Raw genomic sequence first — 144,179 nt, 5'->3', positions numbered from 1 at the left:
AGTAGCAGGAAAAGCAGAAGCGGGGCGTGTTCCACCTCCGTGGGGTCCACGCCAACCCTCGCAACGCTCATTTCCCTCAGAGAGGAGACTGTGCAGACACAGGGCCAGCCTTAACTTAAGAGCAGAAGGTCAACGAATCAGAAGAAGCAGCATTGGCTGCCGGTCACTGTCATGGCAGAGCTCCCCTCAAAAGGTCGGCGAGGAGATGGTCAAGTGAGATAATAACTCTTATCTCCAGAAGTCAGGGGTCAAGTGTCTGAAACCACCACCAAGGTCCAGTGCAAGTTTGAGTGACTGTGGCTGCGGAGGGGTCTCCACAAACAGGGCCCAGGGGCGGCTGGGGAAGGCCCTCCCCGGATGCTGCCCAGGCCACTTCCCAGGGTCCCGCCCAGTTTCTATGTGCAGTTGAGCTTATGCATCCCTTACCCGTAGCACCATGTCCACTCCCCTGGTCTTGGCTTGAGAACCAGAAGCCCTGGAGCTGTTTATGTGCAGTATTTCGTGAATTGGGGTCAAAGTGTGAAGACCCTGGACATCACAGGTCAGGGAAAACAACTTGAATCCCTTGACCTCACTGTTGACCAAAAGGTGCTAGAGTAGTAGCAGGAAAAGCAGAAGCGGAGCGTGTTCCAACTCTGTGGGGTGTACACCAACCCTCGCAGCAGCGTCCTATGTTCCACGTCCTATCAGAATGTGCTCGGGAATGCTGAGTTAATGAGAGAGATTCAGAAACTCTACGAAAACAAGTCATTTGTCTTCCTGGGCTGTGGCCAGACTGTCAATGACCGCACCTTCCAAGCCCTTTTCCTGGAGGCTGTTAAGCATCATATATGTGATGTAAAACTTTACATGCTGGTTCAAAAAGGAGTTGTGAATGAGTTCAGGATGCTTCAAGAAAACATGCGGGGCAAAGGGATTATCGTCCTCCCCTATGGAAATAAATATGCTGATCTTCTAGAATATTTCAAGCGTCTGACTTGTGAGCTCTGCACAAGGGACTGATCAGACCCCAGTCCATGAGGGCCACAGAAGTCACCACCGTTAGACCAAGCTCAAAGACACTATCGTGGACAGCGTTTCACAGTAAACTTACAAGAACCCAAGTACAGCTCCTAGGAAGAACCAGACGCAGAAGCTGAAGGCTGGGGCTTTGGACAGTAGAAGGGGGAGGGGAGGTTCCAACTTAATCCTTCGTGCGGCCAGTTCTTGGCCTTTGCTTTTTCCCCAGTTTTTGGTCTTTGTTTTTTCCCCAGTTCTTGGCCTTTGTTTTTTCCCCCAATTCTTGGCCTTATGCAGCGAGTTCGTTTGAGACTACCTGAGCACCAGCAGGACCCCGATGCAGCCCCCTTCCCCACCCCGAGGCTGGACACAGGTTGTGTCCTCGCCGCACATCAGTGTGATACCCACTGAGGGGGCTGCTGCTCAGCACAAAGGCCTTGGGATGTAGCTGCCAGGGACTCACCGTGGCCCTGGTGACAGTTTTATACTCCACTTGGTTTTGCAGTGACACTTAATGGCTGTGTTTTAAAACGAGACTTGAAGCTCCAGTTTCTAGACCTTTTACAGTGTACAGTATTTTATTTACCTGAGCTGTATTAAAAATTTGTTCGTTTAAAAAAAAAAGAAAAAAGGTGCGTGGCATCCCTGCCCCACTGAGCAGATGCGGTGGTGGTGGTGCAGGCCAGGGCCGTTCTTCGAGATTCAGCCACAATGTGGCCACTGTTTTTATAAGGAAAATGGTGGTTTCTGCTGTGAACCCTCTCCTACAGCCGAGTCATTGGCTATCAACACTCCACATGCTCTCCAAGTTCCTGCTGGGTCCCCTGCATGTTGCAGTCCCAGCAGGTGCGAAGCCCAGCGCACCGGTGGACTCCCTCTTTCCTGCGGCCCCTTCCCTGCCTGCAGCCTGCTCTGGGGATCAAGACCAAGGGCGTCATCAGGCAGCATTGCTGGGACGGTTAGCGGGTAAAGAGACACGGGCGGTGGTTCACCTAGTGCAAAATGAACCCAAAGCACAAGCAGGGGCAGATATAACTCCTTTGGATGTGAAATAACATGTAAGAAAGATTATGCCATTTCCTTGGGAAATGGTGTTACCTTATGGACAAGGAAAATAAAATGTACACGCTGTTTTCTTTTTTAAAAAGAAGAGAAAAAGAAAAACTTGTAAAAGTGCACAGCTTTTTTCTGACCCTTCACAGTGTTTTCTCTACTACAGTTACTGATGTCTCAAGCATCAGGGATATTGGTATGTATTCTGGAACAACTCATTGGCTGAATTTTTTTTTTAAAACAATTTATTTATTTGTTTGTTTGTTTATTTATTTTTTAGAGAGAGGAGAAAGGAGAAAGAGAGGGAGAGAAACATCACTGTGTGGTTGCCTCTCACTCGCGCCCCCAACTGGGGATCTGACGTGCAACCTAATCATGTGCCCTGACTGGGAATCGAACCAGCGACACTTGGCTCACAGGCCAACGCTCTATCCACTGAGCCACAGCAGCCAGGGCGAATTTTTTTTTTTTAATGGCTCTTGTCACTATAGCCACTCTAATTCTGAGTTCGAAATAAGCAAGTGGGTGTGGTTAAAGAAAATGGTCCCATACATAGGTTTATGGTGAGTGAGTCTTTATAGAAGTCCTATGAATCCAGAAGGAGGAGCATGGTGATCAAGTATCAGCCAACACAGTCCAACTGCTGTCCAGAGACGGGGGTGAGCCCTTCTCACTAATAAACTGAGTCATGACATATCTGTTTTTACAGAGTACATTTTAGAGAGTGTTAGTAATTAATTGTGTCCCCTGGGTCCAGAAACTACAACGAAGAAGGACCAGAGGCAAATTTAACGGCCATGGGCCCCAACTTCCAAAGGGTCCCGCAAAACCCCAACTTTACACTTTTTTCTAATGACACCAAGTTTTGTTTTTTTAAGGGGCCCAATATTTTCTTCTGCTCCCAGGGCCTCAGTCAACCTTAATCCACCTCTGAGCAGGATCCCCATGATCATTCAGAACACACTGGCAAAAAATCTACGTCCTGCCAAGCAACCAGGTGCACCTGTGTTTAAATGGAAGGTACTGTGACAATTCCAATAATTTTTACATGATGAATAATTGCAGGCTTTTTAATTCCCCACATGTAAGAGAAAATCATACGAAATCTCTGTTTTATTTCTTTCCTACTCCTCCACTTCGTCATCTGTCTCTCACCCAGTAGGATCGCCCAGCAGCTCAGTCCATACTATTAACAATATCACCTTCATACCCTGTAGCCCTTTGCCCAAACCAAGAAGAGCTCCCTGAGTATTATTTCAGAATTAGCAACCACCAAGGTACTGACGGTTACTGTGTGTCCCTAACTCCATCTGAAACCATGTTCACAGCACCTTCTGAATTCAAAAAGTCTGGCATTCAAGTCAGTCCACTTTTTTGAAAGTTACATAGAAATATGTCTTCAATGGTATTTTTCTTTTCAAAATCAGATATAAAATTTTGATAATGTATAACTAGCAAGATAGGGGGCCCCTGGTGTGTTAGGTTAATGTTGACCTGTCTTTTACCATTCAATATCTGATTGAAGAGAACATTTTGAAATGAACATTATAAACTGGATGGTGGAGTCTTTCTTCACAAGTTCCCACATTGGATTAAATATTTTGTAATTGAAGTTCCAATGAATTGAGTGATACTTGCTCAAAAAAAAAAAGACAAAAAACTTCTGCTTTTCAACAGAGTTCACCTCTACCTACTTTTGTGGTCTTTCACCTTTGATTCAAACCCTCTTTCACTTTTTTTTTTAACTCATCAAGAAAAAATAGCCCTGTGTAAAATCGCACAATGTGATCCTACACTCAAGTGTTTTCTACAACTGCAGTTGTCTCAAGCATCAGGGATATTGCTATGTATCCTGAAATTATTCACTGAGTGAATTTAAAAAGGTGTTGGCTTTTGTCTATGTAGCCACCCTCATCCTGGATACTGAAATTAAAATGAGCATGGGAGTGTGGTGAGAGAAACTGAACTCATGTGTGTAGTTCTAGGATGAGTAAGTCTCTAGGAAATTGCTATGAATCCAGAAGGAACAGGGTGATCTGGTGTCAGCCAGCTCAGCCCCACTGGTGTCCAGAGGAAGCAGTGATACCCTTCCTCAAGTAACTTTCTTTCTGATGTCTGCATTTCGACAGAGTATATTTTGGTGACCATTAGTGATAATGAAATCTTTCTGGGTATGATCATGCCAGATGGGACCAATGGGGAAGGATTCCCAGCAGCAGTCAGGATACACTAGCAATGGATTGGAGAAATGAATGCTCTACCAAGCAACAGATGACCCCCTGCCTGCTTTTAGATTGAAGTTACTGTGAAAATGTAAGTATGCGTTTGATTCATGGCGAATAATTGTAGGTTATTCAATTTCCCAAGAGAAAAACGTCAGAACATGGAGGAAGCTAGAATGCCCACCTGGACTTTTGACACGGGCAAATGAACCTTATGCAAATCAACCTGGTCCTAGCCCTTCCCACAGGAAATGTTAAAGGACCTAGCTCAATATGTTAACTAACCTGATGGGGGAAAAGCAAAAAGATATAAATAACCTACTGAATATTTTGACAAGCAAATTCACCCTCACTGAAATGTGTGTTTGGCAAGTATAAAAAAGGCGCCTGCAGAAGACCAGGCAGGGATTTCTACGGGCCCACATGAGTGACCCGGAGTCTCCATTCCCCATTCACTCCTTCCCCTTTTCCCTTTTCCCTCCTTCCCCCTTTTCATTCCTTCCCCCCTTTCCCTCCTTCCCCCTTTTCATTCCTTCCCCCCTTTCCCTCCTTCCCCCTTTTCACTCCTTCCCCCCTTCCCCTCCTTCCCCCTTCCCCTTGCTCCGATGGGCCCTCAAGTTGGTCCCAGAGTTTCCTCTTCCCTCCACCCCCTCCCCCTTTTTTCCCTCTATAATCCTGTTGTTTAACCCTAGAGTGGTCTCCAGGCGATAACTCAGAGCAAGGCTGCCTGACAAAAACTGTACAGACTCTTTGTATCCTTTAGTTCCTGCATCTCTCCTTTGCCATCTTTATTTCACCAGTAGACTTGTCCAGCAGCAGCACAGTCCAAACTCCTTAAACTGCTTCCATACCCTCCAGCTCCTGACCACACCCAGCAAAGCTCCCTGGGTGATTCATAATTAGCAGCCCCCTGTACTATTTTCCTGTGTTCTGCTAGCTCCTCCAACATTGGTACCCAGGGCAGATGTCTTTACTACCTACGCTCTGAGACCCTGTTGGAGGCAACTTCTGAAATAGAAAGCACTGCCGTTCACGTAGGGCCTCCTTTATATCATATAGAATTTTTACTTTCCTGGTGTTTTGTTTTTGTTTTTACTTTTAGATCCAATTCAGGTATACATACAAGGTGTCTGAAGAGAATCATAAACATGATATACACAGCACTGTAATCTGCTGGCTTGGAATTTACTGTGAATCTTTCATTATTTGACAACTGATAGAAAACATCTTGAAATGGCAGCGTCCATTATAAATTAGATAGTGAGTTCTTTTTCTCAAGACTAATTTCTCTGCTTGGATTAAGTATGTATTTTATAATTGGAAGTCCAATGTACTTGACAGATACATGCTCCAGGAAAAGCTCTTGCCTTTTAACTAGTTTTCTCTACACTTGCTTTTGGAGTCTTTGATCTGTGAGTCAATACCTGATTTCCATCTTTAAAAAAAAAAACAAAACTTATCAGAGTATAAAAAATACCCTTATAAATTTCCACAGCTTGATCTGAATCTGACTCTCATAGTGTTTTCGTTTCTACAACTGCAGATACCTGAAGCATCAAGGATAGTGGTGTGTACTGGGGAATTACTCACTGGCTGAGTAAAAATATGTGTTGGCTGTTGTCTCTAGAGCCACCATAATTCTGGGTCCTGAAATTAGGATAGGGCTCTGTATGACAAGAGAAAACGTTGTCTAGGAAAGAGCAGGGTGATCTGGTGTGAGCCATCACGGCCTCCCTAGTGTCCAGAAAAGGGGCGAGTGAGCCCTTCTCCCTAATAAACTTTCTTCCTGGTGTCTGTTTTTATGGAGTATATTTTAAGAGTGTGTTAGTAATGTTAAAAATCTGTTCTGCTGTGTAATAAGTTTCTAGAAAGGTCCAATGAAGAATGGTTCCCAGGGGCAGTCAGAATATACTTGCAGTAAGTTTGAAAAAATTACATCCTGCTAAATACAAATTATTCACATGAAGTTACTGTGGAAATTATATTTTTAGATGATTCAAAATTAATAATGGTAGCTATTTAATGCCTCATATGTAAGAGAAAACAGAAAAGGCAAAGCCATCTTTTTCATTTACATGTGGAAAATCATTTTACTTAGTCAAACAGTATTGCTACAGCCGCTGATCAAAAGTTTCATTTAAAAGCCAGCTTTATCAGGTCTCTGTTAAGGCTACACAGAAAGTATTAATAGCTCAGCGATCATGAGCCATCCACGTAACAGGACCTACAGACTCGATACATTAACCCACCAAACCTCCAGCCCAGCTGGCCACTTCCCCGGTTTGTTGCATTAACTGCTCTTCCAGGGCTGGTCTGTTGAAATAACTGCTGATTATCGGCAGAGCTATCATGTGACAGTTGGTTTAGAATGTTCTGGGTTCTGAGACAGTTTGAGAGCCAAGCAGACTGCTAGTCAATAGTGAGGTACTCTTGTAACAGAACCCCTGGGCTGCTCCGATTGAAACAGAACCCACGGGCTGTTTAGTTCGGGGCCCGATTGCCTGCCGCCAGAATTATAATTCTTAATACCAGAGTTTGGTGAAAAGAAAAAGAATTGTTTATTTACACATAGTCCTGCCTTCCCCTCCCAGACCTGGCCAGCCTTAGGAAAGTCAGAAACACCGTTTCCCTACTTCCTAGGTACAGTTCAGCTTTACCAGTAGCTGCCAATCACTCAGTTCTGATTGGGGAGGTCCTTTCTGTGCTGTGGAGCCCTCCAGCTCTCAATGCAGGACCGCCTCGATTCTCAGCCTCCTTGCAAACTGCCTTCTTCCTACAAACCGCTTGGATCTCCTCTCCTTCTCAAAACCGCCAGGCAAGAGCTTCTTCCTTAAGCAGCCTGGAGACCCCTTCTCCAAGCCACATGGAGGGAGCCCACAAGAGCCAGAGAGTGAGGGCATGAGGGCCAGAGAGAGAGAGAGCCTGAGAGAGAGCCTCCTAGAGCCAGAGCCACCCCAAAATATGTAGGCAGCTGCTTCTCTCTTCCTCACTGCCTCCTCTCTCTCCCTCACTGAGTCCTCTCACGCAGTGGGTGTTGCAAATAGTCCTGACCATTCACAGAACCCTACGTAGGCTTTGTCTGCTTCTTCCTTACCAGCCCACAGTCCAACACCCCTCCCAGACCAGAGCCTTGGAAGTAAAGCGGATCTTTGCAGCAATGTTTCCAGCCACTAGCTCCAGGCATGCAAGGGCATCCTGAAAGCTGCTTCCTTTTCCCTATCTCCCAGCCGCAAACTCTGGGGTTTGTTTTTGGACTCCCCTGTTTCTGTAACACCCTGCTCATTAAAAAGACTCAGAGAAAAAGATCAGACCCTGAATATGTGTGTCTGTGAGAGAGAGAGAGAAAGCGGAAGACAAAGAGAGAGTGGCAACATGCTTGGTTTTCCCAAGGGACCTCAGAGAGACTTTGGTTGGAGAAAAATGAGCAGGAAGGAGGCTGGCCAGGTTTGAGAATCTTTTCCCAACTCAGGTCTTTGGCTGCCTTTCTTTTCCCAATGTTAGACGGGTGACCTTGATTGTCCCAGAGAGTCTGAACCAGAGACAAGGATGACAGATTATTGGCTCTTTGGTAGAGAAAGAGAAAATACATGAGAGTATATGTGAGCATAGTTTTATATAAATAAACCAAAGACACCTAGATCATTGGCACTGTTGTTTTTTCACTGCACAGCAGGCTGGATCCTTTGTTTAAAGATCAGCACAACCAACAAAGCCACACCAGCCATGGCCAGACAAGAACATTTATTTTAATATGAAGGTTTAGAAAGACCAGCAGGTCTCTAGGGCATTCCTATAAACCCAGAGGAAAGAACAGGGTGATCTGGTGGGAGTCATCACTGCCTCCCTGGTGTCTGGAAAAGGAGCAAGTGAGCCCCCCCCCCTCTAATAAATTTTCTCCTGATGTCTCTTGTTTTTACAGAGTAGATTTTGGAGCTTGTTAGTGATAACATCTGTCCTGCTGTGTAATAAGTTTCTAGAAAGAGCCAATGAAGAATGGTTCCAGCAGCAGTCAGAATATACTTGCTGTAAATTTGAAAAAAATTACATTTAAAAGTCAAGTGCTAGTACAGCCACCGCCAGGTTCATCAGGTCTCATTGAAGGCTGAACAGAAAGTAGCTGATATCATGAGTCGGCCATATACCAGGGCCTACAGACTTCATTCCTTAAGCCACCGAAGCTCCAGTCCAGCTGGCTGCTTTCCCAGTTTGTGGCATTACTGCTCATCCAGTAACGCCGGTCAGTTGAAATAAGTGCTGATTCTTGGCAGAATCTTCATATGACAGTTGGTTTGGAATGTTGTGGGTTCTGAGACCATTTGAGAGCCAGGCAGACTGTTGGTCACTGGTTTGGTCCCCTGGTCCTGGGAAGGACTCTGGCAAAAGATCTGACCCTGAATATCTGTCTGTGTGCATGGCAAAGGGGAGAAGGGGTTGCCTGAGTGTTTGTTTCCCCCCAGGGACATCAGAGAGGCTTTGGTTGAAGGAAAATAAGAAGGAGGCTGGGCAATTTTGAGAATTTTTTCCTGACTCAGGCATTTGCCTGCATTTCTTGTCCAAATGTAGGCAGGTGGTCTTGATTGTTCCAAGGAAGCCTGAATCAGTGACAAGGACAAGAGATTATTAGTATTCCGTGGAAAAATATAAACTACCTGAGAGTGTGTGGGAGCAGGGTTTTATATAAATGAACTGAAGACGTCCTGTGTGTGTTTTTTGTTTGTTTTGTTTTGTTTTGTTTTTTACTGCACAGCACACTGGACCATTTTTTCAAATACTACCTGACACAGCTCCCAATTCTTACACATGCAATTGTTAAAATTATAGCTGAAGTAAGCACATTTTGGCCATTTAAAGTCTGTCTGCCTTGCATAGTGTAAAATGTCTGCACCAACCCTCGCAGCAGCATCCTATGTTCCACGGCCTATCAGAATGTGCTCGGGAAGGCTGAGTTTATGAGAGAGATGCAGAAACTCTACGAAAACAAGTCATTTGTCTTCCTGGGCTGTGGCCAGACTGTCAATGACCGCACCTTCCAAGCCCTTTTCCTGGAGGCTGTTAAGCATCATAAATGTGACATAAAACTTTACATGCTGGTTCAAAAAGGAGTTGTGAATGAGTTCAGGATGCTTTGAGAAAACATGCAGGGCAAAGGGATTATCGTCCTCCCCTATGGAAATAAATATGCTGATATTCTAGAATATTTCAAGCGGCTGACCTGTGAGCTCTGCACGAGGGACTGATCAGACCCCAGTCCATGAGGGCCACAGAAGTCACCACCGTTAGACCAAGCTCAAAGACACTATCGTGGACAGCGTTTCACAGTAAACTTACAGGAACCCAAGTACAGCTCCTAGGAAGAACCAGACGCAGAAGCTGAAGGCTGGGGCTTTGGACAGTAGAAGGGGGAGGGGAGGTTCCAACTTAATCCTTCCTCCGGCCTTTGTTTTTTTTCCAGTTTTTGGCCTTTGTTTTTTCCCCAATTCTTGGCCTTATGCAGCCAGTTCGTTTGAGAATACCTGAGCACCAGCAGGACCCCGATGCAGCCCCCTTCCCCACCCCGAGGCTGGACCCAGGTTGTGTCCTCGCCGCACATCAGTGTGATACCCACTGAGGGGGCTGCTGCTCAGCACAAAGGCCTTGGGATGTAGCTGCCAGGGACTCACCATGGCCCTGGTGACAGTTTTATACTCCACTTGGTTTTGCAGTGACACTTAATGGCTGTGTTTTAAAACGAGACTTGAAGCTCCAGTTTCTAGACCTTTTACAGTGTACAGTATTTTATTTACCTGAGCTGTATTAAAAATTTGTTCGTTTAAAAAAAAAAGAAAAAAGGTGGGTGGCATCCCTGCCCCACTGAGCAGATGCGGTGGTGGTGGTGCAGGCCAGGGCCGTTCTTCGAGATTCAGCCACAATGTGGCCACTGTTTTTATAAGGAAAATGGTGGTTTCTGCTGTGAACCCTCTCCTACAGCCGAGTCATTGGCTATCAACACTCCACATGCTCTCCAAGTTCCTGCTGGGTCCCCTGCATGTTGCAGTCCCAGCAGGTGCGAAGCCCAGCGCACCGGTGGACTCCCTCTTTCCTGTGGCCCCTTCCCTGCCTGCAGCCTGCTCTGGGGTTCAAGACCAAGGGCGTCATCAGGCAGCATTGCTGGGACGGTTAGCGGGTAAAGAGACATGGGCGGTGGTTCAACTGGTGCAAAATGAACCCAAAGCACAAGCAGGGGCAGATATAACTCCTTTGGATGTGAAATAACATGCAAGAAAGATTATGCCATTTCCTTGGGAAATGGTGTTACCTTATGGACAAGGAAAATAAAATGTACACGCTCTGTTTTCTTTTTTAAAAAGAAGAGAAAAAGAAAAACTTGTAAAAGTGCACAGCTTTTTTCTGACCCACACAGTGTTTTCTCTACTACAGTCACCGATGTCTCAAGCATCAGGGATATTGGTATGTATTCTGGAACAAATCACTGGCTGAATTTTTTTTTTTTTTAATGGCTCTTGTCACTATAGCTACTCTAATTCTGAGTCCAAAATAAGCAAGAGGGTGTGGTTAAAGAAAATGGTCCCATACATAGGTTTATGGTGAGTGAGTCTTTATAGAAGTCCTATGAATCCAGAAGGAGGAGCATGGTGATCAAGTATCAGCCAACACAGTCCAACTGCTGTCCAGAGACGGGGGTGAGCCCTTCTCACTAATAAACTGAGTCATGACATATCTGTTTTTACAGAGTACATTTTAGAGAGTGTTAGTAATTAATTGTGTCCCCTGGGTCCAGAAACTACAACGAAGAAGGACCAGAGGCAGATTTAACGGCCATGGGCCCCAACTTCCAAAGGGTCCCGCAAAACCCCAACTTTACACTTTTTTCTAATGACACCAAGTTTTGTTTTTTTAAGGGGCCCAATATTTTCTTCTGCTCCCAGGGCCTCAGTCAACCTTAATCCACCTCTGAGCAGGATCCCCATGATCATTCAGAACACACTGGCAAAAAATCTACGTCCTGCCAAGCAACCAGGTGCACCTGTGTTTAAATGGAAGGTACTGTGACAATTCCAATAATTTTTACATGATGAATAATTGCAGGCTTTTTAATTCCCCACATGTAAGAGAAAATCATACGAAATCTCTGTTTTATTTCTTTCCTACTCCTCCACTTCGTCATCTGTCTCTCACCCAGTAGGATCGCCCAGCAGCTCAGTCCATACTATTAACAATATCACCTTCATACCCTGTAGCCCTTTGCCCAAACCAAGAAGAGCTCCCTGAGTATTATTTCAGAATTAGCAACCACCAAGGTACTGACGGTTACTGTGTGTCCCTAACTCCATCTGAAACCATGTTCACAGCACCTTCTGAATTCAAAAAGTCTGGCATTCAAGTCAGTCCACTTTTTTGAAAGTTACATAGAAATATGTCTTCAATGGTATTTTTCTTTTCAAAATCAGATATAAAATTTTGATAATGTATAACTAGCAAGATAGGGGGCCCCTGGTGTGTTAGGCTAATGTTGACCTGTCTTTTACCATTCAATGTCTGATTGAAGAGAACATTTTGAAATGAACATTATAAACTGGATGGTGGAGTCTTTCTTCACAAGTTCCCACATTGGATTAAATATTTTGTAATTGAAGTTCCAATGAATTGAGTGATACTTGCTCAAAAAAAAAAAAGACAAAAAACTTTTGCTTTTCAACCTCTACCTACTTTTGTGGTCTTTCACCTTTGATTCAAACCCTCTTTCACTTTTTTTTTTTTTAACTCATCAAGAAAAAATAGCCCTGTGTAAAATCGCATAGCGTGATCCTACACTCGTGTTTTCTACAACTGCAGTTGTCTCAAGCATCAGGGATATTGCTATGTATCCTGAAATTATTCACTGCAAGACATCTGGTGCCACAGCTGCTGCGGCTTGCAAGCTTAAAAACGTGCCTGCAAAGGACCTCGGTGTGACTCCTTTGGGCTCATGTGGAGGACTGGGGGTCCCCATTCCCTTGCTCCTATGGGCCCTCAAGTCGGTCTGGGAACAGTCTTTCCCCTCCAGCCCTCAATAAATGCATTGTTTGCTCCCACATTGGTCTCCAGGCGATTTCTCAGAGTGAGGCTGTTCTGATGGAAGTTGAATACTACATTTCATTGGTCAGATGGTGGATTTTGAGCTGTGTATTAGTCTCCTGTGACAATTGATGATCTTACAGGCTGTTATTTAAGTGAAATGTGAGCAGGCATTCAAACAACCACTTTGCACTTGGCAGGTCATTTGTTCATGGAGGTCGTCCTGTCTTCTGTCCTCAGCGTTTGCTCCTCACCCACCTGCTGCTCCTGTCTCTTCTCTGGGACCCACACAAAAGTGCATTCTCCAGGGGCACCAGACCTTGTCATGTGTTTATTCATCTTTGCATCTCATGCTTGAAAAATATTCCCTAAGAAAATAAATGAAGGTAGATATGATATAGTGTTACCTGTATTGTGTAAAATTTCAACCTATAACTGTACGCATACTTTGGCAATAGATTTCACTGCACTTTGTTCAGAGGAGATTCCACATGACTGGGTCACAGGCTCTCTGACCTCATGTGAGTCTGTGTAACTCTTTTGTATACAGATGGGAACACAGAAGCACAGAGAGAGAACACATCTAGTCTCCATCCAGCTGACTGGCATAAACAGGACTCAAAGCCAAAGGCTGCCTGATAGCTGAGAACATGTCCTTTTAACCCAGCAGGTCTCAAACTGGGGTATTTTCCCACCCCAGGGGTTATGTGTAAATGTCTGGAGGTATTTTTGTTGGTTGTGACTTAGAGAGTAGGGTGCTACTGGCTTGTGGTGTGTGGGGCCCAAAAGATGTTTCTAAATGTTCCCCATGCACAGAATAGGCCCCTCCACAATGACCCTGCTCCCATAGTCAGTATTATCCAGGCTCAGAAACCCTGTCTGAATTAAATCACCTCTGTGAAGGGATTGCAAAGGCATTAGGAGATGGTTCATCAAGACATGGAAGGAAAATTTTACATTTCGCAAAGAAAATAAAGGAACTCATGAAAACTCAAACTCTGGCATTGGAGCAGAAGACAGGAAAGAGAACTCTCCCTGGTACATATGGGATGAGCACAGACCCAGACCAGGGAGGCTCTGGGGAGTTTTGGTCTCACTTCCTCATGGGCCTGAATCACTGTGCTAATAGTTGTCATAACCAGACAGACAGTGGTAGTCGGCCTCATCATCAGTCTGCAGCCCAGAGATGGTCAGGTAGGCAGTGTTGGAGGACCTGTCCACAGAGCCAGAGAACCTATCTGGAACGCCGGAGGGTCTTTGGTCATAATTATAGATCATAAGGGTGGGCACACTGCCCGGGTGCTGCTGGTACCAGTACACATAGTTATCCCCAATGTTGCCGCTGCAGCGGGTGCAGGAGATGGTGGCTTTCTGTCCCACAGACCCCGACACAGAGTGGGGCTGAGTCATCACAACCTCAGCCCAAGACCCTGCAAGAATGGAGTGACACAGAGATCAGTGAGGAGAGGACAGACCCTGTTCCTAGGGAGAAGGAAGAGGTCATCATCCCAGGTGATAAACAGGTGCCCTCCAGGAATTCCCTTCGGTCACCACCTGTGCTGTGAGCCAGGAGAGTGAGGAGAAGTGGAGCCCAATCCATGGTGGAGACACCCCCAGACTCTGCTTCCTGAGCCCCACAGACAGGCCTAAACCCACCAACCCTTCTTATTATGTCCCCTAATCCTGAGGGTGGGAGGGCTTCATGCAAATCTTCCCCTTTGTGGAGGCTGTACAAGCCCCTCCTTCAAATTTAGCCTTGGCTCTACCCGCAAAAAAGAGGGACTGAAGGAGGGAGGATGTTATTTTCCCCTGTGAGCACACAGAAGACCTGCAAGGGGCAGGGGAAACAGCTGAGAACTGGAAAGCACCCAGCAGGTGCTTAAGCCACAGCATCCCCTGGTGGATGCAGGACACATGTCAGATCCTGGGCAGGTGATGGTGCTCAGGACTCCTGCCCTCCCCAATCCGCACCCCTCACAGTTCCAGCCACAAGTGTAGGGAGTTTCCACACAGCAACCTACGATCACACTACATATCTCTCTAGGTGGACGAAGGGTCACTACTCTGGTCCAGACAATGAGAGCCACTTTGTGTCATTGGAGGTGAGACATATCACAGTAAGAATGGGATCTGTTTGGCAGGAAGTGGAGGCAAGGGCTCTGTCTTCTCTAGGCGGGACCACATGGAATGCTTCTGAGCCATTTACTAAAATGAAGCCCAACTGTTCAGGCAGGAAGAGGGAGGAACCCCCACATCAGAACCATATTTCACAATCAGAAGACACCTGGGGAGACAGAGAGGGGAGGGGCCAGATGTGAATCAGGAGTCAAATCAATTATAGCCATAATCGATAAGTGCCATGAAGATTTAAAATAAGATCCGAGACTTCCGGCCAAGATGGAGGCTTAGACTGACGCGCTCGGTCTCCCTCTACAACTAGAGAGGAATACAACTACTTCAAAACAAAGGATAACTAGAAATTCCAGAAAATAAAACTACACGGAAGCCCAACGTATTAAGTTATAAACCAGCGGTGCCCTTTGGGCAGGTAAGGGGAGCGAAAGGGGGCGGTGCTGTTTGCGGTTGCACCAGGGACAGCGGCAGGGAGAGCAATCCCAGCAGCAAGGAGGACAATCCCGGCTGCAGTCGAACCCCCGGCAGCTCACGACCCCAACGCTGAGGAAAGCAGCCACCACATCGCCTTGAACAGTGAGGCCCAGGGGGGCGGGAGGACGGATCCCGGTCTCCTAGCGGAATAACTGTGTGAATCCATCTTTGACCCCCGCCCCCAAAGAAAGCGCCACAGGGCTGCGAAATAGGTCGCGGACAGGCGCCGGTCGCTGGGTTGTGACGAGTACACAGGCACTGCCCCCTATAGCCGGCCCAAGAAAACAAAACGCATCTGTCAAAATGAGGCAGACAACTATAGAAATCCCGGTGGCACAGCTCACCAGGCAACAGATGAGGAATCTGACAGATGAACAAATAAGAAACCTGTCAGAGGCTCAGTTCAGGGCCATTGTTATCAGGTGGCTTACAGAATTAACAAAAGATCTGGAAAAAGATGAGAAAGAAGCGAAAAACATTCATAACGAAAGGAACAAAACCACATACGAGACAGATGGTGAGGAAAAAAAATCCAGAGTTCATTTCAACAAACTGGAATATGGAGAAGGAACAAGCAGTCAACCAATGCACCGAGAGGAAATGGGAAGCAACAATCAGAGGATCAGAAACCTCTGGGACAGCTATAAAAGGCCCAACATAAGAATCGTTGGTTTACCAGAGAGCGAAGAAGATGAACTAGAACTTGAAAAATTGAGTGAAAATATAATAAAGGAGAACTTCCCAGACTTGGGGAAGGAAATAGACTTACAGGTCCAGGAAGCACAGAGAGTTCCAAAAAAACTGGACCCAGGGAGAACCACTCCAAGACACATTATAATCAAAATGTCAAAAATTAAAGATAAAGAGAGAATCCTAAAAGCAGCAAGAAAGAAGAAAAGAATCATGTACAAAGGGGTCCCAATTAGACTATCAGCTGACTTCTCAAGGGAGACCCTGCAGGCAAGAAGGGACTGGCAAGAAATATTCAAAGTAATGAAAATCCAAAACCTACAACCATGAATACTCTATCCAGCGAAACTGTCATTCAGAATAGAAGGGCAGAGAAAGTGTTTCCAGGACAAAATAAAACTGAAAGAGTTCATTAGATCCAAACCACTGTTATATGAGATGTTAAAGGGACTGGTTTAGAAAAAGGAGGATCAAGACTATGAAATCTAAAATGAAAACTGCATCACAAGAAACAACAGAAGCTAGGGAATTGAAACAAAGGCAAACTAAACAGGCAATGAGAGTGGAAAAAGAACTATAGGTACGGGGAACATATTGGGGGGAGGTCAACAGGGATGGGGAATGGGGAGAGGGAGGGAGATGATATAGGAATTAAGGATCATGGTAGGAGGGAATGGAATAGACAGAGGTTGAGAAGAACTATATGCACAACTAATGGACATGATCTAAAAGGGGGGGACAACTGGAGGGAGGGGGACCACCAGGTGGAGGGGAGCAGAGGGAAGGGAAATTGGGACAAATGTAATATTATAATCAATAAAACACATTAAAAAAAAGATTTAAAATAAGATGTTATAATAGACAGACAACAGGACCAGATGAATTTGAAAGAGGTTTAGAAAGAATCCATATGGTTAGTGATAAACTGGATGTCTAGGTAGGGTAGAGAGAAGAGTCCATAGAAGTTTAAGGTTTTCTTATTTTGTGGACCACTTGGGTATTACTACTTTTATTTTTACATTGAATAGTTTAAACCCAATTTGAGCCTCTTTATTAATACAATTTTATGATAAGAGTGAGTGATTCTGAAATAGGATGAGATTAAATGGTATTTGGAGATTCTGTGACCACCATGATGCTCTATGAAAACATCTGTGACTTCCATCGATAGCACAGCCACAGCCAGTGACACCACAGCTGTGGCTTTTTGACAACACCATGCATGGATAGACATGTTATTCTGCAGTAAAAGGTGAGTGAAAAGATAGGTGGTATTTCCTCCTATCAGTGTGACACACCCTGACTTCTATCTATGCACTCCATGCCTATACCTTGCTAACAACACCAAATATAATATTTGCTATCTTAACCATTTTAAATGTGCAGTTCATTAGTGTTAAGTATATTGACATTATTGTGCAACAGACCTCCAGAATTTTTTCATAGTGAAAAACTGAGACTCGTTATACATTAAACAACAGTTCTCCACTTCCCTCGACCCCAGTCCCTGACAACAACTACTGTATTCTTTGTTTCTATGACTTTGATTACTTTAAATACCTCATGTGAATAAACTCATGCGATGCTTGTTTGTTTGTTTGTTTGTTTGTTTGTTTGTTTTTGGTAACTGTTCTAAACCACATAATGTCCCAATTGCCTATTTTTTGTTTTGTTGCTCATGCTTTGGTGTCATATCCAAAAAGTCATTGGCAAATACGATGTCATGAAGGTTTTCCTCTAGAAACTTTATAGTTTAAGGTCTTACTATTAGGTCTCTAATCCATTTTGAGTTAATTTTTAAATAATGTTAAGAGTCCAACTTTGTTCTTTTGCTTGTGAATATCCAGTTTTCCCAACACCATTTACTTAAAAGACTGTCCTTTCTCTCTTTAAATGGTCTTGGCATGCTTGTTGAAGATCACTTGACCATATATCTGAGAGTTTGTTCTATTATATTTGTCTATATGTCTGTCTTTATATTACTATCGCACTGTTTTGATTACTGTATCATTGGAATATACTTGAAATCAGAAAGCATGATACCTCCAACTTTTTCTTCTTTTGCAATATTTTCTTCTAGGTGTCTGTGATTTCATATAAATTTAGGGTAGATTTTTCTGTTTCTGGAAAAAATGCCATTGAAATTTTTATAAAGACTGCATTGAAGCTGTAGATTGCTTAGGGTAGTAGTGACATCTTAACAATATTAAGTCTTTGGACTTATGAACACAAGAGGCCTATTCATTTACTTACATCTTTTTTGTTATATTTCAGGAGTATTTTGTAGTTTTCACTGTACAAGTCTTTAAAACTCCATGTTCAAACAAAAAGGAAAAGGACAAATGAAACTACACAAAACCCACACTCCCAGTAAAATAGGAAAAAGTTCAAACTTAAATTACATGTAAGTGAAATGCATAAATAAGTAAATGAACACACAGACTTCCAAATGCCAGCAGGCTCTCCCCCAATCTTCCACTAGCCATAGTCTAAGCAGAAAGCAAGGTAAGTCAAGAAATCTTTGTAGAGAATAGAAGAGGAAAACTAGCAGCAAGCAAGTTTAATATTAATCTAAAACCACTGCTAGAAATAGAAAACCCCTGAAACATGAAGATACAGAAAAAGAATGCAGGGAATCCAGAATGTTGACTTCAGTGAAGGAACATTGGAGTAAAGGACTTCTAGGAAAAGTAATGCGGTAGAGGAAAAGGTAATGAAAAGGAAGGCTGGAAAACTCTGTGGAAACCATCTGAAGAAGGGAAAATCAAGCAAAGCAGAGAAATTTAGAATTCTGCCCAGTCCAAGAAAATTAAGAAGGCAAGTGAGAAACAGCCCATCTCCCCATCACAATAAAAACAACAAGTTATGTTGTAGGGGTTAGAAAAATAGATATAATTGGCACATCAAAATTCTTTTTAAGTGACAGAATACAAAAACCACTGGTTAACTTAATTCAATGAAAATGGATAATGCATATATGTGGAAAACGCTGAAAAATATGGAAAAATGAGATAATCTCTATTTTTAAGGAAACTGGATGAAATGCATACTTTTCATGGAAAAAGCACAACTGGTTCTATAAAAGGTAAAGTATTTAAACAGACCAACTTCCTCAGGAAAAAATACAGAATGTTTTCAAGGATGAGACTCAGGTAGTTAACAGAAAACTTCTAACAAATCTTCAAAGATAATATGATTCCAATTTGTTTGCTTCATAATTTTTCCCAAAGCACTGAAAAATAGAGGAAATTTTCTAGTTCTTATAGAAAGCAGGCATTAACACATACTTAAACAAAACAAAGAAAAACAAAACAAAGAAATACAAAAGAGGACATTTTCAGACCAAATCATTAAACATTCATAAAATTTCTAAATAAAAAATTAACAAAATCCAATACCAAAATAGTAATTTATGTACTATCACCTAGTAGGATTCATTTCAGAAATGCAAGTTTGGATCAATATTAAGAAATATTTTAGACTTCTGGCCAAGGTGGACGCCTACACAGACACACTGCGTCTCCCTCCACAACTAAGAAGGAATACAACTACCTCAAAACCAGAAATGACCAGGAGTTCCAGAAAATCAAACTATATAGAAGTCCAGCAAACAAAAATATAAAGAAGAAATACTCATCCAGAGAGGTAGGAGGGGTGGAGCTGGGTCAGAGAGGACACGGTGTGGTAGTGGCAGTAGCAGCAGCAGTGGCAGGCCGGCAGAAAGCAGTTACACTTTTTAAAAAGTCAGGAGGGACACCTGGGGAGCATTCCGAGCTCTTCACCAGACCGTTCAGCTCACAGTCCCAGCACCAGGGAAAATCAAGCCTCATTGCTTTTTACTGTACAAACCAGTGGGGGTTGGAGCAGAGGCAAAAAATGCCAGTCTCTCAGCAGAATTCATTTGTTTAAAGGGCCCCCACAGTCCTAGAACACCTGCAGATCCATCCACTCTGGGGATGACAGCCAGGACAACAACTAGAGAGTCACGAGTCCCATATGGAAGTGGGAGAAGTGCCTGGAAAAGGGGCAAGTGTTGGGCAAGCAGCAATGTTCCTTCTCAGACCCCTCCCCCACATACAGAACCACAACATGGTGAAACAGGTTGCCTGTTACTGACGAATCCCTAAGGTTCTGCCCTTAAACGTAACAGGAGTGACAGCTCTACCTAAGACACAGAGGCAAACACACACAGGAGACTTCTGGCCAAGATGGAGGCCTAGACTGACATGATCCATCTCCCTCCACAACTAAGAAGGAATACAACTACCACAAACCAGAAATAACCAGAAGTTCCAGAAAATAATTGGAAGTCCAACGTATGAAGTTATAAAGAAGTAGTGCTCGTCCAGATGGGTAGAAGGGGTGAAGCCAGGGCAGAGAGGTCAAATTGTGCTGGCAGAGGCAGCTGCAGGAATAAGAGGCAGGACTGCAATAAGCACAGACACCTGTATTTAAGGGAAGATTCGAGAAGCACCTGGGGAGCACCCCCAGCTGCAGACCAGACCCGTCATCTTGCGATTCCAACACCAAGGAAGGCAGACCCCCATTGCCTTGGTCTGTGAGGCCCAGAAGGGGGGGGATGGAGGAGGAGGCTCCCAGTCTCTAAGCAGAGAGTGTGCAGCAGGAATCCATCTTGGACCCCCCAACCCCATAGAAAACATCACAGCATGGTGAGAAGAGTCTCCCGGTTGTGATGAGTCACAGGGCTCCTCCCCCTATAGTGTAGGAGGTGTGACAGCCCCGCCCAGGAAGCACAGGTAAACACAAAACTGTCAGGATAGAACAGATCATGATAGAGATCCTGGTGACGCAGCTGACCAGACAGCAAATATCTAATCTAATGAAGCAGCAGATAGGAAATCTTTCTGAGGCACAGTTCAGAACTTTGGTTATAAAAATGCTTACAGACCTAACAGCAGATCTTAAACAAGATGGGGAAGGAATGAAGGCTAATCTTGCTGAATTGAACAAAAATACATATGAAACTAGTGGTGAGAGCAAGAAAACCAGGGATCAAATCAACAAATCGGAACATAGGGAAGAAACAAACAGTCAACCAGTGCAGAAAGAGAAAATGAAAAGTGAGGAAAATGAGGAGAGGCTCAGAAACCTATGGGACAGCTATAAGTGGGCCAACATCTGAATCATAGGGTTGCCAGAAAGTGAAGAACAAATAAAAATTGAAAAATTATGTGAAAAAATAATGAAGCAGAACTTCCCTAACTTGGGGAAGGAAATAGACTTACAGGTCCAGGAAGCACAGAGAGTTCCAAAAAACTGGACCCAGGGAGAATGACACCAAGACACATTATAATCAAAATGTCAGAAGTTAAGGATAAAGAGAGAATCTTAAAAGCAGCAAGAGAGAAGAAGAGAATTATGTACAAAGGGGTTCCAATAAGACTCTCAGCTGATTTCTCAAAAGAAACTCTGCAGGCAAGAAGGGACCGGCAAGAAATATTCAAAGTAATGAAAATCAAAAACCTACAGCCACGATTACTCTATCCAGTGAAGCTGTCATTCAGGGTAGAAGGGCAGAGAAAATACTTTCAGGACAAAGTAAAACTGAAGGAGTTCATCAGATCCAAACCACTGTTATATGAAATGTTAAAGGGACTTTTTTAGGAGAAAGAGGATCAAAACTATGAACATTAAAATGAAAACTGCATCACAACAACCAACAACAGAAGCTAGGGAACCGAAACAAAGGCAAACTAAGTAGGCAACGAGAGTCGTAAAAGAATTAAAGTTATGGGGGACATTATGGGGGGAGGTCAGCAGGGAGGAGGAGGGGGAAGGGGAGGGAGATGGTATAGGGATTAAGAAGCATAGTAGGAGGGAGTGGATAGGGAGATGTTGAGAAGAACTATATGCACAACCAATGGGCATGAACTAAGTGTGGGAACAACTGGAGGAAGGGGTGTCAGTGGGTGAAGGGGAACAAAGGGAAAAGAAATTGGGACAACTGTAACAGAATAATCAAGAAAGCATATTAAAAAAAAGAAATATTTTAATATAATACACCATACTAATAAATCAAAAGATAAAATATTGTCTCAACAGATTTGAGAAGAGTTAGTCATTAAATTTAACAACTATTCCTAATAAAAACCAGTTAATAAAATAAAAACAGACAAATATTTATAAATATGGTAATATACACTCTCCCACACACATATATAATTTTTTCCTAAAGCCAGCATCTCTGTTTTTGAAGAGCATTCTTACTAAGAACAGGAAAAGGGAAGATTACCCATTACCTTCATTATTATTCAATATTGTTGTATAACTGTTAGATAATGCAATCAAACAGGAATTGTCAATAGGTCTAAGCCTTGATGGGATCACACAAGTAGATGTTGCTAAAGACCCAAATGCCCTATATCTTCAGGTGCTAGTGGCAGAAGTGACAGCAAAAATATCCCCTGGGAGCTAGTGTTGGTCACAAGTTGTGATAGAGAGGCAAATGGCTGGACAAAGGATGGGAAAGGGAGGACTTAACTCACTTCCCTGGGGCCAAGATCTCAGTACAAGCTCTGAGGCTATTAGTTCAGGTGCAGTAATCAATCTCCCCTAAGGCCGAAGTTCAGGGAACAACAGTCATCACATATATAGTGCTTCTTGATGCAAGACTGCAAGATGGTATCAAAATTACCCATGTTTCTAAAACTTCCATTCCAAAGCGGTTACCTGACCAAATGATCAATACAGTGAGACAGAGGCTTGTGAGTCTAGTATCACAGCACACCTGCTCCTTGCAGGCCAGAGGAGAAAGGCAGATCCTGTGCATCCCCGGGGGCCCTTGTAGCTAAACCCCTTGCAAATGCCCCACATAAAAAGGACTGAGGGGGAAACTCGAGGGCATGTTAGAGATGCCTCAGAGCTCTGTCTCCAGAAGCTCCACTGTGGGGAGAATGCTCACAAGCTGTGTCTTGTCCCCTAGACAGACTCTCCTAGGATTCAACTTAATTTAGTCCTCACCATCAGCTCTTCCAGGGCTCAGTTCGGACAAAGACTCTGTAGAAAAAAAGATGACCCAAATCTGAAGCCAGACCCAGGAGCTGATGGGCTGATGGGATTGAGGGTATCATAGGTGGAGGAAAGTCACACATCAGTGAGGATACAGTTTGCCCAAATCCCCTAGAGCCAGCTGAGTGGTTTAGCAGCTATCACAACCCTGCACTCTCAGAACGTCACACAGTGCCCCCTGCTGGCCACCGGGCCCACACCCTCCAGTCACTGCACTAACATTAAGCACAAGGGCAGAGAGAGTGTCCTTTTTGTACTGTAATTATTCCTGGCATCACTGCCCAAGACAACAGAGTGAGACGAGGCCTCGGAATATCCACCACTGAAACAGTAACGCTCTCACACCTGGATTTTTATCTTGATAAAAAATTAGATTTTTTCAAAATGCCAATCTCTGTCAAATGCCCCCTTGGGACTCCAACTTTGCATGCTGTTTCCAGACACTGCACATGTGTGTGAAAAGACAAAAAAGTACAAACATATAGATGGGGAAATTACCCTGTTTGCAAGTAAAGGGGTGCAGGAAAGTGGGGCCAAAGAAACCTCAAAAAATTGTTGTATAAGTTTGAATCTGTAGAGTGAGTCAGGTGATCTCCTTGGCAGAGAAGAAGAAAAGAGTCCTCAGGTCAGAGGTCAGGGCAGGTGCCAAGGCCAAAGAAAGAGTGGAGGCTGGTTGCTGGTTGGTGATCCTGGTGGTTGGCTACCTGATGTCAGAGAAGCGGACACTCTGAGCATGTGAATCAGCACTTTCAACTGGAATAGAAAAGAAAAATCTGGAAAAATATGTATTCCCTTAGTTAAACTTTGTGTTCTTTTTTACCATTCTTAATGCATGTGAATATTCATATCTTTAAGTTGCTACAAGTATATCCACAGGGATGTAACCTATATACATTTGCCAATTGTGTAGTGCAGTCTTTTTAACTCACATTATTTTTAATACTCCTGAATAGCATACATTACTGTCACTTGGAACCCAGCCCTTGTCTTTCCCTGGGGCAGTTAAATGGTGCTCTGTGAGGTCCCCACATGCAGCGTGGTAATGGGGAGCTCAGGGTTTGTGTCTCACTCCCCCACTAGCCTGGAGCACTGTGTGACCACGGAGGCCATGGTGCCACGCTGAGCAGTGATAATCAGCCTTGTCCTCAGGCTGGAGCCCAGAGATGGTTGGAGGACCATGCTGTCTAACCTGGAACCTGAGAATTGGTCTGAGATTCAAATAATTATTATATTATATTATATTATATTATATTATATTATATTATATTATATTATGGCATTTGGTGATCCAAAGAAAGAGAACTATGAACCACAGAAGACCGCAGAACCAAGCTGCTTATTTTAAAACCAGTAAAATCTCGAGAAAAATCAAGAAGAGCTCCCAGGCTTCTGCTGGAATTATTCAGGCTTCTACTGACTAATGTATAGATTGCCACCTGACTCCATTGATGCCTTTCCTCAGGGGGATACAGCTGCAAAGTCCCCAAACAGTGAGCAAAATATCTGCTTGCAGCTCTCTTGGAGTTCATCCAACCCAGTGACCACAAGCCGACTATCCATGGTTAGTCCCACAGCACCCCCTGGTGGTTCAAGCGGAACTGCCTCTCTTTAAAGGCCTCAAACTCTTCTTTGTTTTAATTGGGTTATCAGTTTGCAACACGCATTATTTTTAAGACTCCAATGTGCCAGGCACTATCCTAGGCCTTAATGTTATGATGGTCAACAGAGCCTCTTACTTTTATATTTGAGTCTCCCAGAGACGGTGGAACTTGATCTAGTTCTAAAGGGATAGCAGAAAAATCATTGTAAGAAGAAATAAAAAGCATAATATATCAGCAGCATTTAGGATAAAGGGACATCCAAGAGGTGGCAGAAGTCTGCTGTGCCTGCCAACTGCAGAAGATGGTGAAGTGGGAAAGGCTAGGCAGAGAGGAAATGAACAAGAGAGACTGTGGCCGGGATGGGGAGGAGTGATTTATGTGTTACCCTTGAGATGAGGGGCTTCATTTACTTGACACTGAAGACTTTAAACATGGCAGAGATATTCTCAGGTTTCTACATTTGAAGGGTTTTTTAAATAACATAAATTAGAGAAACCCAGCCAGGAGAGAGTGTGGTTGCGTGCAAGTGTCCGTGGCACGGAAAGCAAGAGGAGGTGAGTTTGAAACGTGATTAGGAGTAGAATCTACCAGGCTGGTGAGGCCATGGATCTGGCAGGTGAGAAAGAAAAAGGTGCTCAACATCACTAATCACCAGGCAAATGCGAATCAAAACCACAGTGAGATATTACCTTACACCACTTACGATGGTTATTATCAAAAAGTCAAGAGGTGAGGCAGTCCCTACAGGACCTTGTGGGTGACTGGGAGTCTCCATTACCCCTCCCCTCTCCTTCCCCCCTCCCCCTCCCCTCTCTCCCCTCCCCCCTTTCCCCTTTGCCTTGGGGGAAAAAAAAGTCAAGAGGTAAGTCTTGGCAAGAATGTGGAGAAAGGGGAATCCTAGTGCACTCATGGTGGGCACATAAATTGATAGTCATTATGGAAAGCAGTATGGAGGCTCCTCAAAAAAATTAAAAGTTGATCTACCATATGATCCAGTAATCCCATGTCAGGATATGTATTGAAAAGAAACAAAATCAGTATCTTAGAGAGTTATTTGCACTCCCACATTCATAACAGCATTATTCACAATAGTCAAGATATTAAAACAGTATGTGTCTGATGGCAGTTGAATGGATAAAGAAAATGTGGCATACACGCGCATATACAATGGAATATTGTTCTACTTGAAAAGAGAAGAAAACCCTCCCATTGTAACAACATGGATTAAACTAAAGGAACTTATGCTAAGTGAAATAAGCCAGACACAGGACAAACACTGCGTAATCTCACTTACATGTGGAATCTAATAAAGTCATCTCTCCCTAATGCTCCCTCAACCTGGTCAAATCTTAAAGACCCTGTCTTTCCACGCAGTGAACCCCACTCTCCACCTCCAGTTCTCAACCCACTTCTGGTCTCTCACCCCTCATTCTCACACTCCACTTCGGCCAACAATGACCGCTGAGGGCCAGGGTCTGAGAGCTTCCAATAAAAGGTTTAAAGGTCCCATGCCCAGGAGCTGGTTCTGATAGTGTGCTCCACCTGCTGTTGGCTGATCATTAACCCAGAGCTTATATAAGGAAAGGACCATTCCTGGGCATGGGAATAGTACTGCCAGCAGCCATGGCCAGCACGTTAAGCCCCAGCACCATGACGGGGACCCCAAGCCCTCCTGAGATGTCAGAGCGCATCCGAAACGCTGCTGACATCTCTGTCATTGTTGTCTACTTCGTGGTAGTGATGGTTGTCGGGCTGTGGGTATGTAGGAGCCCAGTGGGGACTTAGGGTGGGCACCTGGCGTGGGGGTAAAACATCTAAGGGAGGAAGAGGTGTGATGTGGTAAAGCTGAGAGAACATTAACAGCTGTTACAGATTTCACTGTCCTTCTCAGAACCGTTTTCTTGCGTGTGTGACATCAAGAATGCTTACACTGAGTTAACTTATTCTCCTAACGACCCCGTTGTGTGAACAGGGCCACACTGGGAACTTCAGACTTAATCTGTTCAGCATCTCCAGCACGTGGGAATAAGGACATTCCTTTTCCTATCTCACTTCTTTTATTTTCTTTTACTTGCTCATTTTCTAACTTAGTTGAATTGAATACTTAATTCACTGATGCTCATTCTTCCTTTCAATAATGAGTTTGAAGCTATAGATTTTCTTCCAAACATGGCTTCAGTGATACCTCACATTGTTTTCATAAATGAAAATAAACAGAGGCATTAGGACATAGGTTGAGAAATATAATTTTCTAAAGCCTCTGGGTTTCTAGCACACTAGGATTTGGAGGACCTTTAAATATTGATGCTGTATCACAGTTTCCAGGAAATTGTGTCTCTCTTCAGGAGAGCTGTAAAAGGACACTTTCATCAGCATGATGACTGCAGTATTTGGGGCATCTTGGGTACCTCAGCTGTGGTCTGACCTTCCCACGTCTTCCCTCCTGCACAGGCGATGCTGAAGACCAACCGGGGCACTGTTGGAGGCTTCTTCCTGGCTGGTCGGGATGTGGCCTGGTGGCCGGTGAGTGATCAGAGTTTCCCAGGATTTAATTTCCTGTGTGTGTGTTTAAGAGTAAATAAAGAACGCATTGAGCATGCTAATCATTTCTGATGACCATTGCCTGCCTACCTGCTGGTGTCTCTTTTCCTAAATCTCTGACCTTAGAGCTTTTGCCCCATCATTCTGGTACATGACAGTGTGTCACCACTTATGAGAGCAGATGTAGCAGGGCATTTGAGAAAACCCTATTTGGCTCTGCTTCATGTTCTTTCTCCATGGTCCTCACCAAGAATCTTCTGCCTTGGCTACTTATGATCCACAGTACTTTCCTTCTCTGTTTCCAACTGCGAGTTAAAGCTGACCCTCTTGTTTGAATGGGCATCAGCCTCCCTCCTCTCCTCCTTCAGCACTCAGCTTCATCCCTGTTTCATTTGAGAAGCCTTGACGTTCACTCCAGTCTGAATGTCTAGTCCTTTGTTCTGTGCAGGTGTGTTAGTGGTTGTGTGTTCCCTGTGGTGGTGCAAATGGTGATGCCTCTGTGACCCTTGCCTAGTTCCTTGCTGGGTTCTGATGTCTGGGCTCCCTGGTAAGAGTCCCATTGCAGCAGAGGCTGCATCTTCTTCTCTGAATGCATGCAGTGTCAGCGGTGGGTTGGGTATACAGTGAGTGCTCCGTACATGCTTTCTTCACAGACCCACTGACTGAATAATATGAAAGGAGGGGAAATGACCTGGCCCTGGTGGTTGAAGCAGACCAACTGCAAGCTTGAAATGGATTTTTATTGGGGTGTCCAATCCAGCATTGCCTTCTTCAGGACTGTTTTATGAGACATTCAAGGCTCACCTAATGCCATAGCTAACAATGATATTCATCTTATCCCTTGGCCCCAAATGCCTGAATAGAAAAGTTGATTTTATAGAGGGTTGAAAAAGTGGGAACAGAAGAATGAGCACTTCAGGGGTCCCAACCCCCAATTCTGTTCTGTCAGAACTAGGGCTCATCTGTGCCCACGCAAAAGATCTCTTTTGATCTCTGAGGCTTTAGAACAGTAGAGAAGGTGATGGGAACCTTGAAGCTAATTGAAGGGGCTGACGGGAGATCTGGCAGTTCTTGGCCAAGAACAGGCTGAACTCAGAGCATTGAGGTAGACAGATCAATGTTCCTCTAAAGCAGGGGTCAGCAAGCTTTTCTATAAATTGTCAGATTGTAAATATTTTAGAGTCTATGGGTCAGTACCATCTGTTGCAATGACACATTTCTGCCATTGTAGCTCAGAAACAGCTGCAGGTCATATGTAAAAGCAAAGAGCATGGCTGTGCTCCAATATAACTACTTATGGACACTGAAATTTGAATTTCATATAATTTCACGTTTCACAAAATAGTATTCTTCTTTAGTCTTCTTTAAACCACTCAAAAATGTAAAAACATATTTTTGGCTTATCGGCCATATAAGAACTGGTGCAGCCCACAGGTTGTAGTTTGCTGACTCCTGCCTGAAGGAGTAGTGATGGGAACATCTCAACACTTAACTGCTTTTAAGAAGTCTGATTTGGCTTTTACCTCTGATCCTGGTCTGTTCTCTTGGATTCCAGATGGGAGCCTCTCTCTTTGCCAGTAACATTGGCAGTGGCCACTTTGTGGGGCTGGCCGGGACCGGAGCGGCTTCAGGAATTGCTACTGCAGTCTTTGAATGGAATGTAAGTGATATCACAGGCTTTTTCCTTTAAATTTAATTAAAAAATCATTCCAGTTATGTTTTTCTGGGAGTCTGCATAGGAGAAACTCCTCTTAGGTGTGATTTCTGTATTTTTTAAAATGTATCCTTTCTTTAAACTTCAGGGCCTTCTTGCGTGACCCTATCCTGCCTGGGCGCCTCCAGGCACAGCCCCCACCTCTGAGGTTTGCTGAAGCAGTTATTCCCACTGAGAATGTCTTTTCTTTATGAGTCAATCCCCGCTTTCACTTGGCCTCCTTGATCATTTTAGCTCTCACTTGTATCTCTTCCCCCTGACCTATTGCACTACGTGTCTGGCTCTAAATTAGTTGCAGGCAAAAAAAAAAAAAAAAAAATGTAAAAGCAACAGTCCCCTCTGTCAAGAAGCGTAAACCCCAGTGGGAAAGACAGATATGCATTTGTTATGGTGTAGATGGGACAGGGAGTGAAGCAGGCACGGAGTCCTGAGAGAGCCTACACAAGACAAGGGTCCATCTGAAATGATGGGACGGCTTGGCACATGTTGAGAGAGCCTCCTGGTGCTGACGCCAGATGGATGCATAGAAACTGATCAAGGTGCATCCTGACTAAGGAAATGATGGCAACAGTAGGTAGACTCTACAAGACTTTGTAACTGAGTTCTTAATCACTCTACTGCCATTTCATCGGCAGGAGCTGTGTCCACTTAATTAAACCCTAAGTATTTTAAAGACAAGGACCAACCCCTCTCAGGTCACTTAGACTGCCCTATCATCTAGGACTCAGCTGAGCACATGCCATAAATATTTCTTGAGCTGCCTGAGTTTTTCCTGTTCTTTTCTCTTTTCCTTTCCAGTGTTTGCACGTTCACCTGTCTGCATATCAGTCAGAGAGCGATGCTTATGTGGAAGAAAGTTGTATCACAGTAATAGTGGGGACAGACGACCTCTGCATGGACTCAGGAAGTGACCTTGAGTCATTACAAATACCAGTGCCCCTCCCTCGTTGCAGATTTAATCCCTAGTTCTACTTCAGCAGTATCAGGGACTCCAGAATGGACCCAGCCTCCAGAGGCATGGACAAAATGCCCTGTGGCCCCAGTGGGTGTGATTATAAGGCTGCCAAGAGCCTGGTTCTTTTAGCCTGTGACCTTGGGCTCTTGTAAATCTCTGTGAGGCTCAGGTTTTCCCTCCTTTAGACAGGAATAACTGCGCTTATCATATCTGCCTCACCCGGTTGTGCTGAGAGCAGCATGAGTGATATACATGAAGACTTTGAAAACATTAATATTAATGCAAGATTACGCTATTATCGTTATTATAAATGCAAGACTCAGGGAGCACTGAGAATATCCTGTATTTCCAAACTTCGTTCTCGTTGCTTTGTCACTGTAATTCCTGCCATTCAAGAATAATTCCTTTTGACAAAGATTGAATGACCTTCCAGTGGGTCTGCCTGTGCTCAGACCCCTTCTCTTCTGTTCATTTTCGACTATGCATTTTTGTGTCATATCCTGAGCCCCAGCAAATGACAGTCTCTGAATCATGAAAACCCAGGAAAGGAATCCATAGCTGTCTTTGGATGGATCATGATTGGTTGAGGGTGACAGGATCCAAGCAAACCTACAGCAGATCCTTGAATAACATCATTCCGTTCAACGTTGCTTCATTATAATGTTAATGAGAAAAAAAGTAATTCCAGGCAGGGGCCACTGTCCGTGTGGGGTTTGCACATTCTCTCCATGTCTCTGTGGGTTTTCTCAGGATACTCCTGTTTCCTCCCACATCCCAAAGATTTTAGGTGAATTGGTGTGTCTACAATGTCCCAAGCTGAGTGACTGTGGATGGGTGTGTGTCCACCCTGCAATGGAAGGTGTTCTGTCCAGGGTAGGGTCCTACCCCATGCCCTGAGCTGCTCAGAAAGGCTCTGGCCACCTGCGATATTGAACTGGAATAAGCAGGTTGGAAAATAACAATCCTAGTTGTTTTTATTCATCTTCCTTAAGTGTATAAATAGCTCACATTTATTTAAATGTTTAATATTAGAACTATTTCAGATCTTTATTTAGAAGCTTGGGAATGTTTATTTGACCAGAAATATGCCATTGGAACTTAATTCTTGTTTATATCAATTGGTCTATGGGAAAATTGGTTTTGTTTAAAATTTCATTTAAACTCACCATTTCCAAGCACCTGCGGATGACTTTAAGCGAGGACTTAATGTATTTTATTTTCAGACGCAGAGGTCATGAAGTGACAAGGCCCGCAAGCCACGCCTCTCCAACTCCACACTCTCTTCTTGATTTCTTGTAGGCCCTGCTGCTCTTGCTGGTTCTAGGATGGTTCTTTGTCCCCATATACATCAAGGCAGGGGTGAGTAATCACAGGTGTTCTGGGCACATCTGTCAGGCATTCATTTATTTGCTCGTTCTTTCTGTTCAGTCATGAAACCTGGGCAATACCATTTGTCCCAGGACTTCTGGGCTTCCATTTACAAAAGCCCACTAAGTGCTGCCAGACCGCTCTTGCAAATGGCTGCAGTCCGCAGTTCCCAGGCCACCACTCCTGGGAGGCTTCCCATGTCCCCACATCCTCACTAACACATAGCCTTTTTCTTCATTCTAATGTTTGACATTTATTACGTGATTTCTTCTCTTAATGAGAGGTAGAATATACCACAGCTCTGGCAGCTCTCCTTCAACCGGGGTGTTGCCAACTAACCGGGGCACTGCTCTGTCTCTCTGAGCGTTGCTCCCACATTTGTCCCCTCTGCTGCTGGTGCTCAGACTGTGCGCGCTGTATCCTGAAATGGTTCCTGAGATGAGGCGCTCAGGGGGCAGGCCTTCCGGCTAGTCTCTCTGCAGGTCACCATACGTTCCCCATTTGCTCAGCCCGGGTCCCTTCTGGCTCCAGGCCTGAACGAGCTTTGTTGGGTGAATCTGTCCTTGGTGCGACAACCTATAAAAAATAATAATAACTGGAGCCACTTTAAAATGGGGTTGGAGCTGCCATCTCAAAGTAACTGCCTTGCCCATCTTAAGCCTCAAATCTTTGGAGTGTTAAAACCGGCCAAAATAACCTTTGGACTGGGTCTAAAGCAACCTTGTATCCCAAAGAACTGTTTGCAAGGATAACAAGAAAGCAGATACTCTGACTGCCGGACTGATGACTATGGGACTGAAAATTAAAAACATTGTTTATAATTAGCATCCCAATGTTAGCTTTCCTGCACCAATAGAAATGTCCCCTTCTGTTGATGTAATTGTTCTCATTTCCTTTCTTATAAATACCCATTGCCTTTCTCTCCTAATCAGAACATTTTTTTGGATTTCTGTTTGAATCAATGCTTCCTGAATAGCTATTCTTTGATGACAAGGAAGTGTTTATTGCCTCTCACTTTGAAAGGCCTTTTATTTTTAGATCAACAGACCAATACCACAGAACTCATGCATATGTTTTTGGGTGTGGCTTACCATCTTTCAGGGGATCCTCACAGTTTCCAAGCCACCAAGAACTCCCCTTCTTGTTTTTGGTAATATTGTATTAATATTTATTTAGCATTCTTTGCACTGGGGGAGATTAAATCATGAGCTCAGTCTGTTATGATGCAACCAGAAAGCAGCACCTTGTATGCTATACATCACAGGCAATCTCCTATTTCAGTACCGACAATCACAGGTTTTTCTCTAAGTGGGGATTTAATGTAAATCTCTTCTTTCCAATCACGAGAATCACATAAATATATTCCCAAAAGTATATTTGCCATTTATTCAATCATCAGTTGTTGTGTAATTATAATTGTGGTTTGTTATTTACAAGTAATGTTTTTACTAGACTGTCACATTAGTGGTGAAAATAGAAGTTATTTGTTGAGTCTTTACTATGCATTTGGTGGTGGTATAGGTATTTTACACTTACTGTCATACAAAAATCCTACTTCATGAATGAGAAAATGGAAGTTCAGGAAGATAGTCATTTACCAAATGTTACACTTCTAATAAATGTCGGCACTGGGAACGTATCCCAAGATTGTCTGATTCTAGTATCTGTGTTCATGCCATCCTTGCTGCTGTCTCAGGAGACTGTCCCTTCTCACCTCTGATTCACCAAGGTGCCACACACAGGCTACCTGCCCATAGGTGCTGAGTAAATGTTGAATAATCTGAATGTGCTGGGATCTGCAGGTGAATCCCTGTTGATATCTGTCTCTGCAGGTGATGACCATGCCGGAATACCTAAAGAAGAGGTTTGGTGGGAAGCGACTCCAGATCTACCTCTCTGTCCTCTCCCTCTTCATCTGTGTGGCTTTGAGAATCTCAGTGAGTTCAGTGCTCCTGGCATTTTAACTTCACGGGATTGCTGTGATGGGGCTAGAGTGCTAAGATCAAAGGGCTGGGCATGTGTGTGACCTATTGACTATAAACAGGGTCAAGCAGTGTGGATGTCTCAAATCACCTGGGGTGTCCCTATCAGGTTTTTAGGGGGGAAAGCAGCTTCAGAAACCCTGCATACATAAAGACAAGTCATCAGAGCCGGTGGAGTGTAAACCCACCCTTTTATGAAGGATATGGAAAAATGAATGTACAGAAAGAAGAGTTATCTCATTCGAGTAGCACATAGAAAAGAGAAGGATCCTCTGGTCCCCTGCTCTTCCACTGCACAATCACCTCTTTGTTCTCTTCGTCCATATTTTCATTTTCAGCCTGATTATCTGACATGTGAACCAGAAGGAAAGTGCTTTGTATTATGACATTGATTTTTCCTTACATGTATTTTATCTAAGACTGCCCCTACAAAACATGTGTAACAAGTAAGTGTAAAACACTTATGAAGCTTTTTTAAAAAAATTAAATTCCTTGGAGACAATCATTGAGGAAAGAAAGAAGGAACTTGAAGATTCAGCAGCATGTGTAGAAAACAAAGAAAGTAACACAGCTGCTTCTCAAGTATCAGTGACTAATGAAATAATCTCCTCAAGTTCATAGTCTAGGCAGTTCATGTGGGAAGAAGCTGGCCCCACTATTGCCTTTCTGTTGAGCTGAGTCATTGTTGGAAGTAAACCAGATGCTTAGATTAGATGGCACGAGCCTTCCCAATGCAACGTGAGCATTTCCTAGCATTTACCATGTATTGTTGAGCTCCATGTCAGGGGTAACAAAGATTCCTGTGCACTAGGGGTTCACCATAGGGTTGACAAGATAAGAATTCAGCCATGGAATTGTTAGCACTTTATGACAATATCTGCAAATGTATTAAATGTGAGCTTGAATTAAGTGTGTGGACAAGCATAGAAGTTGTGCTGTGGATACCCAGAGAAGGGGATGTTTTCAGCTGGGTGGAAATGGAAGTCATCCTCATGGGATCCTAGGGGGAATTAAACAACCCCCCAGGACAAAAAAAGAGGAGATGCCAAGGGAAGCAGAGAAGCTTGCAATGATGCGCAAGTGGGTGGGACTCAGTGATCTCCCAGTTCTCCTTTGGCTCTGGCCTCTACAGCTTTATGGTCCTAAAGGGCATGAACAAGGTTCTAGAGCAGAATGAGAGCAACCAGAGAAGCCCCACAGGGAGCAGCCTCCTTTGGTGGAAGGATCCTGGTGGTGGGGAGGGGATGGAATGATGGAGAGCTGAATGGAGACACAGGGAAGGCCAAGGACATATGTGTGACTAACTGTGCAGGGTCTGTGGTTATCTACAAGGTTATGTTTAAAGTGATATTAATAATGATTAATTTTATGCACAACCTTTTGTGTACTATTACATTCTGATAACAGATTGTGTCCTGGTTACTTATTAAACAGACTATCATGAACAGCTAGGACAGCTTCCATAGTCCTCCCCTGCCCCAGGTTTGGAAAAGATCATCTTGTTCACTGGTTCTCAACCTCCACTAATACATATATGGAGAGTCGTTGCAGCTATGAAGCATCTTTATTCCCAAATATTTCAGTCTGTATGCCTTGAAGATGCAAATGTTCTTTTAGAAAACCATACTGAAAATTTTAAAATCCAGGAAATTAAATTTGATACAAACTAATATGTAACCTACAAACCTTATTCAGATTTTGACAATTGTCCCAATGTCCTTTAAGAGCAAAAGAATATCCTGGACCATGAAATACTTTTTATTAGAAATATTTTATAGACATTAAAAATGTAATTAATCCAATTGAATTACACACAATAAAATGGCCAAAATAGCAAGTTTTATGTTATATGTATATCACCACAATAAAAAATAATAATTTGTAATATAAGCTACTTACATATAATTTTAAAACCATCAATTTGAGGTCTTAATTGTACTATATAAAGAAACAAAAGTTAAAGAATTCATAATAAGATAATATGTCTTAATATGTAAATGACTAGGCATGAATAAACGAGTCCTAACACCGTCCACCGCCACCTAGATAAGTATGAACGTGACAACTGTAAATGCAGATAGACACAAATATGCTTCACAGCAACTTAAATGCAATGAGTGACATTTCAATTGGTGATACCTTTTCTGAAAAGCTAAATTTTTTTTAGTAAATATCCAATTTGGTAAAAAGTACAATCTTTCCCTGATTTACACAGTAGTTACATTCCTTGAAACCCTGGTGATAACAAAGTTGCAGGAAGTACTTTGTGTATGAAATACAGAGTTAGGTTCTAGGCTCAGATAAACAAGAAAAGGCTTTTCACCAGCACGAATGTCTGGTGAGATGATAAAATGACAGGTTTTATTTCAAATGTTAGGGAGGAAAAAATCTACCATGTCCTGTGCCACTTCTTCCAAGCCCAAGTCTACAAAGAAACCTGCCTCTGATTCTTCCGATTCCGAATCCTGCCACCTTATCCTTTTCCCTCAGCTCACTCGTGCTTTCCTGCCCCTTGGATTCCGTGGTCCATCAGCACACAGCCTCAATCTCCATGCCTCTCTCCTTCCACTGAACTCCTCTAGCAAAACTCCAGCCCTGGCTAAATCCTGTCTCCCACTTACTCTGTGCCTGCACCCAGGGATACTGCTTCTGTGTTTAGAGCTAACCTTCTTATTTCTCAGGTTTTTGTTTTTGTTTGGTTTAGTTCTGGGTTTTTGATATGGAGCCTGTGGGGATCAGAAGTGAAGGGACAGATCCAATTAGGGCCAGCACTAGTTGTGTTGAAGAGAAATTAGGGAAACTGGGAAACACTCTTTGGCGGCCCAGGGTCCAGGCAAAGCTGGGTGGACATGATCTTGCAGCACAGGGTTTTGCAGAACTCCCTGCTGACCTCTAAACCTCAACCAATATTCATTTTGTCAGTGGGTCTTAATGCTATTTTTCTCCCCTGGTTCTCTCAATGACTATTTCAAACTCCCCAAACTTCTTAGCTCCTAGACCTTTGCCTCTTATCAGAAAACCTCATCTCTTGCTTTATCTAGAAAATTAGGCATGAACCACTAACCCCCCCCCATTTAACTAATCTACATTTAATTTAGTCTTCTCTTCCTAACATGAGGAGTCAAAGACCCACCCCCTCAACCTGTGCCCACTCTTGATCCCATCTCTTCTCAATATCTCTGGTTATTTGCTTCATAATTACTGCTCCCTCCTCCCATCAACATGTTTTACCTCTTGCTTTCTGCTACCCCAAGCATCTCAAGTATTTGCCTAACAATAACCACTGTCAGCTCTGTGACTCCCCCATCTACTACCCTAGAGCTTATCGTTGTTTCTCTACTGACAATCATGAAAGAGTAGCCCACGCCAGCTGTAGTATAGATGCTTCTCACTTTCCACCCACTCACTCATCACCCCTCTCTATGGTCAGTCCCATAATGGTCCTCTGAGGATGAGCTCTGGCTTCCAAGGAGGTTATAACTGGACTGCAGAGGAGACAAGTGTAGCTGTACATGTTGGTGGGGAGCCATCTGTGAAGAGTTAAGTGATGCAGCGCATGTTTCTTTCCCATCCTGCCTGTTCCCGTTGTAGTCAGACATATTTTCTGGAGCCATATTCATCAAGCTGGCCCTGGGATTGGACCTTTACCTGGCAATCTTCAGCCTCTTGGCTATCACTGCCATCTACACAATCACTGGTGAGTCCGCTGCCTGTTTAACTCAGCCATGCTATCTTCTGCTTGTGCCACTCCAACCTGCAATTAGCAACCTCAGTGTTAGCCTTGTCAGCGCCGAGGTAAGGATATTCCTTTATTCCCACTCTGAGAATCAGGCACAGCCTAGAAACACGACTAGAGCAAAGGAAACAGAATCCTCAATATTCAGCATGAATACCTTGATCAAGGACAATGATGTGGTGGGCGGGGCAGGTAAACACTGATTTGTCTCAGCTGTGTTCAGGACCCAGCCCGACACCTGGAACCAGTGTATAATACCCATGGGAGGTCATGATGAAATAGCATCTCATACATAAGACTGGCAAGTCCAAGGCAGGGCCCAGATGAGCACAGGGCACCTGGATTGTGGTGGGCTCTGAATGGCAGGATGGGAAAAAGGGAACTGAAACAGTGGGTTGATTGTGCAGGGAAGGTATGTGGCAACAGTGGTTTTCATGAACCAGGTACATTGGTGTAGTGTCTCATGCATACTCACTTATGAAAATTAAACCATCCCATCTCAGTTGGAAAGAATAAAGAAAAAATAAAAGCTTGAACAATCAAGACAGTTATGGAGCCATTTTCATGCACTGAGCTTGTGTTTCAGACTACATGAGAGATGAGGGCATAAATCTCCTGTTTTCAGGGTCAATCTTGTTTTTCCATGACCCTCTCATAAAGGAAATGTCTTGTTGACTAAGAATCTAATGAGTCTAAAGTTGAAAGAGGAGTTGGTGGTGGTGGTGACAGTTTTACAACATTTCAGGAAATAATAATATCTCCTATTTGACCAATGAAATGATGATATGTTCCAAGACTAGAACAAAAAATGGCTTCATCTGATTTTTTGAGAACAGGTATATACTGGGATAAATAGAGTGAATTGAGGGATGGTCATGGAAAATTTTCATGGTATTAAAACATTGCCTTTGCTCCTACTTAATATTGAAAACCTCACACAAAGGTAGAACGCCATCATAATTCACAAAAACTTTGAGTCAAGACAAGGCAAGAAAAACAGAAGGATAAGTGAGAGACATATCTTCTAAGAAGATAATGATGCCAAGAGGAGCTTGTGACCCAGCCAGGAGTTTCCATATGTTCTTTGTTGAGTCATTTCCAGGGTTCAGGTAGAAGAGAACCTAGGGTGAAGGCAAGGTGGTGAGGGCACATGAGTAAAATACCCTGGTCCTTTTTTTTTCTCACACAGGGGGCTTGGCCTCGGTTATTTACACAGACACCCTCCAGACCATCATCATGCTGATAGGTTCTTTTATTCTCATGGGGTTTGGTAAGTAATGACAGTGTGAGCAGAGCCCTGGGGCTGAAAACCACGGCACTTGTTTCTGCTCAGTCTGTCTGCTCTTTACTGCTGCCTCCCAGTTCTATCTGGTCATATTTTCCAATCATTTATAGAATTCATGTCATTGAAATGAAGGCCTAGCCTTCTTTCTTGCTATACTATCTCAGCATGAAGAAATGAGGGAAGACAATTGAACTTCCTTTTAAAAATATTGCTCAGGTAAATTATCTTGTTTTACCTTAATATCTTTGTCTTCAGAATGGACAAAATTAGTATCATTGAGTTGATAATTTTACAAAAAATATTGGTGAGTTGAATTTAATGCACAGAAACCCTTTAGTTACATAAAATCTTCATAAAACATTAAATATTAGGAAAAAATTAAGATAACTGAATATAAACTTTAGTATGATTGTTTTGTTTTGGATGGGAATTTTTAAAGTACATTGTTCACTCTATTGTTAGGATCTATAAACAAAGATTGGATTTTCCTTTATGATTCTCACTTATTCAGTATCATCAGTTTATTCTCTTGAGTAAGTCATACCAGCAAGCACCACTGATGAATCTAATTTACAGCTTGATAGTTTTTTGGGTTTTTTTATTATGGTATTTGGGTTTTTTTTTGTTTGTTTGTCTTTTTGTTTTTTTTGTTTGTTTGTTTGTTTTTGCATAGGCAGTACATGCACACAGTGAAAGGACATGGGATAAAACGTCTCCTTATCCTCCCCTGTCCTGCAGCCACCATGCTTCCTCCACTCAAGCCGCTCTGTGTATGACTTTGAATGTGCATGCACCAAGTCACAGAGCATGAAAACATGTGGAGCAAAAGCTGATACAACTGCAAAGACAACACATTCACAATGATAATGGTGACTTAACATAACATAGATGGCATTGGTCCCATACGGTTACTTATATTTGAAATAATTAAAATTAAAAGTTTATTTAGTTTTGCATTTGCCTAGCCATATTTCCTTATCGAATGGCCAGACACAGAGTAGATCACTGCAAAAAGCTCTGCTGCCCGGTACTGCTCCAGAGGCAGCAACTAGCACCAATTCCTGATGAACTTCCTGTTTAGTTAGCCAGAACTTCTGCGCTGTACTTGTTCATAGTTCTCTGGTTTCTGGCCTCAGTGAGGCAGTGCCTTGCACCAGTCTCTCTAAGTCTCACGTTTATCATCCTTAGGATGAGAATGGGGGAGTCTCTCACCTCCTAGGGTCCCTCATGTGTTTTGTTACAAACCACATTGCCTTTACCAGAACAATTTCCTAGTATTGTGTGTATCCTCCACTAGGCTGAGCTCCTGCCTGGCACATTCATTTTGCGCGTACGCCCAGTCCCACGTTTGGCATATACAAACATATTGGTGCTCAATTAAATAAATAATGAGAAAGTAAATTAATGTCAACCTTAGCCTAACAGCTGTATGATACACACTCCAATTAATTGTACATCATTTAAACCTATACTAAGTGTCCCCAGATGCCTGGGCTCATCTTTCTAGGATTTCCATCCATTATGGCTCTTTTCTGTACCTGTCCAGCCTTTCCAGGCCACCCAGTGGCAGAGAATCATCATTTCCCTCCAATTTCTGCTCCTTATCTCTCCAATTTTTATTGAAACATAGGTAAAATGTAGTATTAGTCCAGAAAATCTGACTATGCATAAGGTCAGACCAGCCAGGCTCTGTGTCAGAGAGGCCCTTGCTTCCTGGCCCTTCCAGAGGAGTTGGGACTTTCTGATGGTTGCTTTTGTTAGGCTCAGTCTGTTAGTTCACCTTCAAATTTATCTCTGCTCTGATGATTGTGAGACATCAATATCAGTCTGTTGGATTGTGGTTTTATTCTTACTATAAGATTAGCTACTAAATCAAATTTTCCAAAAGCACCATAACAAGAAAGGTTAAAGGGTGATTTGCTCTATGAACTTCGTGAAAGCAAGTCTGACAGCACAGTCAATGCCAGAGAAGGTACTAGAAAGGCGTGGCTCCTGCGAGAAGGACACTGAGTATATGAGCGAGCTGACTAGGGGTGCTTGAGTACCTCCCCCATAAAGGAATAATTATGAAAACAGGGAGTCTTATATTCCTATGAAACATTTTATTTTATCCAATATCTTTCCAGCATTTGCTGAAGTTGGAGGTTATGAGAGTTTTACAGAGAGGTATATGAATGCCATCCCATCCATAGTCGAAGGGGACAACCTGACAATTCATCCCAACTGCTACACTCCTCGGGCAGACTCCTTCCATATTTTCCGAGATGCTATCACTGGGGACATTCCATGGCCAGGAATGATATTTGGAATGACCATCGTAGCTGTGTGGTACTGGTGCACAGATCAGGTAAAGTGTGTGTGTGCGTGTGTGTGTGTGTGTGAATATGTTTATCTTCTTTTTCTTCTCCTAGAAAATCATATGCTTTCTATTTTGTATACACACAAACATGAACACACACACCATTTAAAAAGTCAAACACTTCTACAAGGTTCGTTGCGTAAAATAGTTGTCTGGTGTCCGTGTCTCTACCCTATTTTTTGTCCCTCAAAGGTAAACATTGTTGGTTCCCTCAGTTATTTATTTCAGTATGTATTTCTAGTCCCTAAATCTTGGTACTCAGTATATGATCTGTGAACCATTGGCATAAATGACACCTTGGAGCTCATTAGAAATAAACACTCTCAGATGCTATCCAGACCTATTAAATCAAAATTTGCTTGTTAACTTGATGCTTGGGTTACTCAAATAGATGCTTACATTGCTACCTCTTGGTTTTCCAATTTTAGGATTTTTCTATTGGCTTCCCATAATGAGAGCTGAGGGTTTAGCTCTTTCAACTTTCCATCCTCAATCTCACATAAGCATACGTCCTGTCCTCCCACCCTCCCGATAAATCTAATTCACAATTTCAGCGAGCTAGCATTGAGTGCTACCATTTTTGTGAGCACATAAATATAACTCACAGCTGAGCCACATGACAGTCTATGATTTTTCTTAAGATTTTTTTACCTCTAGATAAATAGTTTTTTCTAATAAATAATCCTTAATTTTCTGTTTTAAATATTCTTCATAATTATTACTCAAACACCAAACCCTCAGCAAATTGCCTAAATTGCCTCTCAATACTTGCAAACACATCAAGTACCCTCCCAACTCCTTTCCTTGCTCTCTCCCAGAGCCTTGGGCCTCTCACGGACTGTCAGGCTGCTCTGTGAGCTTGGTGCGCATTCTAATCCAGGACTCCTTCATTACCACATTGGGAATTCCCTTTGCCTCATTCTTGGGTTAGAGCTCCTGTTTCCGGTATTCCGTATCATTGTCTTTCTTGGTTTACTCCTCCTTTCAGAGCAATTAAATTCTCTGATAAGTTCCTGAGAAAGGTAGGAGGCAAATTTATTGTGAATTTGCATGTTTGAAAATGTCTTTACTCCGACTTTTCTTAAATTGATCCTCTGGCTATATACACATATACAGGTTGGAAATAACTTTCCCAAAGTCACAGATTCATTGCCTTCTCACCAGTCTGTTGAGAAGCTTGAAGTTATTCTTGAACCTTTGGATGTGACCTGTTTTTTCTTTGTCCTCAGTGTTCAGAAATGTCACTGCAATGTCCTATTGAATGTAGAGCTATTTTCTTCTTTTGTCTGTTGTGATGAGCCACTGTGAGCCTGATTCCTCTGGTAATTGATGTCTTGGATAATTCGGGAGGATTATTTCTTTGTTTTTTTTCCTATTTTGTTTTCTTTTTTGAGACCTTTTATTTTTGGGTGTTGGTCTTTCTCAGCTGATTCACTGATGTTCCTATCTTTTCTCCCCATCTTCCATCTCTTGGTCTTTTGTTCTGCTTTTTAGAAGACTTCTTCAATTTTATTTTCAAGTTTTTCTGCTTTTGTATTTATAACTTTCAAGATCTTATTTTGCTGTTTTCTGACTGTTCCTTTTTATATTAGTTGAGGTGTTTGCTTGTTTGATTGTTTGTTTTTAGTTTTCTTTACCCAAAATAGCCTCTGGAAGCTCAAACTTACTTCAGAAAGTTAACCCATCTTGGATCAATGGTCACTTGTGATGTTAGTGTGGGATTGATTTTCTTTTTCTTTTTATAATATACTGATTTTTTCAACATCTTTACCAAAGAATGCGTACTTTCACCATTGAGCCACCTTTATTGTTTGTGTGTTGCCTCTGACTACCAGACTTTCCTCTACAAGTGGCCTCACATTCACCCTACGTTCTGATGCCTGACCCTGCTTGTCTGCTCACAGGGCACCCTCCTCACTTGGAATTTGGGTTGTCCCTCCAACTGCCTGCTTCTAGCCCTCTATCTAAAAATATCACCTGCTCCCTCAGCACTAAATGACACTGTTGCTATCCTTAATAGACTTGGCTCTCCAGAGAGAATTAAGCAGAAAAAGGCATCCCAATTTTCTGACATTTCTTGACAAGAAAAATATCCAGAAGTTATTAGAGCGTTAGGGGTAGAAACCCTGATTTGCTAGAAAATTCTTAGTTAAGAGATGGCACAACTTAAGTAAAAATTATGAAATTATACCCGTTGACTTTCCCGGGACTGTTGTATTTGATTCATAACTCAGCGAAGTCCTCAGAATATTTTGTCTGAGGAATGTCTCCAGATTCTATTCTGATGGATGCCTGACTCTGGTGTTTCTGTAGCAATGGTCTTGATTTCCCAAAGGGACAACTTCTTCTTAACAGTAGAGAGACAGTGATGAGTATGTAGCTTATTTACTGCCTAAAATATTAAAAGCACAGCCTACACAACTTGCTGCAAGGATCAGAAGTGACAGCTTGGTACCTGGAGGAGCATACAGCAATTGTTACAATGTAGCCTGGAAGCTATAAACATGTTTTAATAGTAGTAATGTGTATTGACTTCTATGTACCAAGAGTCTTTTATAGACGTTACACCAAATATTCAGGATGCCCTCTAGATAACACTATTTAGAGAAGCGAAACCTAAAACTCACAGAAATCAAATACTCATGTGAAAGGAGCAGGGATTCCGGTCTGGATTTCACTCCAAAGCTCATTATTCTCTGGTCATTATCCCATTTCTTACTGCAACATTAATGCCTGGAAAGAGATGCTCCCTTTCTCTGAACTCATGCTCTGGCTGTTTCATGACGAGGTGGTGCTTCCCTGGCAGGTCATTGTGCAGCGGTGCCTCTCAGGCAAGGACATGTCTCACGTGAAGGCTGCCTGCATCATGTGTGGGTACCTGAAGCTGCTGCCCATGTTCCTCATGGTGATGCCGGGAATGATCAGCCGCATCCTGTACACAGGCAAGTCCTGAATCCATAAATTCTCTTTCTTTTTATGCTTGACTTACAAATAGTGGTTTTAAGATGTATTAAAATCTTTATAACTAGAAAACATATTTTCCAAGTAAAAATTACATATTGTGTAGAGGGTCAGATTAAAAAAAAAAAAAAGACCATTTCATACTTGACATTTTGTTCTCCATCCTTTTTATCCTGCGTGTCAGTCCTTTTGTGGGCATTTGAGTCTTTTTTTCCTGTTTTCATGAGTGGCTTGGACTTAAGCCAGGCTAGAGGATAATGCAGGAAGGCGAGATAGAACTGGGGGACTCTGAGTTAGGTGAGCTGCGGTGGTTCGGTTCAGGGCATCACTGCCAGAGAAGATCTTGGTGGTGCACTGTCAACTTGTTGGTCCCTCTAAGATGACTAGAGAACTGTACCCACCTTTGCTGCTTTGGAGTTGGGTTGTCTGGGGCACTTCAACTTCTAAGTCAGCTGAGAGTAGCTACTAATGTTGAAATTCTTCCTTAAAAGTCTTTATTATGAGGAGTGAAGGAAGTATAGCAGAATATTTATTGGTTAATTGAGACCTCTGGTTTTGAGGGGTCAATCCATCAGATGACACTGAATTCACTTCATGTTTTCACAACTGGGCATCAGTTTATTTAGCTGGAACGTTGTTAAGATGAGCATCGAGTGACCAACATTCCTTCTTATTGCAACATTGTAGTGTTGTCTATAATAATAAAAAATGTACAGATATCCAGCAAGTAGGCTGTGGCCAAAGATACTGTATACTGTATCAAAACTTGGGGAAATGCAGAGGTTATTATGTTAGATATAAAAAGCAGATTATAAAGTATGATCTCAACAATTACTATACTTATACAAAAAAGACATTTCTCTCTGGAAAAGGATTAGGAAGGAATAAAAAAAACTAAGAGAAGCTAATGTGCTAATATTAGCTAATATGTTAGTATTCTGGGTGATTTTTTATATCAATTTTTGCTATTTGTTTTCATGATGTGGTTTCAGCAAAAATGTCACCAAGGTGTTGTGCAACTGCTACATGAATGGACATCACCCACATGGGGCAGTCACTCCAACAACTTCACAAGTAACACCTCTTCTTAGATGTGGGAGAAAGACATCGCGCTAAATGACTGGACACAGGACTAACTTTCTCAGTGGTGGTGGTGGCAGTGTCTTAGCTCTGGAGTTCTGTGCTCCTGGGAGGATTTGTGCTCTGGCATCTTTTTCTGGAGGATAGAATCAGCTCCCTCTTTTGGCTCTACTGACATCTAGCTGAGCCATATCCCAAGGTAGAGCCTTACCCTGTAGGTCTGTGCAAGGGGACCTACAGCTGTGAGGCACTTAGAAAGTTGTATTCCGGGCAAAGAGGAACCAGCTTGGTTGTATGAAGTTCAAAGTTGAACCTCCTCCCCAACCCCCTTTCTCTCTGGTAACCACCATACTGTTGCCTGTCTATGGAAATATATATATTTTTTATTGTCTATCTTGATTTATAAATATGCTGGTGGCAGATTTTTCATGCAGGAGTTTTATTATTATGCAGTTTTATCTATGAATCCTTTTACTGTATTTGGATTTTGAGTTTAAATTATATAATTTTTTTAAAAAAGTTGAACCTCCAATTTCCAGGCAAAAGTCTTCCCTCTAACTCATGATCTTACAACTTGTCTCTATGCATATGCCCAATGGTTATAGGTCTTATGTTTGGGACCCACTCACTGAACCCATTTATATGAATTCCTCCTCAGACAAGGTGGCCTGTGTTGTACCTTCTGAATGTGTGAAACACTGTGGCACTGAAGTTGGCTGCACTAACTATGCCTACCCAATGCTGGTGATGGAACTAATGCCTAATGGTAAGAAAACGTTCATGCTCAGGTAAATGGATAAAGAGCATGTGATAGATGATGATAGATAGATAGATAGATAGATAGATAGATAGATAGATAGATAGATAGATAGAGTATAGACCATGGTATTTTCTTCACCCTTAGAAAAGAAGGAAATCCTGCCATTTGAACAACATAGGTAAGCCTGGAGGGCATTGTGTGTGTGAAATGAGCCAGACAGAGAGAGACAAATACTGCTTGATATCACTTACATGGGGAATCTAAAGAAACAGAGACATGGAATGAATGGTGGTTGCCAGGAGCTGGTGGATTGGGGAAATAGGAAGATGTTGGTCAAAGGGTAGAAAGTTTCAGTTATAATATGAATAAGTTATGGAGACTTACTGTACAGCATAGAGACTATAGTTAATGATGATGTATTATACACTTGAAATTTGCTAAAAGAAGAGATACCATGTATTCTCACAACAAAACAAGGTAGTGGGAACTGTGTAAGGTAATGTTAATTAGCTTGATTGTGGCAATCTTTTCACAGTGTATGTGTATATCAAAATATCAGGTCATACACCTTAAATACATACAATTGTTATTTGTCAATCATACTTCAACAAAGCTGGAAAAAAAGAAATGTTTGTGCTGGGACTGCCTCAGAAGCGTGGTCTGTGAATGGGCCAGAAAGAAGGGTTATGGTATAAACCTTAATCATTCTTACCTCTATTAACCCAATTGTCTTCATCAGACATTTCTTGAGCACCTTCTATAGGTTACCTGTCCTGTGCTGGGCCTGGGGATTACAGAGATGAACCAGATATAATTCCTATTAGAAGAATCTTTACTCCTTGAGATTCAAGATTCTCTTCCAAGGCAATCAAGATCATTTAAATGATGGATTTGTCAATACAAGAGCTTCTTAGCCCCCAAATAAACAACCAGATGAAATAGAAACAGACTCATAGATACAGAGAACAGACTGATGGTTGCCAGAAGGAGTCAGGGTTGAGGGACTGGGTGAAAGAGGTGAAGGGATTAAGAAGTACAAAGTCATAGGGATGTAAACTACAACATAGGAAATACAGCCAATAATATTGTAATAACTTTGAATGGTGCCAGGTGAGCACTGGAAATATCGGAGAGAGCATTTTGTGAAGTATATGATTGCCTGACCACTGTGCTATACACATAAAACTAATACCAAATAATATTGAATATAAATTGTAATTTAAATTTTTTTAAAGAGTTGCATAGTCATAAGCTTATAAACTCAGAGGACTAAATGTTAACTGTTCATCCTTGCCTTCTTTAGACCAGTGATACCCAAATAATAGATTTTAACTTATCGAACTTTACAACTATTGATTGAGTGCCTACTATGTGCCATAAACTGCTCTGGTGCTTAGAAAACGTGAGTGAAGTAGGCACAAAGTCTCCTATCCCTTGGAATTCACATTTTAGTTTCATGAAATAGAAAATAAACCACACATATGAAATAAGTAAGTCTGCCATGATCAGAAAAAGAGCGCATCATGGGGTTCAGGAATGACCCAGTGACTTTGTACCTTAGGCCATTTAAAAGATAGCTAACCTTTCTGTGAACTTTCTTCTCCCTGACACACATGAGCATTGTCAGGAGGAAGGAAGCCCAACCCACAAGTGACATCACCAAGCCACCTATTCCACACTTTGACCTAAGATATTTAGCAACATTTACACATAGGCAGAGGAAACTGGAGGATGAAGTTGCCATAATATCTCAAAACTCTGCTTGTCCCACCAAAGACTTCTTCAGCAGAACCACCTGCTAAGCTTTTTCCTGTTTAGTTCCCTAAGTCTCCAGAAAGCCAAAAAAAATTCCAAATATAGGTTCCAGCAAATGATCTCTAAATTTGTATGTAGAACTGAAGTCCTATACTGGATTATTTTCAAGTCACCAACAAGTATGCGGAAAATGCTACGTGATGGTGTGTATTGATAGGCACATCAGTTAATAAATGTTTCAGGTGACACTTTTATCTTTGAACAACTCTCCAGTTTGGCAAGGTAACCACAGATCATGTCATTCAATTCTGAACTAGTGATTGCATCCTCTTCTGGCCTCAGGACTGCGAGGCCTGATGCTGTCAGTCATGTTGGCTTCTCTCATGAGCTCCCTGACCTCCATCTTCAACAGCGCCAGCACGCTCTTCACCATGGACCTCTACACCAAGATGCGGAAGCAGGCATCAGAGAAAGAGCTCCTTATAGCTGGACGGTGAGAGAATCCTGGTTTCTGTCTAAATTTCTCTGGAAAAGTAGAGATATAGAAGTGAAATAGAGTCTCCTCATCTTTATGTTCAGAGAAGGTAATCATAAAGTTCTAGAGTGAGTCAAGGAACGTTAGAGGACATTTAATCCAACTTCATCCCTTTCCAGACCCAAAATTTGGAGCCATACTTTTAAATGAAATAGTTGCTTTTTCAGACTTGCAAATGCCTCTGATTGTCTCTTATTGCTCCCCTCACACCCTCTCCCAACCATATCTTTATGAAATTCCATCAGTTGTTTTTCATGGGGTATAAAGTTTCTACCTACTCTCAGATTAGGGACATCCACACACTACTACAGAGGAGTTTACCAACTGCATTAATTAAAAATGGGGTGTTGCCCTGACCAGGTAGCTCGGTTGGTTGGGCATTGTCCTGTAAACCAAAGGGTTCTGGGTTCAAGTCCCCCTCAAGGCACATACCTCAGTCTGGGCACATATGGGAGGCAACCAATTGATGTTTCTCTCTCACATTGTGTTCTCTCTCTCTCCTCGCTCTCTCTCCCCCTGCTGCCCCCACTGCCCTCCTCCCCCACCTCCATTTAAAAAATCATACTTTGTTGAAGATAGTAATAATAGCTTTGGTAAATTAAGCACTTGGAGAAATTCCAAGGGCTCAACTGTTCCAGACCTGGACTCTTCTGGTTAAATGCTACAGGAGAGGAAGACCAGTAAGGCGCCTGTGTTCCTGAGGTAGAGAAGGTTTTGGACTAAATTCAGCAGGCCCAAGCTGCAGCAGTCCACTAATAGGTGTGCAATCCTGGGTGTGAATCCTCTTGAAGTCTCAATGATCAATTCATAAGTTTTTCTTTTCCTCTCCTTGTTATTAAATGCCTATTATCTCTCATAATACAAATATGAAAAAAGTGACATATATATGAAAACTAATTTCATGACTCACGGGAATTATGCCCTTGTGGAGAAGATAGACAACAGATATATTCTATATCTGATGACAAAAAGAGCTAGGAAGAAAATTAAAGCAAGATTAAAGGAGGGGGCCACTTAAGACAGGCACTCAAGGCACTAAGGAGGTGGCATTTGAGCAGAGTCCTGAGGAAAGTGTGGAGGGAGCCCCATGGCTCAGTGGGAGGAACAGTGAGTGCTGCATTCCTCCACAGTCACGTGTACGGTGTGCGAAGACAGGAGGTGAGGCTGGCACGTGAGGAGCAAGTGCGAGAATGAGTGACAGGGAGCAAGGGCATAATGGTCAGGGGAGGTGAGGTCATCCTGCCGGGCCATTCCAGCCATAACCGGACTTTGGATTTTATTCTGCATGCGACTGAAAACAACTGAAGATAAGAGAGCAAAGGAGACACATAATTTTCTTTCTAATGATGATGACAATAATGATAGAAGGTGTTCTTTATTGAATCTTAACTGTGTTCTAGGCCCTGGGCTTGGAGTTCCCCTGGTTTATCGCATTTAGTTATTGCAAGGTTGCAGAAGTTTTGTAAAAAAGCTTAAATGGCACACTTGTGCCTCAGTCTCTTGCCTAAATGCTTATTCCCCAGTTCTTCCACCTCCCACCTTTCTGTTTCAAGTGAGCACAGACAACTGATGACCTTGATGAATCCAGTAAATTATCATTACTTGTTTATTCACATGACCAGCACAGAAGAATAATGTGAAGTTTAACCAGTCATGCTCCCTGGACCCCAGGAGCCTCTAATAGATTTTTACTGCATATCAATATTTTCTACGTGCCAAAGTATTCAAGTAGTAAAATGCACAAATTAACATTTCTGGTCAGTTCATTTAGCATTCTGGGAGAGAGGATATCTTGATTCTAAAGTGTGCAAGTTCACCCATTTTCTCTCAAGCTAGGAAAAATACACCAAAACAGTAGTATACTTTCTTTATTGTGCAAATAATTACTTAGAAGTAGTGCTTTTTTTTCTAATGTTATAGCACATAAGTTGCATTAGAGAATTATTAACCAAATGTGGATATATGAACTGTTTTTATAAATGGATTCTTAATCTCATGGTTGAAGCTGTTATGGCTAACTATAGGCAAGCAATTGCACCATTGGCATTTTACTGATGGGTAATCATTAAGCATGGCATGGCACAAGGTCAAGGAGCTTGATTTTCTCTGGAACATCAATGAATGGCAATAAGAGTGAATTCAAGAACTAAAGCACAATGGAAGTACCAGTAATGCTTTTGTTTAATGTTTAAATCATTTTGCTTTCTTCCCAGGCTATTTATCATCCTATTAATTGTCATCAGCATTTTGTGGGTCCCATTAATACAGGTGTCTCAAAATGGACAACTGTTTCATTACATAGAATCAATTTCTAGCTACCTTGGGCCTCCAATTGCTGCTGTCTTCCTGCTTGCAATCTTCTGTAAAAGAGTCAATGAACAGGTAAGTGAAAATGGGGAAACTTTTTTCCTGCTGCAGTGAGAAAAAAAATACTTCTTTCACTGGTTGAAAAATGCATTCTTTACACCCAATTTATACAACTCAAGGCCCATCTCAGTTTCAACTGTGGTCAGCCACAATTCCTGATTCTCACCGAAGTGTGTAAATATGTAGTGCACACTCATAGTACCGTCTTTATATTTCTTACAAAATATACGCATACATGGCACAGTGCCAAGGAACCCAAGTTTTGAGATGAGACTACCAGGATCTAGTGCTGGCTGTCCCACTTAATACCAATGTGATCTTAAACAAACCATTTGACTATCTATAAAGTGACAATAATCACAGTGCCTATCCTGCAGGATTACCATGATTTTAAAACCTGCCTCACTAGTAATGGTTCAAAACACATTAATTTCTTTTATGATATGTATAATTAATTGATTATTATGGACCATGTACATTCAATGCCTTCATTTTTCCCAGGTGATAGCCTTATTATCATCATTTTCAGATGAGGAACTGGTTCAGGAGGTTAACATCAATGTGCTTTCCACATGTTACTTAATATTAGTGAGTGGAATCTTGGAATTTAGACTCCCATCTTCCTCCATTCAAAGCTCATACTCTTAATCTCTATAATACTGTTTCCACTAAACAGAACATCTTAACCAGGGGGATAGGGGACATATATTCCCACCTCCTCCACATCTCAAAGAAAATAAATGCTTTTAATTGTCAAAAGCTTAATAGAAGTATCATAACTATTTAATATCAATTCTGCAAATTGTGTAACACAAGTCATAGTTCTGTTTATTCTACGATATGTCATAAGTTCTTTAGTCTATATATAAAATAAAAGGTAAGGTAAACCTAAGCGTGGGTCAGAGCAGACAGGACAGGTTTCCTCCACTCTCCAAAAGAAGCGTGTCTCCGGGAAACCTAAGCCACAAAGGCATAAAGTGAAGAAGCATTGACCATCAATTTATATGGAAAAATTTTTGAGCATTTCCAGGCTTATAAAATAACCTCTTTCAGGCTTTTCCGATACCTTAGGACACATGTTGCTAATGGATGCACAAAACAAATCAAGGCAAAGCCCAGACGCTCACAGACAGAGTTCAAAGCTAGGGGCAGCCTGATGCTGAGAAGCTGAGCGGGGTGCGGGGAAGGAGCTGGGCCGGAAAGCTGTCATTGCTCCTGCTGCGGGTGCACGCTGGATCTACAAGGGCTTGCTGGAAAACAAACTCTGAAAGCTATTTTCAGTTTTCACATTTTTTCGTAAAAGTGAAAATCCTCTTCAAACTTCTTCCAGTTAGCAAAAACAGGTACTAACTAACGACGTATGACTTTTGTAAAAGCAAAGTGGCTCGTAAAGCAAACTTTTGAAAAGCAAGGGGTACCTGTAGTGTCCTGGAGTTGGGGAATTAACAGTGCAAAGATGTTTCAAGGCCATAAAGAGCAACAGTCCACTGGTAAACACACACATTGGCGTCTTTTCCCTGCTTTGGTGACCTTGTGTTCAAGGTTAGCCATTTGTTGGTTCTTAGTGGAGGAAGCAGGTGGGATGATAATTATGACACACTAGAATGAGCTTCTCATCTTTTCTCAATACCCTGATTTTGTTCTTGTTTCTTTTGCAGGGAGCCTTCTGGGGTCTGATCCTTGGCCTTGTGATCGGCCTCAGTCGTATGATTGCGGAGTTTGCCTACGGAACAGGGAGCTGCTTGGCTGACAGTTACTGTCCCCAGATCATCTGCGGAGTGCACTACCTGTACTTTGCCATCATCCTCTTTTTTGTTTCCATATTGATCGTCCTGGGAGTTTCCCTGTTAACAAAACCCATTCCTGACATACATGTGAGTAATGAGTAATAGATATGTGCTTATTGTAAAATAAGGATTCTTTGCCTTCTAAAGCTTCAACTGGTGTACAGACCCAGGCAATAGAATCATAGCTCCATGAGAGCTAGAAGGAACCTAAGAGTTTATCATGCAGTTACTCAACTAAACGATAATTTGCACTTACTATGTGCAGAGCACCAGTGAATTAAGAAACGTGGAAATAGGATATGGGCTTCACCCTCAACTAACCCCACCGTGGACTTGGGAGGTAAACCTGCACACCCGCTGTAGGGTATCAGGAAGAGAGAAATTAGTGTTGCCTAAGACACTGGAAAACACTTCACAGCAGAGCCGCTGTCTGGGCTGGGCCTGCGTGGGGGCAAGCAGAATTTCATAGACAGCACAAGCACTGACCCGGGATTTTTTTTAAAGCACACGGTACCAGGGGCAGGGAAAATAATAGCGTGATAAGATATATTTTTTGGCTTCCAACATGACAAAAAGGTTTAATGTGAGTATGTTCAGTATTGGTGAGAATACTGGAAAATGCCCACGCTCCAAAACTGCTAGTGAGCAGTATTCGTCAGTTTTTAAGTTTTCATATCCTGTGAGCCAATAATCCCATTTCTAGGAGCTTATTATGTAGAAATACTTGTATGTGTAGGAGAAATATAGGAATAAAGACTTTCTCTGCCAAAGGTCTCTAATAGGAAAAATGGAGACAATCCAAATTTCTGTTGCTAGTGGAATAGGTACACAGTAATAGCACATTACTACGCAGCTGTTCAAAAACCTGAGGAGTTCCTATTATTTGGTTTTTTTTAATGTCCACGATATGGTTAGTGGACAAAACAGTTGCAGGATAATATAGTGTTATAAAATATAACTTTTTGAAAATAAAATATGTATAAATATATGTATATTTTATTTATTTATATATATATATAAGAATCTTAAAACATATACACCAGAAATATTCCAGAAGAGGTACCTCTGGAAGAGGCACTATAAAGGATCAGCAAATATTAGTCAATTTTTTTTAATTTAAATATTGTTTATATACTAATACTGTTTAAATTTATTACTAACATGTATAACTTATTTATTTTGCATTTGCCACTTATAATTTTAAATCAATACTTATTTGCATATTCTTGGCAAATGGATTATGTGCACATGGAGAAACCTGAAGCATAGACTGGTTCAAATTACTTTACCAAAAACACATCACCAGAATTTATAACTAAATATTTACACTGAATATTAGGAGTTGAATAAAAAGAGGCACTAGAGCTCTGGCTGGTGTGGCTCATGGATTGCGCACCTGCCTGTAAACTAAAAGTTTGCAGGTTTGATTCCCTGTCAGGGCACATGCCTGGGTTGTGGGCCAGATCCCCAGTTGGGGGCATTCAAGAGGCAACCATTCCCTCACACATCAATGTTTCTCCCCTCTTTCTATCCTCCCTTCCCCCTTATCTAAAAGTAAATAATAAAATCTTTAAAAAAAAAGAACTCTAGAAAACATATCACAATTTTCAAAGAAATATAAATGTTCAACTCTTTTATGCCAATCAAAATGACCATAATTTATTATTAATTTTTAGGGGGAAATTTGTCTGAAGAACAAGTGAGACTTATCTAATTTATGTTTATGTTTCATTTATATACTGTGAGGTTTGAACTTTCCAAACTGACTGATAAAAATAAATTGTCATTTCAGAGAAAGTCATGAATAGTGTTGTGGACCAAACCTAAAAGTGCAAGACTAGAAAGTACTTGGAGTCCCAATTAACGAGTTTTAACAAAGAAAGCAGATTTAATATAAGAAATGCTATGATTAAGAACCTTATGAAGCTATAATTAAGAATCTTAGTGATAAGCATATGCTTATTATGTCAACAAATAAGAATGCCAATTAAAAATTCTAAGTAAATCTGCACCAGGAAGTCATAAGTCAAATATGAGGCCAGTTAAAATGAAGCATGACTTTGAGCATACAATGAATTATAATTTAAAAAACCCATTTGACACTAGAAACAATTTTCTTAAAATGACCTAGAGCTGGCAGGTATTTATTCATTTGGTCCGATCACAGGTTGTGGATCTATGGCACAAAAAGAAGTTACATAATAGCATAAATGTTATTTACTTTCAAATGTTTTATTCAACATGCATACTAAGCATGGAGATCTTAATTATATTTACAGAAAACAATTAAAATATTACAAAGCTTGACAGTTTAAAAATAATGGTAAAGTTGACAGAAGTTTGGATGTGGTCTGGAAAACAGATATGTAAGCGTACAAATTCCTATCAGATGTCAATAATAGGACCTAGATACTATCTAAACATGATGAATCCAGAAATGGAGCTTAAGAGATTTAAAAGTTATAAAAGTAACCACTAGGCAAACTGCAAATAATAATGATGTAGCTAACCACAATGGGATAATAGGACAGTGAGTGAAACCAAGGTATAGTCTATAAGTTAGATAAACCTCTGACTTTTATGTAATTATGAATCCAGAAGTAGAAGTTTTAAACGTATTATTTAAGAGATTTTAATGAGTAGCAGAAGAATTAAAAATAGAAATAATTTAAAATAGTGTGTTTTTGTGAGAATGGGTAGAAGACCTTTTCTTTGTTATCTATGTTTCCTGCACTGTTGATTTTTTTCTTTTGCACTATACAATAAATGCCCTTTGTATTATTGGAAACATTTGCTCATCACTAAATGCTCTTGTCTGTGGCCTCCGGGCAGCTGTATCGCCTGTGCTGGGCTCTTCGGAACAGCACCGAGGAACGAATCGATTTAGATGCACAAGAGGAAAGACATGAGGAAGCTGATGATGATGTTGATGAAGGTAATATCTGGTTTACATCTGGACTGAGAACTCTCTTTTTTCTTTGAACTGTTCATCTCTCTCTTGTGTTTACGTGAAGTTGTTTGTAAGATTTTCTCTATTTCAAGAAGCTCACTAATCCTAAGAATATTAAACCCTGTGTGATATAAGATGCAAATGTTTTTCCCCAGTTTGTCACTTGTTTTACTTTGTTTGTTGGACTCCATGCTGTGCAAATTTTTCTGTTTTTATATGACTGAAGTTATCTGTATTTTCTCAGAGATATTCCTCTAATACATGGATGTAGTTGTAATCATTCTTTCCAGTCATCTGTACCACCTTGACAGGCGTTTTAGTTCCTGTGTTTTGTGATCATTTGCTTATCTTTCTTTGTTTCAGATAATCTTGAGGAAACTCGTGGGTGTTTCAGGAAGGTTTATGATGCATTCTGCGGCTTGCAGAAGAAAGGCCCCAAGCTGAGCAAAGAGGAGGAAGAAGCCCAAAGGAAGAAGCTCACAGACACATCGGAGAAGCCCTTATGGAGGACCGTAGTGAACATCAATGCCATCCTCCTCCTGACAGTGGCAGTCTTTGTCCATGGCTATTTTGCTTGAACTCTTTCTGAGCCATCCAGATGTTTATTAAGCAGAGGATATTATTGATTTTTCATCCTTAGGGTTTGTTGTGTTGCAAAAAGGAGATGAGTAGTTGGTAATTTTATCCAATGAGATAACTATAGGTCCGAGTTTTCGCTTTTGTCGTTCCTTTGTGTCAATAAATAAAGAGAAACAGAAAGCTCATTTAGAAAGACAGTGAGCTCACTCCATATGTGTGTGTAAACTAAGAGAATTTATTCTAAATTCTTTTTTTTTTTTTAGCTTACTAGATAGATTGCCCTATGTTAAATTTGCTTTCTGCTTTTTATAGATATTTCCCCTTAGAGGACTGCCTCTCCCAACTCTGCCTCCCCTAGTAACCTCCTCATATAAAAATAGTGACATTTTCCTCCATCTTCACCTCACTGATCTCGAGGATTTGAAAAATAGAAATATTTCTCAATAGCTGAGGGAAAAGTGACCTGGAAATGCCTGTTGTGAATATTTTTATGAACTTATTAGAAACTATCAGCTCTGCCTTAAATAAAGTCATTCCCCACTAAAAAATAGCATATCAAGCCGTTGACTTTTTAAACCACTTTATTAAAATATAATTCACATATCATAAAATGCACCTGTTTAAATGTACAGTTCAAACAGAAGCATAGATCCACAGAACAAACTGACGGCAGTCAGAAGGGAGGGGGTTTGGGGAACTGGGTGAAAAAAGTGAAGGGATTAAGCACAAAGATACCTATATGACGCAGACACTGACAACAATGTGGTGACAGCCAGGGAGGAAGGGGGGAGGGGGGAGGGGTTGGAAATGGGCAAAGGGGGGATAAACGGGGAAGGAAAGACACTTTACTTTGGGCAATGAGTGCACGATGCAGTGCACAGATGATGTTTTATTGAGTTGTACACTTGCAACCCATGTGTTTTTTAAATATCTTATTGTTCATGCTATTACAGTTGTCCCACTTTTTCCCCCTTCATGGTTTTATTAACCAATATCACCCCAATGAATTCAATAAAAAATAAATAAGTAAATAAATAAATAGTGTATTTTAGAATAGTCACAGTTGTGCAACATTACTACAATCTAATTCTAGGTATTAACATCAATTTATTTATTGGCATTATTAGTTGAATATATATCTGTCTATACTTCTGTGTTGTTTTGACATTCTTGGTGACAATTATCTCTATGTGGGATTACATATAGGTTTAAAACACTGTTTTATTTATTTGTTTATTTATATATTTTTATTTTTAGAAAGAGGGGAAAGGAGAAAGAGAGGGAGAGAAACATCACTGTGTGGTTGCCTCTCACTTGCGCCCCCAACTGGGGTCCTGACATGCAACCTAGTCATGTGCCCTGGCTGGGAATCGAACCAGCAACACTTGGCTCTCAGGCCGACGCTCAATCCACTGAGCCACAGAAGCCAGGGCTTAAAACACTGTTTTAGAAGTAAATCAACAAATTAAAATATTATTAATAAATTATATAAGAAACACCTACCCATGATATTATGATGAAAATTCAAACAATGCTTCGGTCTATAAAATTAAATATAATACTCTCCACTGACAGCCCATCTCTCCCATCTACTCCCACTAACTTTCAAAATAACTGTTAGTTTAAAGCTTATGTTGAAGTAATTTTCCTAGTCATTTGTATACATGTATGAACATACATGTATTTCTACATAATGCAATTTTACTTTATGTGTTGTTCCATGACTGGCTTTTTCATATAAAATTTATTCTGGAGACCTTTGCCTATAAGCACATATTAGTATCCCTCCCTCTTTTTAATAGTCACAAATTATTCTACAAAATCATTTACCATAACTTCACCATTTTTCCAGAAAGAAACTTTCACACTGTTTTCTGTACTTTCCTATTATCAACAATATTTGACTGACATAATGTATATTCACCTTTTGGCTCATTAGATAATTTTACTTTCATTAATGATTGATTTCTATAAATAAAATACTAGGTCATAAAATTTTAAATGTGTGGTCCAGAAAGGATTCACCAATTTATCTTATCATCATCACTGTGTGAAAGTTCCTATTTACTCACATCCTTAATTACAGAGTATACCATAAATCTAAAGTAATACTTGTCAAATTGATGACTGGAAAATAATTTTATTTTTTAAATTTGTGTTGCTCCAGTTATTACTGAAACTGTATGTACTTACATAGCACTGCTTTGTTGAATTCCATAAGTTTTGTACGTTGTGTTTCCATTTTCACTTGTTTCAAGATATTTTTTGTCTCACTGATTGTTTAATAAACACCTACTTATTAAGATTAAGAAATGTTATAAATTTATCACATTTGAATCTGTGAGTTAAGTACTCCTATCTCTGTTTTCAGATAAAAATGAGGGTTCAGGGAAGCTGGTTGCTTTGCTCAAGATGGGTCTTCAGGAGAACAGAACTTCAGGGCCTGACTCAAACACTTACTGTCTACCCAAAGGCACTCAAAAGGAAATTTTCCTTAATAAGTAGGTGCTCATAGGTGTGTTCCCCTCACTTACCCATACCCCACCCCATTCAGGGTCCTCGGAATTGAAGGAGAAATGGTGTGTCACTGTTGGAAGGCTGCCACGGGACATTACATGGCAGAGAGCAGGAACTGTCAACCTTTAGCCCATGAACACCAAGGCCTTTATCTTGGGTAAATCCCTGAATCCCTGAATCTCGATTTTTTCCAAATGTAATGCAGACTTCGTGGAACTGCTGTAAAGATTGGGTGAAGTCATGTAATTTTCCCTAAAAGTCCTGGCCCAGAGAAGATGTGCAGTAAATGTTAGTGCTTTCTTTCCTCACCACCCCCCCTTATCTGCAAAAATTGCATCTGGGCAACTGACTTTAGGACCCATATATATATGTTACGTGATGAGTGCCAAATATAAAATAAACTAAAAGTCAAGCTGGCAAAGTGTAGGGCCTTGGACATCTGGGCAGGGTGAGGTCAGAACGAAGCAGATGGGCCCAGAAGGTCAGCATGGCGGGAGTTTTCTGCGCTTTGGCATTGTTATGTGGCTCAGCCATACCTACAGCCCTTTGGCTTCAGAAAGCACTTTTGGTCCTGAGGTACCACTAAAAATCTCAAAATAGGGCCTGGAAAAGAGATTCCTCTGGTTCTACCTGCCTTGGCAGTGAAATGAAGCCTCTTTGAAAATTAATTCTAACTAGTTGCTCCCCTGACTAGCAGCATCAAAATGGTCTGGGAAGTTGTTAGAAAAGCACATTCTCAGGCCCTATCCAGACCTATGGATTTGAAAACTCTGAGGGTGAATTCCAACAACCTGTGTTTTAACAGAGTTCTAGTTTGCAAACTATGGCTCTAAGCCCTTTGATTCTGAAACGCATGTGTATGTGCTGCCAGCACTGACGTGTAAAGAAGGCCCCTTTATCAGGTGAACATTTTCCACCAGTTCTCCAAGCATGGGGTGAATTTCAACAAACTACGTGTTCTGTGAGTTGCTCTTAAGACTACAAAAACTGGCTGGGTCAGGGATGTGAGGTGGGCAGTCAGACTGAACGACACTCACCTTCGTCCTCCAGAACCAGTCAAACCATGCTGCCCAATGAACCTCACCCACCCCTCCCTAATTCCAGCCCCACCAACCCTCCAAGGCAATGGTACCTCATTCAAACAGTTTTATTTACCTAAATCCAATTTGAAGGTTACAAGGAGTTTTCTTGCAGGGGGGTGGAGTGTGATGTTAAGAAACCTCTCTTCTCCAACCAAGCACATATGTGTTTTTCTCCCAGGTTTTGCTTTAGGGACACAGGACAGGCTGCAGCACATCTTTTAGGAAGTGGTGACTTCAGCACCAGCTAAGAGTGGGTTCTAGTGAGTTCTAAAGGTAGAAGTTTCTCTAACTAAACATCAGTGCCTGGCCCATCTACACAGAACATGTCAAAGACCCCAGGGCCAGCTTTACTTTGCAGGGTAGGAGGTCGGTCTTTTCTTTTTCAGAAGCATTCATATTTAAAGAAGCTTGTTTTGCTTGACAGGGCATGACTTTTTTCAGCTCTATAAACTGAGCATTAATAAGGAATCACTCTGCCCCATAACATCCATCTTCCATTTGAAGAAAAGAGTAACTCTTCCCTGTACCCTGAAATTATTCTAGTACAGTTTATCACTTACTGGTCACTGGTTACCCACACGACTCAGTCTGTTATAACAGGATAGTATACATTGAAGAGATTTTGAAATTGAAATTATTTCCAAACATTCCTACATTTTTTTCTCACATTACTATATTCTATTCTCCACTGTCTTGGCGCCTGCTTTCTAAACCATGTATTACACCAACTAAAGCTCACCACCGACATAGTCAGTGTTTGTCTAGAATCTCAACAGAACAGGAAACCTGGATTTTATGGTTTTTAATGTGTTTATTTTTATCAAAGAAAAATAATACATTTTAATTATGGACAAAATGCAGCTTAATATAACATCAGTGTGTCATCTTTCATGTATCTCCCATCCCTGGTTCACGTGACCTCATCACACCAAGAGGAGGTAGGTAGATACTATAAGCACCAAGGTTCCCATTTTTTCAAAGAAAAAAAATATACACAGTTGAGACAAAATAATTTACCACAATATACATGATGAATCATTGGCAAAGCCAGAGACCTTTATGCCCACTCCATCCATCAGAATCAACCTTCTCCCTTCATCCTCTCAAAACTCAAAAATACCACAAAATCCGTACAAAACTGAATATGCTGACCAATGTTAGCCATGTGAAATCCTCTACTTTTCCATCTTCTCTTCCTAGCTTAAGGGGAATCCAAGGGCGCATCAAACAGTGACCTCTGGGTTTCTTTCCATAAGAACAAGCCGCTCCTTCACCTGTTGAACCATTTTCACATGCAGGAACCACTCTCAGCTCCATAGAGCCTCAGATCCCAGCTCCTTTCTAAGCTAGACTGAAATCAGTCAATACAACCATCGACCATCATGACTTTTTAATAAGATTATAATGACAATATAATTAAGATTGCACAGGTGGAATTGAAAGAATTATATTTAACTCATTAAATTTAAGTTAAGTTTAAAAATTTCTCTCTAGGAAACAAACAAGTTCAACAAGAAATACACTCCACTCAGCTAAAAGCGTTGAGCACTACCACACGGAACAGAGACACCTACCCTAGCCTTGGTCCATGGCTGATCACCAGTCTAGACAACTGAAAAGAGTAAGGGCTGTGGTCATGTGAACTCATGGGGAGGAGGATCTCAGGCTAATTGTTCCAATATTTCTGGAGACCATGGCTGCTTTGTGATGACAGATGCCCCAAGAGGCACACTTGCTCTGTGATGTGACACAGAGTCAGCTTGTAAGCTCATATGTCAACATCCACACCATGAGGAAGAGTGGCCTCTGGAAAATTATAGTCACCACAGTGCGTACTTTGGGCAGCTACAGAAGAGGTTAACAAAAAATAAAGCATGTGTTTATAAATAATGCCCATATTCTTCAGTCAGTCCACAAATACCGCTGAGTGGCTAAAACATTCCAGGCACAGCGAGTGCCAAAATGAGTGAAATCTCCAACATGAGGAACCACCAATGGACATTTTCAAGAAGCCCAGAAAATCCTCATGACTCAAGATTATCTTTTTCCCCCACTGGCCTTGAGATTTGTTGACAGTTTGCTCAGTATCATTATTCTTGACCAACTACTTTTGAAAGATTCCCTTGTAGCTGGTTTGTTGTCTTTGATCTTCCAAAATGGTTTTTTTTTTTAATCCCTATATATAATAGCAATATTTCCATTTGGCTTTGTGATGCTTTGGGGTAAGTGCTACTCTCAGGCCCCTATTCCCTCCTTCAGAGAGCAAACACCTGGATAAGGACCCCATCAAGCTCCCATCCTTGGCTTCAATGGGTTTATCAGTTTATCAGATTGATTTTTCTTGTGCCATGAAAAATATGATGAGGGTAAAATTTTTCTTTAAAAATAAAGTGATGGGATCAGATAGGGAAAATGGCAGGGGCCAGAGAGGCCATAGCTCTGAAAAATGACATTCAAGGGTCATAAATAATGTTGATATGCTGAATCTACCTGAGACAAACGTGCATCAGACATCCCAGAGCTTCTGTTTCTTAGTCTGCTTTTTCATGAATGAGTGGACTTTTCTTCTGTGGCTCTGATATGTACAGCTGACTATATCACACTGGCCTCAAATATATAAGTTAAGAGCAAATTAATTATTTTTATCCAGCTATCCTATAATTACACGTGTACTTTTGTCAATTGGTCAAAATTTACAGCTGGCTGGTTTCCCTTCAATACCTCAGACAGGGATGAAGGGGAGGCAAAGTAAAAAGTCTGGCCTTTATGAGGGCAGTCTATAGCAAAAGGTAGGACTCAGGCAAAAAACGCGTGGCAGAAGACGGCCACGGCCAGCAGGATGATGCCGTTGATGTTCACTACTGTCTTCCACAGAGGCTTCTCGGAGGTGTCTGTCATCATCAGCTTCATGGCTGCCTCCTCTTCCTTTGTCATCTTGGGGCCCTTCTGCTGGTCGAGGCCACAGAACAGGTCGTAGGCCTTCCTGCAGCATCCTTTTTTCTCCTCAGGATATTCTGTGTTGGGGAAAAGGAATAAAAGAATTGTTGGATACAGAAGTGCGAGGAACTAGAAGATGTTTCCAGGGGTAGGGATATCATATCACAGAACAGCTGCCATTCTGCAGACACTTCTCAATTTTCTTATTCACAGGAATGGAAATGGTACAAAATGTTTGAGCCAATTTAGTTAATTACAAGATGGCATTAATAGATGGATTCTACATCGTTATGATAAGCTAGCATACATTTCATTTCTATCAGACCAAACACAAACACATTTTTATTTAGAACCATTAGAAGCAAACAGGGAATAACAGTTTATGGCAGAAAGATGTTAACAATGGGCTGAGAGCTGTAACACCTCTGAAACATATGAACATATTTGTCTGCAACATCACTAAAAGCAATGAGAACTTCATGACTCAGGAGTTCATTGGTTACACCTGGAAATTCCAAATTTTTGCAACAGATCCAGCCATGTAGTAAGAATCTCTCTGAACAGGGCAGCAGTGGTAACGCTTTCAGGGCTTAAGATCTGGTGTTGCGTATCAACACCACTGAATCAAATTGTCCAACTGGCCTGCCATTCAAAGTGGATGCCCATTGAGGGAATTGATTCTCTCCTCTTCCCAGGTATGACATTGGAGATAGATAGACCAGAGTTGGAATGCCAGGTCTGTAACTCACTAGATATCAAATGAAGCCCACTGCTTTTTCAGCACCATGGTCAGGGATCACTGCTCTCCACTCTCCCATTTTTAAATCACAGAATTTTAGAATTGGAAAGAATCATCAGAGTGATCAAGCATATGTGTCAGAACTGGGACCAAAACCCAGTTTAATGACCTTGTTAATTCACGTCTCATTTCCTGTATCTGTAAAACTGGATAAATAATGTCTTCTTCATTATGAGGTTGAATGAGCGACCATCCAGTACAAAATAGGTGTCAAGAAGTCTTCTTGTACCCCTGTATTTTGATCTACTTCACCAAAATAGGAGAATGTCAAAGGCTCCCTGACCAGCCAAAGTGATAAACTCATGCTTGTTTGGGCCATTAAAAAGTTGGGTAGGCCCTGGCTGAGTAGTTCAGTTGGTTAGAGCATCCTCCCAATCCTCCCAATGCACCAAGGTTCCAGGTTTGATCCCTAGTCAGTTCATATACAGGAAGCAACCAATGGATGTGTGGATGGTTGGAACAAGCCAATGCTTCTCTCTCTCTCTCTCTCCCTTCCTCCCTCTCTTTCTCTCTCAAAATCAATTTTAAAAAATTTTAAAGTTGGGTGGCCTTGAGAAAGTATATCTCATTTACTCATCTTTAAGATTAGAAGAATTATACTTGCATTATCTGTTTTACAAGTATGTGGTATCAAAATTAAACACTGAACTAGAGTGAAGTATCCATAATTAAAATACATTATGATTGCATCATTATCTGTCATGATGATGGTGGTGGTGGTGGTGGTAGTCGTGACAATGACACAGAGGTAAGTTTTCATACTGCTGTTTCTTGGAGAATGATGAGAGTGACACCCATTGTCTATAAAAGCTCTCTAGAGATCTTAACTTATTGTACTTTAAGGGCAGGGTTTTCAGTATAACTTCACCATGAATTCATCAAGAAACAACAGAATTCCAGTACTTTCATGAACCTCAGGAGTCACTAAGCCAATTCTTAAGCCAGTGTGGGAGTCCCCTCTAGACATCCCTGATAGATGCACACTTGCTGCTCACCTCTTTTCAGACAAACTCAGAAAACTTTCTTTAGTTTCAATCATATGGTATAATTTTAGCCAATTCTATTATGGAGTATTATTTCCTTCAATGTTTCCAACAGTGCTGTTAAGTATAGGCTATCATTTAAAATACTTTTATGTGATGAGCCTGAGCTTTAGAAAAATGAAGTAATTTTCCCAGCATAGTAAGTAGAGAAGTTAGAATTCAATGTAAGTTCTTCCTGAATCCAAATCCCACATTGTCTCTATGCTATCCTGCCTCATTAAGTTAAAATGGGATGAGTTTCCAAACACGTCTTAACTCTGGTGAAAAAACAAACAAACAAAAGAACTAATTTTCTCTTCCATGTTAAAACATTCAAAACATTCCTCATACATGTCTATTTCAAATCTATTATATTCTCACTTCATGTGGGGGCGTTTCTGGAGGTGGGAAAAGGTGGGGGGGGCAAGTTTACTCCTGCCTCCTCTGGGGGAGCAGGAAGGTGCTGCTTTTTCAACACCAGGGTCAGCTGTCTATGGCTCCAGGCAAAGCCTCTCCATTCCAGAGCATCAGCTTGCACATTTTTAAAATGAGGTGATAAAACCAAATCATCTTAAGGGCCTTTCCAGAGCTAGGATTCAGTGATATTCCTCATGGCCAGATTCAGAACTTGTTCTGCTGTATCCATGCTCCCTTCAGATGGAATGATGAGCCCTTCTGCCCAATACCAGGTAAAGAACATATGAACTTGAGCTCCCATACCACCACAAACCATATCTCCACAACCAACCTCCATGTAGGAAAGAAAAATTGCAACACAGAAATTGAGGAAAGCATTTCTCTGTGGCCAGGATGAATCTCTGAGCACTGACTAGGGATTATCTCACTGGACTTCCAGAGAAACTTGATTTTCTAAGTCTGATGTGATAAGCTAGCAAGACAGAAGATCCCTGAGCCTGTAGCCCATCCCCCTGATGTCATTAGGACTAGCCATAGCTCTGATTCCATCTGCTTTCAGTGAACAGGCTACGTCAGAAGAGATCTGACTCTTCCCTTGTCCCTGGCCATGCCCCAAATCAAGTCACGGTGGCAAATTCCTCATCCACCCTTAATAACTGAACACTGTAAACTATGAAGACTGAGGGAGCTGGAATGATTCTGTACCTCCCTCCGCTCCTTGCCCAAGCTTCAGAGTGAATACCCCAAAACCCATTTATTCATCTCACACACACCCCACCCTGTTCCTCACTCCCCCTAGGAGAGAGTTCTGAGCTTTGATGAAGGCATTTAGTGAAGGCAATTCTGCTGCTACAGATGCAATTTTAGTAACATGATCATGCTGCTGTAGGAGTAACTTTTTAGGGCTTGGGAATAGCCTCTGAGTCATGAGTCACCTATTTCAAGGGCCTCGTCTTGGGCTTCGTGGATGTCTTCCTCTTCTGCATCTAGGTCAATGCGCTCCTCTTTGCTGTTGCGCAGGCTCCAGCACAGGCGGTAGAGCTGTGGAGAAAGCAGAACAGGTTAGCGGAAAGATCCAAACAGTGTCTTGGGCCAAGAAGTTGGGAGAACAAAAAGATGCACATCAAGAAAGAAAAAGGAACGTGGCCTCAGCACCAATATGAATATACATAACAATTCAGATCCATAGCATTATATCTAAATATGTCAGGAACTTAAATGTAAACCATACACATTTAAACACTAGCCCATATGATACATGCATATTCTGAGGCTAAGAGGCTGTCTTGAATACAGAAATATTTTGAATAAATGAACTCTTGCTACCTCTGATAAATGCATTTGTTCCTTTTCACACTGGTTCTGGGAAACAAAAGACATCCATCTGTCCAGACTAGTAGTATAAGATGATGTTTTTATGCTTTGTGTTTGTCATATTATGGGGAGAGAAGTTATAAAATCAGGAGCCATTTGCAACAGGAAAGAACTGGAGGCACAGTCTCTCTTGCCATGAAGCTAGAAAGTTGAAGAAGTCTGAAAATCAATGCCATGTGTCCATCCCAACCATGCCCTCTTTGGTGACCACCTTGCTTTCTCCACAGCAAGAGGAAGCATGAAGCCTAAATGTGTTTGGGGCTGCAATACTTTCAAAGATGGAGATGTCGGGAAGAATTAATACAACAGAAAGCTGGTGACAGATTCGGCAAATAAACATGATGGTTCTGCTGCTATAAAAGCAGTTTCTGTTTGACATGAAGTTCTCCCACAGCTTTGAAAACTTGGCAGTGAGGCTGAAGATCTCTTATGGATTTCCTGAGTCCCTGTATTTATGTAAGTGTAATGGGTTAACAAAACCCTTTGTCTTTCTCTATGAACAAATATGATCTTGGGCTAACTATCTCTGTTTCTTGGAAACCCGGAAGAAGTAGAATGCCAGGTGTATTGGGTTACTAGACTATGTTACTTATCGTAAAAAAAAAAAATACAACCTATAATTGGTAATCTTCATCTGCATTGGGAGGGTTGTGAATATACCTTACATCAAGGGCGACATCTAGAGCTAAAGAAGAGTACTTGTAATTTTTGAAGTCTTGAATCAATTAGACTTTATTATCGTCTGAAACTTCTTGATTTCTATGGGCCACTATTTAGAGGCTTAATAGGGAAACTTAAAGGGTAAATCATACTTCAGATTTCCTTGAGTGTAGCGATTTTTGTAACTAGGCATGTCTCTTGCTGAGACCCCTGGAAGTTCTGACCATGGAACTGTTACAAGAAAGTCAAGTTTCTATTGGGGACGTGAGCCTCTAGGCCAGGGTAGCCACTGTCCTGCCCGTGTGATCTCACACCCTTGCTCCTGAGCTGTCACTTGGGGAGCATGATTCAGAGACTAGCGCCTGCATGGAAATGTAGAATGCTGAGGACCCTGCTGATGCACATGACTGACATTGCCCTGATGTCACACCAGCCCCCTATTCTGTATCCTTCTACAGGACACCAGTGGCAAGCGTGGACTATTCCGTCATGTGAGCGTGAGACATCTGGCTGAGCTGAGGGCAACCAAGGCGGGTACCGCGGCACGGATGTGAGACAAGGACAGACAGGCCCCCCAGGTGGACACTCACGTGCTTATCTTCAATGGGCTTCGTGCAGAGGGAGACGACCACGATGATGATGATAGAAATGGCAAAGAGGATGATGGCAAAGTACAGGTAGTGCACACCACAGATAATGGTGGGACAGTTGCTAGGTTCCATGCAGCTCCCAGTGCCATAAGCAAACTCAGCGATCATACGGGACACCCCAATCAGAAATCCTATAATCAGTCCCCAAAAGGCTCCCTGTGAAAGAAAACCTTGGGTTACTAAATGCTGAACACAAAAAACAGCTGTGTGCTCCTGAGGGACAGAAGCAAAAGAATAAAGGTGAGAGAAATGATAGCTCCAGGCCATCTGAAGCCAGAACACTGGAATGGCTAGGAGCAGTGTGTCAGGTCTTTGGTGGGCAACACAGTTGCCATGTTTTAGTGACGTGCCTTTACCTGGGTCATAAGGCAAGGAGTCAAAATATAATGGGGTAAATTGTCTAACAATTGGATAGAATGTCAACCCTAGGCCTTACTTCCAAAAATTCCTTTTAACTTTAAAAATAATTTGAATCTCTGTACCTGTAGCTACTATTATAATTAGTCTCCAGAGTTAGACACATTTAGATGTAAAGTAATCATGAAATAATTTGTATTCTTCAGTGGCATGGAAAAAGCAATTGGGTCTTTTGCGGACAGAGGAGAAAGAAATTTTCATCAGCCCCTTTTATAAATTCAAAGTCGCTGCTATTAATTTGAGAATATAAAATGATACTATGTGTTTTTACATTAAATTTTGGGTTTGTATGTTGGAAATATGAAAGCCTTTAAGAGACTAGAAATATTGAGAGTGATTTTTCAGGGTTTTTTTTTTTAATCCACTTTCTTTCTTTCTTTCCTCCCTCCCTCCCTCCCTCCCTCCCTCCCTCCTTTCTTCTTTCTTTCTTTCTTTCTTTCTTTTCTTTCTTTCTTTCTTTCTTTCTTCCTCTCTCTCTTTCTTATCAGGCTTCACCTACAAGAAGACCAGGTCTGAATCAAGAGGCCACATTTTTAAATGACCAGTCACAGAGTAGAGTGAGCCTGTGGAAGGGTGGCCAAAAAGGGCTTTCATGATTTTGTCAGGTGTCGATCTGAACAGCCCCTTTGTTAGCCATCAAGACCCCTACACTTTATATTCCAGGTGCACTAAATTACTAGCTATTCTTTAAACGTGTCATGTATGTTCCTGTCATAGGTCTTTGCATAGGTCATTCACTCTACCTGGGAGAGCAACCTTGTCCTAACCTGAATGGGCTCAGACAGAACTGGGCACACACAGAACTGGGTGGGCACAGACAGAACTGGGCACACACAGAACTGGGTGGGCACATCCTCCTTGCCGGGGTGCAGCACTATGGACACACCTCCAGCCAACACTGACCGCACTGCTGCCTAACCACACATTCACTTCTCAGCCTCCCCATCTGAACTGGGGGTTCGCCCAGGGAAAGAACCAGTATTCTCTCCAACTAAACATAGATCACCATTTACATCATTCCAGACAATAAGCTACCCAGTCAGTACCCCCACGGCTTCCCAGCCCTTCCCAGGCGTATAGATGGTTGGATACAGAGACAATTGAGCAACACTCCAATCAGAAGGCATGTCCAAAGGAATCATTTTCATGGTGCTTGAGAACCAGCAGAGGCACCCCACTGGTGACCCAAAGTCTTTAGCCTGGCTTTCAAAGGGACCATGACTAATCTAACCTTAACCTGCCTCTCCAACCGTGTTATCCACACACACTGACTAATCCACAGGTCAGATTCCTGACAAGCCTCTCACCCTCTGCCCTGTCCTCCCACCTCCCCCTCCAAGTTCTGATCAGTGTGGTTCTCTGCCTTGAATGCCTTCTCTTCCCTTTCAGATTCAGCCCATGTTGATGTTGCCTTTCAGGGAATTTCTCCATACTGATACTTTGTGCCACCTTTTACCCCTTGAATGTTATACTGTTTTGCATATAAAGTGCTTGAGCACCTTCACGGGGCTCTGGTAAGTGCTGTCTGGAAAGTTGAGCTCACTGAAGAACCACTGAGGGTGGCCTGTGGTAGGACTTGCTCCACAGCTGCTCACCAGGGACTACAAACTTCCCAGGGAGTGGCATGCAGTTGGGAAAAAAATCACCAAGATTGGAAGAAAAATGTACGTCATTCACTGGGAATTAGTTTGGAACCTGTAGCAAGAAGGAGGAGAGGGGAGTCCAAGAGAATGCGAACCCATGAGAGTCCCATGGCCCCAGGAAGCATTCCCATACACACCCTCCGCAGCCCATCCATTCCAGCTTGAGATCTCTGGAAAACAGAATCCCTCCCACAGAGGATAGGCAAGTCCAGGTGGGCATTTCTGTGCCAGAATGGGCTTTTCTGGCTATACATGGTATACATACCTGCTCGTTGACTCTCTTGCAGAAAATAGCAAGCAGGAAGACAGCAGCGATGGGTGGTCCCAAGTAACTCGTGATGGACTGGATGTAATCGAAGAGCTGCCCACTTTGTGCTGACTGTACAATGGGCACCCAGGCGATGCTGATGCCAATCAGCACCAGGATGAACAATCTGAAATCAAAGCCCCCAACAGTGTCAATAATTGGCTCTACATGAATAAATATACATAGCTATATATCTAATACATATATAACTAGCAAGTATGTATATCATGACCACAGCAAGGAAACATAATTAGCAAATCATTCTTGAGGCTTTTTTCTTCCATATTTTGCCTCCTCGGGAAAGGCATCTGTACCTATAATTAAGTGAAACACACTTGACTTTGAATAGTAACCTAAACCAGCCACTACCATAAGAGAATCCCACTTTGAGAGGCAGTTGAGTGTAGAAACAAGGATGTGAACTTTGGATCCTGGCAGTCCTGGATTCAAATTTGTATTCTCTCTGTGTGACAAAGGACGCTGTTTTCACTCTCATGCTTCTTCCTCTGGAATGCTATTCCCACTGCCCCCCATTTACCCAAACCCCACCTAGCATTGTAGACTCAGCTAAGGGTCTCTCCCTCCCCCAGGAGTCTTCCCCAAATACTGCATGCCACACTAACCTCTTGCTCCCCTGAGGCCTTGATCACCCTTATAGTCCTCACAGTGAAGTGTGAGATTATTTCATATAAGTGTAAGCTTATCTGGGGCAAGGACAAGCCCTGGGATGGCACTCATGGCATGTGCAAAAATGCAAGTCCCAGCATAATCTCAGAGCCAAGGGTCCAGCTCTGAGCAAAGCAACAAAATGGTTCTCTTCCTATATTGCATCTTGGGTCTTATAATTAACAGAAAAAGCCGGTATCTCCTTTCTAAGAAAAAATTAGAGTAACGCTGTTGGGTCTTGTGAAGCAGAGTAGTAGATTCTCACCTTGTCACCTGAGAGTGACCTGTCAGTTTTCCTTTCCTTCCTTTGCCCTAATCTTGATCATGAGACCAATGAGGAGGAGTCTTACCCTTCCTGCAGTCACTGGGAACCTTTCCCTTGACTGACTTCCCCGGGACTCATACCACCTGCCCCAAGGAGGTTGGCCTGCCACAACCCCATGGAGAGATATGGCAGAGCTCCTGCTAGTCCTCTGTTCAGACCATCTGGTCATGGATAATCATGATAATGAGCACACCTGACCCACATGTCAGTACTTAGTGCTTTCTGTATCCTCTGGTATCCATTAGTCCATCGATAATAACAAAAGTGCATATAGACCTGTGTATTAGATTTTACAGAGCATGTTCCCAAGCACAATATCACTTGACCCTCACACTGGCCCTGGAAAGGGTCAAGTCATTGGAGGCACCTGGATCTCAAAGTTGGCCAGTAAGGAGAACTGAGGAGGACAGCATGGGGTGGTATAAAGACCACGGACAAGGGTTCAGTTGGCCGTGGGTGATGCTCATGGCCCTGCCATTGTCCCAGCTGCTGATATTTAGACAGGATGAGCTTCATTTTGCTCACTGATAAATTGAGCGTTAGATTAGATGATTTCTGGTGTCACTTCTCACTCCAGAGGGGCATTGTTTGATGATCTCCAATTTAAAGTAGATGCCACTAGAGGGCAAATATAATTAGCCACAGAGGTTACTCCAATTCTACCCAAGCATCTACCAGTCTTCTCTAGCTTGATGGAACCTCTGTAATTATTCAAGCTTCCCCGGTGCATGGCAGAGGGAAGCTTCATTTACCTTCCTGCAATCATGAGCTCTTTCTCGGTTGCTTTCTTCCGGATCTTGGTGTAGATATCCATGGTGAAGAGCGTGCTGGCGCTATTGAAGATGGAGGTCAGGGAGCTCATGAGGGAAGCCAACATGACTGACAGCATCAGGCCTCGCAGTCCTGGAAGAGGAGGTGGTAATGAGTGGTACACACAGCACTTCAGCCCTTTTGCACTGGAAAGTGTGAGGACTCAGCATTTGTTTGCCTTCTGAAATCATGCCATGTTTGGTCTTTGATTTATCTCTCCAGAAAGACTAGACATTTTAATGAATGGATTCTGGCTTTACATTATATTGTAAACCCACAGCAGTCAACAAAGAGGTAGGGAGAAAAGATATATAAGGTTAATGCTTTGCAGTTGGATGATGATGATGGTGATGGTGGTGATGATGATGATTATGTGCATGTGTGTGTGTGTGTGTGTGTCCACCTGAGGGGACTACTATAAGATCTCTCACCCAAAAGATTCATAATATAGTATAAATGTTTAAACTAGGATTCAAGAAAGTGAAAATACAATCCATAGAATGGGTGAAAATATTTGCAAGTCACATGAGTATATCTAATGTGGATCTAGAATACAGAATATATAAAGAACTCCTACAACTCAATAATAAAAAGATAATGTATTTACAAATGGCCAAAGTATCTGAATAAACACTTCTCCAAAAAAGATAAACAAGTGGTTAATAATCACATGAAAAAATGCTCAACATCAGGAAAAATTAAATCAAAACCACAATGAGATACTACTTCACACCTACGAGGGTGGTTATAATGATTTTTAAAGAAACAGATAACAAGTGTGGCAGGGTATGTGGAGGAATAGAAACCCTGATACACTGTTAGCAGTAATGTAAAATGGTACAGCCACTGAGGAAAATAGTGTTGCAGTTCCTCAAATAGTTGAACACTGAGTTACCACATGACTCATCAATTCCACTCCTAGGTATCTACCCAAGAGAAATGAAAGCATGTGTCCATACAAAAATGTGTACATGAATGTTCATATCACATTATTTATAATAGCTAAAAAATAGAAACAACACAATGTCCATCAACTGATAAATGGATAAACAAAATGTAGTATATCCATGCAATGGAATCTTATTCATCAATAGAAAGAAATGAAGTATTGATACATGCTACAGCCTAGATAAACCCTGAAAATATTTTGCTAGGTGGAAAAAGCCAGGCACAAAAAATATTGTATGATCCCATTTCTATAAAATGTTCAGAGTAAGCAAATCCACAGGGACAGAAAGGAGATTAGTGGTTGCCAAAGGCTAGAGGGCTGGGGTGAAGTGTGGAGTGATTACCAAGGGATACAGGATTTCTGTGGATGGAGACCAAAAATATTTTTTTAATTGATTGTGATGATGGTTGCTCAAGTCTGTGAATACAGTAGTAGAAACCATTAATTGTATACCCTAAGAAAATCATATGGTGTGTGAATTATAGCTCAGTGAAGTTATCTGGAAAGAGAAAAGACAAGGCACTATTTCCAGCTGACCCTAGGCAAGTCATGCCAACCCATGGGCCTCCCTTCTTGGTGTGTTAATGGGGGCAGTACTACACTTGCCCAAGTCAGAATAAGGAATTACTGTTTTAGAATTTTCCCTGGTCATGAAAAGCATGGTTGGCTATAACCTCTACTACTGTTTTCACACCGAGGAGTACATAGCATTGTCCCTGATGAAGCTGGAAGGCCAGGCCATGCTGAGGGCCCACCACTGAGAGTACAACCTGAGGATTCAAAGCAAACTCAGGGCTCACTTAGGCCTACTGTCCATCTGATACATGAATCCCTACCACATTGTCTCTGCCCAAACCCTCCAGCACCAGGAAATCCACTACACCACAGGGAGTCTGCCCCCTCCTGGACAGCCCTGACTAGTCTGACAACTGCCGCATGAGAGCCTCAGACACAGCCCTGTGGCCACGCCTTTCTGTCATGCACAATGCCCTCTAGCGCCATGTGCCCAGCCACAGTCCTCGCCCAGGGTCTGTCTGCTAATCTAAAGAAACAGCATAAACCCTATGCAGAGGCCAGTGTAATCCAAGCCAGAACTCTTAAAAAGTCATGTGACTCATACGAATTGCAACCTTAATTAATAAGCAGCTCGGCTGAGTGGAATAGTTAACTATTACTCCCATGTTTATAGAACTTGAATCCAAATGGTTTGCCCAAGGTCATGCATCCAGTCGGTGGTTTTAAAAAAATGTTTTTAAAGACCATCCCAAATTCTTCAATTCCAGCCTTGAGCAGAGTTACACGAGCTAGACACTGAGTTGCTGTGTGGCTTGGAAAAGTCACCTTCCTTCTGTATACCTCAGTTTCCCCAACTGTAAAATGAAGAGCTTTGATTAGATAATCTCTGTTTTCTTTCAGTAATAAAATTGTATAGAAGTTTACTCTAAATTTTCCTAATCAGTACCTTTGAATTTTTTGCCCTGGCTGGTTTAGCTCAGTGGATTGAGCGTCGGCCTGCGAGCTAAGTGTCGCTGGTTCGATCTTCCAGTCAGGGCACATCAGAGAAGGAAAACTCTGATTCCAAAAAAACCTCCGCTGCCTTGCGGCATACCTCTTCAGGGGAAAGGCTAAGGGAGTAAACCCCGACAGAAAATCCGGAGCCGGAGTCCCTAAGGCGGTTTGACGTTGTAGTCAACACCGGCAACTCCTGCGGCGCACCTGAAGCCAAGCTGTATTGACTCCGTCTTTCCCTTGGACCCTTCAGCTGCGAAGAGAGGGGGGGTCTACTGCATGGGCAACAGCAGACCCTCCATATTACCCTGCCCAGGCTCTGTAGCTTCAGCGTCATCGCAAGATGTCGATTCAACATGGGAGGAGACAGATACCGTGTCACTCCCGAGTCGGACTGCACAACCATTCTCGGCGGTGCAGATAGACTCTTAAGAAGCTACACCATCGTCTCTCGAGACGGACGGCTGCCGACGACGACCTTTGAATTTTTGGTTTCCTTAGACGCCCCCCCACCCTAACTAAATTTGCATCTCTTGAGTCAGAATTAGATTTTTCTTCAATATAAAACATGAAATGTAACCCCACAGGTCTACCCCCAAAACTCTAACTAATCTGGACTCTATTTCCTCAGTGTTCTAGAATAACGTATTCTCTATAATGAGAAACCCCTTTGTATCCCATCCATCAACTGCCTAGAACATCCTCATTCTAGAGTTAAAATCACTCCTTGCCTTTCTCTCCATGGTTTTCCTTGGAACAGTCTAGACATCAATTCACTCTCCAGGTAAACCTCCACTTAGTTCAAGCCATCATGTTAGTGTCTGTTGGAAAGCTTCAAAAGACCTTCCAGCTGAACATGGAAAAGCTGTGTTTATCCCTAACATGTTTTCAAACCATCTCTTTTCCAAGCCTGACTAATGGACAAGTGCCGAGTCTGAGAGCCCAAACAAGTCCTACGTGTCCTTCCCACTGTGGGAAGACATGTTCAAACACTGAGGTCTCCCTCGGTGAGGCTTCCCGTCCTGACCCCCAGGCTTGTAAACGGCTTTGCCCAGAAGGCCTACAGGATTCATGACAAGCCCAAGCCCAGTCAGCCTCCCAAGAAAGACCCTGCAGTGGGGACGATTCTCACCATTGGGCATAAGCTCCACCACCAGGGTTGGGTAGGCAATGTTGGTACAGCCAACCTTGGTGCCGCAATGTTTCTCACATTCCGAGGGGACAGCGCAGGCAACCTTCTCTGGAGAGAGATGAAGAGCGATGTCAGCAAGCAGGCACTGGGGAAATACTTTCAAGATTCACTTTCTCAAAACAAGGCTTCAAACAAGACATTCCCGCCCAAGGCCCTGAAATATTCCCACAAGGAGTGGCGCTCCTGGCTGAGCCCTTTGCTGCCAGGCCCTTGCCCTGCTGGTCCTGACCTTCTCCAAGCTCTGCCTAAGGAGAAGATAGTTCCTAAGTAGAGGAGGGGGGAGCAAAGAAATGCTCAGAGTGGAGAGGGAGGGGGCACACTCCTTAGACTTCAGCTAGCAACCCGGCATCTCAGGGGTAACGGTTGTCTTATTTGCCCGAAGATCACAGTGATAGACATGGACAGAGTGGGGATTCACTATGAAAGTGGGGGGTGGGCTGGGCTGAGGGGAACGCAGGGGGAAAAATGGGGATATCTATAATAGCAAAAACAATAAAACATCAAAAAAATAAAAAAGAAAAAGATCATGGTGATTCGTGGCTCCTAATTTTGAGGCTTATTTTAAGCAGCTTTCTCGGGTAGAGGTGAATGTCCAGACAACTGAGGGAATTCCCCAGTGAGGCAGGGGGGCTGTTGGGTGGTACTTCCAAGATGTGGAAAATCTGAGGTAGAAATAGAAAGGATAGCCTGGAAGGGGAAAGGAACATGATCAAGAGACTTAGAGAAAATTCTAGAAACATTTATAGAATTCAGATCAACAAACATTTATTAGGTACCTGCTACAGGTGTATCATTTAGGGATGCTCCTTACAGCACTGATTCACCTCAAATATTTTTGTGTGTTATACCCATTAGAACGTAAACTATTCAGTTAGGTATATTTTTCTCATGACAGGTGAGCCAGTGTGGAGTGTGAGAGCGCTACTAGAAGCGTGCAGTGGAAACACCTGGCCCCAGACTGTCTTGTCTTCACCTTGGAGGATGCTCACCATACCACCACTCTTTGGTGTTCCCCCCAACCCACTCTCTCTGTCTCTCTGTCTCCTCTTCTCTTCTTTCTCTCTCCCCCTCTTTTGCCATTATGTCATATTCCAGAAAAGTTTTGACTTATGATGGCTGACCAAAGAAAATGCAATGGCAATGCTGGAGAGGCCAAAAAAGGACCAGGAGAGAATCTATCACCCTAGAAAGCAAACCTCAAGACTCAGGGCTCCTTCAAGGAAATGGTCGAGGAAACAGGGCTCAGAGCAGCAGATAATTAGAGATTGGCTGGAGTCCTCTGAGATTAAGGACATCGTACACACTACTACAGCCTGGTGGGATTGAGCAAGAAGTGAGTAAATATTAACTGGAAGAAGCTATGCCTGGAGGCATATCATGACTTCAGAGAATTTTCAAAAAACCAGAGAAAGCAACTCCATGGGTTCTGTGACCTCAAGTTGCTCACTGTTTACAGGGAGATCAATAATGCTTGGTAATTTGTGGCAAGAAAAGAAGAAAAGGAGGAGGGGGTGGTGGCGGATGAAGAGTAAAAGGGGGGTGGAAGCAGAGGAGGAAAGGAAGGAGCAGGGAGCTATAGGGCTTTAGAAGTGACTCAGAGCCAGGAAGGAGAGAGTGGCCACTGAGTCCAGCAGAAGGTATCACCTGTGTACAGGATGCGGCTGATCATTCCCGGCATCACCATGAGGAACATGGGCAGCAGCTTCAGGTACCCACACATCACGCAGCCGGCCTTCACGTGAGACATGTTTTTGGCTGAGAGGCACCGCTGCACAATGACCTGCCAGGGAAAGTCCAGTGAGGGAGAGGTGCAGGTCGTGACACCTTCTGGCTCCCCCACCCTGCACCCGGGATCCTTGGCCTAGCACCCCCATGTTACCAAGGCTCAGTGACCCCCAGAGCATGTGAACCCTGCCCTACCTTCCCCAACCCCACAAGCCACAGGCAGACAGGAATCCCTATAGTGCCCTGGGAAGACCTTGTCCACCCTGCACATCCAGCATGGGTACCTGATCTGTGCACCAGTACCACAGGGCAAGGATGGACAGCCCAAAGATGAGCCCAGGCCATGGCAGGTCTCCCTTGAGGGGATCGCGAAAGATGTGGAAGGAGTCATTCCTTGGGGTGTAGCATTCTTTTTTGATGGTGATGTTTCCATCAGTAATCACAGTTGGAATGGCATTCATGTACTTTTCCATGAAGGCCTCATATCCTCCCACTTCCTTAAAAGCTGGAAAAGACCGGTAACAAAAGTCAGAATCCCGAAGCTCTCATCTCTTCACATTAGTTTCCTCCTGTGGGTGCCTGAGAAACTGAGAGAACCTGCCCACAGCCAGCGCCCTCCCTGTGTGGCCTTGGGCAAGTCACTTTGCCACTCTGGGCCTCAGCTTTCTCATCCGTTATTAACCCTGCCCAGCCCCCTCAGGGGCTACTGAGGATCCAAAGCAACGACCTGTGAAAGGACTCCAACCGTAAACATCTTTACCAAGGAAAGGCATTCGAGTTAGTAAAAGAAACACCTTGGTTTTGAACCAGGTTCAAAAACGCTGTTTTTCCACTCAGCTGCTACTGTCAGCAGTGGCCTTCGGGACCCCAGACACAGCCCTAAAGACACGCAGACCAGGCCCGACCACCCCTGGTCCCAGCCATGTGGTGGGATGGACAGAGAATGGATGAGGAGTCTGGAGCCCTGCCACCTGGTGACGTGTCCTTGTAGCAAAGCCCTTCCTGTTCCTGGAGACCGCTGGGGACAATCCAGCGGATTTTATATAATATATAATAAAACGTATTTTATATTCTCCTTTAACAAGTGCCTCTAGATCTAGGTTTTCTAGTCTTGTCTTTAGGATTTTACAGACAAAATTTTACCAAATTAGGGGGTGGCAGGGCCAGCACGGAGTGGCTGATTTTTTTAAATTTTGTCAAATAAGGACATAAACAAGAAAATGATCCCACCCTATCATCAACTCATACAAGAAAGGACATTTAACATCAAAATGTAGACAAGGTGTAATCTGAGATTTCAGACACAACATTTGAATATATTTAGCGGGATGGATATTTAGTCTAGTCCCTTTTTTGGTCCAGTTTCTCTGTAGAGAGAAGACCACATCATCACAGGCCCCAGACTGCCTAGCGAGGACTGTCCAGAGGGGACAGTAAGGAAGACAGGTGTTGTCCGGGCCAGGCCCACCCTCAGACGTCCAGGGCTGAGGAAGGTGGCCCCTGCACACCCACAGTAATGGCCAGTCTGGGCTGGACCGCCCGCCTGGGGAAGGTAGGCAGAGAGGCTGGACTCCTCTTTCTCTCCCTGGACCTCTGTCTCTGCCTCCCTGCCTCCTCAGCCTGCCCCCGCCCTACTTACCAAACCCAGTCAGGATAAAAGACCCCACCAGCATGATCACCGTCTGCAAGGTGTCCGTGTAGATCACAGCTGCCAGGCCCCCTAAGCAGACAAGGAGACAATATCTATGATGTCGTGTAGGAGAGCAACGAGTCAGCCTGCCTCCTGTCCCTGCGGCCACCCCTCTCCCCCTGCACACCTCTGAGCACGCCCCTCAGTCACCCGCCTGCCCCTCCTTCCTTCCTCCTCTTGCCCTGTCACAGCAGTCTGCTCCCCAGCATGATCCAACATCTCCACTCTTCACAGACAAGCTGGGAAACCCTTGAGGAAAGGAGAAATGCTTCTCCGTATATGAGGAGGAAGAGCTTGATGTGATCCTCGGCAGGTAAGAAGAAGTATCTCCCACAAATGAAGCCAAGGGACAGCAAAGAGCTGACATCTCTACCAGATGGCTGGCACATTATCAAGTGGACACATTCGGAGGGCTGCTATACACTGACTCTGCTCCCAGACCATCTAACTATTTCTTGTCCCCTAAGCTACGGGGCTCAAGCTAAGCAGCATGTTCCATCACTGACCCTGGCCTCTGACCTGGGCAGAGTAACAGCACCACAAAGGGGTCCCCAATTGTTCCTCATGTCATCAGCTTTTCCAGTCCTCCTCTAAAATCTCCTTGTATGTGTTAGTCCCCTCCTTCTTCCCCAGAGTGCCTCCCACTCCCTGTCACATCAAATCCAAGGCCTCTGTCTGGATTCCAAGGCCCCTACCCTGTGACCTCATTTGAATTATCAGGACTTATCACCCTCCCACACACAGACACCTCCAATTATCTCCCACTGACCACCCTCCTGCAGCCAAACACATCTGCTGCTCACCCTGCCCCATGTGGTGCCCATTCCTGCCGCCATGACTCGCTCTAACCTGTCCCTGCACCTGGCACTCCCTCCCTGATTCTCTCAACTTAGCCAGGTCCTCAACACAGCCTCCAAGGCCAAGCCCTGCCCCGCCTCCTGGAAGAAGCTGCCTTGACTATTCCAGCCAACACTGGAGTTTTCTGGGGCAATCTGTATATAATTTGTCAAGGTCTGTGATTTAGGACCAAGCAAATACCCCATCCTCACACTGTTTCCCAGGTGAATCTCTCTTACTTGAGAGAAGAAGCCTTGTTTCCTACTTCCTTTCTTTCTTTCCTTGTGTCTAATCCAGGGCTGGGCTTGGACAGGTGAATGGACTCACCTGTGATTGTGTAAATGCCAGTGATTGCCAATAGGAGAAAGATGGCCAGGTACAGATCCAGGCCCAAGGCCAAGTTGATGAATATGGCCCCAGAGAAGATGTCTGCCTAGAAGAAGAGGAGAAGTGAATTAGAGGTGAGAGAGGCCAGCTGGCTGCAGGGCCAGGTGGTGAACTTGAAGGGGTTCACACAACCTCTCTCCTGAGTAGCGTCAGTGTTTGTGATTTCTAGGGTCCAATGTCGGCCCACATCCCCTCGCTCTTTGGCTGAAATACCACATCTAAATATTCATGTTTTTATTCCCAGTTAAGAACATGAAAGACAAGTACTGCATGAGTCCATGTATATGTGTATCTAAAACAGTCAAATTCATAAAATCGAAGACTGGAATGGTGGTTACCAGGTGCTGGGTGAGGGGGAAATAGGGAGTTATTAATCAATAGGCATGGAGTTTCAGTTAAGTCAGAGGAACAAGCTCTAGGCATCTGCTGTGCAACATTGTGCCTAGAAGTCGACAATAATGTATTGTACACTTAAAATCTGTCAAGAGGATGGATCACATGCTTAGTGTTCCTCCCACAATAAAATAAAAATAAAAGGATACAAATACCCGAGAGTCACGCTCTATTCCTAAGTTTTCCAACAAGCTTTACTTAAGATGATGATAGATACTTCATGAAAAGAAAAGGATCCTATGGTCAAAGAGATCTGTGCAATGCTGGGTTAAACAAAGCTGAGGCAGTCTTTACCACACAACTCCTCTGAGCCTTGAATATACTTCCTGGACTGTGAATCCCCAGGAGGGAAGCAGGATAAATGATCCCTCACAAACTTACTTAACTACGGAACTCTGTTTGCCAAGGAACAATTATTAATACCTTGAGGTTCCTTTTACACACCTGTGGACTGCTACTCTAAGCTATTATCCACTGTTTATACCTTAGTGTGCAAAAATTTATCAGATCTATTCCCAAGGCAAGTTTGAGTGCTGGAAAGTCCCATGCAAGGGAAACCCCAGTCCCGCCGTGGAGGGGAGAGAAACATCATAGTTTTACCTCTCCAGCCCAGATGGAGTCCATCTTGACCTAACACAACCAGAACACCACCAAGAACCTCTTGCTTGGCAGGCTTGGTGCTAGGTGGTTTTATCTAGATTAGCTTATTTAAATTCAGGGCAAATTGTTCCCTTTTCACCCCTGAATTCGCCAGTTCTTGATACAGTTCTTTTCCTTCTCACTGCTTCATTTAGCCCCATAAAGAACCTTCTACCTGCCTGGATGGTGCAGTTGCTAATTTAAACCAACAGAAGGCACTGGAGTCACCCAAAATGAATTTTCTTTGGCTTCTGTGAACTACTACCAGGGAGGGTAGGATTAAGGAATGATACCGGTGAATCTTTTGTTTTCAGATCTCTAGGCAGGAAAGAAATTAGACTTCCCCAAGATGCAATGCATGAGCTGTTTTATTGCGTAAAGCCTGATACATGCCAGGGCATGCGGAGGGCCACCCATTAAGAGCCCTGGAAAATGGTACCCTTGCATCTCTCTATCTTATCTTCCCCTCTTGGTCAGCACCCTCCAGTGACTCAGGGCCCTACCAGCCAAACCTCCTACTCCCTGCCTTTTCGTTGTCTGAGAGCTGATCTCACGCCAAGTCCAAGCCTATGTGTTAATGCATGACATCCTCCCCCAAGATGACCTCCTCCTCCTCCAACACAGACCTCCTGATGACCCTGTGCCTTGGGTGCCCTACAGATTCTCTAGCCTCAGAAGAACTAATGTCATTCTATTTCCTGGTGGAGGAGAAGAGCCAGAAGCAGGAGGTCGGGAGAGACATGGTGCCTTAGAAAGAGAGCTAAGGGCTGGTGGTGAAAGGACTTGGGTTTTAACCCCAGCACTGCCACCATAGGCCTGAGTGACTGGATAGTACACTGTGCCTCTCCATGTCTCAGTGTTCCCGTCTTTAAGTGGGGCTTGTGATCTCAGCAGCTGGAAGTGGGAAAGGCCTGCCATCGAGGCAAGTACTTCCTTCTCAGGTCTTGCACCTGTTCCACCCTGCCCTCTGCAGCAGCCAAAAAAAAAAAAGAGCATTCTCAGCCACACCGTAGCCTTGCTACGGGTGAAATGGTCACTCTATCCTGACTGTACACACTGGGCCACTTGAAATTGTGATGAGTCATCCTAATGCCTGTCCCTCCCCTCCCATGTGTCCATATCGCCCCATAAAGTTACGTCAATTGAAGGGCCCAATTTATTGATTACAATGGAATGCCTTTAAGTATGATTCAGTAGATTAGCTAATAAGCATAGTGAGCAAAATATGTACATTCCAAGGCTACGACTGCCTTTAGAATACCCTTGATTGACTCATTTTCCAGAGTAGTTAATTTGTAATGTTTTATGACAACACATCATAGTAGACTGTGATATTCTCATTAATATTTGCCTTGCTGTTATTAGTCACAAATAAATAACACACAACTCCTAAGATAAGCTATTAACAAAGTATAAACACTTACGAGAAGTGTTGGGCAATAGAAATCTTGTTTTTATAATACTCTATTTCCAGCTAACAGGGCAGATAAAGAATTCTAAGAAAAACTGCCTAATGAATAGAAAAAACCTAAGACAAGTTTTTCCTCCCATGAGTTACCCCTAACTTCAGGAATGAGTTCTTTCTGTCCTTGAGACCCTGAAAGCCACCAAGAATGGATGGGGATACCACAGACAGGCTCCCACATTAGCCTGGGTACTCTGACATTAGTCTTTAAACCTCCTAGGTGCCCAAACTTGATCCTGCTTCACAGAGAATTTTTCCTCTGTATCCAGGTGATTTTACAGTTTACCAAGAGCTTTTAGACATACGCATTGCATGCATCCTCAAACTGAGGTGATGGAACAGGTAAATTGACTCCACTTTTCAGGTGAGAAAAACAAAGTTAATGACTTGCTCAAAGGATAAAATCCAGATTTTTCTCTCCAAGTCCAAAGGCCTTCCAACAACATTAAAAGGTGAGGGTCCTCCTTTCTGGAATATTTTCTGCAGAGGGCAAGGTCTTCTTTAATGCAAAAACACTTTTTTTTACTTTCTTTTAAAACAAAATAATTCATATATATGGTTTAAAAGCAAACAGCACAGAAAGTTACACATTGAAAAGTAAATGTGGCCCCTTCCATCACTTGGCCCAAAGATGACCACCACTGAGAGTTTTTTGTCCACCAGAGAATTTCCAAATGGCTTGCTGAAAATTATGTACCAATGATTGTGTTCCACAGCCTCTAAAAATAATAATTCTGAAGATAAAAACATGGAAAAATGTTTACGGTTTGATGCTAAGGGGGGTGCGGGGGGAGAGAAAGGCCATAAGAGTACAACTCTGTAAAAGGATGCACATAATCTAGGCAAGGCCACTGTATTAAAATGTTTGAATTAGAGCTATAGAATTATGGTGGCTTTCCCCTCCAGCTTTTCTTAAATACTGTTGATACATTTTTTTATAGTTTTAAAGGTGGAGGGAGCAGAAATTTTAAAACACAATATGAGTATATTCCTAATGAATATAGGGATATACATATATGTATAAACATGTAAAATTATAGGTCAGAAGAATACATACCAAGTTAAGACAGTGTTTGCCTTTTAAGAAGGAAGGAAATAGGTCAAGAAGGGCACAGATAAACCTTTGGTCATATCTGTAATGTTTTATTTCTTTTTAAAAATGGTAAATGCTTTAGACCTATAGAATCTGGGTGGTAACATTTGCTCTATTATCCTTAGTACTTTTCTGTATGTTTGAAGCATGTCATTACTTTTTTCATTCATAATAATAAGGGACTAGATAGGAAATATACCACCAGCTTTGATATAAAAGAACTCTTGTACAATCCTATGAGAGCATTTCTTTCACAGCTCATTCCAGATTGCTTCTCCTCCAAATTATTAGATCTTAATAAAGAAAAAGAAAAGAAAGGAAGGGAGGGAAGGAGAGGGAAGGAAGGAAGGAATGAAAGAAGGAAGGAAGGAAGGAAGGAAGGAAGGAAGGAAGGAAGGAAGGAAGGAAGGAAGGAAGGAAGGCTATTTCCCCAATTTTGCTAAGCAAAGCCAAGTTGAAGTGAAATAGAAAATTATGGTCCTCTAGACCAGGACTCAGCAAACTTTTTCTATAAAGAGTCAGATAATAAATGTCTTAGGCTTTGCAGACAACACAGCCTGACCAACAAGCTCAAGTCTGCCACGGAAACATGAAAGCAGCCATAGACATGACATCAATAAACGGGTGTTGCTGTGTTCCAATAAAACATTATTTACAAAAACAGGAAGTTAGATTTAGCCCAAGAGCTTTATTCCCATCATTTTGAAGGCATGGCTGAACAATTTCCATGGGACTCATGGGGAACAATAAAAAGAGACTCAATTGGAAAAACCTCTTAGAGTAACAGAGTCTCTGACTATCAGCCTTGGGCAGATTGTTTTGTCTCAATTCTGATGCTTTGAGATCCTGTGATTTTATACAGTTGTGTTTTCTGCCCATTCTGGTCCTAGTGTATCTAAGCACCCAACAAATCCTACCTCCAATAAGACTTGAGATGGAGAGCCCCATTGCTCTAATTTCTCTTTCCATTTTTGAAAGTAAATGGTGCAGGTGATGAACATTCAAAAGCAAAAGCAAAAGCAAAAGCTTCTGTTTTCACCCAGTGATCCAAAATGGACAGGGAAGTTGCTGTAAAAGCTTATTGCAGTCACAGTCTGTGATTATAGCCCCAGGAAACAGAAACAGGGGCATCGATCATCACGTGTAATCCATGAAATGAGGCTCTATCTCAAGTGATTGTGCACATTCAAATAAGATATATGATGCCCTGAAATTTGACAGAGCAAAGTGACTCTCAGAACTCAATAGGACAGGGTTCTCAGGCAGAGCTAATAAAATTCAGAGGAGTACATGGAGGGGAAATCAAGTCTGGGCCTCAGAGCCCAAAAGGATGTGTTCACAACATAGCAGCCATCGTCATGGCCCCACAGCACCGCTGCTCAATGGCCTGGGTCACATCTGGGTCCTGCACCTGAAATACATTTCAGTTTTCTCTCCCATCAATTACATACCCACTGGACCCCTATATCCTCCCCAAGCCTTGCTAGCAGGTCCCTGCTTATTCACTGTCTGAACATGGATCCCACGAGGCCACTCTTCTCACCCATCACAAATTGTCCGTGCCTCTCCACACACACAACAAAAATTGATTAATATTTGTGTGATGTAAGTACTTGACTTCCTTACTTTGTTAACTAACAATTCTTTTCTTTTCTCCATGAACCCTAAACTCATGCGTATTTTAATGTATGTGTCTGGCAGGTTGACATCAGCATAAACCTTTTAAAGACTGAATGCTCTGTGACACATGGTGAACCTAAATGTATAAAGACAAAGCCTTGCCTATCTGGCCCTTCTCTTCCCTTACCTTCCCTCATGCCTAAATGTCCCTCCTTCAGACCCTTCATTTGCCCAGTGTACAGCCAATGTTCCCTCCTCACAGGCCTCTCAAATCTCACTCTCAGAAACTCTTTTATATTGTAAGGTCATTTAACTGGCCATCTTAACTTTTCCCAAGGTCTTGAATTTTGACCCACTCTACACTAAACAACTAAAAGACTTAGGAGGCAAGGGGTAGGTCCAGGAGTATATAATGTCAAAAGGTTTGAATTCAGTATCAAGAGATCCTGCTTCTCACCCTAGAGCTGCTACTATTTAACCCCTTCCCCACCAGGGCCTCAGGTTCCCTATCTGTAAAATGAGAGCATAGCACATAGGACTAGATCATCTATTCCATTCTGTCATCCTATGCCTTCATTCCATCCAAGCATGGAGCAGAACTGTGTGGAGAAGACAGATTTGGGGATTTAGAGACACCCAAGATTCAATCCTGGCTTTGCCATACACCAGCTGTGTGATTTGGGACAAATTACTTAACTTCTCTGAGACTCCGTTTTCTCTTCCAGGAAATGTAAAATAAAATTAAAATCCCTCCCCATGCAATACTCTTGTGAGAAATGGAAACAGAATAAGGCCCCTGTTGGAGACTGAGTAGAGACTGGCACCAAACAGAGGGCAGTTATCATCCTTCTTGTACATTATTCAATGGCTTGCTGGCTCTGGGAAGCAGTTAGAGCAGGCAGGACACAGGGCCAGGCCTTGAGTAAGCAGCCCCAGAAATCACACACAGAGGGCACAGCCTACACCAACTACGATTCAGAAGCAGAATTCCGAAAAAGCAGACTGCTAGGGGATGGGCTTCCTCAGGACCTGAGCTGAGGGAGGCTGCCCCTCAGCTATCTGGGAGTTCCCATGTCCAGGGAGGTTTAATCAGTAACCTGAACAGTAAGTGATGTAATGGGAAGGCAGGGAGCAAGGTGGGGCACTTCATTTATTTATATGACTACCCCTATACCGGCTTTGAGGACAGAAGGTGCCCTTTCCATGGCAACTGTAGTCCACAGACTTTCACCCCCTTGAACTGTGGACTTGGATTAGTCTTGTTGCTGAGAATGGGGAGTCCAAGTGCCATTCTCTACATGTTCATTAAACAGGTCCCACCTCACAAGCTGAACCAAGGAACTGTTCCATCACCAACTTCCTGCAAGTTCAGGGTGACCTCCCCACCCCCACTGCTTACATTTCTTTTTCTCCTCTTACATTGCTGCCCTTCCCCCTCAGGTAGACTGATTTCTCCACCCCTCCCAGTACTTCACAGTGCAGTCTCTGCACGTTGATCTCCAATAAAATAGTACAATAACTAAAAACTAGCCCTGAAGGAGGGAAGGAAAGGGTGAAGAAGTTAGAATCATCACATGGGCAGCGAAAGCACAAAGACACCAATCAGTGCAGCAGCAGAAGTTTGAAGCAGTTAGTGGGACATGGAGGGAGCAGTAATCCTGGGTGTCATTCCCAACTCCAAGACAAACCCCTTTCAACCCTCTGGGTAAAAGCAGGTTTTCACTGAGTTGTGCAAAAAGCATATGTACAAGACCCTCCAATGGCGAAATAATAGTCTTCAAAAAATGGTGTTGGCGGAACTGGGTATCCATATACAAGAGAATAAAGTTGGACCTCTACCTTACAACGTACACAAAAATGCACTCGAAATGGATCAAAGACCTAATGTAAGAGCTAAGACTGTAAAACTCTAAGGAACAAACATAGGAGTCAATCTTCATGATCTCAGCTTTGTCAATGGATTTTTCTGGTGTCACAGAATCGGTGAATTCAATGACCACATAAGCATGAGCAGCAAAACTAAAAGTAGAGCCTCAGCTGCTGTGGCTCTTGTATTGAGCGCTGGCCTTCGAACCAAAAAAAAAAAAAGGTCGCAGGTTTGATTCCCAGTCAGGGCACATGCCTGGGTTACAGGCCAGGTCCCCCAGTTGGGAGCATTTGAGAGGCAACCACACATTGATGTTTCTCTTGTGCATCAATGTTTCTCTCCCTCTCTCTAAAAATAAATAAGTAAAATATTTTTAAAAATTAAAAAAAAATGTAGACAAAATAAACATCAGGATTTAAAACTTTTGTGCATCAAAGGGCACTATCAAGAAAGTGAAAAGACAACCTACAGAATGGAAGAAAATATTTGCAAATCAGACATCTGAGAAGGGTTTCCTATCCAGGATATATAAAAACACTTTCAACTCCAGATAAGACAGACAACCCGTGAAGAAAAGGGAACCCTCACTCACTGTTGGTGGGAATGCAGGTCGGTGCCTCTACTATGGAAAACAGTATGGAGGTTCCTCAAAAAATTAAAAATAGAACTGTCTTATGACGCAGCGATTCCACTTCTGGATATATATTTAAAGAAGCCCAAAACACAACTTCAAAAGAATATATGCCTCCTTCTGTTCATTGCAGCATTATTTACAATAACCAAGATATGGAACCAACCCACATGCCCATCAACAGACAAGTCGATAAAAAGTTGTGATACATATACACAATGGAATGTTCCTCAGCCATAATCACCTTGAGGATTAAAAAAAAAAAAAAAAAAAAAAGGGGGACAAGCAAAACCTATAAGCAAACTTCAGAACTTTGGTGGTTCCTGGATGTTTTGCTTTGTTTTGTTTTGCCATCAAAAGAAGTTGACTTGCACCCTTTCAAGGAAGGAAAAGTGAAGTGAAGAAGGAACACAAGCCTTGCAGCAGTGGGTTGGCCCAGAGCTCTGTGCAGCTCTAAAATACACCCCTGTGGCCAACCAATCCCGAGAAATTGCAGCTCTGCCAATCAGGGCCTGCAGCTCCAGGCTGACAGGGAGACGGGCTAAATGACACAGGGAGCAGCCCCAGTGGCTGAGTTCAGAGAGAGCAGGAATCCCCCAGAGGGTTAGTGACTAAGGCCCAGGGAGCTGATTCCAGGCAAACCGGAGGAGTCCTGCACAGCGAAAAGGACAGGGAGCTGCAGCCCGAGATCTGGGTTCCATTCCTGACTCAGGATCCTGAGCAAGTACTTTCCGTCCCCAGGCTTTTTGTTTCTTCATCCATAAAGGAAGAGTGAGAATCTCTCTTGAAATGGTCACTGACTGCTCACGTTTAAGTGCATCAGAAATGTCACCGAAAGCCAGATTCTGACCCTGAGAGGGCACAAAAGCCATGGCTATATCTAAGTTTGGGGCCAGCCCTCAGACAGCCCTAACTCCCTTTTAGTCTTCTATTAAGAACAGCTTTCACTGAACCTTCTTAAACCCGTTTATGTTTTTAACCTTCCCCATGGTACAGGATAAGGAGTTCCATGTGTTGGCTCCTTGATGCAGGAAATAGGACTTCACCGTAAGGAGCAAGAAGGCTTAAGGGGCTGAATTAATAGAAACGTATAGCACTACCCCTTGGGGGGCCAGCATATGCTCAGGAGCGAGACGGCTCAGGTTCTGAGCCAGCCAGTGCCCAGCCTCACCGAGCGGCGGACTCACCGAGATCTTGGTGAAAATGTAGAGCAGCAGGGACAGGACGGAGAGGTAGACCTGGATCCGCTTGCCGCCAAACCGTTTCCTCAGGTACTCCGGCATCGTCACCACCTGCACGGGAGGGAGGGGAGGTCACTGCAGCCAGAGGGACCAGAAGGCCCAGAGCAAGCAAAGGAGTAGCACCTGCCAAGGTACCAGAGGTGTGATCAATGCTTAACCCTTGTTGGTCAGAGAAGCCTGTGACATAGCCAGGTGGCCGTCCCCTAGCCATTTGCTCATCTCAGTCCCACGTGCCTTACTGCAGAGGTGGCTGTGTATTAGCCCAGGACATAGAAGGTGCCTTATTAATGCTTTTTAAAATAAATACCTGACTGCACATAATCAAGAAGGCAGATCTCTGCCCTGGTGGAGGTGGGGATAGGTAGATAGATTTTCTTATACACAGCACCTACTGTGCACAAGACATAACAACAATGGCATCTTTGCAATGCACCAAACAAGGTGGCCAGGCTGGCTGTGTGCTTCACCCTGCTGTGCACACAGGCTTTACCACAGATTCTGCCTGCAGGCCTGCTCAAATGTTCTCCCAGTTCCGTTCCACAAATCCCAGCCACACTCTGTCTTATTCCCTGAACCCTGAGCCTGCTGTCTGCTGGGATCAGACATGCGTCACCAACAGCCTCCAGAAGTTGCAGAGTCGGCCCCGTGTTTCTTCCATGCTGCTTCCAATGGACTTACACACAGTAGTTACTTATTATATCTCCCTGAAGAAACGCTATTAAAGCTGCCTTAGGTAAAGGTCATAGAGCTTTCTTCGACAGTTGGAGCCTGTATTTGATAGTCAAGTACCAGTTGCATGCTCAGCAAAGAAACCTGCTGATGTACATAAATGAAGGGTAAATATGACCCTTCCAGGGGCAGAGGCGCAGGGTTGAATATCACGAGCAAACGCAGGGCAGTGCCTTGTAAATACACACCCAGTGTAAGAGGCCATGATGCTTCAGAGAGGAGCAAGTTATGGCTTAGTGGGTCCTCTCAGTGTCCCTAGAAGCAATCAGAAACTTTATAACCTGCACAATAAAGCCAAGGCACAGGCTTTCTCTGCCATTTATCCTGAAAAGTCTCCTCTGCCTTTCAGGGGACCAAGCTCGTGTGTGTGTGCGTGTGTGTGTGTGTGTGTGTGTGTGTGTGTGTGTGTGTGTGTGTTCGTCAGTCTGCAGTAGATAGAACAACAGATACTTACCCCAGCCTTGATGTAAATAGGGACAAACAACCAACCCAGCACAACCACCAAAATCAGGGCCTAAAACCGGAAAAGAAATGGAGTAAGATCATGCTGCCTGGATACCCTCAGCTACAGCAGAACAATCACCCAGTGGCTTCTCTTTGGGATCTGAGAACAACTCCCTACGTGGCCCTCAGAGCTGGAGGGGTCTTTGCTGCCTGACTGGCCCACGGGGTTGGTAGCTGAGCAACGGTGGAAGGGGCCCCTCATGACTGCCCAGTGACATCACAGCTCCTTTTCCCTCCTCCCTGCTTTACAAAAAGTAAAATACCATTTAGAGACCGCTTAAAAAATAAATAATTATAATAATGAGCATTTTCAAACCTCCAATATGGCTTTTTAAGAGAAGAAAAAAACGCTATTGTGATTATATCAGTGATTTTCTCATGCTACTCCAGTGGCAGGAGAGCAGGACCTGGGGTTCCTGAAACTGGGCTCCTCCTTCATCTGCATCTCAGGGTGGACGGAAGACTTTCCCTAACATCTACAAGCATCTACGTCTGAGCATAGCTGGAACTGGCTGGCTGCTAAAGCTCCTTCCAGCGCCAGGACATGGTGTCTTTGATGTTACTCACATTCCATTCAAAGCCCCCAGTGGCAATGCCTGCAGCTGCTCCCGTCCCAGCCAGCCCTACAAAGTGGCCACTTCCGATGTTACTGGCGAAAAGAGAAGCTCCAATCTGGAAACACAAAAATAAATTAGGGTGAGAACTCTATGCTCCATCAGGACACTCAGGAGTGCACCAAGAAGAGAAGGAACATGTCAGCCAAGAGAAGGGCAAGAAAGAGAAGAACGCCAAGAACTTGACCGTGCTGGAGTCTGTCAGGACCGCTAGTTCTGAAGGTGGCTGTGGGGACTTGGGTAATGATAGTGAAGAGGAAAAGGAAGGAATTAAGGAAGGGCCAATAGGCTGGGTCCTCAAATCAGATCACCCGTGAGTCCTTTATGAGCCCAATGCACCGTACTGAAGAAGACATGGGAAGCCCCACGGCCTCGCAGGCCTCCCCCAGAAGTCTCCCAAAAGGGTTCAGGAGCAGGGCCCATGCCAGCCATCTCTGTGTACCCCAGCACTCCTGGCTTGGGACCTCAATCAACATAGGTTTTCAGTAAATGGGGACAGTTTGATAAAGAACCATTTGAAAGGAAGCCTCTTGGCCTCAGTCCTGCCACTTGTCAGAGAAGGGAGGCAGCAGAGACAGTGATTTTCAAGTGACTCCTAGCCATTAAATTCCGTGATTCCATTTTGCTCCCACGTAACAAGAGATGATATTAATAATAATAATTCTCTAAATTAATATGATATTTTTATTTTTGCAAAGATCCCAGAGAGCCAGAGACAAGTGCACAAAACACTGCATTTTCCAATATGTCTCAATACACAGGTCAGAAGACAGATTGGAAGAACATATATTAAATACCAAGAGTGAAACCTGGAAGGGGAAAATGCCAGGTGAACCAAGATAGCGAGCTTGCAGTGACCAGTCATGATACTGTGCCATCAACTCAATTGCATCTGAGGCTCAAGAGAACTCCAGGAAGTTCCAGAGCCTTTCATCCACAGGAGCAGAAGGTATGGCAGTGTTTGATAAATATCAAACTAGTATAATTATCTCCATTCTTGCTAAGTGAATGGGGGAGGCTTGTAGTTATTTGTTTATCCTTAAGAGGTTCCAAATCTGGCCCTGGATGGTGTGGCTCAATAGATCAAGTGTTGGTCTGTGAACCAAAGGGTGGCCAGTTTGACTCCCAGTCGGGGCACATGCCTGGGTTGCAGGCCAGGTCCCTGGCTGGGAGCCTGTGAGAGGCAACCCCACATAGGTTCTTCTCTCCTTCTGTTTCTCCCTCTCTTCTCCCTCTCTAAAAATAAATGAATAAAATCTTTAAGAAAAGGATTAGCTTTGATAGTCAGCAGCTGTTGAAAGCAGAAAATTTTTTGAAAAGAGGTCCCAAATCTGGAACAGAACACAGATTTCCCTAAACAACAGATCATTCCAAAAAAACTGTCCTAACAGGCCCAACTCCCAATATAAGGCAATTGGGTACTTAGTGCCAAGTCAGAGGAGAAGAAGATCCCTGAAGGCTGGACTGAAAGGAGGTCTCTAGAATGATGAGGAGGTAAAGGTATAAATGCCTTCATTTATCCATGTTACACATTTATTCAATGTGTCAAGCAAAGCACTGTTCCAGACGCTCAGGGTTCTGCTGTGAATAGCACAGGCAAAAACATCCTTACACTCCAGAAGTTTATATTCTAACAGAAGAAACATAAATAAATAAACAAACAAAAAAAAAAATCAGAGAGTGGTAGGTGCTGTGAAGAAGATAGAGAAGGTGTGATTGAGGGACCACTTTAGATTGGAGAGTCAGGGAAAGTTCCCTCTTTGGGGGTTAACCTCTAAGCTGAGATCAGAATGAAAAAAGAAGTTGACTATACTGACAGCAGAGGGAAGGCATTCCAGCAAATCAAAGACCCCTTGGGTGGGAAGGTCTTCATGGTTGAGAAGCAGGAAGAAGGTGAAGGTCAAAGGTCTGAGTGGCTGGAGTATGGTGGACCGGGGGGAGGGCGGTGTGAGATGAGGCTGGAGGCTGGGTGGGGATACATGGCACAGGCCCTAGCAAGCCAGGACAGGAAGTGCGGATTTTATGGCAAGTGTGATGGGAGGCCACTGGGGGGTTTCGAGCAAGGCAGGGACAGAATCTAATTTGCTTTTAAAGATTGTTCTCAAGAGTGTGGAAAGTGTAGTGTTGGGGACAAGGGAGAAAACAGAAAGCACATGGGAGGCTACTGCTGCCTCTGGGTGAGAGAGAACAGTGACTTGGTCTTGGCTGGTAGCAATAGAGACAAAGACAAGCTCAGAGATGAGGATCTGTTTTAGAAACAAAGTTGAGGGGCCTTGTTGATGGATCAAATGTGGGAAATGAGAGAGAGGGAGAGTAATCAAGGTAACTCCTAGATCTGGTACTTGAGTAACTAGGTAAACACTATTCATTAAGAAAGGGAAATTACGTGCTTTGATTATTGCTACTTAAGAGTTTTAATCTTTGGTGATCTATACTTTAAAGTGTGTTGTATGATGTAGGCATGCTTGCCTTTGTTAAAAGAATTGGGCCCAGTAAAGTTTGCAAAAGAAGTAAATTACTATTGCCTCTGACTATAAGCAGGATTCTCATGCGTGAAAAGTTCTATTGGCCCAGACTGCATCTTCTCCTTATAACATAAACATTAAAACACTTTGTGTGTTTGAAGAAGAAGGAGGAGGAGGAGGAAGAGAGGGGAAGGAAAGGAAGAAGGAGGAAGAGGAGAAGGAGAAACTGGGAGGAAAGAAGGCCTTTAGAGATCCACTTTTTCCTCCTCAAAGCTGGATGGGGATAACAGTCCACTTTTAATCAAAATTTCCTTATGCGTGCAGCCTGTCTGTCCTGACTCATTATCTTTTCATTTATCATCTCTCACTTAATAAATTATTAAGCCTAATGTACTATTAAGAGCCTAATTACCAGCAATGATTAACTGCATTAGATTAACCTTAAGTTGAAGAAGTCCTCCCCAACATCCCCCCAAAGGGGGTATTGGGCTTTAAGCAGTTGTAGGCTCTTTTGAGGTATCTCCTCACCACCTGATGGAATGGAGGCCAGGAGAGGTTTGGGTGTACCAGACGAACTGGGCCCAGGTTCAGTTCATCTCTCTCAAGGGCACTACTGTCCTCCCAGTGACTCACTTGGCCTCATCCTGGACTCCCTCCCTTTGCCCCATGACCTGCACTTAATCATTCACCAAACCCTGCCTTTCCTCACAATGTCATGGAAATATAGCCCTTCTTTATATTGCCCTTGCTGGTTGTCATTTTTTTCTCAGCAGGACCATGGCAATAGGCTTCTAGATGATCTCCAGTCACCCCCCACCCACATGGCCAGTTACCTCCCCAAAGCACAACTCTGATCACATCACTTCCCTATTCAGAGACACCCCCACCTCCAGACCCCCAGATGGACTTGCCAAGTAATCTCCTTGGCAACTCCAAGTTTAAAGGCATAGTCCTTAGGAATTCAGCAAGGTTTTAATTAAAGTCCCCTCCAGTGATACGGTAGCAGGAGCTTATAAATTAGATTGAATGCTTTCTTGATCTCACTATCTGGGTGATCATAACATCTGTGAGCTTCAATCTGCTCTCATGACAGCGTTGTGCAGAAGTCAAATGAGATCATGAATCAGTAATGACTGACACTCAGCTGGCCCTCAATCAGTGTCCTTTCTCTCCTCCAAGAGGACATTCAGTTCACCCTCGAAGACAATTTACAAGAACTACAGTAAATTTTGGTCTGAATTATGTTCTCCCAAAATTTGTACGCTGAAGCCCTAATCCCCAATGTGACTGTATTTGAAGACAGGGTATTTAGGGGAGTAATTAAGGTTAAATTAGATCATAAGGGTGGGTCCCAAATCTGGTTGGACTGGTCCATATGTACACAGAGAAGAAGCCATGTGAGTGTCCAGAGAGAAGGCAGCTATCTCTAAGCCAAGAAGACAGATCTCACCAGAAACCTGTCCTAACAGTGCCTTGATCTTGGATCCAGGACCATGAAAAAATGTTTCTGTTGTCTAAGCCACCCAGTCTGTGATATTTTACTATAGCGGCCCATGCAAGCTAACATAGACACCATTGCTTTATCACCTACTCTCCCACACAAGGTTTTCACACGCCCTTCCCCTCACTGGAGCTCATTAACAATGCCTTCACCACTCTGATTTCCCAAACACTCTCTCGTCCACTCCTCACCCACATTTATGCCCATTTGGGAATGATGCCCCATCCCAGGAGTAACCCAGTGATGTGTTCTTCTCTGTAATTTCCTCCCACCTTCTTTCTGAGCACAGAATTGTAGACTTTATCTAAAATTTCCCCAGCTTGACCTTGCTCCTGAGTCACTTCTTTTCAAGCATTCCTCAGCCCCTAACGGGGTTCAAGAAACCATTACAAGTATTAAGACAGTTTTGCTGTCACTGCAAGATGAGCTGGATCTAACCAAACTAAGAGGTGTGATAGCCTTGTAATTGGAGAATAACATAATGTCACATCACAAAAGGCAAAAAGACTCTGTTTTCCTTTGACTTTAGGGAATTCCCAATCACATTTTACTGCCTTCGTTTCCTATCTTAGAAAGTTGGCAGGAAAGGAAATATATGAAGAAATTATAGAATCATAGAACCTTCCAGAGTTGGACGAACCCACAGATATCATAGCATGATGTTCAGTTTCTGGATGGTTATAGAGAACTCACCTTACAAGGCAGCTGAATCCATATGGAACAACTCTAATGGTTAAAATGTCCTTCTTTACACTGACCTGAAATCTGTCAGTGAGTCCTACTTATGCCCTCTGGAATGATACAGAACAACTTAAATCTCTCTTCCACTAGCTAGCCCTTCCAATATCTGTGGACAGGGGTGGTACTTTCAAATCTTCCCCATACTAAGCTTCTTCTTCTAATGTGTCTGCTCCTCACTGTCTATGGACTTAAGTCTCCCCATCCCTGTTGCTCTCTGCGGCCCTCCGTCCCAATTGTCCCCACATGGGCCTCAGACCCCAGACACGGGCTGTTTAGAACAAAACAGGCTACCCTTCTTGACTTCCCATCACATTCTAACATCAAGTGGCTTCAAATCCTCTTTTAAACCTGCCACTCGGCCACATTGCTTTGGCAGTGGTGAGGACGAAGCCAGTTCCTCGCATTCCCATCACTGCCAGAGAATCTGCCTCTAAATTATTGGGAACGTTTAACAAGAATAATTTCCTCTCATTGCAAGTTAGATTCCTGATAATGCTAATTTGGTTTGCTTTAACAATACAGTGACTCTATCACTGAAAATGTTTTCACTTCAATTCTTCCAGGGCTTAGCACAAAGATGATGTTTTCCTATGAGCCTTTCCTGTAGGGAAAGCTACTTAAACCACCAAGGAAAACATCTGGCCAAATTCATTTCTCTCTACCAACTATTAATATCAGAAGTCAGAGCTAGCAGGGCTGCATCTATTTCTTGAACCAAATGCAGACATGAGTCTATGTAATGATCATTCCTTTAGTACTTAACTCAGCTCTAGAAACGGGCTCTCTGAACCAAAGCTACCCACAGAGTGTTCTGTGAGCCAGGAGCATCAGCTTCACCAAGGGGCTGATGAGAAATGCAAATCCTCAGGCTCCATCCCAGACCTTCTAATTCAGAGTCATCAGCTCTCCATGTGATTTCTTCTGTACAGTCAAGTTCGAGAAGCCTGCCTAGACTGTATTGAAAGTTACTGTTCCCACCTTAAACTTGTTTTGACTTCTCTTCCAGAGCAGGAGCACAATGACTAACTACAAAACTGGTAAGCTAGAATGTGGGGGGAAAAATATTTGGGTGAAACAGACTTTGTCTTCAAAACCCCCTACTTAACCTCCAGAGTTTTAAAGGTCTGTTTCCATGGCATTCCTGCTACCCATTTTCCCACAATGAGTTTGTATAATTATGTAACCAGAATACAATTTTTTAAAACCTTTAACAATAAAGGGCAACAATTCCAGAGATGTCTCAGATTCATTCACACAGCCTGAGGCCTAAGAATAAAGCATGCCGGGAAGTTACCTGTTTATTTGGGAGGGATGTAGAAAAAGACATGGAAGTGTCATTGAACTCTACCCAACTAAACTTATGTTTTGTGTGACAGGAATAGAAAACAGACGTCTTAGCCTAGACATCTGATGTTAGAATTTTCTTGGCAATGACTAAGGTCAACCTCTCATTTTCAAATGAAAACAAAACAATAGCCCAGGGGGAAATGATTCAAGTTTACACATTAATTTTATTTTTACTTCCACACACTCAGGGAAGTAAGGCAGTATGTGCACACTCAGGACCACTAACCCAGGAGTCAAGAATTGCCCGAGTCAATGGACAATGGCTGTGTGTGTCTTCCTAGCTTCACAGTTAGAGGCTGCTAATGGATTTGAAAGAGTGAACTGTATCACACTTGAAAGCGTACTTAATGGTGTGGACCCCCTTTTCTTCCCCTCCTTCTGAGTACACGTAACCTGGTTCTAATCTTGGTTCTGCCAGAGCAAATTATGTGACCGTGAGCCAATCACTTTACTGCCTCGACCCTCAGTTTCCTCCACTATAAGTCCAGGATAAGAATCCTTCTTAACCTACTTCACAAGGGTGTTCCCGAGCTTAAGTGAGGTGACAATATAAGAAACTCTTAAGAAAGTTTTGCCCCACATAGGCATGTGATGTTGAAAAAATACTGATGATGATGCTTTTATATAGCCCATATTTGTAAGGAGTGCCCTGAATTTCCCAAAGGAGTCAGAATGGTCCTTTTCTCTTGGAGGGAGCAAGATCCTCACAGTTCAAATGGCAAATGAACTCAGCTAATTTCAGAAAACTGCTTTCTTTGTTCGCAGGCCACATAATTCCCAGAATGTCCAGAGCTCTAGAGATGGCTTCTGCTTCCAGCTTTGTCTTCCCTTTTAAGAAAGGGAAAGAGGGTGACTATTACAGAGCCTCCTTTAAGCCAAATGTGGAACCAGGCACTTCCTTCACTTTATCTCATTTCAATCTCACAACAGCCTGTGAGGTAGGTATTATTCTCATCTTATTTTTACAGGTGAGAAAACTGAGGACCAGAGAAGTGACATGATTTCCACAAGATCTTATAGCCCAACGTGACCAACATCCAGGGGACCAAAGGGGAGGTCACAAGCACCATGCTGACTTTCATCCTTCCCCAGGCATTCTCCCCTGAACTTCCATAAAGGAGCACAGTACAGTCAGACCCCCCAGCCCTCTCTCACTATAAACTCAGGAATAGCATGTGCGTGTCTGCAACACGCTTGTATTTCAGATTCCTCCCTTCTCCTCGGGGGAACTGATCTTTAACCTCAATTAACATTTTTTAGTCCCTTCATAAGTTATCTTTTTATGGGGGGAGTTTGACCCTTGTCATCTCTCAGAGAATCACACTTCCTGGATTGGGACAGAGGAGAACGTAGGGCTTGTATACCCAGACAATTTTATTTCTGGGACTCTGGTAAATATTTAGACACAGGCCTTGCTCCAGACTCATCATAATCTCTGTTTACTTGACATCAGCTCACGTCCCCCCATGGACAATGGATGCCTTTCACCAACACCTCTCCTTGCTCCAAAAACGAAAAAAGCAGATAATCAGGAAACCACTGCCAAAACCATTGTTTTCCCACATGTTATTTGCACAAAAGGCAGATACGCATTTCTGTTGGCATTTATAGGTCAAGGCAGCTGGCGACTATCTTTCTTACCAATTCAGATGAATTCGTCTCTGCAATCATCAACAACTTAGGGCTCCTGATCAATATGTACCATCTCTCCCCCCCCAACACTGGCCCCCTTTCAGTTGCTCAAGTATCCCAAACTCCTCCCACCTCAGGCCTTTGACCATCTGTTCCTTCTTGTTAGATTGCTCTTCCCCCAATCTTCACATGACCACCTCCTTCTGGTCCTTCAGCCCCAGTCTAAATGCTCAGTCCTCAGTAAGGCCTTCCCTGACCCTCTCATGTAGGTCAAAAAGACCCCTTCCCTCTCACTCATTATTTAAATACATTTTCTGCTAACATTTACCATTATTTGTAATGTTGGATATATTTTATAGGAACGTGTCACACACACGCACACGCACACACACACACATGCAATCAGCACCTAACAACAGAATGCGGCACATAGTAGGTACTCAATATGTACATGTAGAATGAAGTACTAACAGATTTACATGTATTAACTATTTTAATCTTCCAAACAATTCTATGAGGTGGGAGCTATGATCTCTATTTCTTAACTGAGAAAACTAAGGCACAGAGTGGTTAAGCCACACAGCTAGGAATGAATGAACCTGGAGTTCACACCAAGGCAGCCTGGCTCCAGAATCCATGCTCTAACTCCAACTCTAAATCACCTCCCTAGTATAAACTTTACACTAAAAGATACATATAGCTTCAGCCAACTCAGAATGCTCATGCCAACAGTAGACAGTGAAAGTCCAGATGCATTTCCAACATGAATAATCCAAAGACTTCGTCATAGCCAGTAGTTTCAGCACTCTTCTGACTTCAACTAACTAAAAATATTTCTTTCACAATCATGCACCACATAATAGTGTTCAGTCAATGACGGACTGCATATTCCTTGGTGGTCTCATAAGATTACAATGGAGCTGAAAAATTCCTATTGCCTAGTGACGTTGTAGCCGTCTCGATGTCATAGTTTGAGGCATTACTCACGTGTTTGTGGTGATGCTGGTGTAAGCAAGCCTGCTGCACTGCCAGTTGTATGAAAGTATAGCACATACAAGTATGTACAGTACGTAATACTTGACAAAGTAATAAACAACTGTTACTGGTTTATATATTTACTACACTATATTTTTTAATCATTATTTTAGAGTGTATTCTTTCTGCTTAGGAAAGAAGATTGCTGTGAAATAGTATGCTATGGTACACCAGCAGCAGCCTCACACATCTGTTTACCTTGTCTCCTGATTGCATCATTTCCTCTTATGCTTGATTTAATCTTGTATTGTTTTATGAATTTAGTGTAGCCTAAGTGTACAGTGTTGATAAAGTTGCAGCAGCGTGCAGCAATGTCCTGGGCCGTCACAGTCACTCACCACTCACTCACTGACCCAGAGCAACTCCCGGTCCTGCCAGCTTCATTCGTGGTAAGGGTCCTGCACAGGTGTACCATTTTTTGTCTTTTGCACTATATTTTTACTGTGCCTTTTCTATGTTTAGATATATAAATGCAGACTGTTGTGTTACAATGCCTATGGTATTCATGCAGTGACAGGCTGTACTGGCTTATAGCCTAGGAGCGGTAGGCTATACCATATAATTTAGATGTGTAGCAGGCTATACCGTCTAGGTTTGTGTAAGTGCACTCTATGATGTTCGCACAATGACAAAACCACCTAATGATGCATTTCTCAGAACACATCCACCTTGTCAGGCAGTGTGTGATTAAGAGTTACTTTTTCCTTCCTCTTTCTGTGGAAGAGCTAATGTGTTAGAAGATGATGGGAGGGCAGCCAGAGGGAAAGGAGAAGGCAGGAGCTTAGGTACTAACTAGATGACAGGAACTTGGCAACATACCAGTCAGCTGTTGCCTGGGAACACAGAGAGAACATGGGGTGGTGAGTGGCTGTGTATTAATTGGAGAAACTCTGAGAAGGATACTAAGCCATAAAGAAAGGAAGGGAAATGGCTCCATCATAGAAAGAAAGAAGGAGGGACAAAACGGGGGAGTGAGGGAGAGAGAGAGAGAGAGAAAGGATGGGGGGAGAGGGAGATGGGAGAAGAGCAGAGGGGAGAAAGAGGAGAAGAAGGGAAGGGAAGAGAAGAAAGATGAGGAGTGGTACAACAGAAGAAGAGGAAAAGGAGGAGACTAGAGGGAACAGATCATTCAAGAGCAAGGCAGCAACGAGCATGCTAACCAGAAGAGATACATATCTATGGGAACAGACAAGCTTTGCAAAAGTTTAACTCAAACTGAAAAAAAATCAAATGTTTTAGATAAGTGAAGAAGCATGGCCATGCCAGACTTTACCAAGGGGTCCAATATAGGCTGAAATTGGGCACTCTGGTTCAGACCAGGCTTGCACTTTCAGTTTTACTACCATGGGTCAAAAAAAAAAAAAAAAAAAGAACCCAAAGAAAAATACTTTCTCTGTAAGTAGGAGCAGAGATGTGGAGCGCTGGAGGCAGGCTTTGACTTGGAGGCAGACTTTGACTTGGACCCGGTACCGTCCTAACCTCCTAAATTCTTACCGCTGCCTATGCCATAACCGCTGCACCCGAAAACAGAACACAGGCTGTTTCAGAGGTCCAGCATGAGGGTCACAGGAGAGAGTCCCTCCCTTCCTTCTCATTTATTTCATTCGGCACATATCTGTCTGGTGCCTACTAGATGCAAGGCCCTGGACTAGGTGTTGGAAGAGATTTTTTAAAAGAGAGAGATTAAGAAAAACATAGGCTCAGCCCTGGGGTAAAGGAAAGCACACGTAGCTACATGTAAGTGGAAAGCAACCAGAGCAGGAAGAGAGGGCCACCTAAACTTGGCAGTCACCTCTACCCCGGCTCATGAACGCCAAGTATTGTTGGTCTTCCGTCTTACATCCTCCTGAACTGTGTTCCCTTGGTGAGCTCTCGGCCTCTTCTGTGTCCATCCACCTTATTTCTGCTCTTCCTTTCTCCTTCATGAGTCCCCACCTAGGTCTTAGGCCTACTGGATTCTTCCAGGATGCCCAGTGGCCCTCCAATAGCATCTTACATGGCTGAACTTTAATCTAATCATTAGGTTTTAGAGACTTAAAGTTACAACCGGATACATTTTACTCAAGAGAGTTAAAGAAGCATGAGAAGCTGTCGTCTTTTCTCAGAGAAAATTCCATCAGGGTCTCTGGTCAACCTTAAATGAAAGAATTTCTTGGTTTTCAGATAAACCTTCAGGCTATACCTACTGATCTCCTAGATTTCCATCTCGAAGGATAAGGAGAAAAAGACCTGAATAACTAGAACAAAGTGAGTTCTAGCTCTGGCATTATCTTGTGTGAACTTAGGCAATCCATGGGGTTAGTCATCATTCTTGCTGGATCACCGAGGATTCAATCAGATACATAAAGTGATAGTCCTTTAAAAAATTCCAGATGAAAAAAAGATGAACAAGAGCTAAACCGGAGAGTTTACTGGATGCCAGGCACTTTTCTGAGGCACACGTGTCCTTACTTCAAATAGGTACTATTATCCCTGTTACAGAGATAACAAATGTGAGGCACAGAGCTGTTTAGTAACTCACCCAGGGTAACACAGCTAGTAAGGGACGCAGAGGCTGGATTCAAACCCAAGAAGCCTGACTCCAGATCCCAGGACTGAACAAGGGGTCAGCAAATGATGGCGTACCAGCCAAATCTGGCCCTTCACCAGTTTTTGTAAATAAAGTTTTATTGAAACATAGCCATGCCTATTCATTTATATGTTATCATGGCTGCTTTCGTGCTAGCCACAGAGCTGAGTAGTTGTGGTAGAAATCACATTGCCTCTGAAAATATTTACAATCTGGCCCTTTACAGAGAAGTTTTCAACCCTTGCCCTAAACCACTTTGATACTCACCTCTATGATGATTCTCTAATAATAAAGGAAGGAACAAAACTGTAGCTATTGGGAGACACACAGGTATTCCATTTTCAAGACCTTCTCTGGTGATGGACTGACCAGCATGCCCACACCCAATTCCCTCATATTTGTTCCCTCCTCTGTGGTATAGACTCTTAGAATTTATTCCTGGGAGAGTCTTTGAGACCCTCAATCTAACTGTCTCCCATTACAGAGGAGATTCTGAGACTCAGAGTGGCCCAATGTCACAACGCTGGGACAAGCCAAGTCCTTCAGTTCCTGTGAGGCGCCCACTCCCTCTGGAGTGCTTAGTTATGTGTTAAAGGGAGTTGTGGAAGGGTTGGCTCAGCCTTATTGTACCTGCCGTTCCCATGGAGCTGCCTCTCGTAAGTATGACCCAATTCTCCTCCAAAACAAGAGTCCTCCACTGGGCTGTGTACCCGAGGCCCTGCCTCTCTGAGCAATTTCTGGTACCACTGGCCAAGGAGTAGGAAATTTCCCCTGCCAAGCTCGCATTCTGCTGTCATATCTCTCTCATCCCCAAATAATCGTTACAAACAGGCAGCTGTTTGTTAAAGGTGCCAAACCACGGTGCCACTGAAAAAGGGAATCCTGGGTGGCAAATCAGCCCACTGTTACGAAACGTGCAGCTTTATAGTTTCCTGTTACTCAGTTGGCTTGGCTGGCCTCAGTGTGACTCAGCCAACTCAGGCTGCCGTGGGCCTACCTGGCTGGCTCCCTGTGTAAGCCGACTCTCTTGTAACCCAGCCCGGGAGTCCTTGCTCCTCCTCTTCGATTGTCCCTCAGTCCTATCCCCAGGCCTAGGCACAAGCCATTTCTCTCACTGGGCCTTATTAACTTATTTAGAAACAGGTTACAACCGCTCCTTTCAAAGTCCCCAAGGTCTTCAGGAATGCCCCCAACTGGCCTCTCCTCTGTCCAATCTCTTTTCAGACTTGACAAGCCCTGATTTACTCCTGCTTTTTTCATGGGTGACTACTCAAGCCCTCCAGGTCTTGGATGTGTCAACCCAAGGTCAACTCAAGTCCTCTCTTCCTAAAATCCTCTAGGACTCTTTCCAATGCTCCTCTGGTTGCTCGCTCCTCCTAGAGCACAAAGTAGGAGGCAAAGGAAGAAGGGGCAAAGGGTCCACAGAGGGTTTCTGCCTCAGCCCAGAGGCTGAGAGAGATGTCAACTCCGGAGGCCCCATGGCCCTGTGAGGTTCTCTTTGGGCCAGCACATTTGAGAACTGATATCGGTTATAAACTTCTAGGCCAACAGACAGGCTTGAACTACTTTGTATTTTGATGCCAAGTGGAATTTAGAAGTATAGGTTTAACACCATTTAAACTATTTTCAATTTTGGAGAGGAAGTACTTAGATTTGCAATTTCTTGCCCACTGTGTTTTCCTTTCAAGTGTGTAGCACAATAACGTTTTTAAAACATTTTAAATTTTAGACTAGAAATCACCATGTTTACTTTTCTTCTAAACTAGCAGTTTTTAATACTTTGTAAGTCAGCAAACAGCAGAACCTTGTTCTCAAATAAAATCTTAGCAGATTTCCTTTTTATAAAATAAATAAATGTTGAGTTGCTGGGAAAGACAGGGAGGGAAGGCCCTGAGGCTTTTCTGCAGCACTTGAAGGTCTTAGTGAACATATTTTTAAAAACCGCTACTTGAGAAGATAACCATACTTCCTGAATCTACAACACCAACGATTGTAAGACATACCATGTAGTATGAAGGAAGAGAAAAGCCTTGCTACTTCAATATGCATGCCACTGATTGATCATAACACAATGCCTATATCAACATGGTCAGTGTATAGCTGGAATTGTAGACTCACAGTGGTTTAATTAAATATACACATAACTCATGGTCACTTAGTCACACAGTCATTCCAAAAGCTAAATTTAAGTGAAGCAGCAACTATAGCTTCACATAAATGCTAACTTCTATTCACTTCTTAGCACTACTAAGTGCTAAGCAGCGGACGAATGCCAACTGGGGGGTCTCCTGGGCATCCCCAGCCTTACTTCCATAATGTTCTCATTTACTGAGCACTTGCCAAGTACAGTGCTGAGTGCTATACAGCCATTGTCTCATTTAATTCTGATAGGAACCCTCCAAAGCAGGTATTATTCTCCTATTTTGTGGAGGTAGAACTTGAAGCTCAGGGAAGTTCAGCAACTTGCCTAAAGCCACTCAAAGAGTAAATGTGGCAGGTCAGATATTCTAACAGCAAAGCCCACGTTCATTCTACTTTCTAAAGTATTTTAGAAAAATTCTAGAGTTGGCAGAGACTTACAGGTCGCTGCTTCCACATTAAGAATCTCCTTTCCCAGCATCTCTAACAGATGGTGATGTTTCAGTAAGTCTGACCAGATAGAGGAGAGTCTACCCAAACCAGGAATTATCAAACCTGCCTGATCATCAAAAGTATCTAGGAAGCTTTTTAAAATGCAGACACCTGAGGCCCTCTTGTAAGGTGTTTTTCTTTTTTCTAAGTAGGTCTGAAATGCAGCCCAGGAATATGTATATTTAGAAAGCACACCCAGGTGATCCTGATGCCTGGACAGGTTTAGAAACCATTAACGCAATCTCATGACGCATTAGATGCAAATTAAGAAAAGTTGAATTACAGCCTCATCAAGGAAGCAGTGACTTCTGTACAAAAGAAGAATAATGTGATGTTTCTCTGTTGTTTAGAATAAGGAAAATCCCCCTCACAGAAAATCCCACGTGAACCATTGAACCCTGCCTGCTTTGGGTGGGGCTAATTCCTCTCACCAAACAACTCTCAGCCCAGACCCACACCTGGGCATTGTCAGGAAGAGTCATCATTGCTGGTTAAGGTGTGAGGTGTTCCCAGGCATAGCCCAAAATGCGCATCTCCTAAGCCTTCATTGGCTTCCCCAAGACCCAGAGATTGGAGGGGAAGATCTTAGCCCCATTAAATCAGCGCTAGAAATTTTACATGAAAAGTTATGTGTTCTGTCATCATGGGGGCGGGGGTTGGGAGGAGAAAAGGGGACAAATTGAGGCTGGATGAGCACTTGGCAAGCTTACTGGAGGGCACACTGAAGCATTAGATGGGGTGGGGGGTGCACTGTTTTCAAAATAATTAAAGTAAACGTCAAGGTCCTATTTAACTAATTCAGCCAATCTCAGGCCCACTAAGACTTCAGGCCAGCCTCGGCTCTGAAACCTGGAGAGCAGCACCCTCTAAATAGACCTTCCTACGATGACGGGAAAGCTCTAGGTCTGCACTGTCCAGTATGGTAGCCACTATCCACATGCAGCTGCTAAGCACTTAAAATATGGCTAATATGATTCAGGAAAAAAAAATGTTTAATTTATCTAATTTTAATTTCAATTTAAGCAGCCAGTGTGATAAGTGCTACCATATTGGACCGCCTTGTCTTGCACTTTGTGATCTGAGCTGCCTATTCAACATTAGCTTTTAGGAAAACTCCCAAGTCCAAAGCATGAGAACACAAAAGCCCTGACAAAGAAAGAAAGGAGGCATCGGAATACGTGTGCCTCTCCCCACACTCAGTGTCAGGGGAGACCACCATGAGGGACCCACCACAGAAATCAACCCCACCCACTGCTTTTGGCCACCTTAAGGATAAGGTAAAACTGACTTCAGGGGTAATCTAAGCAATTTTGAAGACACCAAGGACTAAAATTCATCTCAAAACAACAAATCAAAGCCCAAATGTAGCATGATTCCCTTGTAACTTGTCTCTGAGCTACGCATGACAATGACTTCACTTTCTTTACTTTCTTGTTGCTCTTCCTCCCGTCTCTTGTTGTATGTAGGCTTCATTACCCATTCTTTCACCAGCCAGGCTTGTTTGTATCCTAAGCCCAAGGAGTTGCACAATTTAACCAATTTAGTCAACCAGTCATTCGGGCGAGAACTCTGGATGGAAACAGTCATTGGGCTGAACTAATAAACCAGCCAGAGCCCTGTGCTGATAGGATGGAAGGAACCTCCCAGTTTCTCTTTCGTCCATGCACACGTTCTTTGACTGGGATAGTTCTGCCCTCATATAAGGGTCAGGGAAAGCACCTCTTACATATACAAAATAAAAAATCCACTAAGAGATGAAGAAAACTGTTATTGGGAACAGTAGGGGCTCCTCTTCCATCCATTCAACAAGTATGTCCCGAGGGCCTCCCGTGTATCAGGCACTGCATTAGGCACCCACAATAGGACAGATAATGGCTTTCTCCCATGGGATTTAAAATAGCAAAAAGGTAGCAAACAGCTAGTTATTGAGTTTCCAGCTCATAAGAGGTGTGTGCGTCTCATACCACTCCTAGAAGGTAAATCTTAGCATCCTCGTTTTATAGATGCAGAAGTGGAAGCTCCAAATTTGTCTTAAATCTCCTCGGCCTGTGTGCTCTTTTTGCTTTTCTTCCCTGCCCACTTGTGAATTCCCTTCCTCCAACTCTTGAAGGATTGAAGGATTCCAAACATTACTTTTTTAAGGCTATTCCCTTATCACAAGAAGGCAAGGGTGCCCAGGACACCTGGTGAGGCAGAGACCCATTACCAGGAATCTAAGGCAGAAAGAAGGAATCACCACTGCCCCAACCCAAGAAGAAGATGGTCTCCTACAGGGAATATTATAGTTCAGCAAACAGTATTTCAGAGAGAACTTACCGGCCACCACACCATACTTCGTCCTGCCAAGAAGAATCCTCCAACGGTCCCACGATTAGTGGAAAACATAGCCTGAGGAGGAAAGGGTCAAAAGTTTAATAGAAAACTAGAACAGAGTGACCTTGCCAGCCAGAAGGACACACCTCCCCGTATATTCGCACTTTCTTCTTCCCACTTCATGTTCTGAAGCACTTCCTCATGCCTCACTGCCCTGGAGCTCCAGTGGGCTCAGATGGAGCAGGGAGGGACCAACACATGACAGACAAGGAGACTGAGGCTCACAAGGTTTAAATGCTAGCTCTGCAGTGAGCTCATGGTGTGGCTTCAAGCAAGTCACCCCACCTGGATCTGTCTGTAAGGGGAAATGGAAAGGCTGATGGCTTTTTTACAAGCATACTCCAAGTGCCTGACATCATAGTTTTTAAAAGTACCACTGATATGTGTAGTATACCTCAATAATGCTGAAGAAAAGAAAAGAAGGAAAGAAGGGAGGGAGGGAGGGAGGGGGAGAAGGGGAAAGAAGCTACAGGAATGCACAGCATTCATACTAAATATTACATAAAACACCAAACATTTAAACTCAATTCAAAACTATCCTCTTTGGGGATGTAGGTAGGAGATTGCTGGGACCGTTACTTTTCAATGTATTGTAAATACTATGGAATAATTATTACCATAAATACAGAGGAAGAAGGAGATTCCTTCTCACTAGGGTGTCAGAATTTCAGCATTTCAGCAAGTCTTGAAGAAAGAGGGGGGTTTGCTAGTCAGAGAAAAGAAGGAAAGGACGTTTCAGACTTCGGGAACAGCATGATGATGGCACAGAGGAAGAGCCGCGCCACTGTGGAGAAGAGGGAAAGGTGAATAATGTTGTCCGATGGACCTGGTTAAGGTGTAGAGATGGGGAAAGTGGGGAGACATGGGGACAGACTGCAGGCCCTCAAATGCCAGGCTAAAATGAATGGGCTTTATTCCATATAGGCCGTCGGGAGCCACTGAAAGTTGATGAGAAAAGAATGACATGCATTTTCAATAAATGACCACCAGCTCCTCTCACAGCTCCTTGGAACGTTGCCTCTGAACCTTCAGCTTATTCCTAGTCCAGCTCAGGCCCAGGCCCAGTCCTCCAGCACAAAAGGGGGACACTGGCTCTGCCCTGGCCCCCTTTCCCCTTGCTCTCTCTGTGTCAATGCCCTTCCCTTAGCTGAAGCTCGCTAATCTCTCTGAAAATGCCAATGGATGACAATGACTTAGCCCTGTCAGAGGTGTTTATGTTTTGTTTTCATAGGTGACCTCCAAGGCTGAAGAGTATCAGTGGTCAAAAGGAATTAACCTCTGATGGTGACATTCCAGGTACTTGGAAACCCACCATTCATTCAGCAAATATGTCTACTACAGAGAGCACATCGCTGTGTGCTCAGCCTGCAAAGATGTACTGGACTTAGTCCTTTAGGGGGCAGGACCATTCATACATCCATATAATCAATGCAGATTTGGTGCACGCCCTCTGTGCTAGACAGTGCCAGGGAGAGCTCGGCTCAGATCTTTCTGGACTCCTGGCAGGGTCCTCCCTCTGATAGAACATACTCTTGGGGCCTCTGTTGTGGTGTTTCTGGGAAGAACAAAAGAACCAATAGACCCAATGAGCAGAGAAGGAGGCTAGGGCTGAAACAAAAATAAGTCCCAAGAACTCAGGCTCCAGCAGTTGGCCAGGGAAAGACCATTCTGAATATCATTCTGAAGTTGAAGAAGGTTGATATCCCCCAGGCAGGATTGGAGGGACAGGAAGAGTGGAGTTGGAACCCACACACATTTCCAAGCTGGCCTTAGACATGAAGAGCTTAGAGGGAGATGATACAAGGCCAGAAGCTAGAGTGGGGAGCTGGAACAATTCAGGAAGCATGCTGGGGATGGATAGAAGGTGAGAAGCCTTTTCCTCTCCGGAATGTTCATCCCCTCACTTCCAAAAGGCCAGGCCCTGCATACCCACCCTCCGAGGACCTTCCAAACACCACGTTCACCGTGAAGCCTCACCTGACACTCCCCCACAGAAGTCTTCTCCTCCACTCCCTGAACAAAAATAACCTCTCTCTCCTGTGACATCTAGACAACTCCATCTATACCTCATACATATCTCTTACAATCTTTTTTACTTTATATTATACTAAAATTTTTCTTTCCAGCTTTATTGAGGCATCTTAACAAATAAAATTGTATATATTTAAGGTATACAATGTGATGTTTTGATATACATATTCATTGCCGTGAAGAGATGTTCGTCAAAGGTACAAAGTTTCAGTTATAAGATGATTCAATTCTGGAGCTCTAATGTACAGCATGGTGACTGTAGTTCATCACACTGCCTGGTATAGTTACATCTGCTGAGAAAGTAAACCTTCAGTGTTCTCACCACACCATGTGAGGTGATGGATGTGTTAACTAGCTTGATTGTGGTGATCATTTTACAAATATTTACTCCCCCAGGATGCTTAATATAATGCCAAGTGCATGGTACACATCAGTAAGAAGTTAAATGAATGGGATTCTTAATTCCCCCAGGCTCCATTATACCCCCTTCTCCCACCTTTAACACTCCTTATGGAAATGAGCAACACCTCCCCACCCCCAATCCCAGGCAAGCATTCTACAGTCTGTCAGCAGCATTCTGTAGGTGCTTCCTGGGGCATGCATGGCAGCTCATGGACCCTGACTCCTTTCGCCCCGCTGTTCACTCCCTACAAATAGAGAGACACTATCTCCATGAGCACAGGATGCTCAAAGGAAAACGCTAAGATTCCAGACCTCATTTTATAACCTATGGCATTAAATTTGCCCCTATACCCTGCAACTAGAAGAGACACAGTTGACCCTTGAGCAACATGAGGGTTAGGGGTGCCAACCCCCATGAAATTGAAAATCCATATATAACTTTTGACTCCTCAAACACTTTCCTGTGGTTGTCCCTCGATATTCATGAGAGACTAGTTCCAGGAGCCCCATGGATGCCAAATCTACAGATGCTCAAGTCCCTTATACAAAATGGCGCAGAACAATGCATACAGTCAGCCTTCTGTATCTGTAAATTCCCAACCAAGAATTGAAAATAGTTTTCTATCCATGGTCAGTTGAATCCATAGGTACAAAACCCCAGGATACAGGTGGGCCAACCAAATATATACTGAAAAAAAATCTGCATATAGGCAGACTCACAGAGGTCAAACCCATGTTGTTCAAGAATCAACTGTACACTGAAGAATAAGGTCAAGCCCCAATATGATTGGATGAGGCAGTGCTGGAAGAGGATAAAACAGAACAAAATAATGTTAGAAGAGATGGGGATGGTGACAGGGGGACATTAGCTGTCTCTTTTCTAAGTTGAGGAGGCACAATGGGGCTGACCCACTCTGTCTCTGCAGCCCAGAGATCATGCAAGAGTCAGGATGCCTGTCCCTGAACCAAGCCATTCTTGACACTCCAAGAGAAAAAAGAGGAATGTAAACTGGAAGAAAATCAGCACATTAAATGATCAGGGCCCAGCAGGGGAAGATTAAATGTGGACATATACTAGCAGACTCATTAAGTAGCACTTAACGGGACAAGTGATTCTGATTCGCAGATATTTGAAAAGTGTAAACACCATAATCATCAGGACTGGCAGGGCTAAATGAAATAAGATTGCTTAAGGGAATGAAGATTATCGGTCATTGTCTGGGAAACAGGCAATACAACACAGTGAGCAAATGACAGATTCGTGTCTGGGCTCCAACACGTACAAGCTGTGGAGGGGCGGAAGGAGGAAGGCAGGCAAGGCGGCAAAGTGCCTGGTGTCCTGGAAAAGAGACCTGAGTTCCAGGAATAATTCCATGTACTGCAATCTCAGACAACATTCCTGCCCTCTCTGTCTCGTGGCTTTTTGTCAAGCTGTCCTACCCAGCTGACCACTTTTGCTCATTTTACTTAAAAGAACAAAAAAAAAAAAAAATTCAGTTCCTGGGTCACACCCTGGAGGGCAAATAATCATAGTAGTTTTAAAGATTTCTAGAATCCATAATGCGCTTTCAGACGCAACTCTGCAGGTCCTTACAACAACCTGGGGGAATCGTAAGGATAAGTGACATTGTGTCCTTATCACACTTGAGTTAACTGAGGCTGAGACAGGTTATCCTAGGTCAAAGACATTATTAAACTTGAGAATCCTAGCTCCTAGTTGGACACTTCTGGGAAGCTGAGGGTTTAGAGGAAGAGTCAGCCACACCAATCTCTTGTGACACTTGGGAGGCTTTTAGTCACATCTGGTTTCTACAATTACTTTTTTTAAAAAAAACACTTCATTTTATCCCTAGGGAAAAAATACCCTTTGTGGCCGGCCATGCAAGTGTTAATGACCACCCTCTGCTCCTGGCCTGCCACCCTCCATGAAAGCCTTTGCCAGTGGCTAGAAGTTCTGCAAATTTAAAACACCTCTTCTGGTTGTTAGGTGTACCAGAGTCTGTCACAGGTGAAATTTTCATGTTCCAGGATGCTAAGAACAAGTTTCTCTGGTTTGGTGCGTCCCTAGACTCCCAAAGGGGAGCCACACGAATCTCCTTCCTCCAGGTGCCAGGCCGCCCTCCAGTCTTCCTGCTCCTCCTCCTCCTCCTCCTCCTCCTCTTCCTCCTCCTCCTCACTCAGCTTTCCCAACTGGCACAGTCTCCAGCCCTGGGATCCCACGGCACAAGGCCTTCAGGCCAGCCTTCCCCGGGAAGGGGACACCAGAAAGCCCCCGTTCCTTAGGCTGTCCCACAGCACCTGCACCTGGCAGAGGCTGGTGTGTCCTTCCCCATCTACGTGGCTGCTTTTCCGTCTGAAACTGGATGACTAAGAGGCAAGACAGTAGTGACTTCCTCCCGAGCCTGGGAGCCCTCCCTGCAGCTACAGGCTGGCCCTCTCTTGCCCCTCACACCCTGCCCCTCATCTCCCACCCTCCTTCCCTGCTCCCAGGTCCCAGGTGTCCATCTTCCGTGCTGGCCAGCACCCGGCCCACTTCTCATTCTCCCTCGCCTCCTCGCCTGGCTCCCTCTTAAGCACTTCCCAGTTATTTCCACTTCGCCCCACACACCCTTAAGGCCATCCCCCCGTCCCTCCTCGCAGTTCACTCAGGCCCTTGCTCCTCCGTGTGCCGCCCCAACTTGTCCCGCCCGGTGGCCCTCGCTCCGCCAGCGAGTGTCCCAGGGCCCCCACATACCCACAGCCCGACAGCCATCACCACCACGAAATACACCACGATGACAGAGATGTCGGCCGCATTGCGGATGCGCTCGTGGGGCGCAAGGGGCGCAGCAGTCTCGGTGGGCGCGGGGCTCCAGGTGCTAGTGTCCATGGCGGCAGCGACGAGGTGTCCCTCCCGCCGAGGCCACTCGCTCCTTACAAGGCCTTCGGGTTAATGATCAGCCTCGGAGGAGGCACCCGCGAAGTCGCGGTAGCCAGGCGGCGGTGCGGGAGCCCTGCGCTGCGCCGTCGGGGGAGCAGCTCTGGACGCAAAGCACCGAGGGAGCAGCGCGCTGAACTGCTGACAGGGCGGCTGCCGGCCGGCAGGTAAGGGCTCACCCGCCGGCTGGGAGGGGCCGACCAGGGGGTGGTGCCCGCCTGGCACAAAGGCCCGCTGTGCTCCCGCAGGAGGCACCCGACGGATCTCGGACTGAGGCGGGCCACTCCCTAGCAGAGAGCGCAGCGGCTCCACTGAGGAACCAGGCTGCCTGGGGCCAAGCGCCTAGAGGCTTCGAGTCACCTGCCGCCTGCCCTTGGACCAGTCCCACGCCCTCTGTGGACCTTGCTTCCCCACGTATAAAATGGATGCTGGACTGGCTGTTCCCAGGAATCTGCCAAGTTCTTGGTCTCCGTGGAGAACATTCTGGAGAGGACCAAAAGTCGTTGGATGTTGCTGGTAAAAGTTCATCACAATTGCAACCTCTTGGCTACTGGATAGCCACCCACCCACCCACATTTCTGGCTTCCTCTCCACAGCCTGCAGCCTTCAGGGATGCTGTTACCCCACTCTGAGGAGGAAGAAGCTGAGACTAGAAAAGGGAATCCTACTACGAGCTATTTTCTTACTCTGTGCTTCACCCAATAATGTGATTTGGGGTCCTTCCCAGGCAGGCAGGAGAAAAGATACCAGAGAGTCCTCGCCAAGGAGCTCTTCACACCCTGACTCTTCCTGGGGACTCAGCCCACCTGGAAACACATAGTTGGGGTTCAGAACAGAGATGGCTGAGAATGGAGGCATGACTCACGCAAGGTCACACAGCGAGCCAGCGAGAAATGTGGCTCTGCAGCCCAGGCCCGCACCGGCCTCATTCAGAGAATGGCCGGGAGATGCTCTCAGGGCAGCCACTTCTGGAGAGAGGGAGCCTGACTGGGGTGCTGAGGTCCCGGAAGGGGAGAGACCACACACACCGTCGGGATGCTGCTCTGCCCCAGGTTTGCCCTGCTCACCACCAGGCAACAACCCACGGCTGCCCAAATGCCAGCAGCCTGTGCCTTTGCACCTCGCTGCCTCTGAGGTCCACTCCCTTCCTCCCTCATCAAGTGCTCGATCTTCCTACTGAGGCTGCAGTCTTCCATTTTCCCCAAACCCCCCCCCCCCCACCAGACTGTAAACTGTATAAGGCAACATCCAGGGCCCATGATAATGCCTGACCACAGGGAGCAGGAATTCTCCTTCCAGGAAGCAGAATTGGAGCTGCTTTGGAAAAAGACACTATTGGAGGGGGTGACTCCAAACCCAAGGGTGAAAACCAAAAAGCTACCAGGCAAAGAGGGGATGAGGATGAATGAGGTGAAGAGGGAACCAGTGAGTCGGTCTCAAGCTGCCACCTCACCCCTGAGCTGGTGTCTGGGCACGGAGGGAGCCAGGGGAAGGCAGAATGTTGAGAGAAACAAAGTGCTCCTGACCCTCCCTCGAAAGCTGAAGTCCACAGGGGGCTGACCCCTGGTGGGCCTCATCCAAGCATCTGAGCCCTGGCTAGACCTTTGTCATGCTGAGTGACCTTGGACAGGCCCCCTATGTTCTCTAAGAATCACCTCTACAGTTGAGATCCAGTTTGATCTGACAGAGGCTTTCTGAGTGTCCACCAATGCATGTCAGTTTCAGGCTTGAATTAGAACCCAGGTTGCTTGGTGGTGGGCTATAGCTCTTTCCTTTGTATCCCAAATCCCAGACAGGCTTCAGAGAGGAAGTGCAGGGTGAGATGCTGTAAGGCATCGCAGCCTTCCATCTCCAGAGCTCTGCACAGGCACTGCCTCAACCCTGGTCCTCAGCCTGGGGCAGCAGGAACAGCACATGGCCTGCATGCAAAAAGCCTGGGTTCAGGTGCTGGTACCTCTATCAAGTGGCCTTAGGCAAATCACTTCCTCTGTAAAATAGTTTCCTCGCCTGTCAATTAGCAGAATTTGACCAACTGCTATCTTAAGAAGGGTCCTGGTGCCAATTCTATGATTCTAACATGGGCCTTGAAACTCTCTGAACCTCTGTCTCTTGTTAATAAACTGGGGACGGTAGCCCTGGACAGTTGCATGTCAGAAACGTGTCAATGACACTTCATCCTAAGTCTCATCCCCTCAACTACATCTCCTGGCCCCAGGGGTGATATTTTCTTTTGCTCATCACCATTTCTAAAAGCCAATGCTCATAAAGCATCTCACTCATCCCAGGACGCTCCTCCAGAGCGAAGCATACCTGGTTGGAATTCTGGCTCCTCCTCTTATTAGCTAGCTAGTCTTGAAACAAGTTGTCTAACTTTGGGGGCCTCAGTGTCCTCACTTACAAATTGAGGATAGTAATATTTAAAATAAATGAGAGAACAGAGGGAAAACATTTCAGTGCACTTCCAAGCACATATTTGGTGCTCAATGAAATGTTAAACTTTATCTTCATCATCATCACCTGATGCCAAGTCCACCCTCCGGGCAGCCTCCCTCTGTTCCTCCCCGCACCTCACCCCTGGCTGGACACTGGGCTGCCTGGAGGTGGGAGGCATTTCAGTGAGTCGTTAATTACAACAGATGCAGGCAGAAGTCAGCAGCATTATAGGCACTGTCTTCTGCCAAATGCTCTGGTTTTCTGAAAACCCAGAGTCCAGGATGGAAGCAGATGGAGTAGGAAGAGTTAACTGTCACTCAGGTCCTGAAGAAGTCAGCTCTCTGAGAGCCACCGCTCAGTGTGACTGTCACCCCATGTGTTCCATCTCCCTCTGTGAGATGAGACAAAGAAGCAGCTCCTCTGACCACCTCCCCTACACTCCCACCCCCTTTCCCTCTGGCTAACGCCACACTGTTTTCTGTGTCTATGTGTTATACATACACGTTTTTTGCTTACTCCCTTCACCTTCTTTCATGCAGCCCCTCAAAACCCCTCCCCTCTGAGAGCTGTCAGTCTGTTCCACGTATCCATGCCTCTGTTTCTATTTTGTTTGTCAGTTTATTTTGTTCATTAGATTCCACACATAAGAGAGACCATATTAATATATATATGAAACACTAAAATATATTAATATATTTAATATACATATTAAAATATGTATGAAAATAAAGTAGAAAAAAAGAAGTAGCTTCTGGCAGAAAATAGCCAGAGGCCTGCAGGCACAGACTGAGGAACTCACCAGCATTCTCACCTGTGACCCTCACCCCCTGCATAGCCAATTACCACCCATCCATCAACTGCTGCTGAGGCAGGGGTTCCAGGAACACAAAAAACAGGCTCAAAAATCCTTGGGTAAGCAAAAGACCCACAAAGGTAACAGTGGGCATGGAAAGTCATTCATGTATTCAACAAACACTGGCTGAACATTTGTTAAGGCATCAGGAGCACAAAGTGAACAAGACAAATGTAGTTCCTGCCTTTCAGAAGCTTAAAACCCATGCACATGCTTCTTGGGTATGGGGTTTCCTTTTGGAGTGATGAAAATATTTTGGAACCAGACAGATGTGGCAGATTCATGCATTAGATGCCACTGGATTCTTCACTTTAAAAATGGTTAAGTTTATGTTATGTGAATTTCTCCACAATTTTTTGAAAAATGCACAAAGCAACAAGCCCCAGAAAAATAAAAATTTAATTCCACACCAGATACATTTTCCCCAACCTCCTGGCTGGTCCTAAAGTTTTCATGAGTTGCTTTCATTTATTCAACAAGTCACTTGAGGAGAATGAAAAGGTGAGTTTATTTCATCATCAGAGAATAATCTCTCCTATCTATGACAGTCCTGGTAATTCTACATTGAGAACATCATTCAGTCACTCATTCATTTACTCACTCACTTATTCAGAGCATGTGCTCCACACCAGGCACAGGGGTCACAAACTTGAATGAGACACAATATCTGCAATGAACATGGGAGGACAGCTATCACTTCAAGATTCTGACTCCGTTTTCTTTGGCTGTATACTCAGAAGTAAGATTGCTGGATTATATAGTAGCACTAGTTTTAATTTTTGAGCACCCTCCATACTGTTTCCATAGAAACTGTATCAATTTACATCCCCACCAACAGTGCACAAGTTTCCCTTTTCTCCTCATCCTGGCCAGCACTTGTTACCTTTTGTCTTTTTAAATAACAGCCATTCTAACAGGTGTAAAGTCATATTTCATTGTTCTTTTGATTTGCTTTTACCTGAGGATTAGTAATCTTGAGAACCTTTTCATGTGCCCATTAGTTCCTCATATATTGTATGAGTTCTTTATATTATTTGGATGTTAAAAAATGGTAATGAGGACTTCTGGTCAAGATGGAGGTGTAGGTAGACATGCTTTGATTCCTTACACAACCATGAGCAGGAACAAAACTAACCTCAGAACAAAAAACACCCAGAACTGCCAGAAAATCAAATTGTGTGGAAGTCCGACAATGGAGGATTTAAAGAAGCCATATTCATCCAGATGGGTAGGAGGGGCAGAGACAGGAAGTCAAGGCAGAGAGGACACAGTAAGCTGGCAGGGAGGCAGCAGCAGCAGCAGCAGGTGGAATGGGAGATCCCACATTCACATGTGGAGGATAAAAATCAAGAGGGATACCTTGGGAGCCCATGATCCTAGCCCCCGGCCAGACTGCAAAGCCCAGGGTTTCAGTGCTGGGAAAATAAAGCCTCATAACTTCTGGCTATGAAAACAAGTGAGGGTTGGGGAGGCGGAAGAAACTGTTGGTCTCTCAGGAAAGTCCCTTTAAAGGGCCTGCACAGTCCTAGAACATATGCAAACCCACCTACTCTGGGAACTATCACCAAGGTAACAGCTAGAAGCATGCCAGTTATATACAGGAAGTGCAAGAAGTGACTGGAAATGGGGCAAGTGCTGAGCAAGCCTCCAACACCAGGTAGCAGCATTGTTCCCTCTCCAACCCCTCCTCCACATACAGAGCCATGAAGTGGTGAAGCAGGTTGCCCTTCCCTGGTGATTACTTAAGACTCCGCCCCATAGAACATAGCAGGTCCACCAAGACAGGGAGTCAAAGCAGCTCTACCTAATACAAAAAAGAACACACACACAGGAAGGCTACCAAACTGAGGAGACAAAGAAATATGACTTAAATGAAAGAGCAGAACAAAACCCCAGAAAAAGAACTAAATGAAATGGAAATAGCCAACCTATTAGATGTAGAGTTCAAAACACTGGTGGTAAGGATATGCTCAGAGAAATAACTGAGTAAGGCAAAAGCATATGGGAAGAAATGAAGGCTACACTAAGTGAAATAAAGGAAAATCCACAGAGAACCAACAGTGAAGGGAGGAAGCTGGAGTTCAAATCAATGAGTTGGAACATAAGGAAGAAATAGTCAACCAGAATAGAATGAAGAAACTAGAATTCAGAAACAAAAACAAAAACAAAAAAAATCAGGGATAGTATAAGAAGACTGGGACATCTCCAAACGTGCCAACATCTGAATCATAGGGATACCAGAAGGAGAAGAGAAGAGCAAGAAATTGAAAACTTATTTGAAAAAATAATGAAAGAAAACTTTCCTAATTTGGAAGGAAATAGACATATAAGTCCAGGAAGCACAGAGAGTCCCAAACAAGTTGGACCCAAAGAGAAACACGCCAAGATACATCATAATTAAAATTCCAAAGGTTAAAGATAAAGAAAGAATCTTAAAAGCAGCAAGAGAAAAGAAGAAAGTTACCTACAAAGGGGTGCCTATAAGACTATCAGCTGATTTCGCAAAAGAAACTTTGCAGGCAAGAGGGGACTAGCAAGAAGTATCCAAAGTGATGAAAAGCAAGAACCTACAACCAAGATTACTCTATCCAGCAAAGCTATCATTTGGAATGGAAGGGCAGATAAAGTGCTTCCCAGAGAAGGCAAACCTAAAAGAGTTCATCATCACCAAGCCCTTATATGAAATGTTAAAGGGTCTTATTTAAGAAGAAGAATATCAAAACTATGAACATTAAAATGACAAACTCACAACTATCAACAACTGAATCTAAAACAAAAACAAAAACAAACTGAGCAAACAACTAGAATAGAAACAGAATCATAGGTATGGAGATCATTTGAAGGGTTATCAACCTGGAGTGGGGAAGAGGGAGAATGGGGAAAATGTACAGGGATTAAGAAGCATAACTGGTAGGTATAAAATAAACAAGGGGATGCTAAGAATAGTATAGGAAATGGAGAAGCCAAAGAACTTATATGTATGAACCATAGATATGAACTAAGGAAGGGAAATTGCTGGAGGGAAGGAAGGTACCAGGCAGAGGGAGGCAAAAGGGAAAAAATTAGGACAACTGTAATAGCATAATCAATAAAATATACTTTAAATAAATAAATAAATAAATAATGGTAACAGTGTGCCTTGGCCAGTGTGGCTCTGTGGGTTGTGCATTGTCCCACAAACCAAAAGGTGGCTGGTTTGGTTCCTCATCAGGGCACATGCCTGGGTTGCAGGTTCAGTCCCCAGTCAGGGTGAATGCAGAAGGCAACCAATCGATGTTTCTCTATTTTCTCCCTCCCTTTCCTTCTCTCGAAAATCAAAAATAAAATAAAATTTCAAAAATGGTAACAATTTGAGTTGATTGATGCATTGGTTAACTTGATTGTGGTAGCCATTTTACTATATATGTATATAGTAAATCATATTGCATACCTTAAATATATACAATTTTGTCAATTACACCTCAATAAATTAAGGAAAAAGAAGAAAAGGCATACTGGAAAAAAAAAAAAAAGACAGCCTCTACCCAAGGCACTCCTCGTCCATCAACAAAAGTATACAACTGATATGCACGTGCTGTTCTCTATGCAAGAACACTTTCTCCCTAATTCTTTACCTGGCTAACTCTCATAATCCTTTCATCTCAGCTTAAATTTCTTCCAAGAGTTCTCCTGACCTGCACTTCACCCCTAGCCTAGAAGCTCTCTGAGAATCCTATTCTCAAGCCCTATTCTCATCCTTCCTACACTTGTCTCAATTTTTCATCCCCATTTAGTCCTGTAACTATACATTTACTGTCTATAGCCCCCACTGGACTACAAGCATGTGTGTGGTGCCAGTGTCTCTTGGCCATCACTGTGCCTCAGACTGAGGGAGGCATATAGCAGATGCTCAATAAACTCTAGCTGGGCAAATAAATATATTTAACTCATTAGCATATATAATTATAACTTGATAGATGCTCTGATATTGAGGCAAGGTGAGGCAGAACATGCCTAGCTTTGTCTCACTGAGAGGGGCAAAAGAAATAATCATTAAGAGAAGATATTTGGTCACATTTCCCTCAATTTAAAAAAGAGGGGATATTTGCAACAAGTCTTAAGGGAAAGAAAGAGTTCCTGAGGCAACACAGTTGGGAGAGGTTTTGAAATGTGAGAGTACACAGTATGCACATTCAGAGAATGCTAAGTGCTTCTGATCTGCATGGCTGGACAGAACGCAGGAAATAAGATCAGAGACGTGGGCAGGAACTGGACTTCAGGGAACCTTATGTGTCATATTAAGTATCCTGAATTCATCCCACAAAACACTGGGGAGCCAGTAAAGCACAGGTTCCTAAGCTTAGGCAGATAGAACCCTCAGAGATGAGTTTTGAACACCCATGAACTCCATAAAATTGTATGCACAGTTATGGTCAGATTTATGTTTTCTTCAAGAGAAGAACCATGGCTCTCATCAGATTCTCAGGAAGACTGATGACTCAAAAAAGGTTATGATTCACCACCTTCCCTGACCCCCTTAACTAAGACAGGCCCACCCCCAGTTCATGACTTTCATAGTACTCATAACGACATTTAAATATGTTGTTGATGTATTTGCTTACTTGATCATCGTCCGTCTTCCCCTCTGCGGGGGCAGGGATTTTTGTCTTTCTCCTTGGAAGGTATATCCCCAGTGCCTAGTACACATGCCCTGGAACATACAGAGCTCAGTAAATATCTGTTGACTAAATAAATGTGTCAGTGTTCTTTTTAATTGTGGTAAAATACACATAACATAAAATTTACTCTCTTAAACATTTTGAAGAGTACAGTTCAGTAGCATTAAGTACATTCACATTGTTGTACAACCATCGACACCATCCATCCGCAGAACTTCCTTCACCTTGCAAAACTGAGACAGTGTACCTGTTGAACAATAACTCCCCGTCCTCCCACCTGCACCCTGCCCATGGCAACTATCATTCTACTTTCTGTCTCTAAGACTTTGACTCCTCTAGGTACCTCATGTAAGTGGAAACGTACATACAGTTGTTTGTCCTTTTGTGACTGGCTTAGTTCACAGAGCATAATGTCCTTAAGGTTCATCCATGATATAGCATGTGTCCAAATTTCCTTTCTAAAGCTTTCTAAAGCTGAGTAATTTCATTGTATGTATATGCCACATTTTTTTTATCCATTCATTCATTAATGGACACTTGAATTGCTTCTACTTTTAGCCATTATAAATTATGCTGGTATGAACATGGGTGTGTATTTCTTAGCCCTTTTTGAAATACAAGTAGTCAAAGGATGGATGGCTGGATAGCTGGGTGAATGAATGATGGAGGGATGGATGGATGACAGACAAATGAATAGAAAAATGAAAGAGCTCTGAACTGAGAGTTAAAAAGATCTGTTTCTTGTCTTAGCTATAACACTTTCCATCTGTCTGACACACTAGACATCACAGATACTGTGAAGTAATGAGTGACGCCATTGTTACAGTGACAGTAGTACTGAGTTAAAGGAAATTTCAAAATATTCATAGGGGTGAGTAACTTGTGCTATTTCATGATCACATTTGGCATGCATTAGTGAAAGGATTACATATGAAACTTTAAGGTGTTGCTGACTAAGAAGAATGGGGCTTCCTCGAGTGTTAACCCTGGGAAGGAAGGGAGTGATTCATGTTGGAAACCACAGTCAGTGTCAAATATGAAACAAGCAATATATTTGTCAAAACAGCAGAAACAGAATCACTGACATTTCAGGGCCTTGAGCCATAAAGGTTCCTGGCAGTAAATGGTTCCAAATGTCAATGAAGTGTGTATAGCCCTGGCCAGGTGGCTTAATTGGTTGGAGCATAGTGCCATACACCAAAAAAGTTGTGGGCTCCATCCCCAGTCAGTGCACATACTTAGGTAGTGGGTTCAACCCCCCATTGGGGCATGGATGGGAGGCAACTAGTTGATATTTCTCTCTCACATCAATGTCTCTCTGTCTCTCTGTCTCTCTCATCAATAAACATATCTTTGTGTGATGATTAAAAAGAAGAAGAAGCATGTATAAATGAAAAGCACAGAGAGAGGAGATTTTGAGGATATTGAGCTCCGCTCTAAACCAGCCCACAGGATTTGCTCATCCATAGTCTCAACGTCCATAGCCAACCCCAACAGAAAAAATAAATGTATAGTTCATATAAAAGGAAATACACATACTTACTTGGCAGGGGAGATACCATGGTCACGAAGGTGCTTTTCCCAGGGCAAGGCTTATCCATTGCACTCTGGGCGTGCTGACCCCTGCAATTTCCCCAAATGTGGGAAACTCTACTGCATAATTTGTGGTAGTGGGGGGCTGCGTTCGCACTCTCCCCTGTTAAAAAAAAATACAAGGAAATACAAACGGCACATAAACATTTTAAAAGATACCCCAATCTCTCTCTAATAAGAAAAATGCAAATTAAAACTTTGATGAGATACTATTTTTAGTCCCACACTGGAAAAGATCATAAACAAAATGATAATATATTATAAGGAAAACATGTACTATCACCAACACTGGTGGGAGCATAAATTAGTACTACCTCTAAAAGAGTAATTTGAGAACATCTATCAAAATTATATCAAGAGAATGAGAAGACAAGCCACAGACTGGGGGAGGGGAGGTAGAACTGCAAAAGGCACATCTGATAGAGAACTGTCAACTAAAATACACAAAGTACTCTTAAAATTTAACAATAAGAAAATGAACACCCAATTGAAAAATGGGAAAAAGATCTGAACAGATATCTCATCAAAGAAGATATACAGATATATTCTGATATGCAAATAAAGATACACAAATAAGCATATGAAAAGATGCTCAATATCATGTTTCATTAGGGAATTGCAAATTAAAATGAGATATCACTACACACCTATTAGAATGGCCAAAATCCAAAACACTGACAACACCAAGTGCTGACAAGAATGTGGAACAACAGAAACTCTCATTTATTGCCAATGGAAATTCAAAAGTATAGGGATTTTGGAAGGCAGTGTGGCAGTTTCTTACAAAACTAAACATAGTGCTACTATATGATCCAGCAATTGTGCCCCCAAAGGAGTTGCACAAAATCCTACACACAGATGTTCATATCAGCTTTATCCATAATTGCCAAAACTTGGAAGCAACCAAGTAGATGAATGGATAAATAAACTGTGGTACACCCAGACAATGGAGTAAAAAGAAATAAGCTATCAAGCCACAAAAAGACGTGAAAAAGCCCTGGCTGGTGTGGCTCAGTGGATTGAGCGCTGGCCTGTGAACTGAAAGGTCGCCAATTCGATCCCCAGTCAGGGCACATGCCGGGGTTGCAGGCCAGGTCCCCAGCTGGGGGCAAGAGAGTGGCAACCACACATTGATGTTTCTCTCCTGCTCTTTCTCCCTCCCTTCCCCTCTCTCTAAAAATAAAAGTAAATAAATAAAATTTTTGTAAAAGACATGAAAGAAATTAAATGTACGTTAATAAATGAAAGAAGCCAACCTAAAAAGGCTATATACTCTTATAATCCCAATTATATGACATTGGGAAAAGGCAAAACTGTAGAGACAGTAAAAAGATCAGTGGTTGCCAGAGGTTAGAGAGAAAGGGGGGACGAATAGGTGAGCACAGAGAATGTGACATTTTAAAGCAGTGAGATTATTCTATATGATACCACAATAGTGGGTACATGTCATTATACATTTATCAATATTCATAGAATGTATAATGCCAAAAGTGAGTCCTAATGATGGAGGGGGATATATGGGAACTCTCTCTACTTTCAGCTCGATTTTGCTGTAAACCAAAAACTGCACTAGAAAACAAAGTCTACTAAAAAATTAAACATGTAAATACACTTTGACCCAACAATTTTAATATTTATTTTCCAGATAGCCTTACCTAAGAGCAAAAATGACCTTTGTTCAAAGTTATTTATTACCACACTATTTGTAATGGGAAAAGATTAGGAGCAACCTAAATACCCATCCATAAAGAACTAGTTAAATGTATTACAGTTTATCCACTTAATGAAATAATATTGTACTATGCAACCATAAAAAATGAAAACTCTAGCCTATTGATATTGATTGGTCTCAAAGGTATTTTGTTAAGTTAAAAAAAAAAAAAGCAAAGTGTGCAAAACAACATATGGGAGGAGTATGCTAAAATCAGAGTAAAATATCATGAGGTGGGGGAAGAATATAAGTACATATTTGCTTATGTGTGCACTAAAAACATCTCTTGGCTACACAAGAAACTGGCAAAATTGATTGCCTTCAGGGACAAAATCTGGACGACTGGGAAGCTTTCTCTATATATGTATATGTACTTTATGAACCGTAAGTATGCATTATGTACCAGATCAACAGATAGTAGGAGGAAGGGAGGGACAGAGCTAAACAGAGATTGCTGGTGGAAGAGCGAGGGCTGAAATCCAGGTCTTCAGGCTCCTGTTTGGCTTTATTATCTATCCTGGGCTTAAAGTACAGTGAAGGAAATGGACCTGATTACACAGGCAATGTTTGCAAGTGTAAAGATAAATGAACCTCAAAACTGGCTTCCAAGAATCAGCTTTGCTGTCCTACACATGATTTCTAATAGTCATTGTCCTTGCTGAGACACCAGAAATGCTATGACAAAGCCATAAGGCAGAGACTCAGCTCAAGAATGATCTTATGTCTGAGCAAGAGGCAAAAGTCCTAATTAATGGTCAGGTGTCCCTGATCCCTTGGATTTTCTTAGAGTCTTAGGCAAACTCCTCAGCGAGTTTTTTCCAAGCTTGGGCAATCCTACCAGGAAACAAGAAAAGAGGAGTGTCATTCTCACTACCTTGAATGACAAAGATGCAACAATCAACAGTCTGAGGCTTAACCTAATGTTTTAGCTTGACTTTGATTCAAGAAACTATAACATGTACAAAAATGAAACCATATGTACCCAAACATATATAAACAGCCCCACAAATATATACCCACAAAGATATATACACATGAATGTCAACCCCAAAGCCTAGAATTAAAGTCTAACATGAAGAACCATCCATTCTAAACTGGCTACACTTAACAAAGGAACAACAGTGATGCTCCAAAATGCAAAATCCTAAAATCTGCTTGTCTTTGGAGTGATTCTGTGATTTGAGGAAAACCTGCTGGATGACCTTCCAACTTCTATTTGGCTCTGACAAGTAAGTAAAACTAGTAATTGATCCTTGCAATTGCTGATGGGTGAGAGACAGTTCAGGGTTCTGTTTGAAGAGTGGAGAAGCCAAAGTGAGATTTTTGTTGAGGGCTTAGACCGAGGATCTCACCATAGGGCTCATTTTTAACGGCAGGCCACTGAAATGCCCATTCGCTCTGCTCTCTATCCAGCAGTCATCCCAGGTCTCAGTTTCATCTCTTGTTTTGACAGATTCTGAGTCTCTCTCTGCTTGTATCCCACTTCCACTCCTTGAGGAAGCACCTGAGCTGGGAGAGCTTCCTTCAGTATCTCCAATGTCATTGTTCACATGAAAGTGCTATGAGCTCTTTGGGGCAAAGGCCGCTTTAAACTACAACTGTCATTAACATTGTTACTATGTCCACATAGCACTGATATGGGGGGGGTTGGTGCGTTTGTGCCTTCTTGAGCCCTGGGAGCTGTTGGTGAGTGGCCTTGAGAGAGAGTTTTTTAATGCCTGAATCAGGCATGTGTCAGGCTGTTTATTTCCACAACCTTTAAGAATAATAGGTTCTTGGGCTGAAAAGAAAGTTAAGACATTCAACTCACCCCCTTATTTTATAGTGGAAATTGAGACCCGAAAAGGTAGAGTGACTTGTACAGGTCAGGGCCTGGTCTCTGAGCTCCTAATCCAATGCTCTGCCTTCTCTGAAATCGTTGTTCAAAATAAACTCACACAATTTCTTATAACGTTAAACCTATATCTATCCTATGAACCTACAATTCTACTTTTTAAGTATTTACTTGAGAGAAATGAAAATGTATGCTATGGTCTGAATGTGTCCCCCTAAAACTCATATGTTGAATCCTAACCCCCAAAGTGAAGGTATTAGGAGATGGGTCTTTGGGGAAAATAATTATGTCACGAGGGTGGAGCCTTCCCAAATGGCTTTAGTGCCTTATAAAAGAGGCTCCAGCACACTTCCCCTCCCAGGAGCACATTCATGGCTTTCCCTTCTCGCCCTTCTTCCCTCTCAGGTGGGCATCCTAAACTCTGAGGGTCCCCAGGAGACTGGCAACCAGGGGAGCAATGGGCAGTGGCAGCTCATCCCAGGCTAACCCCCTGAACCTGTCCCCAAAGTCACCTTTTTCTCTGACTCTCCAGGGAGCTGACAGCAACCCCACCTCGGCTCATTGCTTCCCTATAACATTTCTAGAGAGTCAAGCAACCCCCCCTAGGCTCTCTCCTGCTGCTTCTGTCCTAAGTCCTTCCTTGTTTCACTGTCCCCAGTTTTAATAAACATACTCTCAAAATAAAAGATAATTTTTTTTTAAAAAGGCTCCAGAGAAATCCCTAGTCCTTTCCACCAGGTAAGAACACAATAAGAAGGTGCCAGCTATGAACCAGAAATAGAGCCCTCACCAAAATTTAATCATGCTGACTGACTTCTTGATCTTGGATGTAACAGCATCTGAAACTAAGAAATAAGTGTCTGTTTTTTATAAGCTACCAAGTCTGTGGTACTTTGTTATAGCAGCTAAATCAGACTAAGACAACATACAGGGATAGGCAAAAGTAGGTTTAAAGTTATGAATACACAAAACAGAGGCAAAAGTAGGTTTACAGTTATGAATACACAAAATAGAGTTTATTCTTTTTTAAAGATTTTATTTATCTACTTTTAGAGAGAGGGAAAGGGAGGGAGAAAGAGAGGGAGAGAAAAATCAGTGTGTGATTGATACATCCATCAGTTGCCTCTCACATGCCCCCAACTGGGGACCTGGCCCACAACCCAGGCATGTTTTGTATATATTGATAAGATCATTCTAAAAATTTAGAAAGACAAAGGAACACACATAGCCAGAATTTTACATTATGCTTCCATTTATATACATCTTAAAAGCACCCAAAACTGTATGTGTGTAGAAAGAGAGAAGGAGATCAAGAGAAAGAGATAGACTACACGCATATGTAGAAATAAAGTATAAAAATAAACATTGGAATGATAAGTGGCAACTTCATGATATAGTAGCTACCTTCTATAGTAGCTATAGAAGCAAGGAGAAAGGTTGAAGAGCAGAGCTTTAACTGAACCTATATAATTTAATTATTTTTAAGAGAACAAAGAGATCTGACCCAAAAAGCACACACAAATAAGTACAGTACAAAGAGTGCAATAATATCAGAAGTTAAGAGTTATGAGAAAAGAGAGATTTGTGACCCTGGGAGGCTCCAGGAAGACTTCATGGAGGAAGCAGCTTAGAGCTGGACCTTGAAGGATGAGTAGGATTTCACAGCCTGAGATAGGATGGGATAGAATGAGCAAAGGCACAGGGATGTGAACAGGGGAGGAGACTGGGGAAACCAAGGTTACCCCAAGCAGCTGAGGTGAAGGAGTGGAGGGGTGATAAGAGTTCCTCCAGTAGGTAATTGGAGTATTTATACTTTTTCGCTGGAAAGCACTCAGAGGGCTTTATGCGCAACCTGAAGGCCAAGCCCTGCCCTTTCAGGGCTTCATTGCATATGTGATAGTATCTTGCATATACCAATCACTAACTCAGCCAATAAACAGAATGAAAGCACATCATCTAAGGGCAAAGAGGGACCTAGGGCTCCTAGACTTTTGAGAAAGGAAGGAAAAAACAGATTATTGCCTCCATTTGCCTCTCTTTTAGGTAACTTATAGGAAGAAACCTAGGGTATTGCAGAAAGTTCTGGAAAATCAATGTGTAAGGTTAGGGTTAGAGCTTAGACCCCCTGTCCTAGTGTAGCACACTGCCACTTGAAATAAGGCATATAAAATTATTTATAACTGTCTGAAACATGACGGAAATTGAAACAGAACAGCCATTTAAATTATGTATTTGCTGAGTTACAGTGTGCAAATTCAGACATTTTCCATCAAGATAGAAACCAGAAGCAAAGGAAGCTACAGCGCCGCCTTGTGGTGAGACCCAGCGCTGCACTAAGATAGCTCCTCGCCCAGACCATTCAGTCGCCTGTGCCTTGTCTGGGTCTGAAGTCACTAGATGCGGGTGTGGATCAGCAGAAGCTAAGAACTAGAGTCAACAACAGACGTGACCAGGCGTCAGGAGGCCCCTTCTGTGGCTCCCCTGAGGTACTGGAGGCCTCCCTTCTTCCCAACATACCTCAGGCAAGAGCAGCACAGCCAAGATCAGAAAGGCTGGAAAGTGAATAAAATAGTGGGCTGCGGGGGGAGAGACGGGAGGAATAGTCTAATACCAACACCACTGAGGTTCCCAGGTGGTAGAACAAGCTGTTACTGATTATCTATGAGCCTCAGGCCTTCTTGAAAAATAAAGTAACCTTTTTGTTTTCTACAAAAACGGCCTGATAGCAGAAGCAAGGATCATCAGCTGCAGATGGCCAATAGTCTTCATCTCAAGTGTCAACTTTCAACGAATTGGTGGTAACTAACTAGAACATCATGTTAAGTAGGATTCTGAGGCAGAATTGGAGCTCAGTGGGAAGAAGGGCATTAATGACTAACATGTATCTCCAGTATGGGAGGGTGGACTAACAATATACATATCCTAGTGAAGGTTCTGTTGATGAAGTGCTCTATGTAGCTCTAACTCCTCTGAGTCTCGGTTTTTCTCATTATAAAATGAGGGTAATTATGCCTCTATGCCTATTTTACAAAAAAAAAGACTGGATTCAAAGGGTCTTTTTTAATTGTTATTCTATTACAGTTGTCCCAGTTCCCCCCACCCCGCTTGACCCTCCTCCACTCATCCCAACGCCCCACTCCCACAGTCAATCCCCACACTGTTGTCCGTGTCCATGCGCCATTCATACATGTTCTTTGACTAGTCCCTTCCCCTTCTTTCCACCATTATCCCTCTCCCCCCTCCCCTCTAGTCACTGTCAGTCTGTTCCATGTTTCCCTGCCTGCGGTTCTATTTTGTTCATTAGTTTATTTTGTTTAGTAAATTCCTCTTGTAGATGAGATCATCTGGTATTTGTCTTTCACCAACGGGCTTATTTCACTTAGCATAATATTTTCCAGTTCCATCCATACTGTCACAAGAGGCAGGAGTTCCTTCTCTCTTTCTGCTGTGTAGTATTCCATTGTGTAAATGTTCCACTCATTTACTGATGGGCACTTAGGCTGTTCCCAGCACTTGGCTATTGTAAATAGCACTGGTATGAATATAGGGGTGCATAAGTTCTTTCAAATTGGTGTTTCAGGACTCTTAGGGTATATTCCCAGCAGCGGAATCACTGGGTCAAACGGCAGTTCCATTTTTAGTTTTCTGAGGAAATTCCATACTGTTCTCCACAGTGGCTACATCATCTGCATTCCCACTGAAGGGTCTTAAAAGATCTAAAAATAAATGTGTGAGATGGTGCAAGTGTTTCTGTCAACTTCCCTGGGTGAACAAAAGAATGGATGACTCCAGAGCTGCTAGTTGCCTTTCCCAATCTAAGAACCGCTGAAAGAGCTGAAGGACATAGTTAGGATAACATTAGGGGCTCAAACAGATCATAACACTGAATCAAACAAATTGGGTAAACTAGGGTCTAAAGAATTTAAATCATTAACTGTGAGGCTGGTGCTACAATTTTTTCAGGCCCAGAGAATGGAATAAAATGAAACCAAACAGCATCACTGAAGGACCCTTATATTAATTCACTCGGCAGCTACTTATTAATCATCCCCTCACTTGCTGATTTAACCCTGGCTGGTTTGGCTCAGTGGATTGAGCGTCGGCCTGCGAGCTAAGTAAGTGTCGCTGGTTTGATCTTCCAGTCAGGGCACATCAGAGAAGGAAAACTCTGACTCCAAAAAACCTCCGCTGCCTTGCGGCATACCTCTTCAGGGGAAAGGCTAAGGGAGTAAACCCCGACAGAAAATCCGGAGCCGGAGTCCCTAAGGCGGTTTGACGTTGTAGTCAACACCGGCAACTCCTGCGGCGCACCTGAAGCCAAGCTGTATTGACTCCGTCTTTCCCTTGGACCCTTCAGCTGCGAAGAGAGGGGGGGTCTGCTGCATGGGCAACAGCAGACCCTCCATATCACCCTGCCCAGGCTCTGTAGCTTCAGCTTCACTGGAGAGGACACTCCAGCGTCATCGCAAGATGTCGATTCAACACGGGAGGAGACAGATACCGTGTCACTCCCAAGTCGGACTGCACAGCCATTCTCGGCGGTGCAGATAGACTCTTAAGAAGCTACACCATCATCTCTCGAGACGGACGGCTGCCGACGACGACTTGCTGATTTTATAAATATTTACTGAGCACCTACTGTGTACCAGTTCTATGATATGTTTAGGAATAAAGTTGAGGATAAAAGAATTAGGTACCTGCCCAAATGGATTTACAACCTAATGGGGAAGTCTGTAATGAGCAAATAATCACCATAAAATGATGTGCTGTGAAAAGAGTAATGTTATGTGCCAGGGTAGCCTCCTTTGAGAAAGGGGCTTTACATGTCTGTAGGCCAGAGGTTGCAAATCCCAGTGCCAGAGGCAAATTCAATCACCAACAACTTTTTTGGTCAGCGATATAGTGAGGCCGCGATAAGTGAACTGCGATATAGAGAGGGACTACTGTACTGGAACAAAACCTAAAGACGAGCCAAGCCAACCCTCTAACAATACTGATGAGGAACATGAGCCCAGAGAAAAGAGACTGGCCCAGTATCATTTGGGATCAAAGCCAGTGTGAAACCCTGGTCTCCTACTTGATGTAATTTCTATGGTGATAAGGTGAGACATTATATGTAAAGTGCTCAACTTAATCACCAGCACTGGATGAGCACTCAATGTATGGAAATTAATATTCTTATTAATAATTTTTTCACTTAGTTTTTGTCCTTCCAGACTTTACAGTCAACTAAGAGTATGTGTGTATGTTCTTTATTTTTGTTTTAGTTTTTGCTACGTGTGCACAATTGGGTAGATAAGATCTGTTGCACATGTGGCAAGTTTCTTGCAAAGTTGCTTGTGTTCCAAGGAGGCACGTGTTTGTGTGTTTGCAGCTGAGAAGGAAGGGTATGTGTGTATATCTGTGTATACATAAAACACTCTTTCCTTAGAAGACTTTGTTGTCAATGAAACAGTTCAAAAGGCATTTCCTCTTACTTGTCATGATAATATCAACCAAGGTTAGTGAAGGGGAAGATAACTAAAAATTGATCGGTCAAAGAGGAAGATTATGTTTTAATTAAAGTCTCTTATCCTAACCAAAGGTTCTAGATATTGAAGAAAATTGTGATGACTGGTTATAAACATTCTGGTCTATAGTTGGTGTGGGTCACCAGGCTGTAAATGCCACAAGGTCTCTCAGGTCCCCTCCCCAGCCTTCTCAGTCAGAGGCAGAGAGACCAGTCTTGGGGGTTTCAGGGTATCCTTCTTGCTGCCCTTCCACAGAGGCCCTCTGCAGGCTCAGAAAGGCTGAAGTCTAGAGGCAGGCTCAGTGAGTTCCGATCAGCCTCTGCAGCAAGCTCTGCTGGCCACAGAAGGGCTCCAGGGTCATCCCTGCAGAAGGGTTGCAGTGTGGTGCAATGGTTAACTGCACTGGCATGAAAGTCAGACAAACTCGGGCCTTCACCTCCCAGCTAGTAAATGTGTGACTCAGTGACTTCCTCTTATTGAGACTCATTTCCTCAATTATGAAACATGAATTTAAAAAAAGTAAAATGTCTATTTCACCAAGTTATTGGAAAAATTACTTTAAAACTTGCACTGAAAGTCCATAGCATAATACCTGGCATAAGGTAATGTTCAAATAATAACAGCTAATATTTATTGAACACTTATTCTGTGCCTGTCTACATGAGTATTGTCTCATTTAATCTTCGCCGCCCAAAGTGGTAGATACATTATCCCCATTTTTCAGATGAGGAAACTGAGGCACTGGCCCAAACTTCATATGTTGAAATCCTAACCTCAAGGAGCTCAGACTGTGCCTTTGTTTGGAGATGGGGTCTTTACAGAGGTAATCAAGTTATTGTAAAATGGTCTGTGTCTTTGCTCCTCTGTTTTCTCTGTTTATAAGGATACTAGTCATTGGGTTTAGGGCCCACCCTAATCCAGTACAACCTCATCTTAAATAATTATGTCTGCAAAGACCCTATTTCCAAATAAGGTCTCATTCTGAGGTTCTGGATGGTCATGAATTATGGGGATACACTAATCAACCCAGTATAGATAGAAGAGCTCTAAAGCGGTGGGTCTCAAAAGTACTGTGCATCAGAACCCCATAAAGGGGTTGTGGAAACACAGACTGCTGGACCCCAACCCTGGAGATTCTGGTTACTAGGTCTTGCCTATCTAACAAATCCTAGGTGTTGCTGATTCTGCTTTTCAATCCACTGCAGAGCTCAACTGTGCATTTCACACCCTGAGCCAAGAGGTACCTTCCCTAAGGGGAAAGGGTGAATGGGACTATGGAGCTTATTTCTTCTGTATCTTCTTATTATTCTGTAATGAGGGGATACTGCTTTTTTAATAATTAAAAAGATATCTACCTGATTCTAAAACTGAGCTCTAACCTCTAGATCAGATTGCTGGGACTGAGCGTCCTGGTCTACCCTCATCTTTTTGTAGCTCTGAATACCTTCAAGCTTTCTTTCCCCATGAAGATTGGCTCTGAGCAAGGATCTGTGTGCCCCACTTGCACTGAGCTATGAGCAACTGATACACAGGTTACTTCCTCCTGGGGCAGAACAGCAATCAAAGAAGATCAAAGCCTAGACCTATGGGCATGAAGGTCTGCCAATGGAATGTTAGCTATCAGTTAGCCAGGTAGGAACACAGAGTGCCTTCTAGTCGCCCCTGAAATCGTTGGGCATGGGCAATTGCCCACTCAGTTACTGGCAGGAGTCTAGCCAGGGGCTAATCTTAGGCTCTAAACCCAGAAATATACAAGGCTGGACCCAAACTCGCAGCATTACTCAACACTAGGTAAAAAGCCTCCAAAACCCAGTCCGCTTTTAAAACCCAGAAAAGGTATTAGACTCAGGAGACCTGAGTTCAAATTTTGAATCTGCCACTAACGCTTTGTCCTCTCCTGGCCTCAGTTTTGCCACTGAAAAAGGGTCAGGTTTGGAGAGAATGACTTCCAAGTTCTACTCTGGGCTGCTCCAGAGCCTCCAGCTATGTGTGTGTGTATGCCTGGGGCAGGGTCCAAGTAATTCCTAAAGGGTCAAATGATTAACCATTGGCCTGGGTCCGTTCCAGAAAGGACTCAAAAATTAACCTTGCTACTCCTGTTTTCTCTTTTAATCTTTGCCATTTGCAACTCTGGTGAGGTATCCTTTCTTTCCTGCCTCCATGGTCCAGCTGCCATCCCCTGACCCTCTACCCAGAGCACTCCACCTCCCCAACTCCCCTTCCCCCCAACTAAACTTTGCCAATTCTCACTTCCTCTAGGAAACCTTTTCTGAACCCCACAAGTCCCTGCGACCGCAGCCCTCTGACTGCCTCGTTATACTGTACTAATCCCAGGGTAAGGTGCTTAGCACCGACTTCAGGGTTGTAGCGACCTCTCCTTGGGAGTTGAAACTGTGCTGTGTCCGACCTTTTATCCGATACACAGATTCATTGTTCAGAATGCAGGAATACTTGAGATGCCTTTCACCAAGCTGAGAAATAAGCCCTGACCACTGGGCATAGTTCTTAACTCTTCAAAATACCTGTAAGTTCTCTTTGCTCCCTGGTCTTCACAGGAAACCCTGTGAGGCAGGCTGACCACTTAACTGGGACATGAAGCAATCTCCTTAAGGCCATGTGGCAAGCTGGTGGGAGCCCGAACCATGTGCCCAAACCATGTCCCAGTGTTCTTGCCTCCACATGTTGGGCTTTGGGGTGTTCAGCATGTGGTGAAATCACAGCCTTGCCCTGTTTTTGAGTAACTGCAGCCTGGGGCCACCCTTATAACATGTGAACACACACACACACACACACACACACACACACAAATACCTTCACACTGGCTCCAGCCTGTTTACGGCTTCACCCTATTAGACTCTAGGGTTGTTTTTCTCCCCTCTTTTATCATCATTCTCTAAGAGGATAACAGCCTAGGGCAGTTCCCAGATCAATACATTTTCTCCAAGAGATTATAAGGGGCCAGGAGATGCTGAAGTTGATCCTACTGGCTCTGGGGTGCCCCTCCTCTCCTGTGCATCACCTTGTTCAGCACGGAGAACAGATAGGTCAAAGTTTTGGAACGTGGGCAAGCATCCCAGTTCACAACAGACACATGGGCTTCACAGCCAAAATATCATCTTTGTCTTGTCCTGCATTCATGGGACCACATTCTCTCATCATAGCTGCTTAGTAGGGTCATTCAGGAATCTGTAAATATATACTCATATTCATATGCATATGACTAGTAGGTGCAGGTGTGTGTGGACAGGCGCATTTATGCTATTGTGTTTAGCCTGAGTATGTATGTAGTGTGTGTGTACGTGTGTTATAGGCATAGTGAACATCCATGGGTATCTACAGGTGCCCACCTCAAAATGTACACACATGTGGATAAGTATGTGGGAGGACATAAATATTTTTCACTCACTATCTACCCATCAGTCCGAGAAAGATGTACTGATGCTGCAGGCACTGTGCACAATTCTGGGGAGGAGTAAGAGACAGTATATGGATGGATCTACTCCCAGGTACATGAGTGGTAGCATGTTTTTCAGTACTATGCAGATGTCTATGAAATACATGTATGTGTACATCAGGGCCCACATAAACTAGGAAAGTTCCTGATTGTCTAAGTGAGGGCACACCTTCTGTTAATGCTGAAAGATGCTGCTGTGTTCTCTTCCTGAGCCCCAAGTCCTGGACTCTAAACAGTCCTCAGGCAATAGAGGCATCCTCTGCCCACCGCTCTGCCAGGGTGGAAGCCTAGACTGCTGGGTCCCCCTCATCATTCCAGCTACTCCACCCTCCCCACCTACAGAGGGGAGAGCCAGCATTCCCTGATAACAGGGCACCGAGAGTCCAAGAGGCTGAGAGCCACCTGAGCTTCACGTGGTTTTATGGCTTCACAGTTAATGTTTGGCCCTGAGTTATTTCAACTCTAGGAGGTAAACCAGATGAGGCAGGAGAGAGATGGGGGCAGGGGAGATAAGGTGCAAGGTCACCTGCAGGAGGCACCTGCCCTGGCAGCCGCCTCTGCTTCCACAAAGCCGGCAGGATTCCAGGTCCAACGGAAGAAGGAGCCACCAAAACAAAAGAGGGCAAAGGCTTCTGGGAGCAGGGTTGGAAAAGAGAGCCCTTCTAAAGTGCCCCCCAGGAGCCCAGCATCCCCTCCGCAGCCTTCTCAGGGATCCAGGAAGCTCCTCTACCAACAGGTCAGCCGATCTACTCAGCTTGGTCACTTCCAAGGACAAAAGCAGTTCACCACCTCCAATGTTCTCAGATTTATTTTTTATACTGGAATAAAAATCTACCTCTAGCAACTTCCATTTGTTGGTCCTACTATCCCTCTCAAAAATAAAAATCTGCTTGGGAATAACCACCCTTTGGTTAATGTCTCCAGAAAGTCCCTATTTCAAATGCTAATCTATAACCTGGAGAAAAATACAGTATTATTTTATAGTTTGAGTGCTTTTCTTTCCCATTTGAAGTCTTTAAATTCCTTAAGAGTAGAGAGGCTATATATACAGCTGACCTTTGAACAACACAGGTTTGAACTGCATGGGTTCACTTACACATGGCTTTTTTTTTTTTTCAATAAACACTGTAAATGTATTTTCTCCTCCTATGACTTCTTAATAACATTTTTTTTCTTAAGCCTACTTTATTGTAAGAATACAGTATATAATGCATATAACATATAAAATATGTATTAATCAACTGTTTATGTTATTGGTAAGGATTTGGATCAACAGTAGGCTCTTAGTAGTTAAATTTGGGGGGAGTTTAAACTTATACATGAAAAAAATGTTTTTAAGTTATACATAGATTTTCAGCTCTGTGAGGCATAGGTAACCCAATCCTTGAGTTGTTCAAGAGAGATTTAATATATATATATATATCCACCCAGTCTACCCAGAACTAAGAGGGAGCATCTAGGAAAATTTGGGAGCTGAGAAATTTAAGGTAACTGGCAATGAGTAAGTGGTGGAGAGAAGAATTCAGCGAGGCCAAAGTGGACAGAGGTTATGGTGGGTCAGTTCCAGATAAATAAGCAATAAAGAATCAGGGCAAAAGAGAAGAGCTCCCCAAGACACAGTTGTTATCCTTGGGAATGATGCAGCCAGCAGAAAAGGCCCAAAGCCCGCGGCAAGGACTGGATGAGGTCAGGAAGAGGAGGGGTCACCAGGACACACGAGGCAAAAAGGGCACTTAGCACGTTTAACATGTAAGTCTGCCTGTTTCCCAGAGCCCTTTAGTGAACTCCTATGGGGCAAGATTTCCATATAGGGCCTGGAGGAGAACTTAGCAAGCTCAGATCCAGAGAATCTCAGAATATGCCACAGGCACATCTAAGAAACTGCCCTGAATGATACAGCTCTACTCATTTGGGCTTGATTCTATCCAACAGGGCTTGATTCAACTCAAGAAAAGAGTCGACTACATGACAAACACATGAAAAGAAGCTCAGCATCGCTAGCCCTTAGGGAAATGGAAATCAAAACCACAATGGTATACCACTTCATACCTACACTAGGATGACTATAAGTAATCAATCAATTTATCAATCAATAACAAGTGTTGGCGAGGATATGGAGAAATCAGAACCCTCATACATTGCTGGTGGGAATGTAAAATGGTGCCACCAGTGTTTGGCGGTTCCTCAAAAAGCCAAACATAGAATTACCATATGATCCAGCAATTCCACTCCCAGGTATATACCTCAAAGAGTTGAAAACACATCAACACAAAAACATGTACATGAGTGTTTATAGCAGCACTATTCACAATAGCAAAAAGGAGAAAACAACCCAAATGCCCATCAACTGATGAAAAGATAAACTAAATGTTGCCTATCCACACAATGGAATGATATTCAGCTATAAAAAGAAATAAAGTATTGATACATACTGCAACATGGATATACCTTGCAAATATTATGCTGAGTGAAAGAAGACAGATACAAAAGACTATATATAATGATCCTATATATATGAAATGTCCAGAATAGGTAAATCCATAGAGACAGAGAGCAGATTAATGGTTGTCAGGGACTGAGGGAGGAAGAAATAGGGCGTGACCACTAATGGGTACAAGTTTCCCTTTAGGGTGATAAAAACATTTCAGAACTAGATAGAGGTGATAATTGCCCAACAATGTAAATATATTAAATGCCACTAAACTATATACCTTAATTAGTTGATTTTATGTTGTGTGAATTTCACCTCAATTTTTAAAAAAAAGAGAGAGAGAGACCTGGTCTAGTAGGGCCTTTTAAATAACTCTGCATAGGCATTGCCTTCTCCACCAAGGTGGACACCAGCCTCCACCTAACAAAATCAGGGAGTCATAGCTAGGCACCTTTACCCAATGGGCCAGCCATGGGGCAGGGCGCCTCTCATGGCTCCCTTCCTCTCCACCTCAGCAACTCTCTCTCTCTGCTTAGTGAGGCCACAGGTGCCCCCAGAGCCCTCAGAGGTGTCAGAGCAAGAAATGAGGAGAGAAGGGCAGCTCCTTAATGCTGACCTTCCTTTGACTTACTGGGTGGCTCCTTCACGGGTTTGCACATTCAATGATTCACCAGCTTATCAAGGTACTGGTGCTATTAAAGGGGCATGAACTGGTGAGAGAAATTCTGTCTGCTTCCCCACAAATAATGACCACTTCTGATTGTCTACTATAGGCCAGCACAGTACATGGTATTTGACTTAATTATCATATTTAATCCTCACAATAACCCTATAAGGTAGATATTATTAGGACCACAGTAGGACTTTTGTGGGTGCAAGGTGCTGTTGCCTCATCAGCCCCTTTTTCAACAAAAACTGTTAAACATTATATTTCACAACTGCATTTGTATAAGGATATTACTATTGTCTTAATGTTATATATTAAGATATTTCTCTTGACCTAACTGTTCACTTTGTTCTAATTTTAAAAGAAACTAAAATGTTTTCATGGGCCTCTAAAAAGATCATGGCCTATAGACATTGAGCTTACTATGCCTGCTGAATAAATCAATCTGGATATTATTGTCACCATTTCACAGATGACAAAACTGAGACTTAAATTGCAGAGTTAAAAAGTAGTAGGAATATATGAATGATCAACTGACTTCTGAAAAGGATGCCAAGACAACTCAATGAAGAAAGCATAGTGTCTTCAACAAATGGTACTGAGAACACTGGGTATCCACATACAGAAGAATGAAGGGGAGTCCCTACCTCACACCTTATACAAACATTAACTCAAAATGGACCAAAGAACTAATTGTAAGAACTACAACTATAAAACTCTTAGAAGAAAACACAGATGTAGATGTTCATGACATTATAGTTCCTTAGATATAAAAACTAAAATACAAACAACCAAACAAAACTAGGTAAATTACGCTTCATCAAAAAAAATTTAATTTTGTTTTTCAAAGGACACTGCCATGTAAATAAAAAGACAATCCACAGAATGAGAGAAAAAATATATTTTAAGAACTCTTAACAACGCAACATTAAAAAGACAAATAACCTAATTTAAAATTGGCAGTATGAAGTAAATAGAAATTTTTCCAAAAAAGGATATACAAATGCCAAAAAAAGACATGAAGCAGTGCATAACATCATGAGTTATTAGGGAAGTGTAGATCAAAACCAATAAAATGCCACTGCACACACCCTAGGATGAATTTTTAATTCAATCTTTATAGTATTTTTTCCCATTACCATTTAATCCCTTATACCTTCCTCCCCTCAGCAATCACCAGGCCATGTCCATTAATCCTTTTCTCGTTTTTGCTCAATCCCTCCACCCTCTAACCTCCCCAACCCCAGCTGTTATCCTGCTCTCCATCTGAGTCTGTCTCCATTTTTCTTGTTAGTTCAGGTTGTTCATTAGATTCCACATATGAGTGAAATTGCATGGTATTTGTCTTTCTCTGACTGGCTTATTTCACTTAGCATAATGTTCTCTGGGTCCATCCATGTTGTCACAAGGGTAAAAATTTCTTCTTTTTTATGGCTGAGTAGTATTCCATTGTGTAAATGTCCCCTAGTTGTTTTATCCACTCATCTACTGATGGACACTTGGGCTGCTTCCATATCTTGGCAATTGTAAATAATGCTGCAATGATCATAGGGGTGTTTATGTTCTTTCGAATTGTTGTTTTGGGTTCCTTCAGATACATTCCCAGAAGTGGAATTGCTGGGTTGAAAAGCAGGTCCTTTTTTGAGATATCTCCATACTGCTTTCCATAGTGGTTGCATGCATTTCTAACAACAGTGCAAAAGGATTCCCCTTTCTCCACATCCTCACCAGCACTTGGATTTTTATTTTTTTGAAGGGAAGTAACAAGTGTTGGTGAGGATGTGGCAAAATTAGAAACCTCATTCATTACTGATAGGACTGTAAAGTGGTGCAGCCTTTTTGCAAAGCAGCTTAGCAGCTCCTTGAAAAGCTAATCACCAAGTATGACCCAGAAATTCTACTCCTAGGTATATGTCCAAGATAAATGAAAGTCTAAATGCAGACCAAAACTTGTACACAAATGTTCATAGCTGCATTCTTTGTAATAGTCAAAAAGAGGAAACAACCCAAATGTCCATCAACAATGAGTGGATAAACAAAATGTGGTGCCCAACTGATGAATGGATAAACAAAATTCATACAATGGAATATTATGCAGTCATAAAAAGGAATGGGTATTAACAACTACTGCAATATGGATGCACCATGTAAACCATTATGCTTAGTAAAAGAAGCCAGACACAAAAGGCCACATATTATATCCTTCCATGTATGTTAAATGCCCAGAATAGGCAAATCCATAGAGACAGAGAATAGATTATCAGTTGACAAGGACTAGGGAGAGGGGAGAATGGGAATGATCGCTAACAGGTACTGGGTTTCTTTTTGGAGTGATGAAAATATTATGGAACTAGACAGTGGTGCTGTTTGTACAACTTTGTGAATTTACCAAAAAGCAGATAAAATCTACATTTCAAAATGGTCACTTTTATGGTGTATGAATTATATCTCAATTTTTTTAATCCTCACCCTGAGGATGTTTACTAATTTTTAGAGAGAGGAAGGGAGAGAGAGAGAGAAACATCACTGTGAGAGAGAGACATCAATTGGTTGCCTCCCATATGTGCCCCAACCAGGGATCAAACCCGCAACCTAGGTGTGTGCAGAATGGAACCCACAACCTTGGTGCATGGGACGATGCTCCAATCAACTGAGCCACCCGGCCAGGGTTATATTTCAGTTTTTAAAAATAAAAATTGCTTGTTGTTATGAGTGTATAACTGTGAATATACAGAATGCTATCAAATTGTACACTTTACATAAGTGAATTGTACGGTACGTGAATTATATCTCAATAAAGCTATTACCAAAAATAAAATGGTAAGATTACAGTTCAATTCCAGGTATTTCCACTTCCAAAACAAATGCTTGTAACCAGTATACCACACTGGAGGGAGATCCCAGAAGGACTCTTTATCCCCCTCCTTTCCTCACACAAGTTCCTTTTCCTCTCCCTATTTTGTGAGTCCCTCTGAGCACCAAAAGCTCTGGGCAAGAAGATTCTTTTTTCTGAGCACATGTTGTCCAGATCAGTTCCCCCTCGATAAGCTCCCAAGAGTCTACAATCTAAAGTCAAATCTCCCTAACTGGAAATCCTAGCCTCTCAAGATCTGGCACCAACTTTCTCTACCTGGGACTTTGTTCCACATGCCCAACATTCAAGTCAGAGGCAGATTTAACAGTGGGCGCACCGGGCGCACACCCTGGGCCCCAACTTCTGAAGGGCCCAGCAAGTTTACAGCTTGTACGTAATTAAAATTGCACATATGAAACCAACCTGGGTGTCATTAGAAAAAAAACGTAAACTTGTCTTTTCCTGCTGTCCCATGTGCCTTGGAAACCCTCTCTCCACACCCTTCACCACATGGCCACATCCTACCCCTCTGCTCTACTGCCATCTTCTCTGAGTTCAAATTTACACACACACACACACACACACACACTCACTGGCATTAATTTTGCTTCCTCAGAGCTCTAATGGGTCTTTAGATCTCTATGCATTTGTCCCTGTATTAAGATATTTGAACATATATTACTTGAGACAGCTCAGTATCCAACCCAAAGCACCAGCACAGTGCCTGGCACACACAGTGGTGCTCACAAAAGTCACACCAAACTCACTGAAGTCAGTTCAGTCCGGCCCCTTATCATCTCACTGCTTTTTCTACTAATGACCAACTGGAAACACTACAGGTAGTTTGAACAAAGCATTTAGAATGCTAATGGATGAAAATGGGTTACAGCCACACCTACTTCATGTAAATTATGAATTTTATGACCTTGGTTGCCTTGACGACCCAGCTGTTGGTTGGCATGCCTTGCTCAGTCCAAGGAGTGGAAATGTTCCCCTGGAAGGGTGGTGTCAGCCAGGGGTGATAGGAAGGGGATCAGAAATTCAGCATCTAAGGTACCAGCACACTCTGGGTCCTTCATACTGTCACCATATTGGGACCCTTCCTGACCCTTCCTCAATTCCAACTGAGACAGCCAAATGGTTGAGAAGTCCAGAGGGCTGTGCTACAGTTCTGCTGTGAAAAGGTCCCAGGAAGGGGAGCAAGGGAGAGCCAGGCCAACAACCCCCACTCTGGGTGTAATTGAGGATAGCCCTCATTGGAGGTGCCTTTCTAATTCCTAGCCACTGCCGCCCCCTGGTGTCCTGACCAGTCGCATCTTACAATGGTCCACCAGCCCTACCAGCTAGGGCGGCACGGCCCAACAGAAATACTGCAATATGAGCCACGGGGTAATTTTAAGTTTTTTGGTAGCCATATTTTAAAAGGTAAAGAGTAACAGATGAAATTAATAATACATTTTACTCAACCTAATATATCCAAAATATTAGCACTTTAATATATCATCACCATAAAAAATTATTAAGGAGATATTCTGTATTTTTTTTTCCATGCTAAATCTTCAAAATCCGGTGTGTTTTACACTTGCGGGACACCTCATTTCAGACAAGCCATATGTCAAGTGCCCAACAGCCACGCAGAACACGACCCCTGCTGGCCTAAGCAGCACTGTCCCATGTCCCAAGCCAAATATTACCTCTACACCGATCTTCTCCCCTGAGCACTTGCTTGTCATCTTCACTTGCTTGTCTAGCAGAAATCTCTGTGAGTTCTCCAAAACTGCTTTTTCATTTTCCACTGCAAAATCTCTCTCTGTCTCCATGAGTCAATCGATGGCATCACCATTTTTCTGCTGGAATTAAAAATCCAAAGAGTCATCCTTTTCCTTCACTCCCGCTACCCCCTTCACCCAGGCCCACACCATCTTGCATGAACTACCGCAGTAGTCTTCGAACTGTTCCCGCTCCTCCTCTCCCGTCCCGCCACTCCGCACCCACACAGAGCAGCCAGAGAGGTCACACCTGACTCCCGCCCACCTCCTTTCATCAGCTTCCCAATGCCTTCTGATAAAATCCAAACTCCTCACCTAGCTTTGCCACGCCCTTTGTTACCAGCACATCACTGCCCACCACTCTCCTACCAGCCGTATGGCTCTAACCTGCTAAACTCATTCGCACTTCCTGCTCGCTCCATCTGGAATGTTCTTCCTCCAGAGCTTTGTATGGCTGGTTGCTTCTCATCATTCAGGTCACTCACTATCCTATCTGCCATAGTCCCATCATTCTTAACCATTTTCTATCGCATAATCTTGTTGATCCTGGAGGAGGGAAAGGACAAGCCTCAGCCATAGCCTGGAAACAATGGCCTTCTCTCTTTCTGCCTCGGTCCGTCCCCTTTCTCTGAAGGTATGTACCCAGCCCACATCATGCCCAGCTCCCCTCAGTGATCCAGTGAGGCCGGAGCTGCAGTTCCTGGAGGCTAGCACTGTGCTCTGAGCTCCGGGAAGGCCAGGATCTGAGCCACCACTGTACCTGCCCTGACGTTCAAGGAGGCGAGCACATTAGGCCAAATCCACAGCCTCTCTCAGGTCAGGTTCCCTTCTGCACAGCTAAGGGTTGAACTTGGAAGCATCTCTCAGCTCTGCAGCCCGCGAGCTCTGGCCTGGCCCCTCCCACTGTAGCTCTAAAAGCTCCTTGGACACCGGGCTTGGCCCCAAGAATACCATGGCACTCGGGATCCTTCGCATGTCGTTATAACGTTTCCCCAAGTGGGCGGGTCCCCTCAGGAGGGAAAAACCAAGGCCTGGGCACCGCATATTCCCTCCCCTCACCAACCCTCCTCGCCCTGGTGGTGTGCAGGCCCAGCACACCAGGACAGAGGTGACAAGGGCGCCTTGGTGGGCCGCTGAGAGGCCCACAAGAAACTGAACGACTAAGGGAGTGATGGAGAAACTGTGTGACCAGCGCGGCTGTGTGACCTGCTGATGGACTGACAGGCTGACCGACAGGCTGGTTGACGGGGCAGACTAGACTCACTGGTGGGTTGGCTGCTGCAAGTGTGGCCGCCGGCCGCCAACCTCTCCGCCTCCCGTCACTTCATGTCCACTCACCGCGTCTCGTCTCCCGTCACCAACAGGTTTCTGAACCAGAGCGCATGGTGCTCGGCAGCCAAGGCTCCTTCCAAGGGGGTAGAGCCCTAGCGCGGCCCGCGGCGCCACCTGATGGTGGCGCTCGGGAGGGAGGGGCGGGCCGTGGGCGGGGCCTATCTTGGTGGGCGGGGCTGAAGTGGAGAGTCCGAAGCTGCGGAAAAGGGCTGGAAGAGGCGGGGCGGGACTCTGCAGTACCTTCTTTTCTGGACTTAGCCGCTCTTCCCTCCTATTTTGTTCGACCCTTGCGCCTCCGCCACCTCCTCCTCTCTAGTCGAAGCGGGCAGGACCCTCCGGATCCTGAGTCACACCCTGCGCCTGTCCTTTGACCTGAGCGGGAAAGAGAAGTTACCGCTTGCCCTTAGATCGCTCGGCATCTCGAGGGCTCCTAGCCCCAGCTGGCTGGGGGCGGGGTGGGGGCGGTGACGGCGGGGCCCTTCGGGTCAGGCGGGTGGCAGAGCTCCGCAAGAGTGGAGGGCCCCAGAAATCCTTGATGACTCTGCAAGCGTCTGGGGAGCCTGACTGAGCGAGGTAAAGGCAGGGCCGGTGGACTGTGCATTGTTTTTGTTCCTGGGCCCAGAATTGCCCTTCACACCATTTGCTTCCTCCTCCCCATTCAGCTGGACCCGAGCAGCTCACCTGCGAACTCACCTGCCTTCCAGAGGGCCAATCCGAATCGTGGTGAACATCGGCGAGACCCCTAGGTGGCAGCAAAGGCCCAAGAAAATGGTCGCAGAATCATCTCCTTACTGCCCTAATGCCAGAAAGGCCGGGAGGGATAGAGCCACTTCGCAGAGAAAACCGGAGTCCAGGGTGCGGGAACCACTCACATCCCACAGCAGGAGGAGAGGAGAGGAGGCAGAGAGAGGAGAGGCTAACAGGCAGAAGCCATGGAAAGTGATGTTTCAGAGCCCAGATGCACTCAGGATGGTGTGACGGTGGGAGTCACCTCACCTTTCTGAGGCTGTCTCTTTTCCTGTAGGTTAAGGACAAGAAGGGCACCAGTTCACAGGATGTTCTGAAGATTGAGATGCTGTAAGGAAATCACTTACAGCAGTGCCTGGCTCGTAGTAAGTGCTCATAAATAGCCACATTAATAAATGTAAAGTAGCATTCCACAGGCCACCAAAACCATGTCCAGTTGGTATCTGGGTGTGACGGTCTCTTGTCAAGTTGGCTAAGTGACAGTCCCCAGTTATTCAATCAAATACTAATCTAGATGTTGCTGTTGATGTGATTTTGTGGGTGCAACTAAAGTCCATTATCAAGTGACTTTAGAGGAGATTATCTAGATAAATCTGGGTGGGTCAGATTCAATCAGTTGAAAGGCTTTAAAATCAGAGCCGAGGCTTCGCTGATGAAAAAGAAATTCTGCCTGTGGGCAGCAGCTTTGGCCCTTGGCAAGAGTTCTAATGTGCACCTCATGATTTTTGACTTGCCCAGCCAGCCCCACAATCACGTAAGTCAACTCCATGCAAAAAAAAAAAAAAAAAAAATCTTTTAATGTTCATCTCCGACTGGTACGACTTCTCTGCTTGAACCCTGACTAATACATAGAGGAAGTGAGGGTGTGTGTGTGGGGGGGTGTGTGCGTGCGCACATGCATGCACTGGAATCACAGGGCACCATCCTCGTGTTGATTCACTCTTTAAGCTCATGATGGTTTGTGCCTTTCAGAATCCTGTAGTTGGAGGCTATAGCAAAACCATGGTT

The 144,179-nt window shown here is 43.4% G+C and overlaps 3 protein-coding genes, 1 non-coding gene and 1 pseudogene across 6 annotated transcripts in view; 4 read left to right on the top strand and 1 right to left on the bottom strand.

Annotated features, from left to right (window-relative positions):
• LOC149997066 (protein FAM118B-like) overlaps positions 1-9,602 on the top strand; it is a 10,431-nt gene extending 829 nt beyond the window's left edge. Inside the window, exon 3 of the mRNA XM_090292502.1 lies at positions 9,200-9,602. Coding sequence (XP_090148628.1) covers positions 9,200-9,403 — 204 coding nt within the window. The 3' untranslated portion in view covers positions 9,404-9,602. The remainder of the gene's footprint in view (positions 1-9,199) is intronic.
• Positions 9,603-9,808: 206 nt separating this feature from the next.
• On the top strand, positions 9,809-10,506 carry LOC149997065 (large ribosomal subunit protein bL36m-like; annotated as a pseudogene).
• A 15,367-nt stretch (positions 10,507-25,873) lies between these two features.
• On the top strand, positions 25,874-55,520 carry LOC149997064 (solute carrier family 5 member 4). The gene is made up of 15 exons (XM_090291109.1): positions 25,874-26,014; positions 26,708-26,779; positions 28,353-28,457; positions 30,766-30,825; positions 32,667-32,771; positions 36,408-36,513; positions 37,742-37,822; positions 39,964-40,184; positions 43,003-43,138; positions 44,896-45,003; positions 47,095-47,245; positions 49,501-49,669; positions 51,313-51,528; positions 54,274-54,376; positions 54,755-55,520. Exons 1-15 carry the CDS (start codon positions 25,880-25,882, stop codon positions 54,967-54,969), a joined length of 1,983 nt encoding a protein of 660 aa, XP_090147235.1. The 5' UTR covers positions 25,874-25,879; the 3' UTR covers positions 54,970-55,520.
• A 3,840-nt stretch (positions 55,521-59,360) lies between these two features.
• Positions 59,361-142,809, bottom strand: SLC5A1 (solute carrier family 5 member 1). Of its 3 annotated transcripts, XM_090257263.1 has the most exons (17): positions 142,665-142,809; positions 141,480-141,638; positions 141,018-141,173; positions 105,919-105,990; positions 89,635-89,739; positions 89,018-89,077; positions 87,781-87,885; positions 78,826-78,931; positions 77,611-77,691; positions 76,256-76,476; positions 75,891-76,026; positions 74,187-74,294; positions 70,539-70,689; positions 68,754-68,922; positions 66,369-66,584; positions 64,680-64,785; positions 59,361-61,583 (listed from the first exon to the last, which is right to left on the bottom strand). In XM_090257263.1, exons 3-17 carry the CDS (start codon positions 141,141-141,143, stop codon positions 61,366-61,368), a joined length of 1,980 nt encoding a protein of 659 aa, XP_090113389.1. In that variant the 5' UTR covers positions 141,144-141,173; positions 141,480-141,638; positions 142,665-142,809; the 3' UTR covers positions 59,361-61,365. The 3 variants fall into 3 exon arrangements, with proteins under 3 accessions (XP_090113389.1, XP_090113390.1, XP_090113388.1); XM_090257264.1 differs by lacking the exons at positions 141,018-141,173; positions 141,480-141,638; positions 142,665-142,809 and adding an exon at positions 119,213-119,264; XM_090257262.1 differs by lacking the exons at positions 141,018-141,173; positions 141,480-141,638; positions 142,665-142,809 and adding an exon at positions 111,143-111,545.
• Positions 120,805-120,968, top strand: LOC149997063 (U1 spliceosomal RNA). The gene has a single exon (XR_016507299.1). It is a non-coding gene; the product is annotated as a U1 spliceosomal RNA (small nuclear RNA).
• Positions 142,810-144,179: the final 1,370 nt, after the last annotated feature.

This window comes from Furipterus horrens, unplaced genomic scaffold, assembly GCF_987537825.1.
Source record: "Furipterus horrens unplaced genomic scaffold, mFurHor1.1.pri manual_scaffold_11, whole genome shotgun sequence".
Lineage (NCBI taxonomy): Eukaryota > Metazoa > Chordata > Mammalia > Chiroptera > Furipteridae > Furipterus > Furipterus horrens.
The sequence above is the reverse complement of the archived record's forward strand: the minus strand, read 5'-3'. Positions and strand labels throughout refer to the sequence as shown.

Excerpts from the sequence above, each read along its gene's own strand:
- LOC149997064 (XM_090291109.1), top strand. The coding sequence starts at position 25,880 with ATGGCCAGCACGTTAAGCCCCAGCACCATGACGGGGACCCCAAGCCCT. Across the intron at positions 43,139-44,895 it reads CAGCCGCATCCTGTACACAG|ACAAGGTGGCCTGTGTTGTA; the intron begins GCAAGTCCTGAA and ends ATTCCTCCTCAG. Across the intron at positions 54,377-54,754 it reads TGATGATGATGTTGATGAAG|ATAATCTTGAGGAAACTCGT; the intron begins GTAATATCTGGT and ends TCTTTGTTTCAG.
- SLC5A1 (XM_090257262.1), bottom strand. The coding sequence starts at position 111,277 with ATGGACACTAGCACCTGGAGCCCCGCGCCCACCGAGACTGCTGCGCCC. Across the intron at positions 77,692-78,825 it reads TGGCATTTACACAATCACAG|GGGGCCTGGCAGCTGTGATC; the intron begins GTGAGTCCATTC and ends TTGTCTGCTTAG. Across the intron at positions 76,477-77,610 it reads TTTTATCCTGACTGGGTTTG|CTTTTAAGGAAGTGGGAGGA; the intron begins GTAAGTAGGGCG and ends GGTCTTTTCCAG.